Below are 144179 nucleotides of genomic sequence, written 5' to 3'. Positions count from 1 at the left end.
CCTCTGTGTGTCCTCCATGCCCAGCACAAGGCCCAGCCCACACTGTGCCCAGGAGCTGAAGGCTTGATGAATGGACAATGATGACGTGACTCTGGCCTCAGGAGCAAAGTTCAGGCTTGCTCTTGTGCTGGGCCCTCTCAGTGGGACACCACCCCCTGGATTCTGTCCCGCTAGCTGGTGGCTTTTCACTCTGGCTACATGGCAGCATCTAAAGTCCCCTGGGGAATTTAAAAACTACACAGGAGCGATTCCAGTTCAGGTGGTCAGGAGTTGAGCTAGGCAGTTTCTCACCAGGTGACCCAAGTGTGCAGCCAGGTGTGAGGGCCACTGCCCCCGAAGTCCCACCATGTCCCAGTGCTGTGGGAGGGTCCAGGTTAAGCTTCCTCCAGAAACAAGCAGAAGACAGCCTCAGACCCTAGAGAGACAGAGAAGAGGCTCAGGCCTGTCCCTGGGGAGAACAAGTAAGCAATGGAAGAACGGGTTTTAGGACCTTGAGCTTTAACAGCAAGTAGCAAAAAAAGATCCAATTCCATTCTTATTGTCTGGAAAAGACAGTACGACAATGGCATTGGACTGCTCCAGCCAGAGCCAAGGATAACCAGCCTCCACCCAGCCAAACAACGGGGGAAGTGGGGCAGGAGGAAGTGAAACCCATGAGCCAGAAGCCCTGTGGGCTGCCCACCACCGCCTAGCCTGCGGCTCTGGATGGAGAGGCAGATGCACAGCCCCAGCCCAGGCCTTCTCACTGCCCCATCCTGGCCCGGCACCTTCGGGGGGCAACCACCTCCCTGCCCGCTCCCTTGTGTTCCTTGAAGTCCTCAGGCACAAGCCTGTCTCGGGGGCTTTGCACTTGCTTTTGTCTCTGCCCTGAAAATCTGTCCCCAGATACTTCTGTGACTCATTGTCACTCAGTTCTGTTCCCAAATGTCACCTCAGAGTGACCTTCCCTGCCCATCCTATCCTATCAAAAATAACCTACCACTTCTACCCCACTGTTCCTCTCTATATGCCCACCTTGCTTTCCACAACCCCACATCATGTCATATCCCAGGGTGTTGATTGTCTCCAGCACTAGAAAGTGAGCTCCAGGGGCCAAAGACTGTGTCACATCCACCACTGTGTCCTAGAGTCTAGACGTGTAAGCACTCTGTTCTGCCCTCCTTGGGGTTGGGAGATGCTGGGGAAACTACCCAAGTGCTAATCAGATTTTTGGAAATATCTTTCTCACAAAAGATATTCACCAACTGTACTGGGTTGAAGAGTACCCCTCAAAAATTCATGTTCACTAGAACCTCAGAATGTGACTTCGTTGGAAATAAGGTCTTTGCAGATGTAATCAAGTTAAAATGAAGTCATACTGGATTATGATGGGCTCTAATCCAATTGTCTTTATAAGAAGGGGAAAATTTGGACCCGGAAGGAAGAAGATGTGAGACAGAGGGAGAAGGCCGTGTGGTGGGTGGCAGAGATTAGACGGATGTACCTGTAAGCCGGGGATTGCCAACCATCACCAGAAACTGGGAAAACAGAGGGTGGGGTGTCCTCTCCATGAGCCTTCAAAGGCAGCATGGCCCTGTATTCACCTGATTTCTGACTTCTGGTTTCCAGAACTGAAGAAGAATAAATTTCTGTTTTAAGCCAGCCAGTTTGTGGCACTTTGTTAGGGCAGCCCTGGGAAATAATACAACAATGTTACTGGTCTCAGGAGTGAGCCAAGGCAGATCACTTGATTTTCTGGGCGCCTCTCTGTGGAGGGACTCGGAAGCATTAGACGTGCCCTGCCCTCAGGGAGCTTTCAGCCTAGTTGGAAAGGCATGCCTTACAGCTAGTTCTTGCAAAGATTCCTGTCCTATTCTTGTAACTGCATCTTCCAGAAAGAGGAAGTAATGGGCCTGTGTATGCTTCCCTAAGCAAGCTTCTGCTGTGAAGGGCATATGTTGACTGAGGGGAAAGGGCGATGAGTCACTGACAACAGGATGTCATCACAGAGCAGGGCTGTCCCATAGGCACAATGCCGGTCGTATGTCATTGCAAAAAGCAAAAAGAAGCAGGTGGAATTAATTTTAATAAAACACCTTAACACCAAATCTCCAACTTTTTGCATATATCAATATAAAAATTACTAATGAGATATTTTCATTCTTCTTTCAAAATCCAGGATGCACTTTGCACTTACAGCCCATCTCAATTCAGACCAGCCATGTTTCAAGTGCTCGGTGACCACATGTAGCTAGAGCTGGGCAGCACAGTCACGGAGGCTTCCAGACAGATGAGTAGTGTTTACTCCGGGGCCCACAGACCCCTATGGCTTCATGAATGAGTTTTTGGAAATTTATTAATTTCCCTGAAATAGTTAGCTTAAATATGGGTGTATGTGCTTTTTCCTGAGGAGAGTGTTGTTAGTTTTATTAGATTTTCAAAGGGATCTGGGCCCACCAGGTTTCTAAGAACCTCTGCAGTAGGTATAGACTTAAAGGACGAAGTCTGAGTCCAGCTCCTTCGCTTTACAGTACAGGAGTCTGTGTGCAGAGAAGGGGGTGTCTCACTCAGGGGAACGCAGTTGCTTTGTGACAGTGACACAGTTTGGACTAGAAGCTATGCTTCCGGACTGTTAGCTGCCCTCACAGCACCGGGCCCCAGAACTGGAGGATGGCTGTGCTTTTTGACGTGACATTAAGCAGCCAGGAGGGCATGTCGGTGAAAGCCCAGGTCAGCAATCAGCAGTTTCCACAAGTTCTTTTGCCTACGAGCGTGACATGTTCTTCTGTGCTCATCTTAGTTCTCACCAAGTTTCCACAGAAAGAGCAGCTTCCTCTTTTTGTGCTCTTACCCCACCTTCCTCACCAAGAGCCCATCATCTGTGAATCTACACACTGCCACTCAGAGGGGAGGCTCCCTGCAGAAACCTTTTACTCCACACTTACAATGAAGGCTTTTTACAGCGAGGGTCCCCAGATCTGGCTGCTGGTCAGAATCACCTAAGGGGCTGTTGAAAATGCAGGTGCCAGGGCCCCAGGCATTTAAACCTGAATCTCTGAAAAAAGGGCCCAGGAATCCTCTACTGATAAATGAGTTCTCTGGCGATTCCATTTGTATCAGCCTTCAGATCTGTTTCTTTTTCCTAAGAATGGTGACACGGCAGAGTGAGGGCTGGGCTTGGCAGTCTTCTGAATTTTGAAGCTGGACCCCTGCCACCAACTAGCTCTGTGACTTTACCCCAATTTTTTTATTTTAACCTCTTTGCGTCTTCACTTCCCTACATGCAGAATGAAGATAATAGGAAATTAAATCATTCACAGCTAAGAGAGCCCTGCTTTTGGCCCTTGCAGACACCAGCCTCCGAGTCCAAACCTTCCCCTCCCCTCCACACCCCCCACTCCCCCATCTACCAGGGAAGTTTCTTTCAAGAATGGCGTCTAGCCGCGTGAAGAACCAAACGTTTACGATGTAGAATTTTTATGTCTTCCAAAAAGTACATTACCATAAGTTTCCATTTTATCATGTTATAAGAAACGATTTTTAAAGGAAAAAAATGGTGGATGGGCTCAGAGTTTGGATGTGATGACACTACAGATTTCCTGCAAAGCCAGGGATCCTGTGATTTTCATCAGCAGACCATCAGCCACACTCAGAGAGGGAATGTTTTTTAAAGTGAATAAACTCCCAAGAAACAAATTAGAACAAATTAGTAACAAATCAGAAAGTCCCATATTGGAATTTTCCCAAAGACCATGAGGGGTTGACCTGAGGAATAAAGATGGATTTCCCTCTCCCCAGTGCCAGGTGGTTAACGGGGGAGCAGGGAGCCGTTCCCGCAGGACTGGCCTCCTGGAATGTCCTGACATCCGCATTCTCTTCCCCTTGCCAACTTCATGGATCTGCACTCCAGGCCGGGCTCTTCCTGGTGGCTGAACACCACTGCCCCTTCCTAGCCTGAGTCCGTGCCATCAGCATGCCCTCTTTTCCTCTCCACCCCTTCTCTTCTTCAAGACCCACCTCCTCCAAGAACCTTCCAGGCCCCTGCAGCTCCGAAGTTTGCAGGCTCCCTTCTCTGAGTTCCCAGAGCCTGGGTTACCTTTACTTCCTCCTTGGCCTCTTTACAGGCAATTGGAAGCCTGGGTTCCCAGGAAGGTGCTGGTACAGGGGCCTTGCACAAAATAAGTGGTCAATAGAGCTTTACTGATAGCTGGGTTTAATAAGCTGCTCCAAGGGGTGCAAGTGGAAATTCAAATTAACTTAAGGTCTGGACATAAATTCTATCAGCCTGAGAACTGTACCTGGATGACTCATGCTTAGATCAAATCCCACTGAATCTGGAGTTGCAGAACAGAAGAAACTAAAGGTTGCTACAAAACAGCCTAACCACAGCATGTACACATTGGTTTGTTATCTGCAAATGATGATTTTGGTTTCAGAACGTCAGCCTATTGCAAGATTAGTTCTCTGGGCCAGGAAGTAGCTCTTCTCTATTGAACCAGCTGGGACAGGGAGAGGTGGGCCTCTACCAGGGGTTAGGACCTCTGTCAAACTCAGAAACACTTTTCCATAAATGGGCTGTCCTTCAGCAATGTTAATCACAAAGTCAAGGAGGAAGCATATTTAGAAGGAAAAAATCCTGCCCAGGGTGTCATCAGATTGTTTTATTTTATGGCCACAGTGTTGAACTGTGTAATTGATCTAGTTTCTTTTTTCTCATCAGTTGCTTATAGTCCCTATCAAACTGACCGCCAAAGTGGAGATAATCCATTTCTGTATTAGTCCCTTAACTGGCTCCATTTTATGTTCATATATTCATTTTTTCTCCATTTTTCTCATCAACCTGCTGAAATTTGCCTTAAGTCCTATTTAGAATAAGGAGGAGGGGAGGAGGGTATGAGGAGAAGGGGGGGAAAAACAGTCCTTACCCTTAAAGAATCAAGAACAGATATAAAAGGAGACAAATAACAATTGTGAAGACAATATTAGGGAAGTTAACATTTATTTAGCACTTAGACAAGCACTAGGGTGTATATCATCTTGCTAAATTCCCCAAAAGGGCCACTAGATAAGCACAAAATTACTATTTTCCCCAAATTATTATTATAGATGAGGAAAGGGAAGCTGAGAGGGGTTAAGTGATGAGGCCAAGACCACACAGGTGACTAGTATGGCTGGGATCCACACCCAGGTCTGGGTGATGCCAAAGCTTGGGACCATGGGCAGCATATCTGCAAAATCACATGTTAGGGGTAGAAAATAAAGGTGCCACATGGCGTTCACAGAGTGTGTGGAGATAAGGGTTAGGGAGGTCGCTTCCAGCTAGCTGCTCTAAAAACTGCCAATGTCTTTGACTCCAGTGGAGAATATTACTAGGTTCATAGTATCTTGGTTGTAATGACAAACGGCTAAGATAGTAAAGAGCCAGCAGGTCCCAACTCTACTGCCCCTCACTTCCCCTCAAACCCAGACTTCAGGGACAGCGCTTAGACTGCATACTCCTTGAGGGCAAGGACTGTGTCCTGCTCCCTGTTGGGTTCCCCAAGCCCAGCACAGAGCCTGGCCCAAAGCAGGCCCTGCATTATATATATTGAATTAATAATGAATGGATGAGTTCACAGATGCTTCTCAATCACTGTTGACACTGTGCTGATGAAGGAAGTTATACCCAAACCCACACAAACGTATTCTGATCGTGTACATAGCAGACACACAGATGCATTAGAACCCTACAGGTGCCTAGAGAGACCCCTGCCTTTTCCATTGTAACATTGCTCACAGAAGTGGTGCACAGGTTTTCAAATTTCAATGAAAAGGGAAAAAATAGTAAGATGGCTCCTTTATACACAGAAGTTAAAAACTGGTCTGCACCCAGGGTACAGTAGATTTAAGGGGCCTAAGTAGGCAGTTCACACTTAGATGGATGAGATATTGATTCTACCAGCAGGGAAACCTGGTGCTGATGTGGGATCAGTAAGACTTAGGGTGCAGCCCCTGGGGTGCCCCTCACCAGGGGAGGCCACGGGAGTCTCTGGACTTTTCAATCCCAGCACTTTGCTCAGTGGAATCCTCGACTATTCTACCCATCAGGAAACACATTACCAGTTACTGGAAGGCAGAATGAGGAAGTGATTAAACACCAAGGGCTTTGGAGTCCAAATGGGCTGAGATTCCATTTCAGCCACTGTTTTCATGAAGGTTTTCCAGAGAGACACCATATGTATATATATATATAGAGAGAGAGAGATAGACAGACAGACAGACAGAGACAGAGACAGAGACAGAGAGATTTATTTTAAGGAATTGGCTTACACAACTATGGGAACAAGTCCAAAATCTGCAGGGAAGGGTGGCAGGCTGGAAATTCCCATAGAAGTTGATGTTGCAGTCTTGAGTTCAAAAACAGCTAGAGACAAAATTCCTTCCTCCTGGGAGACCTCAGTCTTTACTTTTAAGGCCTTCAATGATTGATTAGTTGCACTCTATCCACACTGTGGAAAGTAGGCTGTTTTACTCAAAGCTTACTGATTTAAATATCAATCTCATCTGCATAGACTGTGTCTGTCCAAAATTCATGTTGAAATCTAATCCTAGGAGAGTCAGAGGGTGGGGACTTTTGGAAGGTAATTCGATCACAAGGGTGAGCTCTCATGAATGGGACTAGCACCCTGTAAGAAGAGGCCAGAGCGCTAGCTCTCTCTGAGGACGCAGCCAGAAGATGGCCATTGGTAACCCTGAGGACGGCTCTCACCAGACACAACCGCGCTGACACCCTGACTTCAGACTTCCAGCCTCCAGAACCATAAGTAGTAAGTTTTTATTGTTTATAAGCCTCCCTGTCTGTGGTACTTCATTAGAGCAGCATGAGCAAAGACATCGTCTAAAAAATACCTTCCAGCAATCCCTTGACCAGACACCTGGTGCCACAGCCTAGTCAGGCTGACGCATAAAGTGACTATCTATGACACCTGTGAGCTTTGTTCTCTGAGCAGGGACTCTATGACACTATTCCTGCCCCCCCACCTGCACCCCCACCCCGTGTTGGCATGTCCTTACATTTTCCATTTCTTCCTGTGACTCTGTCACTCACAGAACTTGACCTCCAGTGGGGACCTGACTGGCTGGCCCATCTGAGTGGCCCATCGTCAGTTCAAATTCACCATAACCCAGTCAGAATTTTCTGATCCCCCACCTCCACCCCGTCCTATTCCTGCCAGTGACACCAGTACTGGCTCAGTCACCTCAGCTCAGAACTTCAGGAACAATTGAAATGGGCCACATCTTCTAAGTGCTGAATACATTCCAGGCATATATCTTGTCTAATTTAATCCTTCCCGCAATATGAGGTGAACTCCATTGTGGATGAGAAAAGGGAATCTCAAAAGGTTAAACAATTTGCCCAAAGTCACACAGCTAGAAAGTAGCATAACCAGAACGGAGCTCCAGGTCTTTGCCATGAGCAGCAGGGTGTTCGTCAGTATGTTTGCAGGGGCCCCTGGGAATCCCTGAGACCTTTCCAGGGGTCTGTTGAAGTTAAAACTATTTTCGCAGCAATGCTTACCTGCTATTTGCCCTTTTTTCTCTCATTCTCTTATAAGGGCACAGCGGAGTTTCAGGAGCTGTGTGACGCACGGTATCACAATAGATTGAATGCAGAGACAGATTTGAGAATCCAGCAACCGGTGTTTCTCATTAGCTGGACATCAAAGAGATTTGAATAAATGTAAAACAATACCACTCTTGTCCCAGGCTTTTTTCATTTTGGAATATATAGTTATTAATCATAAGATATGTTAATTAGCATGTGATGGGTTTATTATTGTTATTTATACTTTTTCTTAGTTTTAATTTCTAATATGACAAACATCAATAGAGTATAACCCACAGAAACAAAATTTAATAACTGAAGAAAGTGTAAAGTGGTCTTAACACCAAAAAGTTTGAGAACCACTGATTTAAATCTTATCTTAGTGTCTTCCCATTTCCTCAACATCTCATATCTAAACTAAGACCCTTCAGATGTTTTCTGGCCTCTAGGCTGCCCTTAATCCACCTTTCCCGGCAGCTGCTGTTTGTGGATTTCTCTTGCTGTTTTCTACCCAACGTTCCTCGTTCTTTTTACTTTTTAAGTTATGGCTCTTTATTATTTTTATTTTAAGCATTTTAAGGCAAACAATTTAATATGACACATATTCTCGTATGTATCGTACGTCACTTTATGCAATAATACATATCCCCTGAATATCTGTGGTTAAATCTATTTATTCAAAGCAAAGCATATGGAAAATAGGAGAACTAGAAAGCAAAGGATCCTTTAAGACAGTGGTTCTCAAACTTGAGCTTGCCTCAAAATCACCTGCAGGGTTAGTTAAATCCTATACTGCTGGGCCCCACCCCTGAGTTTCAGATTCAGCAGATCTGAGACAGAGCCTAAAAATTTGCATTTCCAGCAAATTTCTAATTGATGCTGCTGCTGATCTGCCGACTATACTTTGAGAACCACTGTTTTAAGATAATGAATCCCAAATTATATTTCCCATTAAACTGAATCTCCATACAGGGAGTTTGCTTCACATGCGCTCCATGTGCCTAACAACACCATATCATCGCCTTCAAACTGGGCACCGAGAACTGATAAGCTTAGCATGAAAGCACTGGTGGCTCAGATCAGTTGGTGACTTTTTGAGAGTTGCTATCTTCCTCCTTTGGCACAAGGAGTCTTTTTTCTTTTTTTTTTAAGTCTATACTCTTAATTGCCAACGACAGAAACTCAAGATTCAAGCCTGAGGCAATTTGTTGGGTGGGCCAGGGCTTCAGGCACAGTGGAGTCTGGATATGACCACCACCATCAGGAATCTGTCCACATCTCTGGGATTTGCCGTCCTCATGTCGCCTGCGCTCTCAGGTTCTCTCCCCACGTGGGGACATGATGGCCCTAGCAGCTCCGAGTGAGGTTCACACCAGCCAGCAGTCTCCGTGGAAAGACAAACACTGTCTTTTCTGACAGGTCTACAAAAGTTCAAGAGTTGATTCTGTAGCTTGGATTGATTTGTATGTGTGTGTATGGTAAAGTACACATAACATAAAATCTATCGTTTTAATAATTTTTAAGTGTACAATTCTGTGGTATTAAGGACTTCCATAGTGTTATACAATTTTTACTACCGTTATTCATGTTGGACTGCCGTCTGCCAGCCTCCTGTGAGGCACCACCGTCTCCAGCCTTCAGTCCATGCAGTCTAGTGGGGCTTCCCCTATTTAGTTCCAGGGTGCATATGAAACTCATGCCTGGCCGGGAGAATTGTATCCTGGGCCAGTGTTTGGTCCAGCAACAGCCCGGGACAGGAGCTGGATCTGTCAGGATCAATAGTTTGTCGGAACTACTGGGAGAGGGGCTCTTCCTCAATGTTGCTAAGCTGGTAGGACGTCAGCCTGCTGCTTCCCCCAGCCACTCAGGAGGCTGCCTGAAAACCAACAGAGACGAAAGCAGATACAAGAGGTGGAGAAAGATACTGAGGGCTCAGTCATTTAAGACAATACATTTCTTTTGTTTGCTTTTTGCTCACATAGGATCCCAACTAACATGCTATGGTAGACAGGATAATGCACCCCCCACACACCCCACCACCCAAGAAATGTCCACATCCTGATTGTCCTAATCCCTGGAGCCTGTGACTGTTACTTTTCGTGGCAAAGGGAATTAAGATTGCAGATGGACTTCATGCTGATAATCAGATAACCCAGAGTGCCCTGCGTTATCCAGGTGAGACCAGTGTTGTCACAGGAGTCCTTAGAAATGGAAGCAGAAGGCAGAAAGGTCAGGGTGCTGTGAAGTGAGGACGCCACTCGGCTTTACTCGCTTTGAAGATGGCGGCAGGGGCCCCAAGCCAAGGAATGCAGGAGGCTTCTAGAAGCTGGAAAAGGTGAGGAAGCAGAGTCTCCTCTAGAGTCTCCAGAAGGGAATGCAGCCCTGCCTACACCTTGGTTTTGGCCCAATGAGACGCATGTCAGACTTCCAACCTATAGAACCCCAAGATAATGAATTTGTGGTAACATGTTACAGCAGCCACCGAGTTTGTGGTAATCTGTTACAGTCGCTATAGCTTAGAAAACTAAAACACCCTTTATTTTACCAGTTGCCCCCTCGCAGTGCCATGTTAAAGCACAGCAGCTGTCCACCTGCCTCAGGACATGCCTGTGTCCCTTGCCTAGACTTCGGGCCCTTCCTGGGCACCCGGCTGGCCTCTGCCTGCTCTCCAGCCCTGTGTCTCCATGGGCTCCTTTCTATATCTTCTTGAGCCAGGGTGACTCTGCATTTTCTTTTCTGGGTCTTTGGTGCTAAAACTGATCCATCCCTCCATACCATCTCTTCCTGCACAAATTATGCCACATTCTTCCTTCTACCTCCTTCATGCCTGAACCACTCCTGCAGGTGTTACTGTCTCAGATGTGTGAGAACAACTGTTTGTCTGCCCTAGCCCTGGATTGCAGATCGTTGAAGGCCTGCCTCCTTCCCAGGCTGGGCACCTGAGGTGATCAGCACGTCCAAGCCCATCTTCCTAAGGAGGACAAAACAGACTCTGGGAGGCAGGCAGTGCCCCAAAGGCTCCTGAATTTCAGTCCACAGATCTTTCCACGCTTCCCTGCAGCCTCTTGGCCCTCAGTGTGATTGCCTGATGGTTCCCTCAACTGGGCTGGATGACTTAACCTCCACAGCCAGTTGACCCTGCCTGCACTCAGCTCAGCTCCCTCCCTTCAGGGCCCCTAAACCAGTGTTTGAGCCAAGTCTACAAAATCACAGAAGGTCTGTATGAGCACAGCAAGGTCTGTCTCCCAGGTCCAGCAGGGTAAAATGAGGTGTGGTGTGTCTTTTCCCCCAATCTCCTTTAGAGCTTGAATGAGGGATGCTTGTGAGCTTTACAAATGGGGGAATGACCTATGATTCTTTCCCAAGCCCTGCAGCTCTATGCTAACTACAGAAATGAAACAGGTATTAAATAAAGTGGCTCGGGCGAGGCCAGTGCCCTTCTCTGAGCTGTGGTCCTCTCATCTGTAAATTAAGGAGGTTATGCCATCATACACAACCTTACTGGTTAGTCAGAAAACTGGGAATTAAAATAACAGTGAGATACTATCTTACTCATCAGGTAGGTAAAAAAGTGGCATCTAATGTTACAGATGTGGGGAAATTGTACATTTGTGAACCACTTGTGAGAATGTGAATTGCTTCAAGTCTTGGGGAGAATAATGTAGCAGTATCTTAAAATGAAAAATACGCACATTTTTAGAGGTCAGGATAGAGTACCCTTGGGAGGGAAGTAGAGACAGGGTCTTCTGGTGCTGACAATTATCTGTTTCTCAGTCTGGGTACTGGTCACACTTGTGTGCTCTATTTGTGAGAAATCATTAAATTCTACCTTTATGATGTGTTCACTTCTTGGCACATATGTTATATTCTGATAGAAATTTAAAATGTTACATGCATGTCCTTTGACCCGGTAACTCTAGTTTTAGAAATCTATCTTACAGTAATAAAAGCATCAATGTATAAGGATTTATTTACAAGCATGTTCATTGGTTTGTAGGGACATAAAAACTGAAAATAACCTGACTGTTCACTATTGGAAATAGGTAAATAAGGTATATCCATGCTTATGGAATCAGAAGCAGCTTATTTTTAAAAGATATACCAATCTATATTGAGATGAAGAAAAATTTGTGATAAATTATGCTTATGGAATCAGAAGCAGCTTATTTTAAAAAGATATACCAATCTATATTGAGATGAAGAAAAATTTGTGATAAATTATTAAGTGGTGGGGGGAGCAAGTTGCAGGGTAAGAGATTTGATTAAATTTTTCTGAAAGAACAAAATAGAAGGAACCCATATGTGTGTTCATATGTATGAATATGTATATTTGAGTATAGATAAAGGTGTTGAAGGGCACCCTCCTCACTGTTAACTTAGATTCCCTCAGGGGCGCAAGGTTGGAGAATGAGGGAGATTTCATTATATCTCCATACTTGACCGGTTATAACAAGCATATTACTTTTTTAGTTACAAAAATTAATAAACCAAGAAAAAGGAAGATAGGGGATCCAGGAAAGAATGGCTGCACCCTGGAAGAGCAGCGAAGGGAGGTCCCCAGATGATGATGGCTAAGCATGCGATCTAGGGAACAAGCTGTGCAGATCAGAGCAGGAGGAAGGAGGGCTCCTGGAGGAGGCCTTTGGGCTGTTACTGTGCTGGTGCATTGGACAGCTGGGTTGCTGAGGCCAGAAAAAGTTAGCAACTCCAAGAACACAAATCTGTACAAAAAAGGAATATAATCATAGTACATTCTATTTAATTTAGTGGGTGATGTTTACAAAATCATTGTAATATAAATACAGGTTTTTAAATGATTTTATTGGACTATAGTTGATATACAATATTATATTGGTTTCACATGTACAGAATAGTGATTTAACAATTATATACATTACTAGATGCTCCCCACAGGAAGTATAGTTATACTTGTCAGCATATCAAGATATTACAATATAGGCGATATTATAGGCAATATTCTCTGTGTTGTACATCCATTCCTGTGACTAATTTATTTTATAATTTGAAGTTTGTACCTCTTAATTCCCTTCACCTATTTCACCCATTCCCCTACCCCCCTTATTTATGGTAACCAATAGTCTGTTGTCAGTATTTATAAGTATTTCTTTTTTATTGTGTTTTTTATATCTCACATATAAGTGAAATCACAAAGTATTTGCCTTATTACACTTAGCATAATACCCTCTAGGTCCATCCAATCATTGTAAGTGACAAGATTTCATTCTTTTTTATGGCTGAGTAGTACTCCATTGTGTATATGTATGATATCTTCTTTATCCATTCATCTACTGATGGACACTTGGGTTTTTCCCATTTCTCGGCAATTGTAAATAATACTGCACCCATATGTCTTTTTGAATTAATTATTTTTTTATTTCTCTGGGTAAATTTCCAGAAGTGGAATTGTTGGGTTGTATGGTGTTTCTATTTTTAGTTTTTTGAGAAACCTTCATACTCCTTTCCATAGTGGTTGCACCAATTCATCTTCCCATGTCCCTTTTCTCCGTGTCCCTGCCAACACTTGTTATCTCTTGTCTTACTAGCCACTCTGGCTGGTGTGAGGTGACATCTCACTGAGGTTTGAATTTGTATTTTCTTGATGGTTAGTAATGCTGAGCATCTTTTTGTGTCTGTTGGCCATCTGTATGTTTTATTTGGAAAAATGTATATTCAGGCCCTCTGCCCATTTTTTATAGGGTTGTTTATTTTTTGATGTTGAGTTACATGAGTTCTTTATATATTTTGGATATTAAACCCCTTTTTGGATATATCACTTGCACATGTATTCCCCCATACAGTAGGTTGCATTCCTGAAATAAATCTGACTTGGTCATGATGAATGATCTTTTTAATGTTAAACTAATTTTTTAAATTTAATTTTTTAGTTTCATTTGCTAATATTTGTTGAGGATTTTTGCATTTATGTTCATCAGGGATATTGGTCTGTATTTTTTTTGTAGTGTGTTTGTCTTGTCATCAAGATATTGGCCTTGTAGAATGAATTTGGAAGCTCTCCTTCCTCTTCAATTTTTGGGATAGTTTGAATAGGACAGGTATTAACTCTTTTAACTGTTTGGTAGAACTCACCTGTGAAACAATCTGGTTCTGCATTTTTATTTGTTGGGAGTTTTTTGATTACTGATTCAATTTTATGTAATCAGTCTGCTCAGACTCTATTTCTTCCTGGTTGTCTTGGAAGATTGTATGTTTCTAGGAATTTACCCATTTCTTTTAAATTGTCCAATTTGTTGACATATAATTTTTCATAGTAATTTCTTATTATCACATATTTCTATGGCTTCAGTTGGTTCATTTCTAATTTTGAGTTGTCTTTTTTTCTTAGTGAGTCTAGCTAAAGGTTTATCAATTTGTTTATCTTCTCAAAGAACCAGCTCTTAGTTTCATTGATCTTTTGTATTGTTTTTAGTTTCTATTTCATTTATTTCTGCTCTGGTCTTCACTGTTTCCTTCCTTGTACTAACTTTGGGCTTTGTTCTTTTTCTAGCTCCTTTAGGTACAGGTGTATATTGTTTCTTTATTTGAAATGTTTCTTCTTGAGGCAGGCCTATATTGCTATAAACTTCCCTCATGGGACTACTTTTCCTGCATCTCAAAGATTTTGAACCATTGTATTTCTATGTTCATGTTTCTCCAAGTATTTTTTTATTTCCTCTTTGATTTCTTCAGTGACCCACTGACAGTTTAGTAGCATGCTGTTTAGCCTCCAAATGTTTATTTTTCCTGTTTTTTCCTTGTAATTTCTAGTTTCAAACCGTTGTGGTAAAAAAGATGCTTAATATGACTTCAGTCTTCTGTAAATATAGTTTATTAACTTTTAGAATCCTCCTACAGAGATACAAGAAATTGATTATGACAGAGTACAATGTATACCTAACAGAATGTATATTTATCAATGCTACCAAAGTATAAACAAAAACATAGATGATTTGTGAGGTTGAAGAAAGGGAAGGATGGGGGCACAAATATCCTTATCTTGATAGATGATCAAGAAATGAAATAATACATATTTGTATACATGTATGTTTACATATACATATTTATTAGATATGTATATACATGTCTATTTCCATATACATATTCATTATGTATATTACATATATAGTTTAACAAAAGTTTTTGGAGAGATATTGAAAGAGGTGAGGAGCGGAAGTAGGGTATTGTGAACTAAATTCTTTACTGTCACTGGAAGAAGACAATAGATAAGTTTTAAGTTGATAAATCAAGAAACAGTGATATGAACATGTTATTACCACATATCCAGGTAACCACCAAAAGACAGTTGAACAGGTTCCCTCCTGGGATTGGTTGAGGGGTGTATATAGGAAAGTATAGTGCTAGGGACTTCTACTTTTCATTTTAAACTCATTGAAACCATTTTTTAAATTAAAGGTATTTCTTAAATTGATTTTTAAAATAATTAAAATAACTTTCAAAAAGAAAATGAATGCAGTGTGTTGTGTGTGTGTAAGTAACATTCTACAGATTCTACTAATTTGGTGATGAGTGAATGAAGAAGATTGAGCTGCGTGTGATGGTAATCAGTATCTTAAGAATGGATCACATTGCCCAGGGGAGCCTGGAACGACTAAGTACCTAGGTCAGAATTCTAAGGATCATCAATTTAAGTGACAGATTTATTAAAACCCTTAAAGGAAACACAAGAAATGGCTGGCAAGATAGAAGTATGGGAAAGTGTGGTGTTGTGGAAGTATGAGGAAAGCAGCATTTAAGAAGGGAGCATCTATCAAATGCCATACTATCAAGAACTCAGGAATGATGACTGGAAATTTCCTTGGGCTCAGCAGCATGGGAGGTCCATGGGTTTCTGGTCAGTAGCTAAGCCTACCCTATGTTGATGCAGATATATTGGAATATCAGACTGTATGTGCATATATTGGTGCCTTGGACCACCTAGCTACAGAAATATGAGGAAAGGGTTGCATTTTTCTCATTCAGGGTTCTAAGCTCTTATCTAGCTGACATGTGACCCTCATCCCCTCCCAAAGAAGATAGTATTAATGGCATGTGCATGTTACAAACATATGTCTCTGGTCTTCAATTTGGGGATTTCCCTAGGAAAGAGATACTTTGTCTACTATAAGAGAAAGGATTACATCCCCATCAGCAGGCACTCAATTTTCATTTTAACCAGGTGTCAACCAGAACGCAGCCTTTCTTAGGGTGCAAGTGTGGACGATCTGAGTATTTGTTCTACCCCAAACTTGTCAGGTTCCTGAGAGTTGGTTCTGACTCTATATGCAGAGTAGTTAGTACTGTGCCACTAGGACAGCCATTTGGGTATTTCCATTCAAATCTCCCCAGGAATGCCCCGTTTGCATTCCTTGTCAAACCACCTTTTTCTTTTTCCTCTCTTTCTTTGGGCATTCTATCATATTCTTCAGGGGTCATTAGAAAGTCCCTAGCTTCCATCTTGGGTCCTAAGAGACCTAGTGCTGTGGCTACCAGTCTCTGTCCCCCACTGGCATCCACCCAGCAGAGTTCTCCTCCTAGGACAGGAGGTGGTGCTTTGAGAGCAAGAAGGTAGCTGCAGCCCCTTGCCTACCTAAGCTGCTGAGAATGTTCATTTTTTACTGCTGTCCCTCAGCTGGGTTCTTCTTGGGAACCAAAAGCACAGAATAACTTTCTGGTTCAGAATGCTTCTCCCTATGAAAACTGTTCCAATACACTCTAGCTCTAGCTTCCCCCTCTTAATTCTAAGAGCAGAGCTCCTTGCATTTAATATACATAAAAATCACATGGGGTTCTACTAAAATGTAGATTCCTGGGTCCCACCTCCTGAGTTTCTGATTAGTTCTGGGCTAGAGCCTGTGAATCTGCATTTTAATGAGTACCTCTAAATGATTCTGGCACAGGTGGTCCTAGGACTTGGTGCTACAATGTGCCTTGCAGTTTATGCTAATACAAGTTATTATTTAAAATATCTTAAGTTTAAGCTATTCAAATTTTCAATAGTAATTAACTATCATTAAATAATTGTATCAACAAATTCCTGCTGCTCACCCTGGAACAACAGTGTTAGCCATGTGAGCAGTCATTTCCTTAGCTATCAGTACTTGAATCTGGAGCTCATATTTGAGACCTATTTGTTCTCTGTCTCTGGCAGTTTACTACCATCTCTGCTGAAGGGTGTTCGCCCAAGCCTTGGTGAGCTTGATCATACATAATTATCAGCTGCCTAGTTCTCTCAGCACCCCAAGAAATCTCAAAGTGACTTTCACTTAAAATACATAATCATATACCAAGTCAGATCATTCCAATTCAGCTATTGAATTCATGCGATAAGATATATTATTTTCAAATTAAGAAGGGAAGGGCAGGCCTGTGGAATTAAATTACAACTTGGAACACTCTGGCACATCCTCAGTGAGTGAGAATTCAGCTACTCTTCCAGAGGAGCTTGGGAATTATTTCCCTGTTTTTAAGTGGAATGTAATTAGATTTTATGGGTTCCATGAACACAAAAACAAAAGATTAAATATTCAGAAGCACGAGTTCAAAACTCTTCAGTCTAAAAGGACAGTAAGTTCTTTACATAAAGCCATCCTATGGTTTTGCATAACCAGTAGCAAAGATTGGAGATTATTCTGTTTTCATCTTTACGATTTCTTACATGATTGTAGTACCATTTTCTTAGTGTCTGAGCAATAGCTTTTAGGTGAAAATTAAAAGCATAAAAATCATCCAAAAGAGATTATAGATGACTTTACAAGGTGATGAGTCTCCTGATAACAAAACCTGACTTAGGGTGGTAACAGAGAAGACAAAGTGATGAAGATAACCAGTGAACAGAAGTGAACATTCAGAAGGAAGTGGGGGGAAGAAAGCACTGTACCGATGTGGTACACAGCTGCCACAGGTCACGTCAGATTCAGAAACTCATTATGCAACAAGTTCTGTGGTTTTTCTTTTTTTTTAATTTTGTTTTTCCAAAATTAAAAAAAATTTTTTAGTTGGAATATAGTTGCCATACAATATGTTTCACTGTGTATAGTGATTCAATAATTATATACATTACTAAATGCTCACCATGATAAATATAAATCTAGATACCATCTGTCACCATACAATTATTACAATATTATTGATTATATTCCCAGTCTGTACTTTTCACCCCCATGACTTATTTTATAACTGGAAGTTCATACCTCTTAATCCTGTCACCTATTTCACCCAACCCCCCATACCCTGCCCCTCTGGCAACCACCAGTTCTCTGTATTCATGAGTCTGTTTCTGGTTTGTTTTTCAGATTCCACATGTAGGTGAAATCATACAGTATTTGCCTTTCTCTGTCTGATTCATATCACTTAGCATAATATCTTCTAAGTCTGTTCATGTTCTTGTGACCAGCAAGATGAGTAGTATTCCATTGTATATATGTCACATCTTCCTCATCCATTCATCTATCAGTTGAAACTTGGATTGCTTTCATATCTTAGTTATTGTAAATAATGTTGCAATAGACATAGGGGTGCATATATTTTATGAATTTGTGTTTTGTTTTCTTTGGAAAATTCCCAGAAAGATTTACTGGGTCATATGGTACTTCTATTTTTAATTTTTTGAGGAACCTCCATACTGCTTTCCATAACAGCTACACCACTTTACATCTCCACCAACAGTGTAGGAGGTTCCCTTTTCTCCACATTCTCACCAATACTTGTTATCATTTGTCTTGTTGATACTCACCACTCTGGTGTGAGGTGAAATCTCATTGTGGTTTTCATTTGCCTTCCTATTGATTAGTGAGGTTGAGCATCTTTTCATGTGTTTGTTGGCCATCTGTATGTCGTCTTTGGAAAAAAGTCTATTTAGATTCTCTGCCCATTTTTTAATAGGATTATTTGGTTTTTGGTGTTGAGTTGTGAGTTCTTTTTATATTTTGGATAATAAATCCCTTAACAGATACATGATTTGCAAATATTTTCTCCCATACAGTAGGTTGCTTTTCATTGGTTTCCTTTGCTATGCAAAACCTTTTTAGTTTGATACAGTCACAGCTGTTTGATTTTTGCTTTTGTTTCCCTTGCCTGGGGACATATCCAGAAAAAAATTGCTACAGCTGATGTTCAAGAGTTTACTATGTTGGTTTTTTCTTCCTGACTATATTTTTTAAGCCTATTATAATACAGTGCATTTATAGGCCTTCTTATCACTTCCTATAGATGAAAAATTAATATTGGATCATGACCTTACTGAGAAAGAAGTTACTAGCTTTAAAGGTTTGGTTGGGATTATATGGGTTATATAGGTTATATTGGCGAGATTTGATAAGAGCTGCACTCTTTCTGGGATTCTTCCTTGACACGTAGTTCCTGGTTGCATTCTTAAATTTTTCCCCCATTCTAGACTTTTTAAAAGTCCTATAATAAAGTCGTGATAAAACTATTTGAATGGTCTCGGATTGATTTCCCCCCCACATCCCCTCCACCCCCACAGCCAAAAAAAAAACTTCCATCTCTCTGGAGTACAGAATGACTAATAGCCCCTTTGTGTACTGCCACTTACAATATGAATACATCTATATACATTTAAAATATATTTAAGTGTATTTAAATGTAATATATTTAATGTTTAAAAATATTACTGTCCTAACATTTGAGTTTTCTCTCTTTATACCTCATGATTAGTAACTGACTATGATAATCTAAAGCAGATATGCACTGCAGGTAACTATGAAAAATTTAGTAATACTGCAGCAGCTACTTAGCTACAAAACATAATTTAAAAAAATATATGTAGTCTATATAGCTAGAGCTATAATTATTGTTTGGACAACATATAATCTTCCCTTATTATAGCTTTTGCCTCAATGGCTTGTCAGCAATTTTAGTTGAGGTGTAGTTCTCCCTTCTTATAGTCCATTCAAACTAAAATTGATAGAACCAGCAGCTTGTTAACTTTGTAGAAGATATTCATATTGACGTTGGTTCAAATTATAGCTGTGCTACTCACTAGTTGTGTGACCCTGGGCAAGTCACTGAAGCTATCTCAGCCTCAGTTTCATTCTCTGTAAAAGAAGGATACAAGTATCTAAGTCATAAAGTTTGAGACAGTTGTCTGAGATGGTGCATACAAAGTGCTTCTCAGAGTGCCTGGAATAGATTAGAGGGTGCTCAGGAACCTTAGCTCTTATAAGTACCTTATAAAATATAAGCTCCAAAAGTAAATCAATAAAAGCAAGAGTTGGCAAACTATGCCCCCAGGCCAAATCCAGCCTGCCACCTGTTTTCCAGAGTAGTTTTATTAGAACACAGCCACATTCTTTCTCTTACATATTGTCTACATCTATGTTGACTTGCTGGAAGAGACCGTACGGCCTGAGAAGTCTGACACATGTATCACATGGTCCTTTACAGAAAGTTTGCCAACCCCCAAGTTAGAAGGAGAAGAAACTTAATTAGCCAAAACAAAAGGATCTGAATTGTAGACATGTCTATTTTCTAATCAACAATAAAAATGGAGAAAGGAAAATACATATCTATCAGCCATCCCTCTCATCTGATTCAGGGAGAAACTGACAGCACTGGCTCAAATTATGATCTGAGGAGCAGAGATGAACAAGATGTTGATAACCCAGAAACCTCCCCCGAGTCACAGAAAATTGCAGCAACTTTCCCCACAGGACTGCAAAGGAAGAGGATCTTTCACCCAGTGTGGTCTCCTGAGAATAACAGCGAAAGAATGAGAAAGACACTTAAATAACAGCCAAAGAATGAGAAAGGCATTTAAACAGCCCCGCTCCCCAAAAGATAGCCTACTCCCCCTGGAAGGCCCTAAAACTCATTCAAATTTTGATGTTTTTCTCAGATGACTGTTCAGGATTGACAGGTATGTGCATGCAGTCTTCTGATAGTAAGCATTCAGTATATACTTGTTGAATAGGTGAATGAATGTATGAAATGAATGATGTCTTTAGCCTATTGTCTAAATCTAGCAAGACTGAAAATTGCAAAGGACTTCTGTGTCAAAATATTTTTATTAGCTGTATATGGTCTTTGCCTCAGTAACTGGTAAGGAAAAGAGGAACAAAAGGCCATTTGAAATAAATCTATGGCTCTGACAGCACTGACTCTAGCCCAAATTCTGTCATACTGCCAACACTTCATACAGTTCTGGGCATATATATTTCATGGAAGATTTTGCACAATAAACCCAGAATAATGAATCGGCTGTCTAGGTAAGGGAAAACCTCTACTCCCTTCAGTAACTCTATAGTATTAGGGACAGAAACAGCAATGAAACTGCTTTGGCAGAGTTCAAGCAGATAAACAGTACTAAAAAAACCAGTATTGCTAAGAAACCCAATATATTCTGTAATAAAATAACAAAAGTACGACTTTTGCCATGACATGAGACTTGACCAAAACTGTTGTGTACTAATTAAAGGGATTCAATTTTTCCTTTGGATATGAGATTTAAGCCAGCCACACTGTTTCCTAAAACAACCCTCAACGTCATGTACTCTGCACCAATAGCCTATGACAGCAGTTCTCAAAGTATGGCCCAGGGAACCTCTGCACAGGGCAAGAGAATTCATGAAACCATTTTTATGATGAGTTACCTTTTTCACTGTCACAAGTATACAGTGGAATTTTCCACAGGCCACATGACATATTATATCACAACAGTTATGAGAATCAACCTGTTTCCCACTAAGTCAAATATTAAAGATATTTATAAAAATGTGAAATACACCACTCTTCTTTTTGGGAAAATATTTTTCATAAAAGACTGTTCAAATCCAATGGATTCGTAATTGTCATTTTAGCAAATTGCTATTTTTTAACTTGAATTTCTAATAGAGTAAACATAGAAAGATATAACCCACATAAACAAAAGTTCTTTGGCATCCTCATTTTAAGTGTCAAGGGGCCTTGAGACCAAAGAGTTTGTTACTAATCTAGAGGAGCAATGAAGTCTGAGGGCAGCTGAGTTTGGGAAGCCATGCTCAGGGAAAGCAATTTGTAGAATAGGCTATGTGATTAGAGTGCAGGACGGCAAATTTTCTGCTGATAAGTAAAGACAGTCTTAAAATATGAAAAGTCACTATAAATAGCAAATGACAAACAGCAGAGTATGTTGATGGCTATTAGGATAAAGACTGATTTTTAAAACCAGTGCCCGTGTACTTTGATTTTGTCTTTTAAATTCGGTTTAAGAACACAAGTTGGGAAGAAGAAAAACTATCAAGATTTATGAGGCTGTGTTTTGTAGGTCATATTCTCAGAGCTTATCACAGTGACTAGCACAAATAAATCAATATGTATTAAATGAATGATTAAGTTATGAAGTTGAATAAGGCTCATATTCAATGGCTGTGTTCACAAAGACTTATAACAGGGGTACTAGTTCTAGAATCAATCACTTCTCAAAAAAGAGTTGAAGTGAGAGTAGCTGAGGTGCAGAGCTGTGTCACTATCCCCGAGAAACTTCCCTCCCTCTTGGCATTATCATCCTCCACCTTCTGATTGAGGGATGTTACTAGCAATTATCTCATCTCAAGTATCTTAACATCCTGAACTCAGTATGACCTTGATTCTAACCTCACATCTCTCATAAACATGCTTCTCCTGCATACTTGAGCTTAATACAGTTCTCGGTTCTTTTCCCTCATGCCTTACCTTTAATCCCTAGCCTGTCCTGATTCTACTTCTAAAGTACATTCTGAATTTATCCACTTCGCTCCATCCCTACTCTGTCACCCTAGTCCAAACCAATTGGATCAACTTTTTTCATTGAAGTATAGTTGATATGTGATGTTATATTGGTTTCAGGTGTACAACATAGAGATTTGGCAATTATATACATTACAGAATGCTCACCACATTGTCTAGTTACCATCTATCACAATACAAAGATGTTATTATATTCCCTATGCTGCACTTTAATCCCCACAACTACTTTTTATGATTGGAAGGTTGTACCTTTTTATCCCCTTCAACTATTTGCCCACCCCTCATCACCCCTCTCCTATGGCAAATACCAGTATTCTCTGTTTGATTCAATTTCTGTTTTCCATTTTTAGGTTCGCATGTAAGTGAAATCATGTGGTATTTGCCCTTCTCTGCCTGGCTTATTTCAGTTAGCATAATATTCTCTAGGTCCATTCATGTTGTCACAAATGACAAGATTCTTTCTTTTTCATGGTTTCATTCTTTTACATATTAACATTTCATGTAAATATTTTCATGGAATATTTACAATATTCCACTGTGTGTGTGTGTGTGTGTGTGTGTGTGTGTGTGTGTGTGTGTGTGTGTGTATATACCAAATCTCTTTCATCCATTCATCTATCAATAGATACTTAGGTTGCTACCATATTTTGGCTATTGTAAATAATGCAACAAACATAGGGATACATATATCCTTTCAAACTGGTGATTTTGTTTTCAGGTAAATTCCCAGAAGTTGAATTACTGGGTTGTATGGTATTTCTATTTGTAGTTTTTTGAGGAACCTCAATATTGTTTTGAGGCTGCGGTGGCTGCAGCACTTTACATTCCCACCAATAGTGTATGAGGGTTCCCTTTTCTCCACATCCTCACTAACACCTTATTTCTTGTCTTTTCGATAGTAACCATTCTGACTGGTGTGAGGTAGTATCTCACTGATTTTCATTTACATTTCACTGATGATCGTGATGTTGAGCATCTTTTCACATGATTGTTAGCCATCTCAATCTCTCTTTGAAAAAATGTCTGCTCAGGTCCTTTGCCTATTTTTAATTAGGTTATTTGTTTTTTTAGTGTTAGTGTTGAGTTGTATGAGTTCTTTATATATAATTTTGGATATTAACCCAAAATTATCAGATATATTATTTGCAAGTTTGTTCTCCTATACAGTGGATTGCCTTTCCATTTTGTTGGTAGTTCCTTTGCTGTGTAGAAGGCTTTTGAGTTTGATGTACTCCCAGTTGGTTATTTTTGCTTTTGTTTCCCTTGCCTGGGGAGAAGTATCCAGAAAAAAATTATTCATGCTGATGTTCAAGAGATTCCTATCTTTTCTTCTAGTTTTATGGTTTTGGGTGTTATGTTTAGGTCTTTAATCCATTTTATTTTTGTGTATGACAGTAATCTAGTCTCATTCTTTTACACGTAGCTGTCCAGTTCCCCTAATACCACTTTTTGAGAGACTGTCTTTTCCCTATTGTATATTCTTGCCTCCTTTGTCATATATTGGCCATATAAGTGTAGGTTTATTTCTGGGCTCTCTATTCTGTTCCATTTTATCTATTTTATGCCAGTATCATACTGTTTTGGTTACTGTAGCTTTGGAGTATAGTTTGAAATCAGGGAGCATACCTTTAGCTTTGTTCTTGTTTCTCAAGGTTGTTTGGGCTATTTGAGGGTCTTTTGTGGTTCCATACAAATTTTAGGATAATTTTCTGTAGTTCTGTGAAAAATGCTATTGGTATTTTGATAGGGATTGCATTGAAGCTATAGATTGCTTTGGGTAGTATGGTCATTTTAACAATATTAATTCTTCCTACCCATGCGCATGGAATATCTTTCCATTGTTTTGTTTCATCTTCAATTTCTTTCATCAGTGTCTTATGGGTACAGGCCTTTCACCTCCTTTGTTAGACTTATTCCTAGGTGTTTTATTCTTTTTGATGGATTTGTGAGAATATTTTTCTTAGATTTTCTTTTTGCTAGTTTGTTGTATATAGAAACACAACAGACTTCTGTACATTGATTTTTATACTCTGCAAACTTACTGAAGTTACTGAATAAGTCTCACTTGGTCATGCAAATGATCCTATTAATGTATTTTTTATGTACTTAATGTATTTTTAATTTGCTAATATTTTGAGGATTTTTGCATCTATGTTTATTAGGGATATTGGTCTGTAATTTTTTTTTTGTAATGTCTTTGGTTTTCAAAACACTTGAATTAATCTTAATAGAGAACCTAGTTTGCTTCCCTGTTTCTCTTCTGGGTCTCTCCTTTCCCCTGCAATCTATTCTCTCCCAGGAGCTGGGGTGGTTTCTTAAAAATACCAATCAGATCATACCACTCTCCCTTAAAAAAAAAAAAAAACTCTTTACCCTCACCTACAAAGCTCCCTTCATGTGGACTCCCTACCCCTGCCCCACTTCATCCCACTCCTCACCCTCATCTGCTCCAGCCCTATTGGCCTTTCCTAGCTTCTAAAATGCCAGATTTCTTGCTAAGCTTATTCCAGCCTGAGGGCCTAAGCCTTCTCTGGAAGACTCTACCAAAAGTGCCTTTTTACTTTGCTGCCTTTTTACCCCATTTAATTCTCAGCTCAATGTCACCTCCTACCTTTTCAGAAAGCTTTCCAGATCACTATAGGTAGCAACCCTTCCCATTAAAAGTTTACCATATCGGAGGGGCGGAAGATGGCGGCGTGAGTAGAGCAGCGGAAATCTCCTCCCAAAACAACATATATCTATGAAAATATAACAAAGACAACCCTTCCTAGAATAAAGACCAGAGGACACAGGACAATATCCAGACCACATCCGCACCTGAGAGAACCCAACGCCTCGCGAAGGGGGTAAGATACAAGCGCCGGCCCCGCGGGAGCCGAGCGCCCCTCCCCCCAGCTCCCGGCGGGAGAAGAGCAGGCAGAGCGGGAGGGAGACGGAGCCCAGGACTGCCGAACACCCAGCCCCAGCCATCCGGGCCAGAGTGCAGGGCCCTCGATACTAGGAAAACAGGGCAGCAAGAACAGTGAGCAGGCACTGGAGGCTGGGCGACAGAGGGCATAAGAAAAGCGCGCGACCATTTTTTTTTGCTTTTTTGCTGTTTTGTTTTGGCGAGCGCTTTTTGGAAGTCTTAAAGGGATAGGGATCCCAATACTAGGGAAACAGGGCAGCAAGAACAGTGAGCGGGCACTGGAGGCTGGGCGACAGAGGACATAAGAAAAGCGCGCGACCATTTTTTTTTTTTTTGCTTTTTTGCTGTTTTGTTTTGGCGAGCGCTTTTTGGAAGTCTTAAAGGGATAGGGACCCCAATACTAGGGAAACAGGGCAGAAAGACCGGTGAGCAGAGGCCTGAGGCTGGCACCGGAGAATAAAGAAAAACGAACGACCACCCCTTTTTTTTTTTTTTTTTTTATTAAAAATATTTTTTTCTTATTTTTTTTTTGGTGGTCGTTGTTTTGTTTTAGCAGGTGCTTTTTGGAAGTCTTAAAGGGCAGGGCGGGTCACTTAATCCAGAGGTAGGGAATCCGGGATCTCTGGGCACCCTAACCCCTGGGCTGCAGGGAGCAGGCAGGCCCCTTACAGAGATAAATAGCCTCCCAGCAGCTCCTGCTCCAACGCGACTCCACCATTTTGGAGTAGCTGCCGGAGCCAGGCCACGCCCACAGCAACAGCAGAGATTAACTCCATAGCAGCCGGGCAGGAAGCAGAAACCCTGTCTGCACGCAGCTGCGCAGCACAAGCCACTAGAGGTCGCTGTTCTCCCAGGAGAGGAGGGCCACAAACCAACAAGAAAGGAAGTCCTTCCAGCCGTCACTCGTCCCAGTTCTGCAGACTATTCCTAACACCATGAAAAGGCAAAGCTACAGGCAGACAAAGATCACAGAGACAACACCAGAGAAGGAGACAGACCTAACCAGCCTTCCTGAAAAAGAATTCAAAATAAGAATCATAAACATGCTGACAGAGATGCAGAGAAATACGCAAGAGAAATGGGATGAAGTCCGGAAGGAGATCACAGATGCCAGAAAGGAGATCGCAGAAATGAAACAAACTCTGGAAGGGTTTATAAGCAGAATGGATAGAATGCAAGAGGCCATTGATGGAACTGAAATCAGAGAACAGGAACGCATAGAAGCTGACATAGAGAGAGACAAAAGGATCTCCAGGAATGAAACAATATTAAGAGAACTGTGTGACCAATCCAAAAGGAACAATATCCGTATTATAGGGGTCCCAGAAGAAGAAGAGAGAGGAAAAGAGATGGAAAGTATCTTAGAAGAAATAATTGCTGAAAACTTCCCCACACTGGGGGAGGAAATAATCGAACAGACCACGGAAATACACAGAACCCCCAACAGAAAGGATCCAAGAAGGACAACACCAAGACACATAATAATTAAAATGGCAAAGATCAAGGACAAGGAAAGTGTTAAAGGCAGCTAGAGAGAAAAAGGTCACCTATAAAGGGAAACCCATCAGGCTAACGTCAGATTTCTCAACAGAAACTTTACATGCCAGAAGAGAATGGCATGATATATTTAATACAATGAAACAGAAGGGCCTTGAACCAAAGATACTGTATCCAGCACGACTATCATTCAAATATGACGGTGGGATTAAACAATTCCCAGACAAACAAAAGCTGAGGGAATTTGCTTTCCACAAACCACCTCTACAGAACATCTTACAGGGACTGCTCTAGATGGGAGCACTCCTAGAAAGAGCACAGCACAAAACACCCAACATATGAAGAATCGAGGAGGAGGAACAAGAAGGGAGAGAAGAAAAGAATCTCCAGACAGTGTATATAACAGCTCAATAAGCGAGCTAAGTTAGGCAGTAAGATACTAAAGAGGCTAACCTTGAACCTTTGGTAACCACGAAGTTAAAGCCTGCAATGGCAATAAGTACGTATCTTTCAATAGTCACCCTAAATGTTAATGGGTTGAATGCACCAATCAAAAGACACAGAGTAACAGAATGGATAAAAAAGCAAGACCCATCTATATGCTGCTTACAAGAAACTCACCTCAAACCCAAAGACATGTACAGACTAAAAGTCAAGGGATGGAAAAACATATTTCAAGCAAACAACAGTGAGAAGAAAGCAGGGGTTGCAGTACTAATATCAGACAAAATAGACTTCAAAACAAAGAAAGTAACAAGAGATAAAGAAGGACACTACATAATGATAAAGGGCTCAGTCAAACAAGAGGATATAACCATTCTAAATATATATGCACCCAACACAGGAGCACCAGCATATGTGAAACAAATACTAACAGAACTAAAGGGGGATATAGACTGCAATGCATTCATTCTAGGAGACTTCAACACACCACTCACCCCAAAGGATAGATCCACAGGTCAGAAAATAAGTAAGGACACGGAAGCACTGAACAACACAGTAGAGCAGATGGACCTAATAGACAGCTATAGAACTCTACATCCAAAAGCAGCGGGATATACATTCTTCTCAAGTGCACATGGAACATTCTCCAGAATAGACCACATACTAGGCCACAAAAAGAGCCTCAGAAAATTTCAAAAGATTGAAATCCTACCAACCAACTTTTCAGACCACAAAGGCATAAAACTAGAAATAAACTGTACAAAGAAAGCAAAGAGGCTCACAAACACATGGAGGCTTAACAACACGCTCCTAAATAATCAATGGATCAATGACCAAATCAAAATGGAGATCCAGCAATATATGGAAACAAATGACAACAACAACACTAAGCCCCAACTTCTGTGGGACGCAGCAAAAGCAGTCTTAAGAGGAAAGTATATAGCAATCCAAGCATATTTTAAAAAGGAACAGCAATCCCAAATGAATGGTCTAATGTCACAATTATCGAAATTGGAAAAAGAAGAACAGATGAGGCCTAAGGTCAGCAGAAGGAGGGACATAATAAAGATCAGAGAAGAAATAAATAAAATTGAGAAGAATAAAACAATAGCAAAAATCAATGAAACCAAGAGCTGGTTCTTTGAGAAAATAAACAAAATAGATAAGCCTCTAGCCAGACTTATTAAGAAGAAAAGAGAGTCAACACAAATCAACAGTATCAGAAACGAGAAAGGAAAAATCACGACGGACCCCACGGAAATGCAAAGAATTATTGGAGAATACTATGAAAACCTATATGCTAACAAGCTGGGAAACCTAGGAGAAATGGACAACTTCCTAGAAAAATATAACCTTCCAAGATTGACCCAGGAAGAAACAGAAAATCTAAACAGACCAATTACCAGCAACGAAATTGAAGCGGTAATCAAAAAACTACCAAAGAACAAAACCCCCGGGCCAGATGGATTTACCTCGGAATTTTATCAGACATACAGGGAAGACATAATACCCATTCTCCTTAGAGTTTTCCAAAAAATAGAGGAGGAGGGGATACTCCCAAACTCATTCTATGAAGCTAACATCACCCTAATACCAAAACCAGGCAAAGACCCCACCAAAAAAGAAAACTACAGACCAATATCCCTGATGAACGTAGATGCAAAAATACTCAACAAAATATTAGCAAACCGAATTCAAAAATACATCAAAAGGATCATACACCATGACCAAGTGGGATTCATCCCAGGGATGCAAGGATGGTACAACATTCGAAAGTCCATCAACATCATCCACCACATCAACAAAAAGAAAGACAAAAACCACATGATCATCTCCATAGATGCTGAAAAAGCATTTAACAAAGTTCAACATCCATTCATGTTAAAAACTCTCAGCAAAATGGGAATAGAGGGCAAGTACCTCAACATAATAAAGGCCATCTATGATAAACCCACAGCCAACATTATATTGAACAGCGAGAAGCTGAAAGCATTTCCTCTGAGATCGGGAACTAGACAGGGATGCCCACTCTCCCCACTGTTATTTAACATAGTACTGGAGGTCCTAGCCACGGCAATCAGACAAAATAAAGAAATACAAGGAATCCAGATTGGTAAAGAAGAAGTTAAACTGTCACTATTTGCAGATGACATGATACTGTACATAAAAAACCCTAAAGACTCCACCCCAAAACTACTAGAACTGATATGGGAATACAGCAAAGTTGCAGGATACAAAATCAACACACAGAAATCTGTGGCTTTCCTGTATACTAACAATGAACCAACAGAAAGAGAAATCAGGAAAACAACTCCATTCACAATTGCATCAAAAAAAATAAAATACCTAGGAATAAACCTAACCAAAGAAGTGAAAGACTTATACTCTGAAAACTACAAGTCACTCTTAAGAGAAATTAAAGGGGACACTAACAGATGGAAACTCATCCCATGCTCGTGGCTAGGAAGAATTAATATCGTCAAAATGGCCATCCTGCCCAAAGCAATATACAGATTGGATGCAATCCCTATGAAACTACCAGCAACATTCTTCAATGAACTGGAACAAATAATTCAAAAATTCATATGGAAACACCAAAGACCCCGAATAGCCAAAGCAATCCTGAGAAAGAAGAATAAAGTAGGGGGGATCTCACTCCCCAACTTCAAGCTCTACTATAAAGCCATAGTAATCAAGACAATTTGGTACTGGCACAAGAGCAGAGCCACAGACCAATGGAACAGACTAGAGAATCCAGACATTAACCCAGACATATATGGTCAATTAATATTTGATAAAGGAGCCATGGACATACAATGGCGAAATGACAGTCTCTTCAACAGGTGGTGCTGGCAAAACTGGACAGCTACATGTAGGAGAATGAAACTGGACCATTGTCTAACCCCATATACAAAAGTAAACTCAAAATGGATCAAAGACCTGAATGTAAGCCATGAAACCATTAAACTCTTGGAAGAAAACATAGGCAAAAACCTCTTACACATAAACATGAGTGACCTCTTCTTGAACATATCTCCCCGGGCAAGGAAAACAACAGCAAAAATGAGTAAGTGGGACTATATTAAGCTGAAAAGCTTCTGTACAGCAAAAGACACCATCAATAGAACAAGAAGGATCCCTACAGTATGGGAGAATATATTTGAAAATGACACATCCGATAAAGGCTTGACGTCCAGAATATATAAGGAGCTCACACGCCTCAACAAACAAAAAACAAATAACCCAATTAAAAAATGGGCAGAGGAACTGAACAGACAGTTCTCCAAAAAAGAAATACAGATGGCCAACAGACACATGAAAAGATGCTCCACATCGCTAATTATCAGAGAAATGCAAATTAAAACTACAATGAGGTATCACCTCACACCAGTAAGGATGGCTGCCATCCAAAAGACAAACAACAACAAATGTTGGCGAGGCTGTGGAGAAAGGGGAACCCTCCTACACTGCTGGTGGGAATGTAAACTAGTTCAACCATTGTGGAAAGCAGTATGGAGGTATATCAAAATGCTCAAAACAGACTTACCATTTGACCCAGGAATTGCACTCCTAGGAATTTACCCTAAGAACGCAGCAATCAAGTTTGAGAAAGACAGATGCACCCCTATGATTATCGCAGCACTATTTACAATAGCCAAGAATTGGAAGCAACCTATATGTCCATCGATAGATGAATGGATAAAGAAGGTGTGGTACATATACACAATGGAATACTACTCAGCCATAAGAAAAGGGCAAATCCAATCATTTGCAGCAACATGGATGGAGCTGGAGGGTATTATGCTCAGTGAAACAAGCCAAGCGGAGAAAGAGAAATACCAAATGATTTCACTTATCTGTGGAATATAAGAACAAAGGAAAAACTGAAGGAACAAAACAGCAGCAGAATCACAGAACTCAAGAATGGACTAACAGGTACCAAAGGGAAAGGGACTGGGGAGGATGGGTGGGTAGGGAGGGATAAGGGGGGGAGAAGTAGGGGGGTATTAAGATTAACATACATGGGGGGGTAGGAGAAAAGGGAGGGCTGTACAACACAGAGAAGGCAAGTAGTGATTCTACAACATTTTGCTATGCTGATGGACAATGACTGTAAAGGGGTTTATAGGGGAGACCTGGTATAGGGGAGAGCCTAGTAAGCATAATATTCGTCATGTAAGTGTAGATTAGTGATACCAAAAACAAAGAAAAAAAAAAAGGGCAGTTCCTGTGTGGTAACCTCCAACGAGTTCTACACAAGGGTATAAAGGGCATATAAAAGTGTAGGCAAAGGGTCTGTTTGTGTTTATACAGAGGATCAAAGCCTAATTGGGCTACCCCGAAAATGAACTAAGATACGATATGAAAAAGAACTTCCAACATCAGCACTCTCTGGAAGACTCATGCCAGAAGATGATCAAAAAACCCCAACAAAGATCCACGCACTGCTACAGCTGTAGATGCACTCATCCCACCCGTTCCTGGACTTGCCATGGGAATGAGGAAGGAGATATCTAAGCTGGCCTGTGCATACAGTAAAACAACAAATTTGACTGGATCTATACTGTTGGAACTCAACCAAGAATTTGGAGAAGTGCAAATTGTAGCGCTCCAAAGTCTTACAACTACAGACTATTTACTGTTAAAAGAACATATGGCATGTGAACAGTCCCCAGGAATGGGTTGTTTTAATTTGTCTGATTTCTCTCAGACTGTTCAAGTTCAGTTGGACAATATCCACCATGTCATAGATAAGTTTTCACAAATGCCTAAGTTGCCTAACTGGTTTTCTTGGTTTCACTGGAGATGGCTGGTAATTACAGATATGCTTTGGTTATGTAACTATACTCCTATTATGTTAATGTGTGTGCGCAATTTAAGTAGTAGCTTAAAACCTATACATGCTGAAGTTACTCTACAAGAAGATATGTCAAAGAAATAATCAATCTTCCCATGTTTTCTTCCGCCTGCTACTTCTACAGCTTTTCTTCTTCCTTCCTAATTACAACCCTTAAATAGAATTCGTGCCTCGTATCAAATTTACCGAGTATCATAATTCTTCCAAGTGGTAAAGATACCTCAAGACAAATGCTGGGCATAGAAGCTACAGGGCATAAATATGCAAAGATGTAAAAAGCTAACCTTTTCAAACAATAAGGCTTCTCTCTCACTTACCAACTTCACATTTCCCTGTATGGCCCCGGAAGATGACTGGTTAGCCAGAGACGGGTAAGATTCCTCAAGGGAGGAACAACCTAAGACAGGCATAGTCGCAGGGGGGCCATCAGGTGAGAAATTGGAGATCAACAGAGGTGAGGCTTAGAACCTCACCCCCCCTGTTCTGAGAGAAATCTTCTGCATACGTGGATGTTTTATTGCCCTGGTCTAGCTTGGATTAACACATAGTCTACAGGCACACACCTGATCATCTACATTTGCTCTCTTACAACACTAAACTATGTTTTCTACCTTTATCTTGTATCTACCTACCACTTCAGCATTTTATTAAAAATAATAATAATAAAGAGAGAAATGTAGTATCCACACATAAATCAAGTATAAAAACCAAATGAGTATTCATATTTGAACTGTTTAGAGTTCATAATGCATGAGCAAAACTGAAAGTTTCTGTGATGACTGCCCTTGTACTGTTCACTATGTAACTTATTCATTATGTAAGAATTTGTTCTCCATGTAAGAACTTGTTTGTTATGCCTCAGAAGATTGGAGACTGACGAAAATTAGGCTTGGGGTGGATTAATGATTGTGCATTGAGCATTGACTCCCCTATACAGGATTTTATTGTCGTTAACAACCATTTGATCAGTAAATATGAGAGATGCCCTCACAAAAAAAAAAAAAAAAAAAAAAAGGACAGACTTCCAATGGTAAAATAAATAAGTAACCGGGATGTAATGTATAGCATAAGGAATATAGTCAAGATATTGTAACAGCTTGGTAGGGTGATAGCTGGAACCTCGAATTATGTATATAAATGTTCTACCACTGTGTTGTACACTTGAAACTAATGTAATGTAATACTGTGCGTCAACTACCCTTCAATAAAAAATAATTAAAAAAAAAAAAAAAAGTTTACCATATCACTAAGGTTAGTTTCTTAATAGTAGTTATGACCTGAAATTCTCATCCTTATTTATTTCTCCATGAGAGCAAGACCTTGTTTATCTTGTTCATCACTATATCCTCTATGCTTAGGAAAGTAAGAACAGTGCTTGACCCACAGGAGATATTTAATAAATTTTGGGTCCATGTTGAATGAATTACACATTGCTGTTATATCTGAAGACTGTTTTTTTCTGACAAATTTTCTCAAATGAAAAGCAAGGTTTTTTCATACATACACAAATGTTACATTGTCATAGAGTTGACCTAATCCTAAGCTTTCTAAAGCAAATTAATAGGCAAGCCCACATACAGCTATTATTCTCTGTATCAGATTTTACAACTGATCTTGATGTTTATACTAGATAGGGACTTGATGTCAATTCTGTATTTCTTAAAATGACTAAAATATATCAACATGTTATTAGAAGCACATCTCATTTTTCAACAGTGCTTAAATACTTATAAATATACTAGGATTCTGAAAAAGATTAGCCAGTAAGATTTTTCTGGCACATAGAAGAATCTCAAATATTTATTCAATTAATGAGATTTCAATGTTTTCTACCGATGCATGTTACCAAAGAAATATTCTTCTCTGGCTTCAAATAAGGCAATACCTTTAAAGTCTCAAAAAATAAAACCAATTCTTGTAAGAAAACAAGAGAATGAATGGAAGCATTTATTAATGAAACAAATTTATTTCCAACGAGCCACTTTCCCCTATAAATGACACAAACCACTTTACAATACTTTACAGCAACATAACTTAGTTTAATTTCAAAAAAGGAAAGATTTCTTTGGGAATTTAGGAAAGTAAATATTTTGAGAAGAATAATTACAGAAAGTTATCTTTTTCAGTTTTAATATAGTAATAGACTTATCTACCAAGTGTATTACCCAATATTTTTCTTCTTAATCATCAAGTACTACCAACAAAGAGCCTACCTTTAGAAACAGAAGGTTTATATTTAAATAGGAAACAAGTGATCTAAAATAACAATCACATGTCATTTTAACAAGACAATTTGCGTAAGTCAGTATAAATTATCTTTCTGTTGATTAAAGTTCTAACAAAGACTCAGTCTGTATTTCAAGTTCAACTGCACTCATCTGGCTATCAAGGTAAGTACCACAGTGGGATGGGCATATTTAACTAAGGTGGGAAAAGTCTCTTCAGTATTGCGCATTTTCATCGCACATTAAAAACAGGATTATTAAGTCTGGGCCATTTTGATTCTGAATCTTTCCATTTTTGTTGGAAGAAGACTTACCATCTCTTTACTAAGTTCTAGTTCAACTTCTATTTCCTGCGCAGCCTCAGGGTGCTTTTCACAGTAATCAACAATAAACTGGTAATGTTCCAATGATGTTGCCAAATTTTCTAGCTCTTTCTTGGGATCTGCAGTAATGATTTTGCCATAGAGACGGGCAACTCGAAACTTAGCTAACATGGCAGGGCGAAGTACATCTTCCCCTATGTGCTCAGGAAACACTTTATTTGGGTCTCTCAAAGAGTCTAAGAAGAGCTGGTAGTACTTCAGTGCTGACTTATTAAGATTATTTATTTTTTTTACAATGTGTGAATCAGGATCCCTTAACTTGTCAGCAATGGCAACCTTCAAATCCATCATATCATAGTAAGCATGTGCAATTTCAAACTGAATCTGCCTGTTGACCAACAGATAATACTGCGGATTCAGGTCCACAATTAGAGGCTCTAGCATGGCTATTCTACGTTTATGCATCTTGCACCGTCTTTCCATGTCAGTTTCAAAGAATGCAAGAACCTTAAACAGAGCACTGTGGTCTTGGACAACTTCAATATGGTCAGTGACATAACCATCGAACTGAAAGAACTCTTTTGCCTCACAGACGTAGTGCTGACCCAGTAAGAAAAGTTCTCTGGCTTCTTCAAAATCTAAAGGTCTCAAATAGCTCACTTTCTCTTCCACTGCAGAGATGGCATCACACAGTTCACTGGTCCCAAACTGCACAGCTTTTTTCCTAACATTTTCTTCCTCATCTAGTTCTTTTTTCCTTAAAGCTCGAAGTTCAGACTGTTTATCAAAATCAAGCTCTCCTATGTTGTCCTAAAAGAAAAAATATATACATGGTTAAGCAGGACACTGACTTGTCAAATAATAGTAAAGCAAATTTAGAAGTAAAGAAAAGACCCGCCTGGTTTAAGAAAGTGTATCTTAAACATCTTTTAAAATTTATTTCTTTATTATATTCCAATTATATATAATGCAAGAAATTAGGAAAAAAGTATTTAAAGTCACTTGATTACACAGTTCCTCTTTGGGGAACTAAAATTCATTTACAGTTGCCCTTTCAGATAAGATAAATGCCTAGGAAAGAACTTCACAAACTGTAAAACATCATGTAAATGTAATACTTTATTAGTAGTATTTTAACATTAGAGTTAGATTTTAATCTTCATCCTAAAAATATTTCAGAGTTGCCATTAAGATTAACAATATGATATTTAGGCAACTTTTTTTTAATTGAAGTATTGATATAGTCTTATATTAGATTCAAGTACACAACACAGTGGTTCAACAGTTACACACATTATTAAATCTTTGGTTATATTATCCATGCTGTACTACCATCCTCGTGACTAACTTATATTATCACTGAGAATTTTTGTGCCCTTTTATCCCCATCACCCTCCTCACACACCTATCCCAAACCCTCCTGCATGGTAACCACCAGTCACTCCTTGGTGTCTATGAATTCAGTGTCTATGAATCTACTGCTATTTTGTTCATTTTGTTTTGTTTTTATATTCCACAAATAAGTGAAATCATATTCTATTTGTCTTTCTCTGCTGGGCTTATTTCACTGAGCATAATACCCTCTAAGTCCGTCCATGTTGTTGCAAGTGGTAGGATTTTTTTTTAAGGCTGAATAATATTCCATCGTGTATATGTACCACATCTTCTTTAAACATTCACCTACTGATGTTAGGTTGCTTGGCTATTGTAAAAAAAGCAGCACTAAACATATGGGTGCATATATCTTCTCAAATCAGGGACTTTTTCTCTGGATAAATTCCTAGAAGTGGAATTGCTGGGTTGAATGGTATTTCTATTTTTAGTATTGTGAGGAACCTCCACAATGCTTCCACAGTGGCTGCATCAATTGACATTCCAACCAACAGTGTAGAAAGGTTCCCTTTTCTCCACATCCTTGCCAACTCTTGTTATTTCTTCTCTTTTGGACAGTGGTCATCCTAACTGGTGTGAGGTGATATCTCATTGTGGTTTTGATTTGCATTTCCCTGATGATTAGCGATGCGGAGCATCTTTTCATGTGCCTGTTGGTCATCTGCATTTCTTCTTTGGAAATCAGACAAATAGTTCTAAAATTCATATGTAACGACAAAAGACCCCGAATAGCCAAAGCAATCCTGAGAAGGAAGAATAAAGCAGGGGGAATAAAGTTCCCTAACTTCAAGCTCTACTACAAAGCCACAGTAATCAAGACAATTTGGTACTGGCACAGAACAGACCCATAGACCAGTGGAACAGACTAGAAATCCCAGATATAAACTCAAGCATATACAGTCAATTAATATATGATAAAGGAGCCATGGATATACAATGGGGAAATGACAGTCTCTTCAACAGAGGGTGTTGGCAAAACTGGACAGCTACATGTAGGAGAATGAAACTGGATCATTGTCTAACCCCATAAACAAAAGTAAACTCAAAATGGATCAAAGGCCTGAATATAAGTCATGAAACCATGAAACTCTTAGAAAAAAACATAGGCAAAAATCTCTTGGACATAAACATGAGCAACTTCTTCATGAACATATCTCCCCGAGCAAGGGAAACAAAAGCAAAAATGAACAAGTGGGATTATATCAAACTAAAAAGCTTCTGTACAGCAAAGGACACCATCAGTAGAACAAAAAGACATCTTACAGTATGGGAGAATATATTCGTAAATGACATATCCGATAAGGGGGTGACATCCAAATTATATAAAGAGCTCATGCACCTCAACAAACAAAAAGCAAGTAAGTCAATTAAAAAATGGGCAGAGGAGCTGAACAGAAACTTTTCCAAAGAAGAAATTCAGATGGCCAACAGACACATGAAAAGATGCTCCACATTGCTAATTATCACAGAAATGCAAATTAAAACCACAATTAGATATCACCTCATACCAGTAAGGATGGCCACCATCCAAAAGACAACAACAAATGTTAGCGAGGTTGTGGAGAAAGGTGAACCCTCCTGCACTGCTGGTGGGAATGTAAACTAGTTCAACCATTGTGGAAAGCAGTATGGAGGTTCCTCAAAAAACTCAAAATAGAAATGCCATTTGACCCAGGAATTCCACTCCTAGGAATTTACCCTAAGAATGCAGCAGCCCAGTTTGAAAAAAGACATATGCACCCCTATGTTTATTGCAGTACTATTTATAATAGCCAAGATATGGAAGCAACCTAAGTGTCCATCAATAGTTGAATGGATAAAGAAGATGTGGCACATACACACAATGGAATATTATTCAGCCATGAGAAGAAAACAAATCCTACCATTTGCAACAACATGTATGGGGCTAGAGGGTATTATGCTCAGTGAAATAAGCCAGGTGAAGAAAGACAAGTAACAAATGATTTCACTCCTCTGTGGATTATAAGAACAAAGAAAAAACTGAAGGAACAAAACAGCAACAGACTCGCAGAACCCAAGAGTGGAATAACAGTTACCAAAGGGAAAGGGACTGGGGAGGATGTGTTGGGAGGGAGGAATAAGGGGGAAAAAGGGACATTACGATTAGCACACATAATGTAGTGGTGGGGGGACATGAGAAAGGCAGTATACACAGAAAAGACAAGCAATGAATCTATAGCATCTTACTACACTGATGGACAGTGACTGTAATGGGATATGTGGAGGGACTTGATAATAGGAGGAGTCTAGTAACCATAATGTTGTTCAAGTAATTGTCCATTAACGAAACCTAAATAAAATTTTTAAAAATGCTCAGGTCCTCTGCCCACTTTTTAATCAGGCTATTTGTTTTTCTGGGTGTTGAGGCATAGGAGTCCTTTATATACTTTGGATGTTAACACCTTATCAGATAAAATCACTTATGAATATATTCTCCCATACTATAGGATGCCTTTTTGTTCTGCTGATGGTGTCCTTTGCTGTACAGAAGGTTTTTAGTTTGACATAGTCCCACTTGTTCATTTTTTGTTTCCCTTACTCAAGGAGCTGTGTCCAGGAAAAAACTGTTCATGCTTATGTTCAAAAGTTTTTTGCCTATGTTTTCTTCTGAGAGTTTTATGGTTTTGTGTCTTACATTTAGGTCTTTAATCCATTTTGAGTTTACTTTTGTGTATAGAGTTAGACAGTAATCCAGTTTCATTCTCTTGCACATAGCTGTCCAGTTTCCCCAACACCAGGTATTAGAGGCTGTCTTTTTCCCATTGTATATTCATACCTCCTTTAGCATATAAAATAACCATACATGTGTGGGTCTAAATCTGGGCTCTCTATTCTGTTCCATTGATCTATGGGTCTGTTCTTATGCCAGTACCACACTGTTTTGTAGTACAGCTTGAAGTCAGGAAGCATGATACCCCAAGCTTTGTTGTTCTTTCTCATGATGGCTTTGGCTATTTGGGGTCTTTTGTGGTTCCATATGAATTTTAGGATTATTTGCTCTAGTTCATTGAAAAATGCTACTGGTATTTTGACAGTGATTGCATTGAGTCTCTAAATTGCTTTGGGCAAGATGTCCATGTTGACAATATTAGTTCTTCCTATCCATGAGGATGGGATAGATTTCCATTTATTTGTGTCTTTAATTTCTCTCCTGAGTATCTTACAGTTTTCAGAGTACAGGCCTTTTACCTCCTTGGTTAGGTTTATGTAGGTGTTTTTTTCTTTCTGATGCAATTGTAAATGGAATTGTTTTTCTATGATAAGTTAGTGAAATACATTGCAGAGAAATGCTCTAGATCTCTTAAAGACACTAAAGTGAAGACAGAATTAAACCTATCTCCCCTACTTCCCCAGGCAAAAAAAAAAAAAAAAAGAAGAGAGAGAGAGAGCTAAAGTGGTTTAAAAAATATATAAGCTCATCCTCTTCTTCCTGGCCAATAAAATCAAACATAAGATGCCTCAATGCTCAGCCCCAAGGCCTCTCTTTTTACTTCAGTTGTCTCTACATCTGCATTGTTCAAACAGTAGCCATCAGCCACAAGTGGATAGCTGCTGAGTACCTGAAATATGCTGAGTCCAAACTGAGATGTGGGCTGTCTATGTGAAATACACACCCAAATTCCAAGTCTTAGTGCAAAAATATTTTCAATATCTCAGTTTTTTAATATTTATAAAATTAATTTCACCTCTTTTCCTTTTCTAATGTGGCCACTAGAAAATTTAAAGTTATATATGTGGCTGGTATTCAATTTCTACTGGACAGCACTGCTTATAGACAGGTGAGTCTATCCACATCCATGACAGCAATTGCCATCCAAGTAAGGATGACTCACAAATCAATAGCTACAGCCCAGATCTCTTCCTAAGTTTTAGATCCATAACTACAGCTCCTTACATGACAACCCTAAGAAGACTCAAAGGCACCTCACCCTCAATATGTCTGCAGTGGAACTCCTACTCTTCTTCAACAGTCTCCTGTTCAAGTTATTTTAATGAAGGACACTCCATCGATCTGGACAGCCAGCAACCTAGGAATGATCCTTGAAATGTTCCTCTTCTCTCCCTTTTCCCCCTACATGTCCAATCTAACACCAAGTCCTTCAGGTTTTGCTTCCTAAATACCTCTTGGATCCATTCTTTTTTCTTCCATCTCTTCTGCCATTATTCTAGAGCAAGCTACCTTTACATCTTACCTGGACTGTTTCAGTAGTCTTCTAACTAATCTCTCTTGTCCACTCATGCTTTCCCTCAATTCCTTTTCCATCCTACTACCAAGTGATTGTTACAAAACCCTTCAAGGCTTCCATTTCTTGAAGGCCCTACTTTTCTAGCCCCTTTCTAACTCTGTATCACATGCTCCAGCCTCAGAGGCTTTTGTTCTATCCCTTCTATTAGCTTGCTCCCTATGCCACAGAACTCTTAAGCATGATGCTTTAGCTTCTTGAAATGGTGCTCCTTTTCTCCAGTCTAGGTAATTCCTATGCATTACCAGAGCTTCTTTCAAATGTTACTTCTTCCCATTACATCCTATATCATGTGTTTCTCCTTTGTGGAACTTGATCAAAGTTGCATTTTGATACAAAGTCAAAACCAGGTCTGTTTTTGTTCATAGTACAATCATTAGCATAGAGCTGGCACAAATATTTTAATAAATTTGTATGTGATTTTACATTTGAATTGAAGGTTTTTCAGGTAACAAGATAATCCAAGGATGAAGTTAAAATAACAAAAAAACCCAAAAGACAGATTAAAGAAAATCTTAGTAATTTGATAGTATAAGAACTATTTGAGTTTTAAGTAAACAGGTAATAAGTTCTATTGCCCAGTCTAGAAAACATCAACTAAAACGAAAGGTAAGAGTTTAACCACAGTGTATCCTGCTTGACACAATTACTTCAAATGCAGGCCATAACTCTCTAAATCTTGTTTACTTACTTATTTCCTGGGTACTTGTTAATTTATATGCTTTTTAGGCTGCTTTCTGAAAAGAAGGAAGCTGATGGCTCTTCCTGGCTCTAATCACCCCTAGATGTAAAACCCCCTATTTCTTCTTTCTACTTGTTTTCTTTCTGAAATGTTTCATCTTTACTTTCTACCTCTAAAATGCTCTCATCTTTACAAGATCTGTGCTTCTGGGGCCTTGGGTTTCTTTGGTTTTAGGTTTTACTTTGTTTAGTAGTTTCACATGGTTCTGTATTATTTACAAGTAAAAATTAGTATACTTCAAAGCAAAAAAAAGGAAAGCATAATGACTCCTCCAGGAAAGTCTTCTATGTATTTATACTTAGTATATTGCATCAAAATGATTAATTTTCCTCCTCTCAGTGGTTAGGAACTAGGATTCAGTATGGATTAATAATGATATTGATGATGATAATTAACACTTACTGAGGACTTGGTATACCTAGGGACTTTTCAGAGCCCTTTAGATATAAATATAACTCCCCTAACAACACTATTAAGTAAGTATTATTATTATCCCCAGGTTAGCTGTAAGGAAACTGAAGCAAACAGATTAAATAAATTACCATGAACACACAGCTACAAACTGACAAGGCTGTTTCCGATATATTTATATATATATTTCCTTTTTTTCCTAACAGTGTTCAATTTTTTTTTTGGTATTATGAATGTAAAATTACATGAGCAATATTATGGTTACTAGACTCCCCCAATTATCAAGTCCCCACCACATACCCCATTACAGTAAGATGCTATAGATTCAATACTTGTCTTCTCTGTGTTATACTGCCTTCCCTGTATATCCCACCCCACAACATTATGTGTGCTAATCATAATGCCCCTTTATCCCCCTTCTCCCTCCCACCCATCTCCCCAGTCCCTTTCCCTTTGGTAACTGTTAGTCCATTCTTGAGTTCTGTGAATCTGCTGCTGTTTTGTTCCTTCAGTTTTTTCTTTGTTCTTATACGCCACAGATAAGTGAAATCATTTGGTACTTGTCTTTCTCCACCTGGCTTATTTCACTGAGCATAATACCCTCTACCTCCATCCATGTTGTTGCAAATGGTAGGATTTGTTTTCTTCTTATGGTTGAATTATTCCACTGTGTATATGTACCACATCTTCTTTATCCATTCATCTACTAGTGGACATTCAGGTTGCTTCCATTTCTTGGCTATTGTAAGTAGTGCTGCGATAAACATAGGGGTGCATATGTCTTTTTCAAACTGCGTTCTTAGGGTAAATTCCTAGGAGTGGAATTCCTAGGTCAAATGGTATTTCTATTTTTAGATTTTGAGGAACCTCCATACTGCTTTCCACAATGGTTGAACTAGTTTACATTCCCACCAGCAATGTAAGAGGGTTCCCCTTTCTCCACATCCTTGTCAACATTTGTTGTTGTTTGTCTTTTGGATTGTGGCCATCCTAACTGTTGTGAGGTGATCTCTCATTGTGGTTTTAATTTGCATTTCTCTGATGACTAGCAATGTGGACCATCTTTTCATGTGCCTATTGGCCATCTGAATTTCCTCTTTGGAGAAGTGTCTGTTCAGCTCCTCTGCCCATTTTTTAATTGGCTTATTTGCTTTTTGTCTGCTGAGGTGCATGAGTTCTTTATATAATTTGGATGTTTAACCCCTTATTGGATATGTCATTTATGAATATATTCTCCTACACTGTAGGATGTCTTTTTGTTCTACTGATGGTGTCCTTTGCTGTACAGAAGCTTTTTAGTTTGATATAGTCCCACTTGTTCATTTTTGCTTTTGTTTCCCTTGCTCGGGGAGATATGTTCATGAAGAAGTTGCTCATGTTTATGTCCAAGAGATTTTTGCCTATGTTTTTTTCTAAGAATTTCATGGTTTCATGACTTATATTCAGGTCTTTGATCCATTTTGAGTTTACTTTTGTTTATGGGGTTAGACAATGATCCAGTTTCATTCTCCTACATGTAGCTGTCCAGTTTTGCCAACACCCGCTGTTGAAGAGGCTGTCATTTCCCCATTGTATATCCATGGCTCCTTTATCATATATTAATTGACTGTATATGCTTGAGTTTATATCTGGGCTCTCTAGTCTGTTCCACTGGTCTATGGGTCTGTTCTGTGCCAGTACCAAATTGTCTTGATTACTGTGGCTTTGTAGTAGAGCTTGAAGTTAGGGAACTTTATTCCCCCTGCTTTATTCTTCCTTCTCAGGATTGCTTTGGCTATTCGGGGTCTTTCCTGGTTCCTATGAATTTTAGAACTATTTGCTCTAGTTCACTGAAGAATGCTGTTGGTATTTTGATAGGGATTGCATTGACTCTGTAGATTGCTTTTGGCAGGATGGCCATTTTGACAATATTAATTCTTCCTAGCCATGAGCATGGGATGTGTGTCCATTTATTGGTTTCTTCTTTCATTTTTCTCATGAGTGCCTTGTAGTTTTCAGAGTATAAGTCTATCACTTCCTTGGTTAGGTTTATTCCTAGGTATTTTATTCTTTTTGATGAAATTGTGAATGGAATTGTTTTCCTGATTTCTCTTTCTGCTAGGTCATTGTTATTGTATAGGAATGCAACAGATTTCTGTGTATTAATTTTGTATCCCACAACTTTACTGAATTCTGATATGAGATCTAGTAGATTTGGAGTGGAGTCTTTAGGGTTTTTTATGTACAATATCATGTCATCAGCAAACAGGGACAGGTTGACTTCTTCCTTGCTAATCTGGATGCCTTTGTTTCTTTGTGTTGTCTGATTTACATGGCTAGGACCTTCAGTACTATGTTGAATAAAAGTGGGGAGAGTGGGCATCCTTGTCTTGTTCCCAATCTTAAAGGAAAAGCTTTCAGCTTCTCGCTGTTAAGTATAATGTTGGCTGTGGGTTTGTCATATATGGCCTTTATTATGTTGAAGTACTTGCCCTCTATACCCATTTTGTTCAGAGTTCTTATCATGAATGGATGTTGAATTTTGTTGAATGCTTTTTCAGCACCTATGGAGATGATCATATGGTTTTTGTCGTTTTTGTTGATGTAGTGGATGATGTTGATGGATTTTCAAATGTTGTACCATCGTTGCATCCCTGGGATGAATCCCACTTGATCAAGATGGATGATCTTCTTGATGTATTTTTGAATTCAGATTGCTAATATTTTGTTGAGTATTTTTGCATCTATATTCATCAGGGATATTGGTCTGTAATTTTCTTTTTTTGTGATGTCTTTTGCCTGGTTTTGGTATTAGAGTGATGGTGGTCTCATAGAATGAGTTTGGGAGTATTCCCTCCTTTTCTTCTTTTTGGAAAACTTTAAGAAGGATGGGAATTAGGTCTTCACTGAATGTTTGATAAAATTCAGCAGTGAAATCGTCTGGTCCAGGAGTTTTGTTCTTAGGTAGTGTTTTGATTATCAATTCAATTTCTTTGCTGATAATTGGTCTATTCAGATTTTCTGTTTCTTCCTGGGTCAGCTTTAGAAGGTTGTATTTTTCTAGAAAGTTGTCCATTTCTTCTAGGTTATCCAGTTTGTTACCATATAATTTTTCAGAGTATTCTCTCATAATTCTTTGTATTTCTGTGGTGTCCATAGTGATTTTTCCTTTCTCATTTCTGATTCTGTTTATGTGTGCAGACGTTTTTTTTCTCTTGATAAGTCTGGCTAGGGGTTTATCTATTTTGTTTATTTTCTCGAAGAACAAGCTCCTGCTTTCATTGATTCTATTGTTTTATTCTTCTCAATTTTATTTATTTCTGCTTTAATCTTTATTATGTACCTCCTTCTACTGAATTTTGGCCTCATTTGTTCTTCCTTTTCTAGTTTCATTAATTGTGAGTTTAGACTGTTCATTTGGGATTGTTCTTCTTTCCTGAGGTAGGCCTGTATTGCAATATAGTTCCTTCTTAGCATGGCCATCGCTGTGTCCCACAGATTTTGTGGTGTTGAATTATTGTCATCATTTGTCTCCGTTGATCCATTGATTATTTAGGAGCAGCATGTTATTAAACCTCCATGTGCTCGTGGGCTTTTTCATTTTCTTTGGGTAATTTATTTCTTGTTTCATACCTTTGTGATCTGAGAAGCTGGTTGGTACAATTTCAATCTTTTTGAATTCACTGAGGTTCTTTTTGTGGCCTAGTATATGATCTATTCTTGAAAATGTTCCATGTGCACTTGAGAAGAATGTGTATCCTGTTGGTTTTGCATGGAGTGTTCTATAGATGATCATTAGGTCCATCTGTTCTAATACATTGTTCAGTGCCTCTGTCTCTTTATTTTCTGTCTGGTTGTACTTTGGAGTGAGTGGTGTGTTGAAGTCTCCTAAAATGAATGCATTGCATTCTATTTCCCCCTTTAATTCTGTTAGTATTTGTTTCACATATGTAGGTCATCCTGTGTTGGGTTCCTAGATATTTATAATAGTTATATCCTCTTGTTGGACTGACACCTTTATCATTATGTAATGTCCTTCTTTGTCTCTTGTGACTTTGTTTGTTTTGAAGTCTATTTTGTCTGATACAAGTACTGCAACTCCTGCTTTTTTCTCCGTTAGTTGCATGAAATATCTTTTTTCATCCCTTCACTTTCAGTCTGTGTATGTCTTTGGGTTTGAAGTGAGCTTCTTATAGGCAGCATATAGATGGGTCTTGTTTTTTTATTCTTTCAGTGACTCTATGTCTTTTGATTGGTGCACTCAGACCATTTATATGTAGGGTGATGATTGATAGGTATGTACTTATTGCCATTGTAGGCTTTAGATTCGTGGTTCCCAAAGGTTCAAGGACAATTCCCTTACTATCTAAGAGTCTAATTTAACTCACTTTGTATGCTACTACAAATACAACCTAAAGATTCTTTTTTTTTTTCTCCTCCATTTTTTTTATGTTATGAATCATTCTGTACTCTTTGTCTATTCCTTGGATGACATCTATTTAGCCTTAGGAATACTTCCATCTATAGGAGTCCCTCCAAAATGCACTGTAGAGGTGGTGTGTGGGAGGTAAATTCTCTCAGCTTTTACTTATCTGAAAATTGTTTAATCCCTCCTTCAAATTTAAATGATAACCTTGCTGGCTAGAGCATTCTTGGTTCGATGCCCTTCTGCTTCATTGCATTAAATATATCATGCCGCTCCCTTCTGGCCTGTAAGGTTTCTGTTGAGAAATCTGGTGATAGCCTGATGGGTTTTCCTTTGTATGTGATGTTTTTTCTCTCTCTAGCTGCTTTTAAAAGTCTGCCTTTATCCTTTATCTTTGACATTTTAATTATTGTATGTCTTGATGTTGTCTTCCTTGGGTCCCTTGTGTTGGGAGATATGTGCATCTCCATGGCTTGAGAGACTATCTCCTTCCCCAGACTGGGGAAGTTTTCAGCAATTACCTCCTCAATGACACTTTCTATTCCTTTTTCTCTCTCTTCTTCTGGGACCCCTATTATGTGACTATTGTTCCGTTTGGATTGGTCACACAATTCTCTCAATATTCTTTCATTCTTAGAGATTCTTTTTTCTCTCTGTGCCTCAGCTTCTTTGTATTCCTCTTCTCTAATTTCTATTCCATTTACCATCTCTTCTACTATATCTAATCTGCTTTTAAATCCCTCCATTGTATGTTTCATTTCTGATATGGAATTTCTTAATGATTGAATCTCCGTCTTAAATTCATTCCTGAGTTCTTGAATATTTCTCTGTACCTCCATAAGCATGTTTATGATTTTTATTTTGAACTCTTTCATGAAGATTGGTGAGTTCAGTTTCATTTGGCCCTTTTTCTGGGGTTTGTGAGATTTCGTTCTGTACCATGTTCTTTTGATGTCTTCTATTTCTGTGTGGTGCCCTCTAGTGCCCAGAAGCTCCAGTTTCTGGAGCTGCTCAGCCCCTAGAGTGAAGCTGGGGGTTGTAGGGGAGTGGAGCTAGTGCCTCGGGGGAGGAAAGACCTGTTTTCTGATTCCCGTCTGCGGTGCCTGTCTCCAGTGTCAGGGCCAGTGGGCCAAGCACATAGGTGTAAGCCTCTGTGCTTTGTGTCTCTAGCTGTTGTAGGCAGGGCCTTTCTCTGGCTGGCCTGATGGCAGCGCAGTGACAGCCGGTTTGTGAACCGGTGCTGTCAGGTCAGGAGGAAGGCTCGGCAGGCTGCGTATCACAGTGGGGGGCTTGGAGCTGAGCAGCCAGCCAGGGGGATGGAGCGCCTGAAGCTCCTCAAAGTTCCCAATCTGCTGGGCAAAGCACACCCAGACAACTGTGTCCATCTATCCCTTCTCCCATGCAGCAAGCTCTGTGCAAACCCGCCCCTTCAGCAGCCCTCTCGCTGCTAGGAAGCCTCTCGGATTGCCTGCCTTTCCCTTGTCCCAGAGCGGCTGGATGTGGATCCCGTCCTCCACAAATGGCCAGAATCTGTCTCTCTAGCACTCTGCCTGTCTCAGCTCCCTATCTTCCAGAGCACCACACAATACAGGTTTCTACTTCTAAGGCAGATCTCCAGGGCTAGGTGTTCAGCAGTCCCAGGCTTCCACCCGCTTCCTGTTCCATTTCTCTTCCTCCTGCTGGTGAGCTGGGGTGGGGAAAGGGCCTGGGTCCCACTGGATCATGGCTTTGGTACATTACCCTGTTTTGTGAGGTCTGCTCTGTTCATGAGGTCTGTATGCAGTCTGGTGCAGCCTTCTTTTCTTGTTGTTTTAGGGTTTGTTGTATTAACTATATTTTCACACTATCTGTGGTTTTGGGAGGAGTTCTCTGTCTCACCTCTCACGCTGCCATCTTGAATCTCCCAAGATCTCTGATACATATTTTTATAAAAATTAACATGTAAGTATATCCATATATTGTATAAAGTATGTAAAGATAAATAAGGATTGTTTCCTGCCCTCAGGTTGCTTATAGTCTAAAATGAGGAATAAGATTACGAATAGGGATAATGCAAAGCAAAATTTAAGTGACTTAGGAAGAGGCCATAAAGGTCCTCTGGAGTTTAAAGGAGGGAGATGATATCTGTAGGGGATGAAGAATTATGCATTCAACATTTACTGAGAACTCACAGAAACTGGAGATAATGACATGCATACGATGCAAACCCCATCTCTCAAGAAACTGACATTCTATCCAAAGGAAAGAATTCAAGGCAGAAGGGGTATTTGAGATAGGCCTTGAATGATGAGTAAGATTTTAAAAGGTAGAGATGGAGAGACCAAGAAATTGATATGAGAACATTCTGCATGCCTTGCATAATAAACATGCAGGGAGTCCAATGAGCATAATCCCCATTTTAAGCTTTTGCTTACATCCTACTCATTTAAGAAAGAAAAGGCAATTTTTAACCACATTACCTGCATGGAAAGTTCAGCATTCTGCAGGAGAGTCAAACAGTATTTGATCCAGCATCTTGCAATTTCCCCTTTTCTTTGATGATAAAGCTCTGGCACATCTCCTTCTGTTTCAGTAGCTAAAATTACATAATGTGATTTGTTTAAATTAATGGTCACAATTAAAATTTTCATTGCATACTATATTCTTTTTTATATCATTTTTTCCTGACTATAAAAGTAACATCCTTACTGAACCAGTGGGGGAAGAAAAAAAACCAAAATTTCCTACCACCCAGAGGCACTCCACTGCTACTATTTTTGCTTATATCTTTGTTTTTTTCTTATGTATTATCTGTAGGTAAAAACTAAGGTCACAATGTATATTCAATTTTGAATGTACTTTTTCTTTACATATTATACCACTAACACTTCACCTATATCATTATCAACTCTTTACCATCATTTTGAAGTTTAGCATTATATATAATTGAATGTTCTACATTTTGTCTAATGATTCTTCTAATTCTGGGCATTTATTCCTTCTAATTATTCTATTACAAACAATTCTAAACAGGAAGATCTCTGTGCATAAATCTATCTGGATTTTGGATTATTTCCTTAGGACAGATTCTTAGAAGTGGAATTTACTGGGTCAGAGTTTACCATTTTAAATGTTCTTGATACATGCTGCCAAAGTATTTTCAACTAATACTCTAACCAACAATATAGAGGCTGTTCAATGAAAGCATTGTAAAAACACTAGACATTGTTTTTACTCTTCAAAATAGCTTTAAACCCAGCAATCTCACTGGTGATTTAGTTATTAATTTTTAATTTGGACAAGTGCCTTTTAGACTTCAACTATACTACAATCAATTCAACATAATAAACTAAGGGAAAAACTGACTGTTTGATAATGTACATTCTTCTAATAGCCTCTGTATTTACAGCCTGTGTATTCTTCTGATCCACAACAATAAAACTGTGACCCTATTACAAAACCTTTAAATAACTCAAACACACTTTTTGTTGAGGTGTAACTGATGTATAACATTAGCTTAAAATATACAACGATTCAATACTTATTGTGATCATTTTACACTGTATAAAAGTCTAGTTAACACATCACCATATAGTTACAATATTTTCTTCTTGTGATAATTTAAGATGTCAGCTAATTTCAAATATAAAATACAGTATTATTAACTATCGTCACCATGCTGTAATTCTATCCCCATGACTTACTTAATATTTTATAACCGGTGTTTGTGCCTTTTTGCTCCCTGCACCCATTGCACCCACCACCTGCCTCTGGCAACTATTGACCTGTTCTCTGTGTCAGTGAGTTTCGTTTCTTTGGGATTTGTTGCTGTTTTTTAGATTTCACATAAAAGTAAGATTGTTGTCTTTCTCTGACTTACCTCACTGAGCATAATGCCTTCAAGATTCATCTACATTGTTGTAAATGACATTTTTCCTTTTTTTTTTACATTACCATTATTCATGTAAAGTATTTTTCACTTTTCAAGAAACAATCTTCACTTCTATTAAAAATGCATGCCTTTGATATTTCAAGCATCTTATTAGAAACCAATTTCCATTACCATGATGTTCACAGACTTATTCCCAACTACTACGGATTTGACTTTTACTCTTATTTCTAAGCCTTCCCAAAGTTGCAGAGTCCCCCACCCACCTCCAGAGAGCAGCTTTTCTCATCTTGAGCTAGTGGTGGTGGAAGGGTTGGGTGGGAAGGGATCAGGTTGCTCAGCTCAAACTGTGGAGTTACAGGCTGAGAACCATCCTGCCTGGGTTTCAATGTCAGCTCTGCTCCTCCCTGTTCACCAGTAGGCAAATTACTGAACCTCTCTGTGTTTCAGTTTCTCCATCTGTAAAGTGTAGATGGTAACACATGACTGTCTGATAACATTGCTCTGAGAATTTAATGATGTCCTCAAAGAACTTAGGACAAGATCTGATACATGTGGGTGTTCAACACCACTAATAATCAAATTGGATTAACAAAAAGATTGTTGATTAAAGTTTTTAGAATATCTACTTTAAGATAGAAATTCTATAATTTACAGCTATACATGGATCCTTATGAGGTGGTCGAAAGCAGTTTCCTGTGTTTAAACATTTGCTTTTATTACCTTGCCTATGCTGCAGTCTTTGTTAATGAATAGTGCTGAACATTGTAAAGGTTAGCACAGCTGCTAACCAATATGTCAAAAACTCCAGTTTAATGGAATCCAAATGGAAATGGATTTCCCATGAAAGAGGACAGTATCTCCTGAGTAGAAAGTATCTCCTAAAATAATGTTCTGAATCATGGAGGTGGCTTAACAGAAGGGCCAATTATTTCATTTTACAATGTAAGTCCCACATCCAGTTTTATTGAAATGTTAATGTTACATCTATGGAAGAAATTCCCCTTTGCAAGGAAAATTCATTTAAAAAATTTTCACTCTTTAAATTATTTTGGTTTTCACCAGTATTTTTAAAAAATCCTTTGTAAACATTAAGTAACATTTTCAGTCATCATGTTAGAGTTACTGCAGTATTGCTATTAATCCATGTACTACCCCCTGTAGTCTTCCTTTTCCATCAACACCTGTGTGCGACCAATGACACGGAAGCCAAATCCAACAGTTGGGTTGCTGCCCAGCAATAGGGGGAGAGAATCAAGTCACAGGCCTCCCAGGCAACCTGGAAACATGGAGCTGAGGTAAATCACTGGTAGGTTGGATCTTCATCTTCAGACAAATGTTTGTTTCAGTAGAAAAAGTGGATTCCAGCCCAACCAGTAAAGCTTTCTAACTGGATTATCTTACAAGGAAACAGAGGACAGTTGATTCTCATTATTCATGGTCATTAGGTTCTATCAAGTTGCAGGAACATTGAATTAGTGTATAAAGAGACATGGCTCCTAGGGAAATACAGGGTTAGGTTCCTATGAACTTCTGGTCACAACACTTTAGTCAACTGATCAATATTGACACCTTATTTTATGTGTCCTCCTACCTAAAGACACCTTAGTTAATATGCATTATTGGGTTGGACTCATTAACATTAAACTCATGGCCAACAGCACATTAACCTGTGCCTGAATGAAGCTTACCCAACACTGTGTTTTTTCCATAAGGCACATCCCAAGCTACATGTGCTTAAGAATCCTAGACAGCACTTCAGCACTACACATGGGGACCATTTTAAAAAACAAAATCACCATCAAAAAGCATGAAAATGTGGAAAGTGTGGCACTAAATAGACCACAAAAAGGACACTTCAATATGAGAGTGGAAACAAAGTGGAGTGGCATCACCTTGTTTAACCTCATCTGGGTGTGTGTACCTCTAACTTACTGTTCTGCACGCCTGCAAATGACCACAGAAGCACCTCTAGTACTACTGTGGGGTTACAGGCATAGCCTGTCTTATTGTACTTTGCAGATATTTCATTTTTTACAACTGAAAGTTTGTGGCAACTCTGTGCAAGTCCAACAGCATTTTCTCACTTTGTGTCTCTTGTCACATTTGATAAGCTAATAGTTCAAACTTTTTCATTATTACACTTGTTATGGTGAACAATGATCCATGATCTTTGTTACTATTGTAATTGTTTTGGGGCACCATATAAGACAGCAAACTTAACTGATAAATGTTGTTGTATTCTCACTGCTGCACTGATCAGCCACTTTCCCATCTCTCTCCTTGGGCCTCTCTATTCCCTGAGACACAACAACATTGAAATTAGGCCAAATAACAACACTACAATGGCTTCTAAATGTTCACATGAAAGGAAGAGTTGTGCGTCTCTCACTTTAAATCAAAAGCTACACATGATTCAGCTTAATGAGGAAGGCAGGTCCAAAGCTGAGACAGGCCAAAAGCTAGGCCTCTAGTGCCAGTTAGCCATGCTGTGAATGCAAAGGAAAACTTCTTAGAGGAAATTAAAAGTGCTACTCCAGTGAACACACAAATGATAAAATGAAATGGCCTTATTCCTTCCTAATTACAACCCTTAAATAGAATTCGTGCCTCATATCAAATTTACCGAGTATCATAATTCTTCCAAGTGGTAAAGATACCTCAAGACAAATGCTGGGCATAGAAGCTACAGGGCATAAATGTGCAAAGAAGTAAAAAGCTAACCATTTCAAACAATAAGGCTTCTCTCTCACTTACCAACTTTATACATTTCCCTGTATGGCCCCGGAAGATGACTGGTTAGCCAGAGACGGGTAAAATTCCTCAAGGGAGGAACAACCTAAGACAGGCACAGTCGCAGGGGGGTCATCAGGTGAGAAATTGGGGATCAACAGAGGTGAGGCTTAGAACCTCACCCCCCCGTTCTGAGAGAAATCTTCTGTATACGTGGATGTTTTATGGCCCTTGTCTAGCTTGGATTAACACATAGTCTACAGGCACACACCTGATCATCTACATTTGCTCTCTTACAACACTAAACTATGTTTTCTACCTTTATCTTGTATCTACCTACCACTTCAGCATTTTATTAAAAATAATAATAATAAAGAGAGAAATGTGGTATCCACATATAAATCAAGTATAAAAACCAAATGAGTATTCATATTTGAACTGACTGTTTAGAGTTCATAATGCATGAGCAAAACCGAAAGTTTCTGTGATGACTGCCCTTGTACTGTTCACTATGTAACTTATTCATTATGTAAGAATTTGTTCTCCATGTAAGAACTTGTTTGTTATGCCTCAGAAGATTGGAGACTGACGAAAATTAGGCTTGGGGTGGATTAATGATTGTGCATTGAGCATTGACTCCCCTATACAGGATTTTATTGTCGTTAACAACCATTTGATCAGTAAATATGAGAGATGCCCTCACAAAAAAAAAAAAAAAAAAAAGGACAGACTTCCAATGGTAAAATAAATAAGTAACCGGGATGTAATGTATAGCATAAGGAATATAGTCAATATATTGTAACAGCTTGGTAGGGTGATAGCTGGAACCTAGAATTATGTATATAAATGTTTTATCACTGTGTTGTACACTTGAAACTAATGTAATGTAATACTGTGCGTCAACTACCCTTCAATAAAAAATAATTATCTAAAAAAAAAAAAAATGAAATGGCCTTATTGCTGATATGGAGAAAGTTTGAGTGGTCTGGATAGAAGATCAAATCAGCCACAATATCCCCTGAAATCAGAGCCTAATCCAGAGCAAGGCCCTAACTCTCTATAATTCTATGAAGGCTGAGAGAGGTGAGGAAGCTGCAGAAAAAGTTTGCAGCTAGCAGAGGTTGGTGCATGAGGTTTAAGAAAAGAAGCCATCTCCAGAACATCGAAGTGCAAGGTGAAGCAGCCAGTGCTGGTGTAGAAGCTGAGGCAAGTTATCCAGAAGATCTAGCTAAGATCACTAGTGAAGGTGGCTGCACTAAACAACAGATTTTCAATGTAGATGAAACAGCCTTCTATTGGAAGAAGATGCCATCTAGGACTTTCACAGCTTAAGAGGAGAAGTCAGTGTCTGGCTTCAAAGAACAAGCTGATGCTTTTGTCAGGGGCTAATGTAGCTGGTGACTTTAAACTGAAACCAATGCTTATTCACCCTTTGGAAAATCCTAGGGCCCCTAAGAATTATGCTGAATCTACTTGGTGCTCTATAAGTGAAACAACTAAGACTGGAAGACAGCACAGCTGTTATAACATGGTTTACTGACTATTACAATGTACCTGGTCACCCAAGAGCTCTGATGGAGATGTACAATGACATTAATGTTGTTTTCATGCCTGCTAACACAATATCCACCTTACAGCTCATGGATCAAGGAGTCATTTCAACTTCCAAGTGTTATTATTTAAGAAATATATTTTGTACGGCTATAGCTCCCAAAGATAGGGCTATAGCTTACAGAGATAGTGATTCCTCATGGACCTGGGCAAAGTAAATTGAAAACCTTCTGGAAATGACTCACCATTCTACATGCCATTAATAACAACATTTGTGATTCCTGGAAAGAGGTCAAAATATCAACATCAACAAGAGTTTGGAAGAAGCTTATTCCAATCCTCAAGAATGACTTTGAGGAGTGTAAGACTTCAGTAGGGAAGTAATTGCAGATGAGGCAGAAATATCAAGACAACTAAAATTAGAAGTGGAGCCTGAAGGTATGTCTGAATTGGTTCAATCTCAGGGTAAAACTTGACTGGATAAGGAGCTGCTTTTATGGATGAGCAATGCTTAAGTGGTTCTTGAGGTGGAATCTACTGCTGAAGAAGCTATGAAGATTGCTGAAATGACAGGGTTTAGAATATTATATAAACTTAGTTGATAAAGCAGCTGCAGAGTTTGAGAGGACAGACTTCAATTTTTTAAATTAAAGTATCACTGATAATACAATCATATGAAGGTTTCACACGAGCAACATTATGGTTTCAACATTCACTCTTATTATCAAGTCCCTCCCCCACCCCATTGCACTCACTGTCCATCAGCGTAGTAACATGCTATAGAGACAGACTTCAATTTTCAAAGTTCTATTGTGGAAAAATGCTGTCAAACAGTATCACATGCTATAGAGAAATCAGTCCTGAAAGTAAGAGTCAATTGATGAGACAGACTTCACTGGGGTGGCTGTAATAATTTCTTTTTTTTTTCTTTTTGGAATAATTTCTTAGAACAATCTTCAGTTACCACCGTCATCAGTCAGCAGCCATCAACATCAAGGTAAACTCTTCCTCCCCCAGCAAATCAGGTCACCACCTGCTGAAAGCTCAGATGATGGCTGACATTTTTTAGCAATGAAGTATTTAAGTGTGTACTGTTTTTCAGACATAATGCTATTACACACCAAGCAGACTACACTATACTGTAAACATAGTTTTTTTATATGTACTGGTAAATCAGAAAATTCATTTGACTTGCTTATTGTGGTATTCACTTTATTGCGATAGTCTGGAACCAAACCAGCAGTATCTCCAAGGTGTGCCTGTACAGTACTGCCTATTTGCAAGTTGCTAAGAAAGGGATCTTAAATCCCCATCACAAGAAAAAGCTTCATAACGATGTGTGTTGACGGAAATTAACTGAACTTATTGTGATCATTTTGTAATATATGCAATAGTTTCAGATGTATTTGTTTTGATCTATGTCATAAGTCAATTACATCTCAATTTTTTTAAAAAGATTGGTACTTTCCATTAATACAGAATTGGTAAGATGCCTACACAGAGCACCTGAGCACACTTTAGTAAGATGTCAATCCAGTTACTTTTGCTCTGAACTTTAGCAAATCAAGTACCCAGATCCATACACCATTTCTGAAAAGGAAAGAATAAGAATTTCCTATCAAGTGCAGGTTCCAAAGTATAGTCAATCCTCATTATCTATAGATTCGACATGGTGAATTCTCCTACTTGTTACAATTTACTTGTTACAGGCATATCTCAGAGATATTGCTGGTTCAGTTCCAGACCACTGCAATAAAGCAAGTCCAAGGGATTTTCTGGTTTCCCAGCGCATATCAGTTATGTTTACACTATTCTGTAGTCTACTAAATGTGCAATAGCATTTTGTCTAAAAAACAATGTACATACCTTAATGATTTTATTGCTTAAAAAAATGCTAACCCTCACTTTTCAGCAATTCATAATCACTGATCACAGATCACCATAACAAACGAAATAATGAAAAAGTTTGTGAGAATTACCAAAATGAGACACAGACACAAAGCGGGCAAGGGCTACTGGGGAAAAATGGAGCCAACAGACTTGATCCTCACATGGTTGCCACAAACCTTCAATTATGTGTTAAAGAAAAAAAGGAACCTACAGATTTCCTGAATCTTTGATAGTCCCATATACATCTTGGCTATTGCAAATAGTGTGGCAATAAACACTGGGTACATGTATCTTTTCAAATCAGGGATTTTGTTTTCTTCAAGTAAATTCCTAGGAGTGGAATTACTGGGTCAAATGACATTTCCATTTTTAGTTTTCTGAGGAACCTCCATACTGCTTTCCACAATGGTTGAACTAATTTATATTCTCGCTAAGAGTGTAGGAGGGTTGCCCTTTTTCTACATCCTTGCCAGAATTTGTTTCTTGTCTTTTGGATGTTGGCCATTCTAACCAGTGTGAGGTGACATCTCATTGTGGTTTTAATTTCCATTTCCTGATCATTAGCGATGTGGAGCATCTTTTCATGTGCCTGTCAGCCATTCGTATTTCTTCTTTGGAGAAGTGTCTGTTCAGGTCCTCCACCCAATTTTTAATCAGGTTATTTGTTTTTGGGTGTTGAAGTGTATGAGTTCCTTATATATTTTGGATGTTTAACCCCTTATCAGATGAGTTGTTTACAAATATATTCTCCCATACTGTGGGATGCCTTTTTGTTCTGCTGATGGTATTCTCTGCTGTACAGAAGCTTTTTAGTTTGATGTAGTCCCACTTGTTCATTTTTGGTTTTGTTTCCCTTGTCTAAGGAGATGTGTCCAGGAAAAAATTGCTCATGCTTATATTCAGGAGATTTTTGCCTATGTTTCTTCTAAGTGTTTATAGTTTCATGACTTACATTCAGGTCTCTGATCCATTTTGAGTTACTTATTTTGTATGGAGTCAGACAATAATCGTTTCATTCTCTTACATGTAGCTGTCCAGTTTTCCCAACACCAGTTGTTGAAGAGGCTTTTTCCTACTGTATATTCATGGCTCCTTTATCATATATTAATTGACCATATATGCACGGGTTAATATCTAGGCTCTCTATTATGTTCCACTGATCTTGTGCCCATACCAAATTGTCTTCATTACTGCAGCTTTGGAGTAGAGCTTGAAATCAGGGAGCATAATCCCCCAGCTTTGCTCTTTCTTCTCAGGATTGCTTTGGCTATTTGGAGTCTTTTGTGGTTCCATATGAATTTTAGAACTATTTGCTCTAGTTCATTGAGGAATGCTGCTGGTATTTTGTCAGGGATTGCACTGAATCTGTAAACCGCTTTGGCAGAATAGCCACTTTGACAATAATTCTTCCTAACCATGAGCACGGGATGTATTTCCATTTATGGTGTTTTTAAATTCTCTCATGAGTGTCTTGTAGTTTTCAGAGTATAGGTCTTTCACCTCCTTGGTTAGGTTTACTCCTAGGTATCTTATTCTTTTTGATGCAATTGTAAATGGAGTTGTTTTCCTGATTTCTCTTTCTGCTAGTTCATTGTTAGTATATAGGAATAGACTTCTGTGTATTAATTTTGTATCCTGCAACTTCACTGAATTCAGTATTAGTTCTAATAGTTTTTTGGTGGATTCTTTAGGGTTTTCTATGTATAATATCATTTCATCTGCAAATAGTGACAAGTTTAGCTTCTTCCTTACCAACTTGGATGACTTTTATCTCTTTGTGTTGTCTGATTGCTGTGGCTAGGACCTCTAGTACTATGTTGAACAAAAGTGGTGAGAGTGGGCATCCTTGTCTTGTTCAATCTTAGAGGAAAAGCTTTCAGCTTTTTGCCAGTAAGTATGACGTTGGCTATAGGTTCGTCGTATATGGCCTATATTATGTTCAGGTACTTACCCTCTACACCCATTTTGTTGAGAGTTTTTATCATGAATGGATGTTGAATTTTGTCAAATGCTTTTTCAGCATCTATTGAGATGCTCATGTGCTTTTTATCCATCTTTTTGTTTGTGGTGTATGATACTGATGGATTTGCAAATATTGTACTATCCTTGCATCCCTGGAATAAATCCCACTTGGTCATGATGGAGGATCTTTTTTATGTATTTTTGAATTTGGTTTGCTAATACTTAGTTCAGGATTTTTGCATCTGTGTTCATCAGGGATATTGGTCTGTACTTTTTCTTTTTTTTTTGTGGTGTCTTTTTCTAGTTTTGGTATTAGAGTGATGCTGACATAACAGAATGAGTTTGGAAGTATTTCCTTCTCTTCTACTCTTTGGAATAACAAGTTAGTGTTTTCATTTGCTTTGAATAAATATCTAGAAGTAGAATTGCTGGATCACATGGATTTTTCTATTTTTAGTTTTCTGAGGAACCTCCATTCTGGTTTCCATAGTGGATGTACTAATTTACATTCCCACAGGGTAGGAGGGTCCCCTTTTCTCCATATCCTCACCAATGCTTGTTTTTTCTTGTCTTTTAATAATAGCCACTCTAACAGGTATGAGGTGGTATCTCATTGTGGTCTTGATCAAGTACACATATTAATTGATTTTTGAAAGTATAGTATTTTTTAATAGTACTTTTATACTATTCTAATGTAAAAACTATGTATTTGGACACAGTATCCCCCCAAAAATGTATAATCTGAATTTTAGTATAAGGAAATATCAAACACCAACTGATGGAAATTCTATGAAATAACTGGCCTGTATTTTTCCAAAAAGTCTATGTAATGTGAGAGAGAAAGGCTGAGGAACTATCCCAGATTAAAGCAGATTAAAGTGACAGATCTATGCAATATGCAGCCTTGAATTGGATACTCTAGTACTAGAAAAAATTGTTATAAAGGACATTATGGGAATAATTAATGAAACAAATATGCATTACAGATAAAAGAATTATATCAATGTTATATTTCCTATTCTGATTATGTAAGAAAATATTCTTAGGAAATACACACGGAAGTATTAATGAGTAAAAGAATCTAATATATGCAATCTTCTCTCAAGTGGTCCAGAAAGAAAAATAAAATGTGATTTCAAATGAAGCAAATATTAAAAACTGGTAAATTTAGAAGGGCATGTGGTTACCTTTTCTTGAATTTTCTAAAGCTTAAAACAACTTCAAAATAAAGTTTTTAAAAAAGTATTTAATGAAACATGCACACATAAACTTACTGTCTTCTGTGGTTGGGATTTTTCCAGTTTGACCAAAAATGACATTAGCAGCTGATAAACAGTGCCTGGCCTCCATAAAGCATAGCTATTGAAGAAATAAACAAGAGTAAATGTAATTATCACACAGCCTTATTTGCAACTGATACTTGCATTAAGTCTTTTAAAATGGGAAAAGATTAAGTAAAAACCACAACTAAGGAGACCCTGTATAGTTAAAATAAAGAAGGTACATGACATATAGTATTACCTGATTAAATGGCTACCTCAAAAATCAAAATAATAATGCCCCCAAACTCTTAATAATCCAAACTGGTTAAAAGATAACTGTTGATTCAAAGTTAGCTATTCTTGCATACTCAGTACTTGAAGAGAGCTATCATCCTAGACTCAAAATGCCTCGGATAGTCTTAGGTTCAGTTTAAATAGCTAAAGTTCCATGCACAGTAAACTCTGACCACTTACATCCTGTCAGAGAAGAAGATATAATTTTTTTAGGTTTAGAGATCCCTATTACACCCTATCATTCAAAGGCAAAATGGATCATTTCTAATAAAAATTCCTGTTTTCTAGAATCTTTGGAATTTACATATAATGAGCTTCCTACCAAGATTTCCACAGATGAGCTTAATGCAACTGCTTTACCAATATACTTGAAGACCTCATAACTCAAATCTGGGTATGATAAACTTCTCAAACATCTGGAGAAGATCTCTTTGTTAATATAAACATTTGGCATTTGGCATGTAAACCACAGGACCACCCAGCAGAAGTACAAAGTTAAAGTCCAACTTTTAGTTGGAAGCCACCCTCATTAATATAATGTCTATTTCACATTAGTAATACCTGATTATGCTAAGATTTTTAATGATTGGCTATGACTTTAAAATCTCAGCATCAAATTATGGCATTATCATTTTGGCATCTCAGCATTATCCATCATGGCAAACCCAGAAGCCATCTTGAGAATAGCCGGGTACCATGTGTAGTATTTGCCCAGAAACATATAAAGGTCAAAATGTTGGTGTTAAACCTCGAAAACCAAAAGAAAGTTACAGTTTACATAAAGAAGCTGTACTTGTCTCTCTACAGTCCCTTACACATTATCACTTTAGCTTTGTCCAGATTGCTTCCCTGCAAGCAAACACCGCGAGAACAGTGAGTGCCTTGTGCCCCCTAGGTGCCTGGTAAATGTGGGACTTTAGCACCTGCCAGGTAGGGACTCACTAAGGAGAAAAACTTCAAAAACTGGAACCAAATGAAGACGAGGGTGATATAAATGATAACTGCACTTTTTAAAAAACATGGTTCAAATCTCCTTTTGCAATTTAACTTAGTTATAACAAAACTTATAAAACACTTAGGTAAAAAAAATAAAAGCACAGGTTTGGGGAGGTACTCATGAAAACTACTGCATGCTCCACATAAGAAATGCTTAACAACTTAAAATTTTTAATTACACTTTAATATCTAGATCTCTTGGTACTATTAATATCCATGGTGTCTTACATGTTAATACCCATGGAGTTTTTAGGGCTAATTAAAATCACAGTGAATATGTAATTTTAAAGTTGCTAAACAAAACAAACAAAGGGCCTCCAGAAGCTATTAAAAAGGTGCCACAAGCAGAACTGCCAAATGACACTTTTGGGTGATGGCCACAATGAAATGGATTCATGAGAGAGTTAACTGAATGCTTTGATATATGCAGTAGCATTACTTACACGCTTGATCTTAGACCAAAGTCCTAGAAGCGATGCTGCAGTCACAACAGCCCTTTCTCTCCTGCTAATAGCTTTTCTGAATGAAATTCTGTGGGACAATACTTTAAACATAGGGTGCATTTACAGAACCAGCACTAACAAAAGGCTTAGAAAGGATAAAGGCCCAGTAAGGACATGGCAGCAGGTAACCAGAGATCAGAAGAAACTCTGATACGCAAAAAATTACCAAAATTTCAGAAATGCGTATGAATTAGATATACAAATAAAAGTAATTTCTATTGCTGAGATATCTCATTGATGATTAATTAAAAATCTGGCTGGGAAAGATGGCTTAAAAATGTTCTAGCATTAGAAACTCTTAGGGACTAAAGGAATATATTGATAAGAGTACACTAATATGATTCTGAATAATTCTGATAAACAACTGAGAAGCTCCAATTTGTCCCCATGTAATACTTACTCTAAGAGAAGTATTACCATAAAGACCAGGAACTCTGGAACTGAGCAGATATATTTCCAACATAGAAAAATTATTATAGGAGTTAATTCTAAAGCATAACTGAAATGCATCACATGCTTTTATCAAAGCCCACATTTAACAGTCAACTTCCTCAGACAAATTCTCATAGTTACCAGATTACCACTGTATAAAGATAAAGTTATATCTACAAGATAAAATCTGTAATTTAAGGTAACATCTCACTAAAATGAGTGGAGACAGCATGCATGTATCATAAAAGAATTGGTTCTAGGTAACATGTAATTTTTGGGGCTAGCAACATGTAAGACAATGATAAAACTCTGTATTTTAAAATTTTAAAGAATTAATGCAAAAAACTACAAAATTTTAGTATACTGGCAAATTGGGCTGCATTTTTCTGTCTAGTTAGACAATTAAAATACAAGCTGCCTGTATTTAAAAGACAACATTTTCAAGGTACTACTGGTTCTATTTTTATGCTATCAGGAACTTTGTTAGATAACTTTGAGCAGCTTACCTTATTGATGTAAAACTGTGACAAGGTAGCAGCATTAATAGCCCACTCTATAGGATGGTAGGCGTTGTGTTCAAGCTGGCGTTTTAGGGTACTGTGGCAATAATGAGCAGCCTTCTCAAACATTTCCATATGCTGGTAGACTTGAGCCAGGTAATATAGGTTATGAGTATAAACCTTCTCAAATCTATGAAGAAAAAAATCAGTATTTGCATAATGGTTTATAATTTATATGGAACTTACTTATATATATGTTTACCTTGATCCTCCCATCAACGCTTTGAGTTGGGTTTGGCTATTTTACCTATTTGACAGATAAGGAAACTGAGCTTCAGATTTGAACAAGGTCACATATCTAGACAGTGGCAAATGGAGGTTTTAATCCATGTCAGAATCCACATTCTATAACCTTTATTGAGTGCCTTGAAAGAGAAAACATAGTGCTTTGTTTGAACAATCGTCTTATCTCCACTGTGTGGAAATACCTGTGAGAGCTGGTTTCTATACTTAATCACCTTTTTGATCTCTCTTGTTCAGCAAGTTTCTCTTCTTCAGGAAGAAAATGCTCAGTAGGATCAAGAGGAGGACTCCCAATCTACAATTAAAGAAAAATACTACTCTAGAATTTTAAACAGTAAACACCAAGCGCCCTCCTCTGGAGGAATTAGAGAATCAAGTTTTAAAAGCCCAACAGACTTCATTTTTTCACTAGTTCACTTTCATGTTACCCAAGAATTAATTTCCTTCACCATAAAATATGAAAGAGTTGAAGTAATAGATTGCCTAAAGCTCACACTTGACAAGATTTTAACTGCTGTTGCAGCTGAACTTCAAATACAATAAAAAAAATCTACCAATCTGTCTTTAGAGATATATATGATTATTTATTAATTTTGTCTGGTTAAAAAAAGGTCTTTTAAAAACCTACATAAGCATAATAAATATGAAAAAATGTGCACATCCTCAGAGTAACACCGTTCTGAACTGACCACACATGAAAATAAAATCAAAATGTTTAATATTTATTACTTTTTTCCCAAGAGAACAAGAAAAGTATATAGATTAACCTCTTTCAATACAGGAACATTAAAACCAGTGATTCCATTGTTTATTGCCTTGGGCAAGTCACCCAGTCTCTTGGGCTTCTGTCTCATCTATAAAATAAAGATAATAGTATACCTAACTTCATAAGGTTTTGAGGATTCCATGAGTTAATCACTTATAATCCCACTTTAAGTCTTCCGAAAGAGCAGAGAATTACTTTTGCCTCATTCTGCTTCTATAAGGATAGCCCCATCTACAAACCCACCTTTGCTTTAAACTGAATTCACTAAACTCCAAGTAGTAACGTTTCCATAAAAAGAAAAACCATGATTGTACATTCTAGAACACTAAAAATATCACAACTTGGGCTCCCAGAATTCATAGAAAGAAAAAATGACTAGACAGAAAGCAAGGCCTAAAGCAAGCACAATAAGTAAGTAATTCTTCAGAGACATCCTGAATGATTTTTAGAGCTGTTTAGTATGCTTAGCCCTGTCTTGATGAGGGAATCAATCAGTGTATTATTTTATGTATGTACTTCACTGTTAGGACTATCACACTTTATATATAACACTAGCAATCATTATCAGTCTCTTAACTAAAATAGAGGTGTAATTAAGTACAAAGAGTTGTGCTATGTTTTGTTTCCATACTGATACTAGTTTTTAATGAACAGCTATAGGTGTTTGGTATCTCCACATTTAAATTAACAATTTTGTGTGTAAGAATGTGAGCCTAAAATCATAAGGAGATTAATAGCTCAATCTGGCTTTGTGGTACTCTGCTCCTCTCAGTACTTCAGGAGTTAAAACACCAAGGTAGAAAAGTCATTAACTTTTAAAATTCTCCAGTCTGGGGATATATTCATCAGAGAAAAATGTTAAGGACCTATAAATATGGATTCTAAACATATTTGTACATTCTAAAAATCTCTTGTGAGTATAATTAACATGTTGATTTGCTCTAATCTTTATACTCCAGAGAATGCTTATTATGTGTAGGGATCATATTTTAATCATATTTGATTCCCTAGCATTTTGCATAGTACCTGGCACATAGTAAAAATAATAAATGTCTAGTGAGTTAAACTGACAAAGCAAATAGGAATGGTTAGTCTATACAATCTGTTTGTATCACATTTATTTTATCTTCCATTATCACTTTGGTATAGATATGGAGGTCCTCACTACACTACACAGTTCTTAAATGAGTACCTCACAGTTGTGTTTTAGACTAAGTCCAACTACTAAGGGAGGCAGTAGTGTACAGTGGTTGAAAGTATGGGTTCTGGAGTCAGATTATACAGGTTAGAATCCCATTTCACCACTTACAATGGTGTGGCCTGGGGTGAGTCACTCAATATCTTGTGCTTCTGTTTCCTCATCTATAAAATAAGGATAATAAAAGTATCTATCTCTCAAATTATCATGAGAATTAAATGAGATGAGTTAAAGTTTATATATCACTAATAACAGTGCCTGCAAATACTGTAAGTGCAATAAATGTTTGTTAAATAAATATAGTATGAGAAAGTGGGAATATACCAAATTAAAAAGCTTCTGCACAGTAAAGGAGACAACCAATGAAATGAAAAGGCAACTTACAAAATGGGAGAAAGCATTGGCAAAGCATATTATCTGACAAGGAATTGAAGAACTCATACAACTTAATAGCTCCCCATCTTTAAATGAAAAATAGGCAGAAGATATGAATAAACATTAATCCAAAGAAGACATACAGACGGCCAACAGACACATGAAAGGGTGCTCAACATCATGAATCATCAGGGAAATGCAAATCCAAATCACAGTGAGTTATCATCTCACACCTTTTAGAATGGCTATTATCAAAAAGACAAGAAACAATAAGGGATGGCAAGGATATGGAGAAAAGGGAACCCTCAAGGCATTGTTGGTGGGAATGTAAATTAATGCAGCCATCACAGAAAACAGTATGGAGGCCTCTCAAAAAATTAAAAAAGAACTACTACATGATCCAATTCCACTTCTGGATATTTATCCAAAGGAAACAAAACACTAAATTGAAAAGATACATGCACTCCTGTCTTCACTGCAGTGTTATTTACAATAGCCTAGTGTCCATCAATGAATGAATGGATAAAGAAAATGTGTCATACATATATACACAAAGGAATATTATTTGACCATAAAAACCGGAGATCCTGCCATTTGCAACATGGACAGACCTTGAAGGCATTTCATTAACTGAAATAAGTCAGACAAAGACAAATACTACAATATCATTTATATGTGGAATCTAAAAAAACCAAAACAAAAAACTGAATTCGTAGATACAGAGAACAGACTGATAGTTGCCAGGGGTGGAAGCTGGGGAGTGGGCAAACAGGATAAAGGTAGTCAAAAGTACAAACTTTCAGTTATAACTCCTAGGGATGTAATATCCAGTATAGTGACTATAATTAATGCTGTGCTATATATTTGAAAGTTGCTAAGAGAGCAGATCTTAAAAGTTTTCATCACAAGAAAAAAAACTGTCAATATGTGTGGTAATGGAATTGATATTAACTAGACTTAACTATGATGATCATTTCATAATACATACATATATTGAATCATGATGTACACCTTAAACTATAGTTACTTATATCTCAACTAAAAAAAGAGATTTAACATAAAAGAGCAAACAAATCAGCAAGAAAACACAAACTTGAGTAAATAAGTGTAAAAAGGCATGAACACTTTCAAAAGAGAAAATACAAATGGAATATAAGCATTTAAAAATTAATCTCTTTAATAATCAAAGAAATTCAAGTTAAAATAAGACCATTTCACCTATAATATTAGCAAAGATTTTTTTTCAACAACAACATAAGGAAAAGTTGTGAAGGAGCTGAGAACCCTTATACAGTAGTGGAATAAGAGTACATTGGTAGTCTTTTTTGAGAGCAATTTATAATGTGTGTCAAATGATTTTAAATGGCCATTCTCCAAATACTGGGTGATATCACTTAGATGTGGAATTAAAAAAAAAAAAAAGTGAATTCACAGAACCAGAGTAGAAACAGTGGTTTCTGGACAGGAGGAAAGGGGAGATATTGGTCAAAGGGTACAAACTTCCAGTTTTAAGATGAATAAGCTCTGTAGATCAAATGTACAGCATGGAGACACTAGTTAACAATACTGTATTATATACTTGGAAATTGCTAAGAGAGCAAACCTTAAATGTTCTCATCACATACACATATAATAAAAGTAATGTGAGGCAATGGAGATGTTAACTAATCCTACTGCAGTAATCATTTGCAATATATCCAGGTATATCATCTTGTATACCTTAAACTTATACAATGTTGGGGGGTAGAGAAAAAGATGGTGGAGTAGGAAAGCAAGGAAGAAACCTCCTACCAAGAACACATAAAACAAAAATATGGCAAATACAACTAAACCTGAAAATGACTTGAAGACTACAGAACAGACTACCTATATCTGGGGAAGAAGAGAAGACCTCACAGAAAATGGTAAAGCAAAGCCGAGATCAAGTGGTACCCAAGCCCTCCCCCCACCTCAGCCCACAGGTGGAGAGAAAAAGAAACAGAGTAGGTAGGAGGTAAGAGCCCAGGATCACTGAACACTTGGCCCTGGAGATCTGCTCCAAGAGCATGAGCCCACATTACATGGTGTTCTGCTGATTAGCAGGGCTGGACAACGAAGACTGGTGGAACACTCAAGGAGGCTGAGATGCCAGCCACTTGTGGAGAACAGGCATGCTCCACTAGTCCCACTGAGACAGGAGCAAAGAGGGAAGTTTGAAAGACTTCCCAGCAGTGGGAGGGGTGCCAGAGGGGCAAGTGTTGGAAAGAGGTCTCTTCTCAGAAAAAAAGGGCAGGTGGAGGATACCTACCCAGCCCATCCTCAGCCCAATAGGTCAGGAACTCTCAGGAGCCCCAGACACTCCATCCCCCTTGCTGGCAGCACAGCCCTGAGGCTCCTCCCTGCACCAGCAGCCAGCAGACAACTCACTTGGACTGGCAATAGTGTCAGACTTTGCTGCCTGGTAGGTAGAGGGAGACCCTCCCAGCTTTCTTGGCTATGTTTCAGCCCAACCAGCGAGGTACCTGCAGGAGTCAGTCTCAAGAGCCCCTTCTTCCCTGTGGGAGTCTAAGCCAGGTGATGCATGTAGTATCTGGGCAGAGCTGCACATTAGCCCGCCTACCCCCTTAACACTGCAGCCCTGCCATTGCTGCAGGCCAGTCAGAGGGTGGCCCCACCCACAGCAACTCCAGCAGAGGCTTCTGCGCTGACCACATAGGAGCAGCCAAAGCAAACTGCCTGCCATGAATCAGACCACTACAAGCCACATGGAAAGGCAGCCCCATCTACTGCATGCCAACAGCTGAGGCTCCCACACTGGAAAGTTAGGAGTCTTGAGCTTCTGGGCACTAGAGGGTGCCTCCTTCATAAAGCTATTATTCCACAGGTCAGGAAGCAGCAGACCCATCTAACACGCAGGAAGAAATACAAGACAAAGACACCAGAAAGAGGGATAAATGAAAGTGAAAGCACCAATCTTCTTAATAAAGACTTCAAAGTAAAAGTCATAAACATGCTCATGGATCTACAGAAAAATATTCAAGATCTCAGGGAAGACCTCAACAAAAAGACAGACAATCTGCAAAAGAACCACTCAAAACTGAAGAATACAGTATCTGAAATGAAACATACAATGGAGGGATTTAATGGCAGACTTCACAGATTGAAGAAGTTGTAAATGATTTGAAATTAGGGAGCAAGAAAACAATGAAGCTGAAAAACAGAGAGAAAAAAGGATTGCTAAGAATGAAAAATAAGAGAGCTGTGTGACCAATCCAAACGGAACAATATGCACAGAATAGGGGTACAAGAAGGACAGGAGGAAGACAAAGGGATAGAAAGTCTCTCTGAGGAAATAATTGCTGAAAACTTCCCCAATCTGGGACAGAAAATAGACATTAGGTCATGGAAGCACAGATATCCCCTAACAAAAGGTACCCAAGAAAGATAACACCAAGACATATAATAATTAAAATGGCAAATATCAAGGATAAGGAGAGAGAAAAAAGACTACTTATAAAGGAAATCTGATCAGGCTATTAAATTAGAAGCAGGGATTAAACAATTTTCAGATAAAGAAAAGATGAAGGAATTGACCACCACTAAGCCAGCCATACAGTATATGTTAAAGAGACTGCTGTAGATGGAAATGTTCAGAAAGCTAAATAGCTTTCACAAGTGAAAATGAACCCACAGTAAAGACAGTAGATCAATTAATTGTATGATTGTATGACCAACAATTAATTGTATGACCAAGAAAGTATGAAATTAAAACAAAATCAAAATCAGCTACTCACAAAATCAGTCAAGGGATACACAAAAAGTACAGAATATGACACTTAATAAAATGTGGAAGAGAAGGAAAAGGAAAAAAACCCTCTAGACTGTCTGTGAAATAGAGTAATCAGCAATTTAAGATAGACTGTTACATAGTAAGGAAGCTATCCTTGAACCTTTGGTAACTACAAAACTAAAGCCTACAATAGATACAAAAAAAAGAAAGAAAAGTCCAATCACAATACTAAATAAGTCCATCAAATAACAAGAGAAGAATATCAGGAGCCAAGATGGCGGCATGAGTAGAGCAGCAGCAATCACCTCCCAAAACCATATATATTTTTGAAAATACAACAAATACAACTATTCCTAAAAGAGAGACCAGAAGATACAGGACAACAGCCAGGCTACATCTACACCTGCGAGAACCCAGAGCCTCATGAAGGGGGTAAGATACAAGCCACAGCCCAGCGGGACCAAGCGCCCCTCACCCCAGCTCCCAGCAGGAGGAGAGGAGTCGGAGTGGGGAGGGAGAGGGTGCCCAGGACTGCTAAATAATACCCAGCCCTAGCCATCTGCACAGGAGCGCAGACACACAGTGCACGGGGTGCTGGATATGAGGGAAACAGGACAGTAAGACCTGTGAGCAGGTCGCCGCAGCTGTCACCCCTGGGACAAAATAAAAGCAAGTGAACTTTGAAAATCTTAAAGGGACAGGGACCTCACAGCTGGACAGAAGCGCCCCAGTGCAATCAGCCCAGTAAATGGAAATCCCGGGGAACTCCGGGGGGCCCCAACCCCCTGGGCAGCAGCGCAGCTCGGAGGCCCTACACGGTGATAAAGCCTCCCGCCATTCCTCCTCCAGCGCGACTCTGCCATAGCAGCAGCAGCCACGCCCACAGCAACTGGGCAGAGCTTCTTCCACAGCGGCTGGGCAAGAATCAGACACCCCATCTGCGCGCAGCTGTCCAGAACAAGCCGCTAGGGTCGCTGTTCTCCCAGGAGAGGAAGGGCACAAAGCAGCAAGAAGGGACATTCTCCCAGCCAACACACGCGCCAGCTCCCCACAACTACCTCTATCGCCACGAAAAGGCAGAAGAATTTGACCCAGACTAGACTAACACAGCCATCATCCCCTGAGAGGGAATCTGGGGAGATAGACCTAACCAATGTCCCTGAAAAAGAATTCAAAATGAAGGTCATAACGACGCTGATGGATATTCAGAGAAATATGCAAGAGCTAAAGGATGAAGTCCGGAAGGAGATTACAGAAATGAAACTAACTCTGGAAGGACTTAAGAGCAGACTGGATGAGGTGCAAGAGGCCATTAATGGAATAGAAATCAGAGAACAGGTACACAGAGAAGGTGAGGCAGAGAGAGAAAAAAGGATCTCCAGGAATGAAACAATATTAAGAGAACTGTGTGACCAATCCAAAAGGAACAATATCCGTATTATAGGGGTACCAAAAGAAGAAGAGAGAGAAAAAGGGATAGAAAGTGTATTTGAAGAAATAGTTGCTGAAAACTTCCCCAAACTGGGGGAGGAAATAATCGATCAGACCACGGAAGTACACAGAACTCCCAACAGAAGGAACCCAAGGAGGACAACACCAAGACACATAATAATTAAAATGGCAAAGACCAAGGACAAGGACAGAGTTTTAAAGGGAGCTAGAGAAAGGAAAAAGGTCACCTACAAAGAAAAACCCATCAGGTTATCATCAGACTTCTCAACAGAAACTGTACAGGCCAGAAGAGAATGGCATGATATATTTATTGCAATAAAACAGAAGGGCATTGAATCAAGAATACTGTATCCAGCACAATTATCATTTAAATATGAAGGAGGGATTAAACAATTCCCAGACAAGCTAAAGTTCATGGAATTTGCCTCCCACAAACCACCTCAACAGGGTATTTTAGAGGGACTGCTCTAGATGGGAGCACTCCTAAGACTAAATAGATGTCACCAGAGAAAATAAAATCACAGCAAAGAAAGCAGACCAACCAAATACTAACTAAAGCCAAAAAATTAAATCAATTACCCACAAAAGCAGTTAAAGGAAACACAAAAGAGCACAGAATAAAACAACCAACATATAAAGAATGGAGGAGGAGGAATAAGAAGGGAGAGAAATAAAGAATCACCAGACAGTGTTTATAACACCTCAATAAGCGAGTTAAGTTAGACAGTAAGATACTAAAGAGGCTAATCTTGAACCTTTGGTAACCATGAACCTAAAGCCTGCAATGGCAATAAGTACATATCTTTCAATAACCACCCTAAATGTAAATGGACTGAATGCACCACCTAAAAAACACAGAGTAACAGAAGGGATAAAAAAAAAGCAACACCCATCTATATGCTGCTTACAAGAGACTCACCTTAAACCCAAAGACATTCACAGACTAAAAGTCAAGGGATGGAAAAAGATATTTCATGCAAACAACAGGGAGAAAAAAGCAGGTGTTACAGTTCTAGTATCAGACAAAATTGACTTCAAAACAAAGAAAGTAACAAGAGATAAAGAAGGATAAAGATAAATATAATGATAAAGAGCTCAGTCCAACAAGAGGATATAACCATTATAAATATATATGCACCCAACACAGGAGCACCAGCATATGTGAAACAAATACTAACAGAACTAAAGGAGGAAACAGAATGCAATGCATACATTTTAGGAGACTTCAACACGCCACTCACCCCAAAGGATAGATCCACCGGACAGAATATAAGTAAGGACACAGAGGCACAGAACAACACACTAGAACAGATGGACCTAATAGACATCTATAGAACTCTACATCCAAAAGCAATAGGATACACATTCTTCTCAAATGCACATGGAACATTTTCCAGAATAGACCACATACTAGGCCACAAAAAGAGCCTCAGTAAATTCAAAAAGACTGAAATTCTACCAACCAACTTCTCAGACCATAGAGGTATAAAACTAGAACTAAATTGCGCAAAGAAAGCAAAAAGGCCCACAAACACATGGAGGTTTAACAACATGCTCCTAAATAATCAATGGATCAATGACCAAACTAAAATGGAGATCCAGCAATATATGGAAACAAATGACAACAACAACACAAAGCCCCAGCTTCTGTGGGATGCAGCAAAAGCAGTCTTAAGAGGAAAGTATATAGCGATCCAGGCACACTTGAAGAAGGAAGAACAATCCCAAATGAATAGTCTAACATCACAATTATCGAAACTGGAAAAAGAAGAACAAATCAGGCCTAAAGTCAGCAGAAGGAGGGACATAATAAAGATCAAAGAAATAAACAAAATTGAGAAGAATAAAACAATAGCAAAAATCAATGAAACCAAGAGCTGGTTCTTTGAGAAAATAAACAAAATAGACAAGCCTCTAGCCAAACTTATTAAGAGAAAAAGAGAATCAACACAAATCAACAGAATCAGAAATGAGAATGGAAAAATCATGACAGACTCCACAGAAATACAAAGAATTATTAAAGACTACTATGAAAACCTATATGCCAACAAGCTGGAAAACCTAGAAGAAATGGACAACTTCCTAGAAAAATACAACCTTCCAAGACTGACCAAGGAAGAAACACAAAAGTTAAACAAACCAATTACGAGCAAAGAAATTGAAACGGTAATCAAAAAACTACCCAAGAACAAAACCCCCGGGTCAGACGGATTTACCTCGGAATTTTATCAGACACAGAGAGAAGACATAATACCCATTCTCCTTAAAGTTTTCCAAAAAATAGAAGAGGAGGGAATACTCCCAAACTCTTTCTATGAAGCCAACATCACCCTAATACCAAAACCAGGCAAAGACCACACCAAAAAAGAAAATTACAGACCAATATCCCTGATGAATGTAGATGCAAAAATACTCAATACAATATTAGCAAACTGAATTCAAAAATATATCAAAAGGATCATACACCATGACCAAGTGGGATTCATCCAAGGGATGCAAGGATGGTACAACATTCGAAAATCCATAAACAAAAAGAAGGACAAAAACCACATGATCATCTCCATAGATGCTGAAAAAGCATTTGACAAAATTCAACATCCATTCATGATAAAAACTCTCAGCAAAATGGGTATAGAGGGCAAGTACCTCAACATAATAAAGTCCATACATGATAAACCCACAGCCAACATTATACTGAACAGCGAGAAGCTGAAAGCTTTTCCTCTGAGATCGGGAACAAGACAGGGATGCCCACTCTTCCCACTGTTATTTAACATAGTACTGGAGCTCCTAGCCACGGCAATCAGACAAAACAAAGAAATACAAGGAATCCAGATTGGTAAAGAAGTTAAACTGTCACTATTGGCAGATGACATGATATTGTACATAAAAAACCCTAAAGACTCCACTCCAAAACTATTAGAACTGATATCGGAATACAGCAAAGTTGCAGGATACAAAATTAACACACAGAACTCTGTGGCTTTCCTATACACTAATAATGAACCAATAGAAAGAGAAATCAGGAAAACAACTCCATTCACAATTGCATCAAAAAGAATAAAATACCTAGGAATAAACCTAACCAAAGAAGTGAAAGACCTATACCCTGAAAACTACAAGTCACTCTTAAGAGAAATTAAAGGTGACACTGACAAATGGAAACTCATCCCATGCTCGTGGCTAGGAAGAATTAATATCGTCAAAATGGCCATCCTGCCCTAAGCAATATACAGATTTGATGCAATCCCAATCAAATTACCAGCAACATTTTTCAATGAACTGGAACAAATAGTTCAAAAATTCATATGGAAACACCAAAGAACCCGAATAGCCAAAGCAATCCTGAGAAAGAAGAATAAAGTAGGGGGGATCTCACTCCCCAACTTCAAGCTCTACTACAAAGCCATAGTAATCAAGACAATTTGGTACTGACACAAGAACGGAGCCACAGACCAGTGGAACAGATTAGAGACTCCAGACATTAACCCAAACATGTATGGTCAATTAATATTTGATAAAGGAGCCATGGACATACAATGGCGAAATGACAGTCTCTTCAACAGTTGGTGCTGGCAAAACTGGACAGCTACATGTAGGAGAATGAAACCGGACCATTGTCTAACCCCATACACAAAAGTAAATTCAAAATGGATCAAAGCCCTGAATGTAAGTCATGAAACCATAAAACTCTTAGAAAAAAACATAGGCAAAAATCTCTTAGACATAAACATGAGTGACCTCTTCTTGAACATATCTCCCCGGGCAAGGAAAACAACAGCAAAAATGAACAAGTGGGATTATATTAAGCTGAAAAGCTTCTGTACAGCAAAAGACACCATCAATAGAACAAAAAGGTACCCTACAGTACGGGAGAATATATTTGTAAATAACAGATCCGATAAAGGCTTGATGTCCAAAATATATAAAGAGCTCACCCACCTCAACAAACAAAAAACAAATAATCCAATTAAAAAATGGGCAGAGGAACTGAACAGACAGTTCTCCAAAAAAGAAATACAGATGGCCAACAGACACATGAAAAGATGCTCCACATCACTAATTATCAGAGAAATGCAAATGAAAACCACAATGAGATATCACCTCACACCAGTAAGGATGGCTGCCATCCAAAAGACAAACAACAACAAATGTTGGCGAGGTTGTGGAGAAAGGGGAACCCTCCTACACTGCTGGTGGGAATGTAAATTAGTTCAACCAATGTGGAAAGCAGTATCGAGGTTCCTCAAAATGCTCAAAATAGACTTACCATTTGACCCAGGAATTCCACTCCTAAGAATTTACCCTAAGAATGCAGCACTCAAGTTTGAAAAAGACATATGCACCCCTATGTTTATTGCAGCACTATTTACAATAGCCAAGAATTGGAAGCGACCTAAGTGTCCATCAGCAGAAGAATGGATAAAGAAGATGTGGTACATATATACAATGGAATATTATTCAGTCATAAGAAGAAAACAAATCGTACCATTTGCAACAACATGGATGGAGCTAGAGGGTATTATGGTCAGTGAAATAAGCCAAGCAGAGAAAGACAAATACCAAATGATTTCACTCATCTGTGGAGTATAAGAACAAAGCAAAAACGGAAGGAACAAAACAGCAGCAGAATCACAGAACTCAAGAATGGACTAACAGGTACCAAAGGTAAAGGGACTGGGGAGGATGGGTGGTTAGGGAGGGATAAGTGGGGGGAGAAGTAGGGGGGTATTAAGATTAGCATGCATGGGGGGGTAGGAGAAAAGGGAGGGCTGTACAACACAGAGAAGGCAAGTAGTGATTCTACAACATTTTGCTATGCTGATGGACAGTGACTGTAAAGGGGTTTATAGGGGAGACCTGGTATAGGGGAGAGCTTAGTAAACATAATATTCGTCATATAAGTGTAGATTAGTGATACCAAAAACAAAACAAAACAGCTCCTGTGTGGTAACCTCCAATGAGTTCTACACAAGGGTATAAAGGGCATATAAAAGTGTAGGCAAAGGGTCTGTTTGTGTTTATACAGACGATCAAAGCCTAATTGGGCTACCCCGAAAATCAACTAAGATACGATATGAAAAAGAACTTCCAACATCAGCACTCTCTGGAAGACTCATGCCAGAAGATGATCATCAAAAAACTCCAACAAAGATCCACGCACTGCTACAGCTGTAGATGCACTCATCCCACCAGCTCCTGGACTTGCCATGGGAATGAAGGAGATATCTAAGCTGGCCTATGCATACAGTAAAACAACAAATTTGACTGGATCTATACTGTTGGAACTCAACCAAGAATTAGGAGAAGTGCAAATTGTAGCGTTCCAAAATCTTACAACTACAGGCTATTTACTGTTAAAAGAACATAAGGGATGTGAACATTCCCCAGGAATGGGTTGTTTTAATTTGTCTGATTTCTCTCAGACTGTTCAAGTTCAGTTGGACAATATCCACCATGTCATAGATAAGTTTTTGCAAATGCCTAAGGTGCCTAACTGGTTTTCTTGGTTTCACTGGAGATGGCTGGTAATTACAGATATGCTTTGGTTATGTAACTATACTCCTATTATGTTAATGTGTGTGCGCAATTTAAGTAGTAGCTTAAAACCTATACATGCTGAAGTTACTCTATAAGAAGATATGTCAAAGAAATAATCAATCTTCCCATGTTTTCTTCCGCCTCCTACTTCTATAGCTTTTCTTCTTCCTTCCTAATTACAACCCTTAAATAGAATTCGTGCCTCATATCAAATTTACCGAGTATCATAATTCTTCCAAGTGGTAAAGATACCTCAAGACAAATGCTGGGCATAGAAGCCACAGGGCATAAATCTGCAAAGAAGTAAAAAGCTAACCTTTTCAAACAATATTGCTTCTCTCTCACTTACCAATTCTACATTTCCCTGTATGGCCCCGAAAGATGACTGGTTAGCCAGAGACGGGTAAGATTCCTCAAGGGAGGAACAACCTAAGACAGGCACAGTTGCAGGGGGGTCATCAGGTGAGAAATTGGGGATCAACAGAGGTGAGGCTTAGAACCTCACCCCCCCGTTCTGAGAGAAATCTTCTGCATACGTGGATGTTTTATTGCCCTTGTCTAGCTTGGATTAACACACAGTCTACAGGCACACACCTGATCATCTACATTTGCTCTCTTACAACACTAAACTATGTTTTCTACCCTTATCTCGTATCTACCTACCACTTCAGCATTTTATTAAAAATAATAATAATAATAAAGAGAGTAATGTGGTATCCACATATAAATCAAGTATAAAAACCAAATGAGTATTCATATTTGAACTGACTGTTTAGAGTTCATAATGCATGAGCAAAACCGAAAGTTTCTGTGATGACTGCCCTTGTACTGTTCACTATGTAACTTATTCATTATGTAAGAATTTGTTCTCCATGTAAGAACTTGTTTGTTATGCCTCAGAAGATTGGAGACTGATGAAAATTAGGCTTGGGGTGGATTAATGATTGTGCATTGAGCATTGACTCCCCTATACAGAATTTTATTGTTGTTAACAACCATTTGATCGATAAATATGAGAGATGCCCTCACAAAAAAAAAAAAAAAAAAAAAAAAGGACTTCCAATGGTAAAATAAATAAGTAACCGGGATGTAATGTATAGCATAAGGAATATAGTCAAGATATTGTAACAGCTTGGTAGGGTGATAGCTGGAACCTAGAATTATGTATATAAATGTTTTATCACTGTGTTGTACACCTGAAACTAATGTAATGTAATACTGTGCGTCAACTACCCTTCAACAAAAAATAATTATCTACAAAAAAAAAAAAAAAGAACAAAGGAAAAACTGAAGGAACAAAACAGCAGCAGAATCACAGAACCCAAGAATGGACTAACAGGTACCAAAGGGAAAGGGACTGGGGAGGATGGGTGGGTAGGGAGGGATAAGGGGTGGGGGAGAAGAAAGGGGGAATTATGATTAGCATGCATAATGGGGGGGAGAAAGGGGAAGGCTGTACAACACAGAGAAGACAAGTAGTGATTCTACAACATTTTGCTATGCTGATGGACAGTGACTGTAAGGGGTTTGTGGGGGGACCTGGTATAGGGGAGAGCCTAGTAAACATAATGTTCTTCATGTAATTGTAGATTAATGATAACAAAAAAAAAAAAGAAAGAAAAGGGGGATTACTCCCTGATAGGATAAAACTAACTGCAAATCACCGATTAATGCATGCTTTAAATATCCTTAATTTTGATCATTTAAAGGGTGTCAGATGATCAGCTATGGAAGTACATTTTTCTAAAAATATTCCTTTCTCTTAAAAAAAAAAAAGCAGTTCCTGTGTGGTGACCTCCAATAAGTCCTTCACAATGGTATAAAGGGCATATCCAAGTGTGGGCAAAGGGTTTGTTTGTGTTTATACAGACTAATTTGGCTACCCAGAAAATAAATTAAGATACGATATGAAGAACTTCCAACATCAACATTTTCTGGAAGAGTCATTCCAGAAGATGATCATCAAAAAACTTCAACAAAGATCCTGGTGCTGTTGCAGTTGTAGCTGCATTCATCCCATCGGTTCCTGGACTTGCCATTGGAATGAAGAAGGAGATATCTAAGCTGGCCTGTGCATACAGTGAAACAACAAATTTGACTGGATCTATATTGTCGGAACTCAACGAAGAATTAGGAGAAGTGCAAGTTGCAGCGCTCCAAAATCTTGCGACTATAGACTATCTACTGTTAAAAGAACATATGGAATGTGAACAGTTACCAGGAATGTGTTGTTTTAATTTGTCTGATTTTTCTCAAACTATTCAAATTCAGTTAGACAATATCCATCATATCATTAATAAGTTTTCACAAATGCCTAGGGTGCCTAACTGGTTTTCTTGGTTTCACTGGATATGGCCGGTAATTGTAGGTCTGCTTTGGTTATATAGCTGTATTCCTATTATGTTAATGTGTGCATGCAATTTAATTAGTAATTTAAAACCTATACACGCTTATGTTAAACTACAAGAAGATATGTCAAAGAAATAATCAATCTTCCCATGTTTTCTTCTGTCTGCTACTTCTATAGCTTTTCTTCTTCCTTCATAATTACAACCCCTAAGTAGAATTCATGCCTCATATCGAAATTACCGAGTATTAAAGTGGTAAAGATACCTCAAGACAAATGCTGGGCATAGAAGCCACAGGGCATAAATCTGCAAAGAAGTAAAAAGCTAACCTTTTCAAACAATATTGCTTCTCTCTCACTTACCAACTTTACATTTCCCTGTATGGCCCCGGAAGATGACTGGTTAGCCAGAGACGGGTAAGATTCCTCAAGGGAGGAACAACCTAAGACAGGCACAGTCACAGGGGGGCCATCAGGTGAGAAATTGGGGATCAACAGAGATGAGGCTTAGAATCTCACCCTCCCCTGTTTTGAGAGAAATCTTCTGCATCCGTGGATATTTTGTTGCCCTTGTCTAGCTTGGATTAATACTTAGTCTATAGGCACACACCTGATCATATACATTTGCCCTCTTACAGCACTAAACTATGTTTTTCTACCTTTATCTTGCATCTACCTACCACTTCAGCATTTTATCAAAAAAAAAATAATAATAATAATAATAATAATAAGGGAGAAATGTGGGATTCACATATAAATCAAGTATAAAAATCAAACGAATAATCATAATTGACCTGATTGTTTGTAGTTCATGATGCGTGATCAAAACCGAAAGTTTCTGTGATGACTGCCCTTGCACTGTCCACCATGTAAGAACTTGTTCACTATGTAAGAACTTGTTCACCATGTAAAAACTTGTTCGTTATGCTTCAGAAGATTGGAGACTGTTGAGAATTAGGCTTGGGGTTGATTAATGATTGTGCATTGAGTCCCCTATACAGAATTTTATTGTTGTTAACAACCATATGATCAATAAATATGAGAGATACCCTATCAAAAAAAAAAAAATCTGGTTACATAGCCTCAAAACAAAATGAAATTTTAAAAATGCATTTTAATGTTAGAAGACTGCCAACCTTTTTTGTTGTTTGTTTAAAATAGACTGTTTTTTAGGGTGGTTTTAGGTTCACAGCAAAACTAAGCAGAAGGTGCAGAGATTTCCCCCGGCCCCACACAGGCACAGCCTCCTCCAGACTGCTGAATTTTAGAAGGTAAAATTTATTATGGAAATGGATGGTAACACAGTTGTTTGTCACCTTTGTAGGGCTGTGACTCTCCAAGCTACAAGTTTTCAATCTAGGCTCTCAAAAGTCCTAGTAGTTCCATGGCACCCCTTTAGTACTACCACAGTGGGGAGCAAGGAAGGTATCTGTGGGGACTGGGCTGAGGGTCTCTCCGACTTGCTTAACCAGAGCAGCTCAGTAAGTTTTTACATACTGCATTTCACAAGTTTACAAAAAAAAAAATCACTGAAACCCACCACCCTGAAACAGTGGTTCTCACAGTGCAGTACCCATATCAGCAGCAGCCGCATCACCCAGCATCCAACTCAGACCTCCAGGCAACCCGCCCAACGACCAACGAGCATTCTGTTCCAGCAAGCTTCCCAGCAATTGTGATGTGTGCTGAAATTTGAGAACCACAAAGATTCCAAATACTTTCCTTAAGTAGCTGATTGCTTTCCTGTAAGCACTGCCATTATCAGTGGAGCTCAAAATAGAATTTTTATGTCATAAAAGAAAACATGCAAATATTTTAGGTTAACATTAGAATAATGTTTCCTACACAGTTATATCTGGACCAAGGTTGCCATCAGACCTATCCAAGGATTATTTTTAAGAACTCTGAAGTCTTTAATAAAATGATTTGAACTACTAGGTGACCACCTAGATATCTCTATAGAGAGGTCCCTGAGTATACCGAGGTCACATACTGATATTAAGAGTGAGGAATTTTTACTATCAACTTTTAATGAGCTTCAGTCAAAACTTAAAACTTATCTGACATGCAACATACCTCTTTCATATACTGATTATATAGCGCTTCTGATGATTCTAGGTAAGCTTGTGCAGTTTCAATTTCTTCTCTTTCAGACCACAAGATACCCAGGTTATTCTGGAAAATAAAAGAGAAATAAATAATGACAATATGTATCTTCCAATTAAAGTAACTTTCAGAGTTTCAAAGTTGATATTTACCTATCAAATAGTACTGGGTCTAACAATGAATTAATTGTTCATAATAACATTGTTCTAATGTAGTGTGGGAGGTAGATGGTAAGATGGATCCCCAGTGATCCCTGCCTCCTGCTATTCATGCCCTTGTATAATTTTTTCCCCTAAGTATGGGCTGGATTTAGTGACTTGCTTCTAACAGAATACGACAAAAATGACAGAAGGTCTCTTCCAAAAGTAGGTTACAAAACACTGTGGTTCCACTTGGGGTGCTGCCTCTCACATTATTCTCACTGAAGGAAGCCAAATGCCACATTGTAAGCCGTCTTACAGACAGGCTCGTGACGAGGAACTGAGGCCCTAAAAACCAACAGTTTAAGGAACAGAATCCTGCCAACGGCTCCAAGAGTGAACATGGGAGCAGATCCTCCCCAGGCTGAGCCTTCCAAGTGCAGCCCCCGCAGGCCAACAATCTGACAGGAGACCTTGAGCCACTGGCAACCAGCTCAGCCATGCCTGGGTTCCTGATTTAATAAAAGTTTGTTGTTCCAAGCTGCTAAATCTGGAAGTAATATGTTACCAACAATAGATAACTAGTATACACAGAGACAAAGATGAGCCAGAAACATATAATGCTTTCAAAATATCTATAATCTCCAGCAAGTGTCTACAGTCTCCAGAGACCTCTTAAAGGAAACATTTTCAATGGCACTGTTTGGTTTGAGCCTGAAAAAAGGGAGATGAGCTCTCAAATAACAATAATTCAAATTATATGGTATGAAAAATCTGAAGATGCTATATGCATTTCCTTATCAGTTAAGTCAGATTCCTGATGTTTACCATTTCAAACAACATTTGGTTATACATTGTTAAAATTTAAACAATACATATACAGTCAACAAAAATTCTTCATTTGAAGAGTCTTTTCTTGTACTGATCACGTCCTTTTGATTGCCATAGCACCAGCTTCCTTCTGCTACCATGAAGGTGCTAAGGAGAGGTTAACTAGATTTAGGGTTATACCCTAAATAACATTTAAAAAACTAAATCAGTTTGTCCCCCGCTATGTAATAACTCTTTTATCAGGTTCTATACAGGGTAAATCAGACCTGTATACATAGTTGGAACTCAAGATTAACTACCTAGCTCCCCATTAGACAATGGGGTTAGACCACTTCCCATCCCTGGGGAGAGTCCTTCAGGCACAAGGACACTTCTGAGGCTGGGCTTCTGTCTTTTGCTTACTTCCCTAAGGAAGGGAACAGTATAGGGAAGCAGAGTTTTTAATGCAGATTCTTAACCCATAGGTATCCATGAAGAAAATTTAGAATCTCTGAATGTAGATAGGGAAAACATTACAAATTTATCTTCGCTATGTCCTGCTATGTTTAGCATTTTACAATTATGAATGAAGGAAACAAATGCAACACTGTTATAGTATCTGTGATTTGTGACCTATATAAGTGAAAAAACTTCATATTACAGTTTGCAGATATATTGAAATACCATTTATATTCATCACTATTTTTAAATTATGGAGGTTATTAGACATGTTAGATATTGTTATTTAATGTGTTAATAAAGGAGCACATATATATTATACATTTGTTTTATAAAAGATTTCAATAACTTCCTTCTATATTGATTTATTTTGTAACCCTTTACATTTTACTTTATACATTTAAAATCATTACTGTTTTATGAAATATAGGCTTCACCAGACTGTAAAAGGTGCACATGGCACAAAAATGTTTAGAAACCCTACAGTATGAAGGGGACTTGATCATTCCCCTGGAACAGTGACCTCTGGTCTTCTGGCTTCACATAATTTATCTATAATTTTTTGAAGTGATTTGATCTGTCAGTCCTTAATGTCTAGAACCATAGGTCATAATTATAAGGTATTGAGACTGGGAAGTTCTCTCCTCTGTATTACTTAAGAGGTCTTTGCAGATGCCTGGAGAAGACTGAAGGGCTCTGGCCCACTATTAACTTACGGATTATTCTGCCTACCCCACCTCAGAGAGTATATATAATCTCCCTTAATAATCATTTCCTGATCTTAGAAATGGATCCACAAATCACCTTCTCTCATTCTCTAGTTCAAATTACTTCTTACAAAAATGGGAAGCTATAGGTGGTTAGTCTCAAGTTCTGACTATATATACAGGTCTGATTTATAGAGCCTGATAAAAGAGTTATTATGTAGCAGGGGACAAACTGGTTTAGTTTTTAAAATGTTATAAGAGTCCTCGAGAAACCACCTGGCCACGACACCAGTAAGGCCAACCCCAGCCTATGCTCATGGCCCAGAGAGTCTAGAGTTACCTAGTACGAGGAACTAGCTAGCCACACTGGCTCTATTTTGATGGGATGGTGATGCATTTAGCCTGCCAGATCCAGGGTGGATTGTGCCACAGAAAGCATCAATGCTGGTGTGTGACAATTACTAAACCAACCAGAGATGCCTGATCTAGAAGTGACAAAGGTTTGTCTTTTGAACCATAACCTATTGATGTCTTAAAGGTAAGGACCATGCAAGGGACATAGAATTAATTTTATTTTTCAAAATTAATAGTATTAATGTTCTTAAAGTGTTTTTTTTTGATAATTATTTTTTATTGAAGGGTAGTTGACGCACAATATTACATTAGTTTCCAGTGTACAACACAGTGATAAAACATTTATATACATAATTCTAGGTTCCAGCTATCACCCTACCAAGCTGTTACAATATCTTGACTATATTCCTTATGCTATACATTACATCCCGGTTACTTATTTATTTTACCATTGGAAGTCTGTCCTTTTTTATTTTTTTGTGCGGGCATCTCTCATATTTATTGATCAAATGGTTGTTAACAACAATAAAATTCTGTATAGGGGAGTCAATGCTCAATACACAATCATTAATCCACCCCAAGCCTAATTTTCGTCAGTCTCCAATCTTCTGAGGCATAACAAACAAGTTCTTACATGGAGAACAAATTCTTACATAATGAATAAGTTACATAGTGAACAGTACAAGGGCAGTCATCACAGAAACTTTCGGTTTTGCTCATGCATTATGAACTATAAACAGTCAGTTCAAATATGAATACTCATTTGGTTTTTATACTTGATTTATCTGTGGATACCACATTTCTCTCTTTATTATTATTATTTTTAATAAAATGCTGAAGTGGTAGGTAGATACAAGATAAAGGTAGAAAACATAGTTTAGTGTTGTAAGAGAGCAAATGTAGATGATCAGGTGTGTGCCTGTGGACTATGTGTTAATCCAAGCTAGACAAGGGCAATAAAACATCCACGTATGCAGAAGATTTCTCTCAGAACAGGGGGGGTGAGGTTCTAAGCTTCACCTCTGTTGATCCCCAGTTTCTCACCTGATGACCCCCCTGCGACTGTGCCTGTCTTAGGTTGTTCCTCCCTTGAGGAATCTTACCTGTCTCTGGCTAACCAGTCATCTTCCGGGGCCATACAGGGAAATGTAAAGTTGGTAAGTGAGAGAGAAGCAATATTGTTTGAAAAGGTTAGCTTTTTACTTCTTCGCATATTTATGCCCTGTGGCTTCTATGCCCAGCATTTGTCTTGAGGTATCTTTACCACTTGGAAGAATTATGATACTCGGTAAATTTGATATGAGGCACGAATTCTATTTAAAGGTTGTAATTAGGAAGTAAGAAGAAAAGCTATAGAAGTAGGAGGCGGAAGAAAACATGGGAAGATTGATTATTTCTTTGACATATCTTGCAGAGTAACTTCAGCATGTATAGGTTTTAAGCTACTACTTAAATTGCACACACACATTAACATAATAGGACTATAGTTACATAACCAAAGCATATCTGTAATTACCAGCCATCTCCAGTGAAACCAAGAAAACCAGTTAGGCACCTTAGGCATTTGCAAAAACTTATCTATGATATGGTGGATATTGTCCAACTGAACTTGAACAGTCTGAGAGAAATCAGACAAATTAAAACAACCCATTCCTGGGGAATGTTCACATCCCTTATGTTCTTTTAACAGTAAATAGTCTGTAGTTGTAAGATTTTGGAACGCTACAATTTGCACTTCTCCTAATTCTTGGTTGAGTTCCAACAGTATAGATCCAGTCAAATTTGCTGTTTTACTGTATGCATAGGCCACCTTAGATATCTCCTTCATTCCCATGGCAAGTCCAGGAGCTGGTGGGATGAGTGCATCTACAGCTGTAGCAGTGCGTGGATCTTTGTTGAGGTTTTTTGATGATCATCTTCTGGCATGAGTCTTCCAGAGAGTGCTGATGTTGGAAGTTCTCTTTCATATCGTATCTTAGTTCATTTTCGGGGTAGCCCAATTAGGCTTTGATCTTCTGTATAAACACAAACAGACCCTTTGCCTACACTTTTATATGCCCTTTATACCCTTGTGTAGAACTCAATGGAGGTTACCACACAGGAACTGCCCCCTTTTGTTTTGTTTTGTTTTGTTTTGTTTTTGGTATAACTAATTTACACTTACATGACGAATATTATGTTTACTAGGCTCTCCCCTATACCAGGTCTCCCCTATAAACCCCTTTAGTCACTGTCCATCAGCATAGCAAAATGTTGTAGAATCACTACTTGCCTTCTCTGTGTTGTACAGCCCTCCCCTTTCTCCTACCCCCCCATGCATGCTAATCTTAATACCCCCCTACTTCTCCCCTCCCTTATCCCTCCCTAACCACCCATCCTCCCCAGTCCCTTTCCCTTTGGTACCTGTTAGTCCATTCTTGAGTTCTGTGATTCTGCTGCTATTTTGTTCCTTCAGTTTTTCCTTTCTTCTTATACTCCACAGATAAGTGAAATCATTTCATATTTCTCTTTCTCTGCTTGGCTTGTTTCACTGAGCATAATACCCTCCAGCTCCATCCATGTGGCTGCAAATGATTGGATTTGCCCTTTTCTTGTGGCTGAGTAGTATTCCATTGTGTATAAATACCACATCTTCTTTATCCATTCATCTATCGATGGACATTTAGGTTGCTTCCAATTCTTGGTTATTGCAAATAGTGCTGCGATAAACATAGGGGTGCACTGATCTTTCTCATACTTGATTGCTGCATTCTTAGGGTAAATTCCTAGGAGTGCAAATCCTGGGTCAAATGGTAAGTCTGTTTTGAGCATTTTGATGTACCTCCATACTGCTTTCCACAATGGTTGAACTAACTTATTCCCACCAGCAGTGTAGGAGGGTTCCCCTTTCTCCACAGCCTCGCCAACATTTGTTGTTGTTTGTCTTTTGGATGGCAGCCATCCTTACTGGTGTGAGGTGGTACCTCATTGTAGTTTTAATTTGCATTTCTCTGATAATTAGCGATGTGGAGCATCTTTTCATGTGTCTGTTGGCCATCTGTATTTCTTTTTTTGGAGAACTGTCTGTTCAGTTCCTCTGCCCATTTTTTAATTGGGTTATTTGTTTTTTGTTTGTTGAGGCGTGTGAGCTCTTTATATATTCTGGACGTCAAGCCTTTATCGGATGTGTCATTTTCAAATATATTCTCCCATACTGCAGGGATCCTTTTTGTTCTATTGATGGTGTCTTTTGCTGTACAGAAGCTTTTCAGCTTAATATAGTCCCACTTACTCATTTTTGCTGTTGTTTTCCTTGCCTGGGGAGATATGTTCAAGAAGAGTTCACTCATGTTTATGTCTAAGAGGTTTTTGCCTGTTTTCTTCCAAGAGTTTAATGGTTTCATGACTTACATTCAGGTCTTTGATCCATTTTGAGTTTACTTTTGTATATGGAGTTAGACAATGGTCCAGTTTCATTCTCCTACATGTAGCTGTCCAGTTTTGCCAGCACCACCTGTTGAAGAGACTGTCATTTCGCCATTGTATGTCCATGGCTCCTTTATCAAATATTAATTGACCATATATGTCTGGGTTAATGTCTGGATTCTCTAGTCTGTTCCATTGGTCTGTGGCTCTGTTCTTGTGCCAGTACCAAATTGTCTTGATTACTATGGCTTTATAGTAGAGCTTGAAGTTGGGGAGTGAGATCCGCCCTACTTTATTCTTCTTTCTCAGGATTGCTTTGGCTATTCGGGGTCTTTGGTGTTTCCATATGAATTTTTGAATTATTTGTTCAGGTTCATTGAAGAATGTTGCTGGTAGTTTCATAGGGATTGCATCAAATCTGTATATTGCTTTGGGCAGGATGGCCATTTTAACGATATTACTTCTTCCTAGCCACGAGCATGGGATGAGTTTCCATCTGTTAGTGTCCCCTTTAATTTCTCTTAAGAGTGACTTGTAGTTTTCAGAGTATAAGTCTTTCACTTCTTTGGTTAGGTTTATTCCCAGGTATTTTATTTTTTTTGATGCAATTGTGAATGGAGTTGTTTTCCTGATTTCTCTTTCTGTTGGTTCATTGTTAGTATATAGGAAAGCCACAGATTTCTGTGTGTTGATTTTGTATCCTGCAACTTTGCTGTATTCCGATATCAGTTCTAGTAGTTTTGGGGTGGAGTCTTCAGGGTTTTTTATGTACAGTATCATGTCATCTGCAAATAGTGACAGTTTAACTTCTTCTTTACCAATCTGGATTCCTTGTATTTCTTTGTTTTGTCTGATTGCCGTGGCTAGGACCTCCAGTACTATGTTAAATAACAGTGGGGAGAGTGGGCATCCCTGTCTAGTTCCCGATCTCAGAGGAAATGCTTTCAGCTTCTCGCTGTTCAATATAATGTTGGCTGTGGGTTTATCATAGATGGCCTTTATTATGTTGAAGTACTTGCCCTCTATTCCCATTTTGCTGAGAGTTTTTATCATGAATGGATGTTGAACTTTGTCAAATGCTTTTTCAGCATCTATGGAGATGATCATGTGGTTTTTGTCCTTCTTTTTGTTGATGTGGTGGATGATGTTGATGGACTTTCAAATGTTGTACCATCCTTGCATCCCTGGGATGAATCCCACTTGGTCATGGTGTATGATCCTTTTGATGTATTTTTGAATTCGGTTTGCTAATATTTTGTTGAGTATTTTTGCATCTACGTTCGTCAGGGATATTGGACTGTAGTTTCCTTTTTTGGTGGAGTCTTTGCCTGGTTTTGGTATTAGGGTGATGTTAGCTTCATAGAATGAGTTTGGGAGTATCCCCTCCTCCTCTATTTTTTGGAAAACTCTAAGGAGAATGGGTATTATGTCTTCCCTGTATGTCTGATAAAATTCCGAGGTAAATCCATCTGGCCCGGGGGTTTTGTTCTTTGGTAGTTTTTTGATTACTGCTTCAATTTCGTTGCTGGTAATTGGTCTGTTTAGATTTTCTGTTTCGTTCTGGGTCAATCTTGGAAGGTTGTATTTTTCTAGGAAGTGGTCCATTTCTCCTAGGTTTCCCAGCTTGTTAGCATATAGGTTTTCGTATTCTCTAATAATTCTTTGTATTTCTGTGGGGTCCGTCATGATTTTTCCTTTCTCGTTTCTGATACTGTTGATTTGTGTTGACTGTCTTTTCTTCTTAATAAGTCTGGCTAGAGGCTTATCTATTTTGTTTATTTTCTCAAAGAACCAGCTCTTGGTTTCATTGATTTTTGCTATTGTTTTATTCTTCTCAATTTTATTGATTTCTTCTCTGATCGTTATTATGTCCCTCCTTCTGCTTACCTTAGGCCTCATCTGTTCTTCTTTTTCCAATTTCGATAATTGTGACATTAGACCATTCATTTGGGATTGCTCTTCCTTTTTTAAATATGCTTGGATTGCTATATACTTTCCTCTTAAGACTGCTTTTGCTGTGTCCCACAGAAGTTGGGGCTTACTGTTGTTGTTGTCATTTGTTTCCATATATTGCTGGATCTCCATTTTGATTTGGTCATTGATCCATTGATTATTTAGGAGCGTGTTGTTAAGCCTCCATGTGTTTGTAAGCCTCTTTGCTTTCTTTGTACAGTTTATTTCTAGTTTTATGCCTTTGTGGTCTGAAAAGTTGGTTGTTAGGATTTCAATCTTTTGGAATTTTCTGAGGCTCTTTTTGTGGCCTAGTATGTGGTCTATTCTGGAGAATGTTCCATGTGCACTTGAGAAGAATGTATATCCTGTTGCTTTTGGATGTAGAGTTCTATAGATGTCTATTAGGTCCATCTGCTCTACTGTGTTGTTCAGTGCTTCCGTGTCCTTACTTATTTTCTGCCCAGTGGATCTATCCTTTGGGGTGAGTGGTGTGTTGAAGTCTCCTAGAATGAATGCATTGCAGTCTATATCCCCCTTTAGTTCTGTTAGTATTTGTTTCACATATGCTGGTGCTCCTGTGTTGGGTGCATATATATTTAGAATGGTTATATCCTCTTGTTTGACTGAGCCTTTTATCATTATGTAGTGTCCTTCTTTATCTCTTGTTACTTTCTTTGTTTTGAAGTCTATTTTGTCTGATATTAGTACTGCAACCCCTGCTTTCTTCTCACTGTTGTTTGCTTGAAATATGTTTTTCCATCCCTTGACTTTTAGTCTGTACATGTCTTTGGGTTTGAGGTGAGTTTCTTGTAAGCAGCAAATAGATGGCTCTTGCTTTTTTATCCATTCTGTTACTCTGTGTCTTTTGATTGGTGCATTCAACCCATTAACATTTAGGGTGACTACTGAAAGATATGTACTTATTGCCATTGCAGGCTTTAACTTCGTGGTTACCAAAGGTTCAAGGTTAGCCTCTTTAGTATCTTACTGCCTAACTTAGCTCGCTTATTGAGCTGTTATATACACTGTCTGGAGATTCTTTTCTTCTCTCCCTTCTTGTTCCTCCTCCTCGATTCTTCATATGTTGGGTGTTTTGTGCTGTGCTCTTTCTAGGAGTGCTCCCATCTAGAGCAGTCCCTGTAAGATGTTCTGTAGAGGTGGTTTGTGGAAAGCAAATTCCCTCAGCTTTTGTTTGTCTGGGAATTGTTTAATCCCACCGTCATATTTGAATGATAGTCATGCTGGATACAGTATCCTTGGTTCAAGGCCCTTCTGTTTCATTGTATTAAATATATCATGCCATTCTCTTCTGGCCTGTAGGGTTTCTGTTGAGAAATCTGATGTTAGCCTGATGGGTTTCACTTTATAGGTGACCTTTTTCTCTCTAGCTGCCTTTAACACTCTTTCCTTGTCCTTGATCTTTGCCATTTTAATTATTATGTGTCTTGGTGTTGTCCTTCTTGGATCCTTTCTGTTGGGGTTTCTGTGTATTTCCGTGGTCTGTTCGATTATTTCCTCCCCCGGTTTGGGGAAGTTTTCAGCAATTATTTCTTCTAAGATACTTTCCATCTCTTTTCCTCTCTCTTCTTCTTCTGGGACCCCTATAATACGGATATTGTTCCTTTTGGATTGGTCACACAGTTCTCTTAATATTGTTTCATTCCTGGAGATCCTTTTGTCTCTCTCTATGTCAGCTTCTATGCGTTCCTGTTCTCTGATTTCAATTCCATCAATGGCCTCTTGCATTCTATCCATTCTGCTTATAAACCCTTCCAGAGTTTGTTTCATTTCTGCGATCTCCTTTCTGGCATCTGTGATCTCCCTCCGGACTTCATCCCATTTCTCTTGCGTATTTCTCTGCATCTCTGTCAGCATGTTTATGATTCTTATTTTGAATTCTTTTTCAGGAAGACTGGTTAGGTCTGTCTCCTTCTCTGGTGTTGTCTCTGTGATCTTTGCCTGTAGCTTTGCCTTTTCATGGTAAAGGAATAGTTTGCAGAGCTGGGACTAGTGACGGCTGGAAGGACTTCCTTTCTTGTTGGTTTGTGGCCCTCCTCTCCTGGGAGAACAGCGACCTCTAGTGGCTTGTGCTGCGCAGCTGCGCGCAGACAGGGTTTCTGCTTCCTGCCCGGCTGCTATGGAGTTAATCTCCGCTGTTGCTGTGGGCGTGGCCTGGCTCGGGCCGCTACTCCAAAGTGGTGGAGTCGCGTTGGAGCAGGAGCGGCTGGGAGGCTATTTATCTCCATAAGGGGCGTCCCTGCTCCCTGCAGCCCAGGGGTTAGGGTGCCCAGAGATCCCCGGATTCCCTACCTCTGGATTAAGTGTCCCACCCTGCCCCTTTAAGAGTTCCAAAAAGCACCCGCCAAAACAAAACAACGACCACAAAAAAAAAAAAAAAAGAAAGAAAAGAAAAAATAAATTTTAATCAAAAAAAAAAAAAAAAAGTGGCCGCTCGTTTTTCTTTATTCTCCGGCGCCAGCCTCAGGCCTCAGCTCACCGGACTTGCTGCCCTGTTTCCCTAGTATTGGGGTCCCTATCCCTTTAAGACTTCCAAAAAGCACTTGCCGAAACAAAACAGCAAAAAAGCAAAAAAAAAAAAAAAAAAAAAATGGTCGCTCGCTTTTCTTATGTCCTCCGGCACCTGGCCTCCAGTGCCCGCTCACTGTTCTTGCTTCCCTGTTTTCCTAGTATCGAGGGCCCTGCACTCTGGCCCAGATGGCTGGGGCTGGGTGTTCGGCAGTCCTGGGCTCCGTCTCCCTCCCGCTCTGCCTATTCTTCTCCAGCCGGGAGCTGGGGGGAGGGGCGCTCGGCTCCCGCCGTTCCAGGGCTTGTATCTTACCCCCTTCGCGAGGCGCTGGGTTGTCTCAGGTGCAGATGTGGTCTGGATATTGTCCTGTGTCCTCTGGTCTTTATTCTAGGAAGGGTTGTCTTTGTTATATTTTCATAGATATATGTTGTTTTGGGAGGAGAGTACCGCTGCTCTACTCACGCCGCCATCTTCCGCCCCTCCCTGTTTTTAAAGTTTTTATTCCACAAAGATAACTGCTATTGATATTGAATAATTCTACATGAATTATTTTTTAAATATAAATACCACAATACACCAGAAAGTATTGTACAATTCACAGAGCATCATCATGTTCTTGCCCTCAGGATATCAGAGGAGGCAGGGAAAAAAAAGTTAAATATAATACTGAAAAACAGCTAAGTACTATTGCTGAATTCTACCAAACATGTAAGGAAGAAATAGTACCAACTCTACACAAATCCTTCCAGAAAAGTACAGAGGAAAGAACAAGTCACACCTCATACTAAAGAAATACTCATACTAAAACAAGAAAACTATAGACTGATGTCTTTCATGAACATGAATACAAAAAATGTCAACAAAATTTTAGCAAGTCCAACATATATGGAAAGGGTAATACTTTAGCCAAGTTTTGCTTAGTAAAAACTTCAAGCAGAGTTTAACACATTCAGGAAAAGTTGGATTAACATTGAAAAATTGATCAATTTGATTCAACATATTAACAGACTAAAAAAGAATAAAACATGGTCATCTTCAATGCAGCAATGAAATAATGATGCTGAGTGAAACAAGGTCAAACCAAAAGAAGAGTATACGCTGGGTAATTCCATTATGAAATTCTAGAAAATGGGGGGAGGGGCACACAGAAGGGAGAGTGAAAGAATAAAGTCGGGGAGGAAGGGATTAGAAAGGAGCCCAAGGAAACCGTTAGTAGTGAAGACTACATTCATTACCTTGACTGCAGTGATTGTTTCATGGGTATAGATGGATGTCAAAATTCATCAGACTGCACGCTTTAGACATGTGCAATTCATTGTATGTCAGCAGTACCTCCATAAAGCTATACACACACACGAGGTACTCCTTATGCATACATATCCTGGGAGCAGGGAGAATAATCTACTAATTTCTCAGGGAATTCTAGTAAAGTACAGTTGACCTTTGAATGAAGTGGTCTGAACTTCAAGGGCCCACTTATGTGCAGATTTTTTTTCAGTATTGGAACATTTTTGGAGATTTGTGACAACTTGTAAAATCATTTTCTTTTCTCTAGCTTTCTTTATTGTAAGACTGTAGTATATAATACAAACACAAAATATGTGTTAATTGACTTTATTTTATCTGTAAGGCTTCTGGTCAATAGTAGTAGCCTACTAGTATTTAGGTCTGGGGGAGTCCAAAGTTATTAGCAGATTTTTGACCGCATGGAGACTGGTTGGTGCCCTAGCCCCCTTGTTGTTTCAGGGGCCAACTGTAGTTAAATTTCACTCAAGATGATAATGCAACATATTGATGATAGCAAAAATCAGGAGGAAAACCAGAAAGAAATCATTCCTAGGGCTCCCAGAATTCAGTGAAGATAAAAGGACAGTCTCTTTTGATAACCTAATGTGGGTCCAAATTCTACATCTCTATAGCTTCCCAGGAAGGAGACACCAGATTGAGACAAAGCAGTCAGAATATCATAAATTCCCATGAACTGATACTTTCAATCTTTTTCCTATACATACACACAAGCTTATATGGTCTTGTACAAAAATGGAATCATTCCACATAATTCCAAACATGTGTGATAGTCTTCCCTCTCCCTCTTAATATTGATATTTTTGGTTAACAAATATAAATTATTTTTAATGGCTGCAGACTGTTCTCTTATATCAATGTAGCAGTATTTAACCATACATCTACTGACTGATATTCATTTTTTTATTATATTTTTAATTGAAGTATCACTGATATACAATCATATTCATTTTGACATATTTTATTGTATCCTCTTTTTTAAAAAACAATTAACTTTAAAATTAAGTTAAAAACCTCAAATTAAATCAACTTTAAAATTTTTAAATTTAAATTAATGCTGTGATGAACTTGCATATTGGCATACCTTTGCCTAACTGTCCCAATATTACTTTAGAATATTGATGTGGAATTTTTTAGTCAAAGTCTTGACTCAAGAGTTTTGATACCTACTGATTTCCAAAAAAGTTCTATGAATTTATATTTCCACTAGGAATAATGCTAATGGATAGCATCCACTTCCTCAGAATCTCTCCAACAATGAGTATAATCAATACCTTTAGTGTCTGACACTGATACAATTCATGTATCTGATGCTGTTATTTCATTATTTTAGTTTGCTTTATTATTAGTGAGATCTAATCTCTCATCATGTATAGCAAATATTAAATATGATAAAATCTAAAAAAATATATGATAAAATCTGTCGTGTGGTAATATGATTAGAATAAACATATCAACTGAATAGTAGAGATCAGAAACAGACTAGCACAAATAGAATCTAATTAAATCACTACTGATATGCTGTTTTAGTACCTCATAGGCTCGTTTTAGTGCATAAATTATCTTTTCATATTTTTATATTCTTTTTTTAATTCATATTATATTTTTACTTATCCTTTCAAAGAAACATACTCATTTTGTCAACTTCTAAGAATAAAACCTACTGTGTTATCAGCAGGAATTGCATCAGACTTACACTTGATTATTAGGATAATGACACTGCTGTGTTTAATTATGACACCCAGGAAGATGTTCTCTCTCTCAAGATTATCAGTTCTATCACCTCTAATATACCGCTGTTGTGAATTTAATTTCTAAAAATAGTATTTTAACCAGTCACTGTTTATATGCAGGAATACTAATGATATATATTTACCTAATATTCTCCTTTATCAAACTGATAATTCTAATAGTTTTTCAGTTGATGACTTTAGGGGTTTTTTAAGGTATACGGGATCACATATGCAAACAGTATTTAATTTTTATAAATTATTTTACTTTTCAACGTTGGTAACTCTTGTGGACTTTCTTTATTATCACAATGGCCAGAACTTCCAATCAAGGTTTTGTTCCTGATTTACTTACTATACCTCTAAAAAGTCACCCTTCAGAAAAGGTTGGCTGCTTGAAATACTGTATTTCATTGAACATAAGATGTCACAATTTGTTAAGATACACAATTATTTTCTCTCAACACAATGGGTATAGAGAGCAAGTACCTCAAAATAATAAAGGCCATATACAACAAACCCACAGTCAACATCATACTTAACAGTGAAAAGCTGAAAGCTTTTCCTCTAAGATCAGGAACAAGACAAGGATGCCAACTATCCCCACTTTTATTCAACATAGTTCTGCAGGTCCTAGCCATGGCAATCAGACAAAACAAAGAAATAAAAGGCATTTAGATCAGAAAGGAACAAGTTAAACTGTCACTGTTTGCAGATGACATGACTGTACATAAAAAACCCTAAAGAATCCACTCCAAAACTACTAGAACTAATATCTGAATACAGCAAAGTTGCAGGATGCAAAATTAATACACAAAAATCTGTTGCTTTCCTATACACTAACGATGAACTAGCAGAAAGAGAAATCAGGAAAACAATTCCATTCACAATTGCATCAAAAATTATAAAATACCTAGGAATAAACCTAACCAAGGAAGTGAAAAACCTATAACCTGAAAACTACAAGACACTCTTAAGAGAAATTAAAGAGGACACTAACAAGTGGAAATTCATCCCACGCTCTTGGCTAGGAAGAATTAATACTATCAAAATGGCCATCCTGCCTAAAGCAATCTACAGATTCAATGCAATCCCTATCAAAATACCAACAGCATTCTTCAACGAACTGCAACAAATATTCTTAAATTCATATGGAACCACAGAAGACCCCGAATAGCCAAAACAATCCTTAGAAGGGAGAACAAAGCAGGAGGGATTACACTCCCCAACTTCAAACTCTACTACAAAGCCACAGTAATCAAGACAGTTTGGTACTAGTACAAGAACAGACCCACAGACCAGTGGAAGAGACAAGGGAGCCCAGATATAAACCCAAGCATATAGGGTCAATTAATATATGATAAAGGATCCATGAACATACAGTGGGGAAATGACAGCCTCTTCAACAGCTGGTGTTGGCAAAACTGGACAGCAATATGTAAGAGAATAAAACTGGATTACTGTCGAACCCCATACACAAAAGTAAACTTAAAATAGATCAAAGACCTGAATGTAAGTCATTAATCCATAAAACTCTTAGAAAAAAACATAGACAAAAATCTCATGGACATAAACATGAGCGACTTCTTCATGAACATATCTCCCCGGGCAAGGGAATCAAAAGCAAAAATGAACAAGTGGGATTATATCAAACTAAAAAGCTTCTGTACAGAAAAGGACACCATCAGTAGAACAAAAAGACATCCTACAGTATGGGAGAATATATTCATAAATGACAGATCTGATAAGGGGTTGACATCCAAAATATATAAAGAGCTCACGCACCTGAAACAAAAAGCAAATAATCCAATTAAAAAACTGGGCACAGGATCTGAACAGACACTTCTCCAAAGAAGAAATTCAGATGGCCCATGAGAAGATGCTCCACATCGCTAATCATTAGAGAAATGCAAATTAAAACCACTATGAGATATCACCTCACACCAGTTAGGATGGCCATCATCCAAAAGAAAAGCAACAACAAATTCTGGTGAGGATGTGGGGAGAAAGAGGAACCCTCCTACACTGTTGGTAGGAATGTAAATTAGTTCAACCATTGTGGAAAGCAATATGGAGGTTCCTCAAAAAACTGAAAATAGAAATACCATTTGACCCAGGAATTCCAATCTTAGGAATTTACCCAAAGAAAACAAGATCACAGATTTAAAAAGACACATGCACCCCTATGTTTATTGGAGCACTGTTTACAATAGCCAAGAAATGGAAGCAACCTAAGTGTCCATCAGCAGATGAATGGATAAAGATGTAATACATATATATAATGGAATATTATTCAGCCATAAGAAGAAAACAAATCCTCCCATTTGCAACATCATGGATGGAGCTAGAAGGTATTATGCTCAGTGAAATAAGCCAGGTGGCGAAAGACAAGTACCAAGTGATTTCACTCATCTGTGGAGTATAACAAGCAAAAACTGAAGGAACAGAACAGCAGCAGACTCACAGAACCCAAAAATGGACTAACAGTTACCAAAGGGAAAGGTACTGAGAGGGATAAGGGGAATGTAGCACACGGGGAAGGAAGTATAGCACAGAGAAGACAAGTAGTGACTCTACAGCATCTTACTATGCTGATGGACAGTGACTATAATGGGGTATGTGCTGGGGACCTGATAATAGGGGGGGATGTAGTAACCACATGTTGCTCATGTGAAACCTGCGCATAAGATTGTATATCAATGATACCTTAATTAAAAAAAGATACACATTTATTTTATATCAACAAGAAAACAAGTAAATTATGACACAAAATCAATCTTTAAGATGCATCCCGATTTCAGAGATTAAAATATGAAAGAATATGCACATTAAAATCAGTATAATTCAATAAATATCAGAGATTGTATAAGGGAGATTCTGTTTTTAAGATACTGAAGTAATTTTCTAAATGTTAGATCTTTGGCAGCTGTATGGAGAATTTCAAATAACTGAGGTTCTCTTTGAACTCAACTTCTTTATGAATTCACTAGATCACTCATCTACTTATCAAATACTTAGAATGGTCTACCATATACAAGGTACTGAGGTTATAAACAATAAGCAAAAAGAGACATAGTTCTTGTTATATAGCTTTTAATTTTATTGAGATAAGATAAAAGAATATGACTTACATAATTTCCTTCATAAATCTGAGACTTTTCTTTGAGGCCTTGTGACCATATATATGATCAATTTTACGAAATGTTCCTTAGATTACTTGCATTAGGAACTGGTACTACTGGATGTCAGGGTTTGTGCACTTAAGCAAAGTACCTGGCACATACAAGGAGTACATACGTATTTATATTTTGAAGTGTTATGTTCCCGAGGAGAAGTATCGGATGTATTTCTATAAACCATACGGAAACAGTAAATATTGTAATGATTCAAAGTAGGAGGGAGAGATCAATTCAGAACAAAATGATCCAAAGAAAGTTTTAACTAAAAATCTGAAATGAGTCTTGAAATGGGTTTTGAAGAATGGACAGAATTCCCTGGGAAGTAAAGTAATGAATATAGCAAGAACAAAAACTGAAGACTTTTAGATATTTTGTTTTAAATTAAGAATGTACTCCGGTCATTCTTTGTAATTTCCTTAAACCTTAAATTAAGATTGAAATTACTCTGTATTTTTTCTTAACAGAATGAACAGGATTTGGACCGGTGGAGAAGAGTTGGAAAGGGCCTTTACGATGTAGCTGGGGTCTCAGGAAACCAATGTTTTGACCACGTCTAAGGGAAGCAGCAAGCGATGCTGGAGCGGGCGGTGGAGAGGTAGTGTGACAGCCGCTTATACCAAAGCTTCAACAACGTGGGGACAATGTGCCTTATAACATTTGCTTTTGGCCTTGGCAAGAGTTGGGGCCCTCTCTTATCCCCTCGCCCCTGGCCGACAGCAGCGGGCCGACTGGCTCTCACCTGCGCCTGGATGTAGAGGGAGACGCAGTCTTGCGACAGCCGGTACTTACGCAGCAGCCTCAAGCATTTCACCAGATGCTCCTCCCCCGCCGACAGCTCCTCGGTGTCGATGTGGTTCACCCCGAGATGGAACTCAATAACGGCCAGCCTCACTGCCCCCTGGGCGATGGGCCCCTCGGCCTCCATCACTTCAGCCGGCAGCCCCAGGGCGTGGTCCTCCGTGCACAAGCCATCATCCGCCTGAGGCGGCTCATCCTCGTCCTCAGGCGCGGGGCCCAGCAACGCCTTAACCTCTTCCAGCAGCACCCTGGCGCCGTATTTGGACTTGTAAGGTTCCTTCTCGGGGTTCTTCTGCAATTCCACCCGCGACAAGGCTAGCGCGGCCTGAAATTTCTCACGAATCTCGGCCCACGGAGCATTCGCCATAACGGCCTCTACAGCGTTACAATTGGGTCTTCTCAACGGTTGCAATCAGGACTCCCGCCTTCCTCCTGCTTTGCGACACTTCACTTACGGTACTTTACGGACACTGCAGAACGGTAACCAATGAAATCTGCCAGGGCAACCGCAATATGTTTGGCGGTGGCCAATGGGAAAACGTAGAATCAGCATGGCAACCATTGTCGTAGCCATGAAGCTGTTCATGGGGGTGGTCCCACCTCCAGCCCGGCCCACCACAGTGCTATTTATCTCTCGCTTGAACCGGTGAAGTTGTATCTACATAAAATTATCTGCTGACTTTAACAGAACACATGGAAATATTGCTTACAAACATAGCTAGCTAACTACTGTCGTTAATTGATATAAGCTGAAAGGTAGAAATCCTTTGACATTGGGGTATAAACCCAGCCCATCACTGGATAAAAATGCAACACGGATCTGTTTTACTATATACATATATTAATATATAATATATAACTACATAATTTATATAGCCTCGAGTGAAAACTATTAATGTAAATAGCACTGGTTGACACATATTTTAACTTCAACTATGAAACAGAGTTTGTAAAAATATGTACATCTTCCCAAAGTAACACAAGAGTAAATCCCAGAGCTGTGACCAGCCACCTCTTGCATGGCTTTTTCCATTACATACCTTCATAAATTTTCAAGTCAAATGCTGAGGTAGGGGTAGGGGAGGGGGGACCGAGAAAGTTTCAACTATTAAGTGCTAGCAATGTAAAGTTCTTTGAGATAGACAAATGAGCACCGATTTTGGAAGCTCATAAAGTTCGAATCTCAGATCTGCTTACAATCGCCGGGTTAACTTTTCTAAGCTTCAAGTTTCTCATAGTAAAACATAAGTTATAATATTATTTCCACAGAATTATCTAAGTGTAAATGAAATTAAATGTCTGTCCCTCTAAATGTTAGTGTTCCTCAGGATTCCTTCCTAAATTTTTAAGATCTTGCACATTTCCAGGGCTTCCATTGCCTGTGCTGCTCACTCCATAACTTGGTCTCTAAGCCAGTGGGCTCTCTGGAGCTCCAGGCTGTAATGTCTCCCAACTGGAACAACCACATCTGAATGTTCCACTGACCCTTGTGTATCAGTATGTTCAAATCCAAACTCATTTTCTTCCTCTTCACATACTCCCTCCCTCCCAAACCCCATTTGCTCCGATGTCTGCATCTCAGGCAGAATGGAACCACTAAGCTGATGACTTCCTGCACTCAGTCTCCTTTCTTCTCTTACCCTTAAATGTAAAACTAAGTACTGCCCAATCCACACATCTACTTTTCATCTCCAGTAGTTTAGACCACCATTGTCTGAATTACTTTTAATAGGTACTCTTGCTGCTAGTTTGGCTTTCTACCAGTGCCTTGACCCCAACGCTTAGAATGATTCATTCACTCATTCAATAAATATTTAAAGCACTTGTTAATTTGCCAGGCACTGTTCTAGACTCTGGGAATTTAACAGTTAAAAACAGACAAAAACCTCTGTCCTAGTTTAGGGAAAGATATTAAATACACTAAATATAGAAAGATATTAAATACACTAAATAAATTATATAGTAACACCACATGATGAGTGTTATAAAAACAAAAAGGAAGAGATAAGGTATATTAGCAGGTGAGGCCAAGTTGCTAATTTTAAACAGGTGGTCAGGAAGGGCCTATTTGAGAAGTCAACAGCTGAGTGAAGATTTGAAGGTAAGTGAGTAAGCCATAAAGACATTAGGGGAGGTATACTTCAGAATAGCAAAAACAAAGACTTCGACACAAGAGGCTGCCTGGTGTGTTCAAGAACAGGGAAACCTTTGGGCTGGAACACAGAGAATGGAGAGAGCAGGAGGAGATGAAGTCAGAGAAGTAATGTGGGCCCAGTTATGTAGGGTTTGTAAAGCCACTACAGGGTATTCTGAGTGAGGTGGGAGCTGTTGGATGGCTTTGAAGAAAGGAGTGACAAGATCTGACTTCCAGGATTTTTTGGAATATAAACTGAAGGGGGGACTTGGAGAAAGCAGGGAGACTTGTAAGGAAACTACTGTAATAACCATAGCAGATGCTCAGCATATATCGGTTCATGAATAGGAAAGGTATTAGCACATGTTTCAGAAAGGCAGATACTTACTTACTATAAGCCAGATAACAGTCTATAAATAAAAACCATATACTCTTCAGAACTGTGAGATACTATTGTTATCCCCATTCTGTAGATCAGGAATTGAGGTCCAGAGAGATTCATAGTTTACCAAAGTCACATATAATAAGTAGGTAGTTTTTCTCCAGAGCCCACACTTTTAATCATTATACTATACTGTGGGGAAGATGGGGTTCCTAGGGCCAGGATCCTCATTGAACTTAAACCACCTGATGATGTAACTGGCCTGTTGCTAGGCTACCGCTTCCACACCTTTAGGCAATAAGCTATTATTGCGCTATATAGAGAGCTCGGCCCAGTGCTCTGGGCGGAGGCAGAGATGCTAGTGCTCGACCTATAGCCGGAGAACAGCCGGGTAATAAACCCTTTCACCCCAAGAACGTTTTGCTGTCGATTTCTTTGGTTACAGTGAATCCATAGTGAACTTGCCTGGGGCTGAAACCCATTGGCAAGACATATACTGTCTCATAGTAGGAGCTCAATAAATAAACCATGATGACACATAGCACTGTCCTCTAAAAATAGAGCTTGGGAAAAACTAAGAAAGATTTTTGAAAAAAAATTATACAAAGACAAACCTAAGACACACAGACATAGGACTAGGAATCTTTAGAAAAGTTTTGGCTGCCAATTGGGGAGCATATTCCCTCTCTTGGCCTATTTTTTTATCAGTATATTGAGCACTCTTAATTCCCATGAGATGTTATAAAGCAGAATTTGTGGAAGTTGTCTGATGAGAGATATAAATTACAAATCACTATAATGTACTTACCTGAGCTCAGCTCATGAAAGGTAAAAATGAGAAGAGACAGATAGTATAAGGCATATTGTGATGAAAGGAAGTTAACTTGTTTGGGCAGAGCACAGCTAATGTCCATCAGTTATGTTCATTCCAGGAAAAACACCACACTAATAAGAGCACTAGTAATTTGCCTTTTATATAAACTTAATGGAAAATTAGTAAGACTAAGATGACTATATCATTAGTGTGTATTATTCACCTGAAAATGCCAGAAAATGCAACTGGGCAAAAGAACAAAATAAGAGGTGTAATGATTGGGAAGGAGACAGGAAAAACTGAACACAAAAAAGGTAAAAAGGCCCAAACAGTTAGGCCAGTCACAAATAAACATACAACTTTTTATTGGAGGAAAGATGCAATGGAGGAAAAAAATCACTTTCATAACAACAAAAATCTAGCATCAATTTGATGAGCTAGATAGAAATAGGAATAATGTAAAAATAAAGACACAAAATAAGTCCTGGTTCCCAGATGGCAGGCTAGACAGCCTTTCCCATTATAAGCAAACAGGAAAAATGGTAATTCTGGTTCTGGGGCAGGATGAGCCTAGGTATCTTGTCACACGAGAAATCAAGAAAACTAGCAGGACTAGGAGGGTCAGCTCAAAAGGACTGAAATATTATCAACTTAAAGAGGCTCTTCTTGGGCAAAGATGGGACAATATGAGCATCAATAACTACAATAGTTAAAGTATATCTGTTAAAGTAGTATGTTATAGTTAATCAACAGTAACAATGAAAACTCATTGGCTACCTTTGGAAGAAGCTGGGGAGCCAATTCTAATTCTGAATACTGACAGTAAAGGGAAAGAAGCAAGCTTATCCTCCCTATTCTGTAAGAATAGCATTCAGGGCAACCCGAGTGTTGATTAGGGCAAGTTTCCTTCTTTAGAGCTATTCCAGCTAACAAATGAAAAAGAAATGATAGAATATCACCATTTTGCAAGAACCATAGTGAAAGTATGGGTTCAAGCAATGATCTCTTGCTGTTAACATCAAAAGACAGACACCTAGTCATTGTGTATCCTTCTAGACCTAATTATCAATTTACATCAAATACAGGGGGGAAAGGAGCTTGTTAAATGACAGATGGGCATGCATCAGCAAAATTCGGAATGTGGCAGAATCTACAGAACAAATGGCCTGGCTTCTTCAAAAGACAAAATTGCAAGGAAAAAATGTTCCCTTCCACAGGGAAATTTGCCAATACACAATTAAAAGAACTACATATGCGCTTACCTTTTGCCCCAGCCATCCCAATTCTAGGAGTCTATCCGGAAGATATAGCTCCAACAGTATGAAGATACTTATGCACAGGTATACGATGCATTTGTAAAACAAAAAAAAAAGTAAGATTTCTATGACCTGGTGTGGAGTGAATTTCAGGTACTCTTTAATATAAAAAAGCAAACCATCAAGAAGTGTCTACAGGACGGCACCCTTAGTGTTAATATCCTGGTTTTGATCACCATATCATGGTTACACAAATGTTAACACTGGTGGAAACTGGATGGAGATATACAAGATCTTTTCTACCAGTTTTGCACAATTTTTGTAGGTCTAAAATTATTTCAAAATTAAACTTAAAAAAAAAATTTACAAGTAGTAACAAGCATACTCTTGGAGAAGATTCCCAATTCTATGCAATTCCAAAGGAAAGGAACGTAACAATACTTTTAAAGTATTAAAATTGCCACCAATTTAAGTATAAAAACAGTATTTAAAAACCTGTGAGGAAAAAAATGGATTACTCAATAAATGGTGTGGAATTACTAGTCACTGGAAGGTGAAAGAATAAAGCTAGATCCCTAGTGATTCTCGGTGAATGAATGAACCAAATCCCAGATAAAGACTGAAATATAATCAAGAGTTCTAGAAAAAGATATAGATGAATTATTTTTTAACTTTGGAGGTTGGGAATACTTTTCTAAGCATGAAAACTAGAAATGATAAAAGACTGATAGTTACAACCATGTTTTAAAAAAACTTTCTTACACCAGAACACCCCACAGTTGTAAGACAATGAAAATATCCAAAAGTATGTTATGTTGCTGATAAAGAATTCTTATCAGCAAGACAGAACCCAATAGAAAAAACACACATATAAGGTAATTTTTAAAAGATGCATGGCCAATAAATGCAAAATACTGATCCTCAATTAAAATGACAGTATTATTTTGCACCTAGCAAACTGACAAAAGGAAGCCAAAATCCACTGTGCAAGTATTGTGGGCAAACAGTTTCTCATATATTATGGGCAGGAAGGTAAACTGGTACTGCTTTTGAGAGTAACTTTCACCAAAATTTAAAATATGTTCCCTTTGATCCTGCAATTCTACTTAGAAAATTTATATTAAAGTGACAATCAGACAGGCAAAGGACATTAATTTTAGGGTTGCTTATAATATGGAACAATTACAAATAACCAATATGGCCATCTAGAGTTCTGCTTAAATATATAGGGGTCCATCTGTATGATGAAATGCTATGTAGTCATCAAAAATACAGATCCACATTTACAGAAAAGCATGCACAAACTGAGAGGAAAACAGCAATTCACCAAGTGGATGTACGATTCCCATTCTGTAAACAAATTCCTGGAAGAGGTGCTCACATAAAGCTTAGATACAGGCTATTACTTGCTCGTTTTTTCTCCTGTTTGGGCTTTTATACCTATCATTTATTATTTTTAAAATAAAAATTTCAAACTATTTTCAACTTTTAGGGAAAAAGTCACCAAAACCATAAATCATAAGTACTAATATCTTTATTATTGCATAAAGCAGTATTTTACACATTAACTCATTACAGTAAAAACATTTTATATACAACTGTAAAGAAAACTGCAGCACAGAAGCTCCAACATAAAAGTGGATTGTATTTTAAAGTTCATTGAGCTATTTGATTGGAAAATATTTTCTCTGTAGAAAATAGTAAAAAGGATAGCATTTCTCAGGCTAGTCCAATAAGCCAAACAGTGGCTAATTATATGGTTTGAAGTCCAGGATCCAGAAGAAACTTTAGCTTCACTTATTAAAACAGCCACATTTTCTTTAAAATAACGTTAAAGTGAAATTCCATTCATCTTCCTCCTTACTCTTGATTTATGCCCAATTATTTTTCATTAGGCTAACCCATATCAAGGTTTTAGCTGTTCCTTCCTGAAGGACTGATAGCATCCTTTTAACCTGCTTCAAAAGGTACCCATTCCTATCCAAACTGTGCAATATTTTGGTTACTAAGTAAGCTCAGTATTTGAGCAAAACTGGAGTAGAATAAATTGAAATCCACAAGGCACATGAGTTGTCTGTCAAGTATCTTTCCCTAAATCCCTGTGGCTCAATGGGAAGCCATTGAGTAGGAAAAAAAATAAAACTGTCAAGTGCATCAGGGAATAAAAGCCAAGAAAATTTCTGAGAACACAGAAACATTGTGTCAGGATTCAAGGATAGAACTGAAGTCTGAATAGAAAAAGGACATTGACTCAAGAGTCAGAGTTGAGTTGGCTATCTGAGTCTCTTACTGTAAAGTGATTAGGTGAAGAAAATTAGATATAAAAACCTAATCAAGGAAAAGAAACCAGGGCCAAGAAAGATTTCAGTTGTTCAAAATAATTAAATGAGAACAAGACAGGCCATGTATTTTAACTTCTAGCATGTTTATTCCCTGAGATTCTCAGTACAGAATTTCTAGGAGTTAAGGTGAGAAGACAACGCCACACTTGAGCTCCTGCACCATGCAGAAAGTTTCCCAGAGAAGTATTTGAGAACTCAGAGTTATCTGGCCAGGGCTACTATATTAAGTTCTTCAGTTCTCTCAAAGCAACAACTTAAAATAACCACGTACAGTCTGTCTTCAGATGAAGTCCCTAAGCAGCCAAAACCTTTCAATAGAATAGCAGTCTACTAGAAACAGATCCTACGTTGCTGCTATAGGAACTAGGCCTTTGAGAAACTAATTTGCATCATTCTACCTAAAAATCCCAGTCTGCACATCAGAAGTTAACCTCTAGAAACACTAATAACCCATTCAGTTTTCATCATTAAAAGAATGCTTTAGTATATGCACCCCAGTTTTACCACAGCAATGTTTACAATAGCCAAGATATGGAAGCAACCTAAGTGTCCATCAACAGATGAATGGACAAAGATGTGGTACATATACACAATGGAGTATTATTCAGCCTTAAGAAAACAAATCCTACCATTTTGCAACAACATGGATGGAGCTAGAGGGTACGATGCTCACTGAAATAAACCAGGCAGAGAAAGACAAGTACCAAATGATTTCACTCATTTGTAGCATATAACAACAAGGCAAAACCTTAGGAACCAAACAGCAGCAGACTCACTGACTCCAAGGGACTAGTGGTAACCAAGGGAAGGGGAGAAAGGCAGAAGGGAATTAAGGGGCACTTTAATTAGCAATCACAATATATGTAGGTCTTGGGGAAGGCAATACAGCACAGAGAAGACTAGTGACTCTATAGCATCTTACTACACTGATAGACAAGTGACTGCAATAGTGGGGGTGGGAGTGGGGGATGGGTGAATGCTGAAACCACGTTGTTCCTGTGAAAACTTTGTAAGATCGTTTATTAATGATACCTTAGTTTAAAAAAAAAATGCTTTAGCATATATCATTCCTGGTTCTTCTTTTTGCCCTCAACAGATACAAACGGTTTCCTTCTTGCATGTGAAAAATATTTTCAGTGGGTTTTTTGACTCAGCAATGCAAATCTCTGGCCCCTACTCCCTTAATTCCTTCTTGGTAAATAATGTTAATCTTCCAATAGGAAGTGGAATACATTATCATCAAGCACCATTTATCCAGCCTCCTTCCTTATGAAGAAAGCTATGGGGCCATCTTACCTGTTTGGAATTCCTCAGGGATACTTCCTTTCTAAAATATTTCTTTATATATACACACACATACATAGACAGATAAAATCTGTGAAGAATTCACTGAAGCATGAATCACCTTATACTGAGAAGCTAAAAATGTATAAAAATGCACACAATGGCTAATCTATATAATGTCTCCTACCAAATGCATCACCATCCTTTAAACGAGATCATATGCTAGCATAAACTGTTACATCCTAGCTAACTTTGAAATCTTTTTTCAAAACATTGCTCAGTATTAATTCTCAACATAAGACCACTGTTAGGCAGACAGCTGAGGAACAGCAATTACACAGCAAAGCTGCGGCTACTCAAAGTGCTTCTCCAAGGACTGTTGCATTCCCCATAGAAATTTAGGGAAGGACACTATTAAGAGACTTCTAAGTATAAAGACAGGTCACTTTTAAAAAGTATAGGCAGATACATGCTTGATTTTACCTTGTAATCTATAGATAATACATTAGAATAAAAATGTAATGAATTCACACATCTTTTCAAAAGGAAAACCTGATACAGAAGTAGCAGTAAAGTTAGAAATGGTAATCATCATATGAAATAATTCAGATTAAACTTCTTCCTCTGGAAGAGATGGGTACTGGGGCAAGTGGTCAGGAAGGAAATACACTGTGCTTTTAATTTTGTATTAAAACTAATATTCAGTTCAATGTTGACAAACACAATTGTTTTGGCCATATAAATCCTCTAAATTACTGACGAAATGCTTTACTAAAACTCCGTTTCTGGCCTCTGTTTTGGGATCTGTTATTTTTGTTGCCACCACTTGATCGCTGTCCTCTGAAGCTTCTATTTCTTTCTCGCTGTCCCCTGGAGCTTCTGTTTCCATCCCGCTGTCCCCTGAAGCCTCGGCTGCTTTCCCGCTGTCCCCTGAAGCCTCGGTATCCTTCCCGCGGTCCTTCCAGCTCTGGTTGCTCTGTGGCCACAGAGAGCTGCCAGCGCCGTGAATCATGCCATTTTTCCTGTTGAGAAATGGTTTTGTTTTTACTTGCTTTGATTTTTATTGAATTTGGTTTGAAAAGGCATGAGAAAGATGACAGTTTTGCCCTTTCTCTAAAGAAAAAGTAGACTGGTAACCTAAGTGCTTAAAAGGTCACTGGTCAAAAATACTAACCTTCCTGCCCAAAAAGTTAAGAGTTGCTGAAGTGTGGGAAAATAAATTTCCCTATACCATCATCACTGTATCACACACTCAATGCTTTTGCTACAGAGCACCCATAGCTGTCAGGTAGTAAACATATAAATACACCCTGTACAAACACACTTCTCACAGCAATACTGAATGAAAACACAGCAATTAAAATGCCTATGTAAACCCCATGTAATACATAACGAGAAGCTGGGTATTGTTCACAACCCTGTGGGAAGAAAAAAAGGAAAACTGGTAGGCTGGATAAGAAAACTAGCAGAATAAAAAGGAAAGGAGAAAAAAATACTAAAATTTAATTCTTAACTTTTAGTAAAGGGCCTAGAGCTGTTGTTTCCCTTTCTATTATTCTGTATTTTCAATAATGGACAATCTAGATACGGTAACTGCAAAATCCAAAAGAAAAAACACCTGTATTTCTGGCACTGCTGCAGTGGGCACATCGAAGCAAACACCCTAGAAAACAAAACAAATGCAAGTTAAACCAGCCTTTGACTAGAATTATACAATGCACAGTAAGTGATACTGCAAAAGAGCAGGTATCATATACAAAAACCACCACCCAGGTATTAATTTTAGATGGATTTTAGACCAAGGCCTAGACATGATACCTCCCCAAAAGCACAATAGCAAAAGGCCAAGGATTAAAAAAAGCTTTTAAATTTTGAATTAGTTTTAAGTTGTTTAATAAACCCCATCTGGATGGAGATGTTAGGGAAGCAGCTGGATCCTCAGGTCTGGTACTGCCTGCAGATGATTCACGCTAGAGATACACGTGGGCTGTTGTCAGTGACTCAGTGGCAACAGAGGGTCATGGATGACACTGCCCAGGGAAGACTATATATAGCGGAAAAATGCAGCATCTCCCCGTTAGGACTGGGAGAAGCCACCATACAATGTTACTGCCCACATAAAGCTACTGAACCAAGCGAGCTCATGACAAAGGTCCCAGCCTTCCTTACCTGCTTTCCTTTGAGAAACACCATTCCCTTCACTTTGGAATCAATTTCCTCACCCAGTTGCTCTTTAAGTTCTTTCCAAGCATAACTAATGTTTGGCATTTCAATTGAGCACTTCAAGATCATGGTCACAAAGCCCTTATAGAAGAAGGGGGAACAAATTAAAGTCTCTAAAACTAACTGATAAACACTTGCCCTCGTGTTTCTGAAGTATTTTTGGAAAAATTCTCCCTAAAAGCATCCACCTCTCCATATCGCACCCCCATCCACCCATACACACACAAAAATTAGTACAAGTAAAATCAGGAAACTCTGAGTAAGAAAGGTGGATTGTGCCAGTGTTAGCAACCCAACTGTATATGATAGTTTTGTAAAATGTTACTCTTGGGGGAAATTGTGTAAAGTGTACCATCTTTCTGTATTATCTCTTATAACTACTTATGATCTGACAATTATCTCAAAAATTTCAACTAAAAAGAGAAAAGCATACACCTTCTTAAGTTTCTAGTAAAGCTAACTAAATATATCACATGCATTTACGTGTTCATAAAATGGACATATAATTCATATACCATAAAATTCTCTATTTTAAAGTATACAATTCAGAGATATTTTTAGTATAGTCACAAGGTTTGCAACCATCACCACTATCTAAAATTCCAGAACATTTCATTATCCCCAAAAGGGAAACTGTTAGGCAGGAAAATAGATATGAGCGGGGTGGAAAGAGAATAAGAGCAGTAAAACTCCCTAGAAAGAACTCAGTTAACCAGTTAAAACTAGAAAGCCAGAAAAGTCTAAGTTAATGAGTTAATCAATTAAAGCTCAAAAGGTCAGGAGAACTTGGCCTTGAATGTCTGAATATTCCCCAGAAAGGAAAAGTATCTGAGCACAGCCCATGTCTTCATTGTGTCAAGTAGACCATGCCATTGTAAAATTTACCTAGCCTGCTAAAAGGCCCACCTATGAACAACATAGGAGAAGGCAGGATTTTTTACTATGTTGCCTTTTACGATGTTGTTATAGGTGGGCCTCTGTCCTTCAATTCTTTGTTGTGGCAGGGACAAGAACTGAGGAAAATACACAACGCCCCCCCTAACATAACCACATGCCCCTTAGCAGTCACTGCCATTCCCCTCCCTCCTCCACCAAGACACTGGCAACGAATAATCCATTTTCTGTCTCTAGGTTTGCTTATATATCCACCTTAATGCAAGAGTTAAAACAAATGAGAAGTTTAACCCTTTCAAATCCCACTCAAACTTCAAATTATAAGGTGTCAGAAATTTGACAGGAACCCTTACCACATCTGAGTTGATTAAGGAGCGCTGGTCCACTGATGTGGCCCCTGAAATATGGGCCAGTGCCGCTGCCAGCGCTTCCACAGCTCCCTTTTCCTCTATCAGTTTCTCGGCTGACTGTTTGAAGTGACCAATGGCAGTGGGAGGCACTGAATCCAAAAGCCTACAGTTTTAAGAGTGTAATTGTCAGAAGAAAGGACAGAGGTAGACAGGTTTCATTTTCAAGGCAATTACATCTCAAGATAAATCAGTAACTTTCAAACCAAGCTTTTCATATAACACAGTGTTTTGATGCTATGTATATAATCATCACATTTCTGTAGTAATCTACAACTCTGATTATATCTAATTCTATTTTACCATCAAACCACAGCAAGTTTTATCCCAAGGAAATAACAAAACAAATATTAAGAAGTTCACCACAGCACTACCTACAAAATAGGAAGAGTGTAAACAATTTTAAAATGTGCATTCCTACAGACTGGTCAAATCACAAAACAGACACAGTGCAATGTCATACAACCAATTAAAAATGATGTCAATAAATGTTGGACATTTTTTACAATAAGTATGTGTTACTTCTAAAATTGGAAAATACTACAGTTATTTACATTCTGAATGAAAAAAAAAGACTCCTAACTAAATCAGGTTAAAGATGGTATGGACTTTTACTATAGACTATGTATCTGTTAGGGAGTCATTATTATCTTGGTGGTATGAATGTCACATCTCCAAGCTGAGAGAGTTCATCCAGGGCAAGCATGAATAAGACGACTCGAGGCAGCCTTTTTTGGAAGAGTTGCTCCTCTAAGGGTGATCTCATTCACCACGAGCATCTTTGTCTCTTTCCTCCTTCCCAATTATCAAACCTAAATTTCCTTAACTGCCATTGTAGGAAATTGTCTACAGGCTACTTAAAGAAAACATGCCTGGCTAAAATAAAATGCTGAGTTACATTCTTTTCATTTGAAGAACTTTCCCGAGCCATTAATATGCTAATATCCAGCATTTCCTTTGGTTAAGGATCCCACTCCTGGGCTTTAAATAAGCATTTCACTTATTTGTAATAATTGTGGAAAGCCCTCTAAAAATGGTGTTCATACTCAGTGGTTCTTAAGCATGAGATGCAGCTCACTACTAGGACACTTCTGGAAAACAGCCAAGATCTTTTGGGTTGTCATGTTGCTAATCCTGCTCATCCCCAGCCACACTGCACAGCCAGGGATGCTAAACAGCTGAGTATCTGTCTACAGGTAGAACAATCCACACAATTACTAATTCTCTTGCCCCAAATGCCAGAAACACCTCCAATGACAAACACTACTAGTCTAATCCTCGCCATCTGGATATTAACTACAATTTAAGAAATATTCAGCTCATTCCTACCTTGGGGCACTAGATTAATAAAGATTGGGAATATAATCTGTGGATCCAATCTACTCAATTCTCAGGTGGAAACCACCTACATCATATCTAAGACACAGTTCTTATCTGTCTTAAACGCCCAAGACAAATCAAACTATTAACAGTGGTTTCCTCTGGTGAATAGGATTGGGTGGGAATGAATAGAAATAAAGGTTTATACTTTATAAAATTTTACCTCAGCACAGCCTAAGTATTTTTATAACAAGCAGGTTATAAATTGTTAAAAACAATAAATAAAGGAAATAAAATTTAAGAGGCCAAATATCCTGGCACTGACACATGCAGTGAACAGACCACAGCAGTGACAGGGAACATACCTGATGGCATCTTTGCTGGAAGCTTTTATTATTTCTGTTGCAGAAGGAACACCTATTCGTTTAAATTTAATTCCCTATGAGAAAATAACCACAGTTTACTGTACAATGTGGCCATCAACTGTTTACACTAAGATTAGTACTCCTCTAATTTTTTTATACTCACCAAACATATTTATTACATATTTAAAGGTAAACTTTTTCTTTTAGAATGGTTTTACAGAAAAGTGGCAAAGATACTACAAGGAGTTCCCATACACTGCGCACGGAGGTTCCCTACTGCTATGAGTATGGTACATCTGTCACAACTAAGAAACCATCATTGCTACACACTACCAGCTAACTCCAGAGTTCATTAGAATTTTACTAGTTTTTTCACAAATCTTTTTCTTTTCCAAAACCCTATTCAGGATGCCACATTACATTTAGTCATCATGTCTTCTTAGGATCCTCTCCTCTGTGGCAGTTTCTGTCTTTCCTTGTTTTTCATGACCTGACAGTTTTAAGGAGTGTTGGTCAGGTATTTTGTAGAATTTTGTCCCCCAGTAAGAGGCTATCTGAGGTTTTTCACATGCTTAGACTGGGGTTATGGGTTTTGGGGAAGACTAGGTGTGAATACCCATCTTATCACATCGTCATTAGGGGCACATGCTTACCACTGACACTGGCCATGGTCATCTGGCCAGGCAAGGAGTGCCTGCTTTCTGCCTTGTCAAGTCCTCCACCCTGCCCCCACCCCCACCCAACCGCCTACTCTACTCTGTGCAAGCAAGTCACCAAGAGCAGTCCACTCAAGGGCAAGGGGAGAGATTAAGCTCCATCTCCCAGAGAAGGACTTTCCCACCTGAGAACTTCCTTACAGAATTATCCTGTAGAGAAAATTAGTCTCTTCTCTCCCATTTTAAACTTTATCCTTTTGACATATTGTTATCTTTTGGTTTCCAAGCAATTCTTATAATCTACTTATCTATGCTTAAATATTTCTGGTATGCTCATGCCATCACTGTCTGAAAATTACCTTTCAAACATAAAAACACCCCTTGTAATTTTAAATATGAAAATAAAACCACTGCTTTCAAATGCAGTTATTTCAAAATGGTCTTTTGTCATTATAACAATATATAAAACAAGATGTATCTGACAAGCTTTCAGTCATGGCCCCATGCCAGAAACAAAAAATATTTTAAAGTTAATAAAAATTGAATAAAGAAACTAAAGACTGACTCTAGAATTCAACATTTACAGAATGAAGGCTAAAACAGTTTACCGCTTTTTGCTCCACTTGTACTAATTGGTATTCTTCCTTGTGCTGATAAAAGCAAATGCAAATCCCCGTCCTTCCAGCTCTACCTGTTCGTCCAGAGCGATGGATGTAGGACTCCACATCCTATTAAAGTAAAAGACATGAGTGACATTGAGCAAAAACAGACAGAGACCTGAGCAGCCCATGTAAAGGGCCAAGCGTGTTACTACCTGAGGGTGTTTGGGGAGACTCCTTAGCATTTGAATTTAAAGAGCTGTGACGAACAGTGGTCCCTATCCTGTGGGCAAATCTGCAAAAAGCATCATCTAAATAGTGTTGTCCAACAGAACAATACAGGTAATGTCAATCTTCAATTTTGTAGGAACCAGTAACATTTTTTTAAGGTTAAACTGATTGTAATAATGTATTTCATTTAGTTCAATATACCTAAGAGTTTTATTTCAATATGCTACCTATATAAAACAAGGTATTAATCAGATATTTTATATTCTTTTTTCATAAGTCTTCCAAGTCCAGTGCTCATAATAGAAAGTCTAGACTATAACAAAATCCACTGTGCATTTTACACAGGGTGCACATCAATTTGGACTAGCTGCATTTCAAGTATTTACACAGCCATGTAACTGTGGCTATCGCATTGGAAAGCACAGGAGTAGATGCATTTAAAAGACATCTATGTTACAACCTAATGGGACTTCCTTTTTAACAACTGGTGACTTCACAATAACCAGGTATTTTTTCTGTCGTTGTAAATAACCTTTAATTTGAGGGATTTGCCAATCTGGGGGGGAGGTTATGGAATCCTCATGCTGGAAGTAATGAAAATGGGCTTTTATTTATGTGAAGCACTGTCCACACCACTGAAACTCTGCTTCAGGGCCCTCTTTAGAGGTTCCCACCACCACACAGACCCAAGCAGTTTTAACCATGGAGGCTGTTAACTACAGGCCTTTTCTCTCCTCTCTATCCTCTAGCTTATGAGTTTATCTATCTCATCCCCACCCCATCTAAGTCCTACCTACCTTGAAAGTCCAGTTTAAAATTGTACTACCTCCTTGAAGCCTAACAGGACTCCCCTGAACCAGAAAACTATCTTCCCAACTCTGGCCACTGACTACACTTCTCCTCGACTGTTAGTTTGGAGGGGAGGGCCTCATGGCAGGTTTGTTTTGAAAATCACTCTTCATATCTTAGCACCCAAGTGACAGCTATTACTAACCACATCAAAGTAAATGATACAACTTCCACTTTCTTTTAGCACCCAAAAAACCAACAAAATTTCATCATAGTACAGAACACTTACCTTTGGTGGAGAACTTTGTACAACTAGATCAACCTCAGGAATGTCTAACCCACGTGCAGCAACATTGGTTGCAACCAGAACTCCAAAATTACCATTTCTAAAACCTTTCAGAGTGATTTCCCTTTGCTTCTGAGGAATGTCTCCATGTAATGACTGGGCATCCTGCCAAAGAAATACACTGGTCTAAGAATACCAGATCCAACAATTCAAGTATTTTTAAAATCACAAGCGAGGCCCATAAAGACATACTTATTTTGGTCATCCTTTTGCTGAAAACAATGCAAAAGGGAAAACATGGACCTCACATAGACAAGCCTCAAAATTTCCACTCCTTGGTCATTAAATCGACTGTATCCAACTACACAAGGTACAGAACACCAGACAAGTGACACCGAACTCAGTCTGTCCATGTAGCCTTGGTTTGAGCCACCACTGCCTCATCTGTGGGATGAGACTGATGGATTAGGTAACCTCTAACATGTAATATTGGACTGTTAGTTGAAAGATGCTTCCTCCCCGAAGGAAATGGGGGAAGACCAACCTGCTTTATGGACACATTCTGTGACAGTTCCTGGGCTTCTTTCTTGGTCTCGCAGAAGATGATAGTGCGCCCATGGTAACCACTATACACTCTGATCACGTCCCCAATAACTGCTGCCCTCTGAGTCCAGTGGCACTTGATAGCCAGATGCTTGTAAGAGAGGGAAAAAAAATTTATTCACTAAAACCTTGCCAGAACCTGGAATCACCTGTTCAGTACTAATGGTCCTAGGAGCAATGGTTTAGGCCTGATTGGAGCAGACTGCTGCCATCACTGTTTAGATGAAAACTAAACCATGAAAAAGCAGAGGGCTTTTCCCCTTCTCCAAAGAGCATCTGGCTTCTTAACTGTTTTCCGACTTAGCCAAGAAAATGTAGAGAAAGAAATGTCACTCCCTAGATTCTTACAGGAAACCAAATAACTAACGAGAAAGTTTGTGTTTTGTCCTTTCATCCACATACACATGCAATTAGCAGCCAGTTACCGTACAGGTCTATTCCTTGGATGAAACAATTCAGGTTATCGGCCTCAACACAAAGCACTAGGTTTCCGTGCTGCCCTCTAGTGTTTAAATTCTAGATGTAATTTCTTTCTGTTCGTACAACTTGGTTTTAGGTTCCAAAAGATTCTGAAATCAGGCTATCAGACGACGAAATTTAGAAAACATAGATACCATATACAACTCACACAGAAATACATTTTTACTTGGCTTTTCACATGAATTTACTATTCATCTGGAAGAATAGTTTGTATTTATCAGTCTTAATTCTATCGGACAGGAAAAAAATGGTATACAACTTATGACTAATTCCAACAACTAAATCATTTACCTCCACAGTTATTGCCGTTTTCTGAGTCTTTTTACCAATCAGGTCCACCTGCTCATATGTAGATTTCATGTATTTCTTAGCAACATTATATACCCAATGAGGGCAAGTTGCAGAAAAAAGCAGTGTTTGGGGATTGTCTTCTGAATCTTTCGGGGAGGAAAGAAGGGTCAGCATAAATATCCCAAAGAAGCCCACATAGTATTCCAGCTTGCCCATTCTTCCAGGGTCCAACAATATTCTATAGCAACCACTTGAGGCCAAGACAGGCACCGGGGACATAAAAATGAAAGATACAAAAAGATTCCCAATGGCCAAAGAAGTACTGCTTAAATAATTGATGTAAAGGTTCCAGCAGTACTTTAAAGTTAGTTTGCTTTCTGACCATTAGCCTTGATGACCCACACGGGAAATCTGTCCGTTACAATGAGACCAACTGGAAGACACCAACTCATCAAGCCCAGTAACCAACAGTTTAGATCACTAAGCAAACATCTGTAACAAACATCAGAACAGATTCTCTGCTCATCTATACGCCCTAGCATTTTCCCATTATTTTGAGTTTAGAATTCCAGTCTATTCATTCTTTTAGATCAGTTTCTAAAAAGCTTCCCAGTCCCAATTTTTTAAAACTTGCTCTTAGAATCCCATTGCGTTTTCATGTATTTCAGGCAGTGTTGAGTGGGCAGAACTCTTTTGGAGAGCAATTTAACAATGTATATTGAGGAGCACGAACTCTTTATACCTTTCAACTTTAATTTCACTTCTGGAAATCTATCCTGAAGAAATATTTCCAAGTGCTGATTTATAAAGGAGCTACATCTGCATAAGAATGTCTGCAGGTAGAACTATTTATTGTCTAAAAATTAAAATATGTAGATGGAATAAAATCATGGTACAACAACTTCATGAAGTATTAATGCCAAATTTTTATGTGTACAGTAAGATTAATATGCACATGTAAACACAATGGCACAAATTTAGGAAGAAATATACCAAAGCAAAGTATACCAAGCTGGTAGATGGAATTTTTCTTTTTTTACTTTCCCATTTTCCCCATTGTAGTTAAGTGATAAATCATCTTAAATCAAGTTTTCCTGAATAAAATAAGTCACCTCCCAATTTCTTAAGGCTTCATTTAACTCTTATCACCACGCTTCCTCCAAACCCTTTTATGGCTTCCTCGAATTTGGAGGTTACCTTTCTTATATGCCACACATAAAATCTCTTCCACTTGATCAGCAAATCCCATATCCAACATCTGGTCAACTTCATCCAGGACAACATGCTTAAGTTTGGTGAGATCTAGTTTGCCATTCTGCAGGTGATCTTTAATACGACCTGGAGTCCCAACCAGTATATCAATCCCATTCCGCATGCGTTCAACTATAAAGAACATCAATGATAAGATATGCTGGGTTTTAAAGTCCTTTTATTAGTCTAGGGTACCAATTAAATATATTTTTATTCTACAGTATTTATTAACTACAAGTAAAAGGTAATACACTAAGTAATAAAGATAAAAAAAGATACTCAAGGACTCCTTCATCTAGTGGAAAAACATGTAAGAAGTGGCAATCTAGTATATTACATGACATTAACAAAAAAATGTACCAGGGTGAGATGGTAGCACCAGGAAGGAAATGACTTCCTTGGCTGGTAGAAAGTGCCATGTTTTCACAAAGCGAGAATAACAATCTTAAAGAAATAGAAACTTTCATTAAGGTAAGTAAGCAGATATAGAGTGAATGAGACAGGATAGAGGGGCAAGGATTCCAACAAGGTACAGAGACATTCAGGAAAATGGGAGTTCAGTGTAACTGAGGTGAGACGGTAATAATGCAGCTTTTTTACCGAGTGGCTATTGCAGTCTCGGGATTACCGTAGGCACTCCACATACATTATCCAATGCAATCCTCACTACACCCCCTGCAGGAGAGTTTAGTAATGCTCTTTCTTTACACGAGCAAACCAAAGTGCTGAAAAATCAAGCAACTTGAACTTAGAAATCACATAGCCACTCTGTGGGCAGAGGTTAAATTCAAAACCACACCTGGTACCAAAGCCTATGTTCATTTAACAAAAACTGGAAAGAAATAATCACAAGCCTTCTAAGGCAATGCTAAGACTTTTTGTGCCTGTCTTCCTGAATTATTTATCTGCTTTACAGAGTAAAGCTTTAAGGTCTTGAACTGGAGAGTAGTGGAAACTACTACAGCAAAGACTGTAACTTTTGGTCCTTGGGTCTAGAAAAAAGAAAGCCTATCTGCAACAAAAAGGAAGCAAGGACACAAAAAGAGGCAGATCCACATTCTTGACAGATTAAAGAGATTAACTCTGAATTCCAACTTTCTAGTTCCAAGGGCCCAACTGGACTCTTTCTTCTTGGGTTCGGTAAGACACCTGTGCAGCCTTTAGAGAAAGAAACATAGATATTACAAATGCCCAGAGAACTGTGTACAGGATTTGACACCGCATCATGCAGGACCATGTTTGCGACCATCTTTAAACAATAATGACAAAAGAAAACCATCATAAATAACTAGACCACGTAAAGACAGATGTCAAGGTCAGAAGAATTAAATCAAGGCATCCAATAATGGATGGCATTTTTCCTTTCCTCACTTTTGAATTTACTTACTTTGACCTCTATAGGGAGTTCCACCATAAAAACAAGCCACTGCCAGTTTTTTTGTGATGTCACTGAAGTCTCTGCTTACTTGATTTGCCAACTCCCTTGTAGGTGCAAGAACCAGTACCTGAAAAGGAAAAACTAATCACTGAATTCAAAGTATTATGCAGTATTTTGCTTCTTAACACACTTGGAATTGACCAGAAGGGTCAAGTCATTTTACCAGGTGTTTTCAAAAATCTATTATGTACTTTACAATGTACTGTGTGCTGAAGGATCAAAAATATGGTTCCTGACAAATCTGCTCAGGAGAAAAGCTTCTGATTTTACCAATCAGAAGAGAAGCGGGTGCCCAAAGGTGGGTTGCATGGAGCAGGCTAGAGGAATTGGGGGAGGGTTTACGGAGCTGCTCGTACTTGAAAAACAGCGCTCCAGGAAAGGAACAACATGAGCAAGGAGTAACACTGCTAATGGTAACATGAGCTAATTATGTGAGCTTTTACTATGTCTCAAGCTCTACACTAAATGCTTAATATGGAAATATGGATTACTGCCATTTAATTATTTCAAGTTACTGACCTACAATGGTACTGTACAACTGTATTATAATACCTAAAATAATACACAAGATTTCTGAAACCAAAAGCCTAAGAGGCAGAGCCTGGATTTAAATTCAGGCAATAGGGCTCCAAAACCTGTAGTTGAACCACTACACTGAATCTGAAGTAGAATGAAGACAGACAAGCAAGGCAGGGCCAACATGGTGAGGAGCTTTGCATCCAAGAGCACTCTGAGTTTGATCCAGGAGGACATCCAACAGGAAACCACTATAGATCCACTATGGGAAACCACTACAGCTATGATTTATGAACAACCTACTGTGTTCATCCAACCGGCATTTACTGAACATCCACCGTGTGCCAGGTATTATTCCTGGTACTAGAATAATTTGTTTACTGTTGCATTTGTTTATATTTTCAGTAAACAATGAATCAACAAGGTGCCATGGACACTGGAAGGTCAGTGAACAAGTGAGATGGAGCCAGAATGTCAGGTCCAAGAGCCCACAGCCAAGGTGACAATATAGGCATTTCAGTGAGGATAGAGTTTGTTATGCCACATTCTCCAGAAATGAACTGAATGAGCACCATCCCGATAAGGGGCTTGGCCTCCTTACTTCCAAGTGCCCCTCCTCTTCATGCATCTCTACTAAACATGCTTTCTCCATCTAAACAAAAATGGTCAAAGATGCTTGACCAAAATCTGTGAGGCCCAGAGACAGGGAACATGATGGGAATTTATAATACAGGTGATCACAAATATGAGACAGATTAAATATTTAGACATATTTACGGTTTGTGGCCGTCTTGAAAGAATTATCCTGGACTACCTTCAGATAAATATCTGAAATACCCGCTTCTCTCCCAGTGAAAGAGGCTTTAAGGAGAACCCAACAAAAAGCTATAAGGCATGTAAGCTGTGCCCAAGAGATGGTTTTCCTGTGCAGATTTGGAGCCCCTGAGGTCTATGTGGAAGACCTTACCTGAGGGGCACGGCCTCTCTTCCGGTCCTGCATTTCTCCCTGAAGCTTCTCAATCAACGGAATGGCAAAGGAGAACGTCTTCCCAGTTCCTGTCCGTGCCTGTGCAATTAAGTCCTTCCCACTATAGACATGGTGAAATGTCTTTGCTTGTATAGGAAACAGGAAGGTCACCCCACGGGCTGTGAACAAATTAGCCATGTTATCTGAGACTGCAGTCCTTAAAATCCCAGCCATACAGGAGGACCAAAGCACACCTATGCTTCTGGCCCTGTAGAATTAAGGAATTCTACCTTCTGGTCAACATCTACAAAGTCAGGTTCAAAAATACTCTGGTAGGAAAGGATCTGCTTGACTGAAAAATATCAACAAACTCTAAAGCACCAAATAATAATATTTATTATTTTGAGAGATTAAGTCACTTGTCATGAAATCTCATCCATAGGTCAATATAAGCCTGAAAACTAGGTGCTCTGCAGTCCAGATTGTGCCATCCCCAATTCAGAAAACACCTAGTGGGAACTCTGTGACTACAGGCATACTGCCAGGATGAGTTCAGCGTCAGCTGGTGTCATTAACCTAGAGATGCCTCAAGAAATGGAAGAGGACAAAAAAGAAAATACTCACATAGCATCAACTATTTAACTGCACCAGCACTCAGTCATTACACTTCTGAATATACATATTGTACTGAAAATATTTTAATTACTTGTTTGGCAGCAAAAGCCATCACTCGTACAGTTTTATACAGAACAATATAGATCTACTCCATCACATGGTTGCAGCATAGTTCATCACAACAAAAACAGTGGAGGGCTTCCAAATAACATATCCTAACATTAGATGGTATTTCCAAGAATATTACCTTTGAGAAGTTTGACAGTCTCTTCAGATATGGGAAAATTAGAGAAAGCTCCTTCTTTTTGTTCCACAGACATTTCCTATCAAATAAGGCCACAGAAATCAATAACTTTACCCATATATGTTAATACAGAGAAGCCTTCTGAGAAACAAAAGAGCCCATTCTAAAACATCTCTTCCGAATCAACAAAAAAAAAAACCCACAAAGCCTTGGTAGGTAAATCAAGATCCAAAAAGGAAACGTAATAATCTATATATAATAATCTATTAAAACCCTAACAGAACAAAAATGTGTAGTAAACATATACTGCATAAATACTATGTCTGGCTAGTGAATGTAGATGCAGTCTCAACTAAGAACTATTCCACAGCCATTCTACACCAGCAATATTCTGTGCTATCTAGGATTCCTAAACTTAAATAGATCTACTTATTTGCAAAGGAGGCATTTGGACACTGCAATTTTAAACATGAAGTCTCACCCTGCATGCAGTTCAAGGGAATCCCATGAAGTGGGGACACATCAAATTTCCTCCCCTTATTAAATAACATGTGTAGCAATTACCTACCTATTTAACTGAAACAATGAAAGTACATTCTACATATTAAGATGCAATTTTACCTGCTCTAACTCACTGTTACTTTCTTCACTGGCAGTTTCATTGGAGTTAGAGACAGATTCAGAATGAGGGAATCCATTCTTCAGTTTGGGGCTCTTCTCCCCAATTTCTCCATTCATTTCCTTTTCTTTCTTCATCTTCTTGGGCTTAGGAGCACCAAGTTCTTCAGAAGGCACCTCATTTTTTACTACTTTTTTGGTTTTAGGAGAAACAACTTTATTTTCTAAGGGCTCCTTTGGTTTTTTCACACTTTTGGTTTTAGGAGAAATGATGTCATCTTGAGATGGCTCCTCTTTTTTTGCCTTTTTGGATTTAGGAGAAGTCATGTCACCCTCAGAAGGTACAGCTTTCTTTTTAACTTTTTTAGCTTTGGGGGAAATAGTTTCTTCCTTTACTTCTGTTGCCTCTTCAGTATTAGATTTTGTCTTCCCTTTTCTGCCTTTCTAAAAATAAATTTAAAAAATATAAACACTCAACAAAGCTTCTATACATTTATATAATACCTCAATTCTGGAGTATTTCAAGATCACAAAATTATGAGAAACATAATTTGGGGGCATTTTTCAACATTGTACTTTCACTTTATGATAAGGCAACATCAAATAATGCTTTTTAGTACCATCTCTTAGCTATATGGAAATAAGTACAGTATATATCAATAATTTCATTGGTTTGGAAGAGAATGCCTCTTAATAATATTCATGTTTGTCTAACAAGTTGTAAAATCAAATTATCATAAGTATTTGGGGTGACTCTTAGGATGCTCCAATAGGCTCTAAATACTACCACAGAAAATCATCAAGTACAGTTTGACTTAATCCTGATCAGGAGTAATAAGGCCATATATGTCCACAGAAGGATGATGTTAAGCAGATTTCTTTCCTTTCTATGCTGGAATTCCCATACAGGTAAAACATGGATTCATAATATCTGTCTCACCTAGCTCACAAGTACAAATGACTTTATGGAGACACTTTAGGAACCAGAAAGCTCTAAACACCCACAATTTATCACCCAACATGTAAAAAAAAAGACATACACAATTTAAAGAAAAAGGCGGGGGAAGACCCACACAAGTTACAAGGAAATGGGATGGGTGAAACCTCAAAACCAAACTAGACTATGGCTCCTACCTGAAACTTCTGACCCTCTCCAACTTTTATTACTGAAAGCTTAATTACTTAATATTACTGAAAACAATTAGGTGTGTTAGCCTCTCTTAAAACCTCTATGGCAGAAACCCAGGCCAATCCCAAAACTATGTAAACTATTACATTGAGCTGAAATCTGCCTCCCTGAAACTTCAGGCCTGGCCTCTGCTCTCAAATCATGGATGAGGATAATCTCCTCCACATGACAGTCCTTCAGACATTTGAAAAAATAATTTGGTCTGCTCCCGAAGACTTCAGTTTTTTCATCCCTTGTTTCCACCAAATTAGAGTGGATTTCCCATCCCAACGGTGTCTTTTGGAATGTACTGAAGTTTGGCCACGGCCCTCTTAAATGTGAGCAACCCACAGCTTAACATACTCACTGACAAAGGGCAGCTAAACCTGGACCATTTCCTCCCCACCTGTGGAGAGAAGTCTGTGTTCCCTCTGGCTTCCTAAGAGGCCAAAATATCAATCGTTGCTGTAAAAGCTGCCCATCAAAAAGACCCAGAAACAACAAGGAAATAAAATCCTAAGTCACGTACAACACAAATTCTGGGACAATCTTTGTTCCTACTGACCTTATCGCAGAACAGTGTCAGTCACAGTTAAATAAATCACTATCCAAGGAAGCAACAGCAAAGAGGCAGACAGATATCAAAGTCATTTAAGACTACTGCACACTGCCGGCGTCTATCACGAATATAGTGTACAGTTAGCACCACAACAGGGCTTTACATTTCCATGGGAAATCTGGTCAATAAACATTAAGGGCAGCTGAATTTCCTCACCTTCTAAGGCACTGAATTACTTCATCTGCTTACCGGAAAACAAACTGCACCTCCCTTACTAGGGCAAAAAAGAATGTCAATGCATACGCCGCCCACGTGTGCATGTGTTTTGGGTCTCGCGAACCTAGTCTAAGCGTCGGTCCTCACCTTGCCTTACAATTTCCTCCGCTCGCGCTCACGCCCGGAGTTGGGTCGGAGCCTGAGCCAACAACGCGGGGCCCAGCTGTGAACGTCCAAGCCTGCGCATTAGCGCGGGGCGCCCGGCCTCCAGGACCACGTGGGCACCCGGCCTCACTGCCGCTCCGACCCGCTGGGCCGCTGGGCCACTGGGCCAGAGCACCCAGCGCGCTCCGCGCTCCCACCGCCCGCTCAGAGCACCCGGCCCTCAGAGACCGCGCCGGTTTCGGGCCGGGCTGCGGCACCCCTCCTCTCCTACACCCCGCTCCTTTCCGCGCCGGGACCCTCGTCCTGCCTAGCCCCAGGTCCCCGACCCTCGGCGGTACCTTCTCAGTTTGCTTTCGCGGCATTTCCAGTTTTTCCACGGTCGTGTCTGATCCCAAATCCGCGTCACTAAGGAGTTTTCCCGGCATCGTTCAGCAAAAGCTCCGTAGGGCGACCTGTCTCTTCACCGCGTGGAGAAGAAGGGACCGTCCCAGCCCTTCAGCCACCCTGGCTTTCGTCACTTCCTGTACAGGCGCACTTCCTGCGGAAGCAGAAGGCCCCGGGAAGTCCGCGCCTGCGCGGTGCTTCCGCGGTGCCCGCTGGGCGCGCTGGATTGAGTTCGGTGGCTGGAGTGGAAGACACGTGCGGCACAACTGGAAGGAGTCACGAAGGTTAGCCTCGTTTTCTCGTTCCAGCACTGGCCAGATTCTCTCTAGCCCTGCCTGATAAATGAGTACTTGAGTGGCGCCTCTTCGGTGCTGTATATTAGATTGCTCCGGTTTGCAAGATCCTTCAACACGCAGACGCGCGAAATGTGTATTCTTGGTCATCCTGAGAAACGTTGACAGTGTAAAGAGACGTCCAGGCTCTCAAGACGATAAGAACTAGAATTCAGTGTGGGTCTGATCATTCATTCCTGCGTGCTCTCAATAAACATCCCGAGTATTGACCGTGTCTGGTGTGAGCACAGGGCTAGAACTCAGTAACCGTACACACGCCTTGTCTTCAAGAAGCTTTGTAGACTGGTGGTAGACAGACGAGTGTCAGAGCAAATGTTCCCAAGACACAGACAGGCACTTAAATCGGCCTGGGATCAGTAGAAGGGGCCCCCAAACCATGCAGGCCTCCTTAGTCTTGCATAATTTGGACAATATGCTACTTCGAGCAGTTGAGGGTGAGACAGGGACCATGGGCTTAGACAGAGTAGGATGAGGGCCTCCGGAAAAAGCAAGGCAAGATATTTACAGTCAAAGCAATGTAACAGTGTAAAGTCCCTATCGAAATTCTTTGTTGAGCAAAGTCAAGGTCACACTAATTCTCTAGGGTAAAGATACTAGATACGAATATAGCCATCTTCAGTGAGGTCAGTTAAAGGTCAGAAGGCCATGAGCAACTTGGCCTCGAATGTTTGAGTGTTCCTCAAGGGTATATCTCAGCATAACCCGTGACTTCACTGTAAACAGCCCTAGCAAACACACAACAACCCTGCCCACCTTGAGGGCAGGGCAGGTGGTACAAGTTCACATCCTAAGCCCTCAGTTCCCCCAAATCCTCAACTGCCTTTAAATCCTCTAGACAACGCACCACCCCAGGCTCTCCTGTCCCCTCCTGGCATGAGCCAGGAGCTCTGTCCTCTCACTGTCTCAATAAAAGCCTCTGCCCTGGCTCTCCTACCTTGACTGTTTGCTAAGTTCATTCTTCAACTCTGCAAACAAGAACCCCAGCATCAAGGGCAAGTGGCCCACTGAATGAAGTATAACACATGCTAAACTTCCTCTGAAGAGCTATTGATTCAAAGAATTGGGAGCCAGTTCATCATAAAGTCGATTTCAAAAATCATGCCTGGGTTTGAAAACCTGCCCTATTTGCTGGGTGATTCTGGACACATTATTTAATCTGAACCTGAGTTTCTCATGTATGAAATGAGGATTACAAAACCTCCTCCATCAGTTGAGAAAATTAAGGTAATGAAAGGGTTAGCAGTGGCTGGCAAGGCAGAGCAGAATAAGAGAGCTATTAAAACCCCTAAGTTTTTAGAAATACAAGTAAAATGTAACCATTTTACAATAAAGGAAAATGCTGAAAGTTTTATTTCTGTATTTAAAAAGATCAGTTTTTACTGCATTTTTAAAGTCTGAGTTTAAAGAAATGTCGTTTCACGTAAATTTATTTCATGTTTCACAGTCCTGATTTTTTTCTCAGATAAATTTATATAAATTTAGAGAAATGTTTTAACTTATACTTTGTGAGATCGAGCCAGAAGCCTTGATTTATCCATCTTTGTATCAAGATTTCAGACAATGCCTGGCGTAATAGTAGGCTGTCACTAAACACTGATTAAAGCAGCAATGGTAGCAGGTAAGGAGGATGGAATCCCCTGAAATAAGTTTTAGCTATATTCCCAGGCATAAAAGCAATTCAATCATCCTGGGATTAGGTGTGAGAAGGGGGAGCAAATATGAGTGCAGTCAATCAACTGACTAACAAAATACTTAAATCTGGGGTTTCAGCATTGTACTGTGACTCTGGAGTACCTAAGTGAAGGCCCTCAAGGAACCTACATGACCTTGTTGCAAGTAATACAGCTATAAACAGTACAGGGATATTTTTGTTGCCAACAGATGTTCAAAAGGAGAGTTAAGCCCGGAACACTACCAAGTGGAAAATGCTGTCAAGGCTTACAAAGCATGGAAATTCTGTTAAAACGTACCTGCACACAGGCACAAGGCCAAAATTCCAAGAGGAAAGATGCAAAAGGTCCTTTTGGCTCAAAGGTGGCTAAATTACTGTATTGAATCCAGTCATCTGTATAAAATACAGCAAAAGTAGAAAAACATAGATTATATATATATATTTTTTGTTATTATTGTTGTTGTTGTGAGGGCATCTCTCATTTTTATTGACCAAATGGTTGTTAACAACAATAAAATTCTGTATAGGGGAGTCAATGCTCAATGCACAATCATTAATCCACCCCAAGCCTAATTTTCGTCAGTCTCCAATCTTCTGAAGAATAACAAACAAGTTCTTACATGGAGAACAAATTCTTACATATTCAATAAGTTACACGGTGAGCAGTACAAGGGCAGTCATCACAGAAACTTTTGGTTTTGCTCATGCATTATGAACTCTAAACAGTTCAAATATGAATACTCATTTGGTTCTTATACTTGATTTATGTGTGGATACTACATTTCTCTATTATTATTATTTTTTTTTTTTTTTAATAATTATTTTTTATTGAAGGGTAGTTGACACACAGTATTACATTACATGAGTTTCAAGTGTACAACACAGTGGTAGAACATTTATATACATAATTCTAGGTTCCAGCTATCACCCTACCAGGCTGTTACAATATCTTGACTATATTCCTTATGCTATACATTACATCCCGGTTACTAATTTATTTTACCATTGGACGTCTGTCCTTTTTTTTTTTTTTTTTTTTTTTTGTGAGGGCATCTCTCATATTTATTGATCAAATGGTTGTTAACGACAATAAAATTCTGTATAGGGGAGTCAATGCTCAATGCACAATCATTATTCCACCCCAAGCCTAATTTTTGTCAGTCTCCAATCTTCTGAGGCATAACAAACAAGTTTTTACATGTAGAACAAATTCTTACATAGTGAATAAGTTACATAGTGAACAGTACAAGGGCAGTCATCACAGAAACTTTCACTTTTGCTCATGCATTATGAACTATAAACAGTCAGTTCAAATATGAATACTCATTTGGTTTTTATACTTGATTTATATGTGGATACCACATTTCTCTCTTTATTATTATTATTTTTAATAAAATGCTGAAGTGGTAGGTAGATACAAGATAAAGGTAGAAAACATAGTTTAGTGTTGTAAGAGAGCAAATGTAGATGATCAGGTGTGTGCCTGTAGACTATGTGTTAATCCAAGCTAGACCAGGGCAATAAAACATCCACGTATGCAGAAGATTTCTCTCAGAACAGGGGGGGTGAGGTTCTAAGCCTCACCTCTGTTGATCCCCAATTTCTCACCTGATAGCCCCCCTGCGACTGTGCCTGTCTTAGGTTGTTCCTCCCTTGAGGAATCTTACCCGTCTCTGGCTAACCAGTCATCTTCCGGGGCCATACAGGGAAATGTAAAGTTGGTAAGTGAGAGAGAAGCCTTATTGTTTGAAAAGGTTAGCTTTTTACTTCTTTGCATATTTATGCCCTGTGGCTTCTATGCCCAGCATTTGTCTTGAGGTATCTTTACCACTTGGAAGAATTATGATACTCGGTAAATTCGATATGAGGCCCGAATTCTATTTAAGGGTTGTAATTAGGAAGGAAGAAGAAAAGCTATAGAAGTAGCAGGTGGAAGAAAACATGGGAAGATTGATTATTTCTTTGACATATCTTCTAGTAGAGTAACTTCAGCATGTATAGGTTTTAAAATACTAATTAAATTGTGCACACACATTAACATAATAGGAGTATACTTACATAACCAAAGCATACCTGTAATTACCAGCCATTTCCAGTGAAACCAAGAAAACCAGTTAGGCACCTTAGGCATTTGTGAAAACTTATCTATGATATGGTGGATATTGTCCAACTGAACTTGAACACTCTGAGAGAAATCAGACAAATTAAAACAACCCATTCCTGGGGACTGTTCACTTCCCATATGTTCTTTTAACAGTAAATTGTCTGTAGTTGTAAGATTTGGAACGCTACAATTTGCACTTCTCCTAATTCTTGGTTGAGTTCCAACAGTATAGATCCAGTCAAATTTGTTGTTTTACTGTATGCACAGGCCAGCTTAGATATATCCTTCCTCATTCCCATGGCAAGTCCAGGAACTGGTGGGATGAGTTCATCCACAGCTGTAGCAGTGCATGGATCTTTGTTGGGGTTTTTTGATGATCATCTTCTGGCATGAGTCTTCCCGAGAGTGCTGATGTTGAAAGTTATTTTTCATGTCATATCTTAGTTGATTTTTGGGGTAGCCCAATTAGGCTTAGATCCTCTGTGTAAACACAAACAGACCCTTTGCCTACACTTTTATATGCCCTTTATAACCTTGTGTAGAACTCACTGGAGGTCTCCACACAGGAACTGCCTTTTTTTTTTCGTTTTTTTTTTTTTTTTGGTGTCATTAATCTACACTTACATGACAAATATTATGTTCACTAGGCTCTCCCCTATACCAGGTCCCCCCTATAAACCCCTTTACAGTCACTGTCCATCAGCATAGCAAATGTTGTAGAATCACTACTTGCCTTCTCTGTGTTGTACAGCCTTCCCCCTTTCTCCCACCCCCCCATGCATGCTAATCTTAATACGCCCCTTCTTCTCCCCCCCCTTATCCCTCCCTATCCACCCATCCTCCTCAGTCCCTTTCCCTTTGGTACCTGTTAGTCCATTCTTGAGTTCTGTGATTCTGCTGCTGTTTTGTTCCTTCAGTTTTTCCTTTGTTCTTATATTCCACAGATGAGTGAAATCATTTGGTATTTCTCTTTCTCCGCTTGGCTTGTTTCACTGAGCATAATACCCTCCAGCTCCATCCATGTTGCTGCAAATGGTAGGATTTGCCCTTTTCTTATGGCTGAGTAGTATTCCATTGTGTATATGTACCACATCAACTTTATCCATTCATCTATCGATGGACATTTAGGTTGCTTCCAATTCTTGGCTATTGTAAATAGTGCTGCAGTAAACATAGGGGTGCATCTGTCTTTCTCAAACTTGATTGCTGCATTCTTAGGGTAAATTCCTAGGAGTGCAATTCCTGGGTCAAATGGTAAGTCTGTTTTGAGCATTTTGATGTACCTCCATACTGCTTTCCACAATGGTTGAACTAATTTACATTCCCACCAGCAGTGTAAGAGGGTTCCCCTTTCTCCACAGCCTCGCCAACATTTGTTGTTGTTTGTCTTTTGGATGGCAGCCATCCTTACTGGTGTGAGGTGGTACCTCATTGTAGTTTTAATTTGCATTTCTCTGATAATTAGCGATGTGGAGCATCTTTTCATGTGTCTGTTGGCCATCTGTATTTCTTTTTTGGAGAACTGTCTGTTCAGTTCCTCTGCCCATTTTTTAATTGAGTTATTTGTTTTTTGTTTGTTGAGGCGTGTGAGCTCTTTATATATTCTGGATGTCAAGCCTTTATCAGATCTGTCATTTTCAAATATATTCTCCCATACTGTAGGGTTCCTTTTTGTTCTATTGAGGGTGTCTTTTGCTGTACAGAAGCTTCTCAGCCTACTATAGTCCCACCTGTTCATTTTTGCTGTTGTTTTCCTTGCCCGGGGAGATATGTTCAAGAAGAGGTCACTCATGTTTATGTCTAATAGGTTTTTGCCTATGTTTTCTTACAAGAGTTTAATGGTTTCATGACTTACATTCAGGTCTTTGAGTTTACTCCATTTTTTAGTTTACTTTTGTATATGGGGTTAGACAATGGTCCAGTTTCATTCTCCTACATGTAGCTGTCCAGTTTTGCCAGCACCATATGTTGAAGAGACTGTCATTTCGCCATTGTATGTCCATGGCTCCTTTATCAAATATTAATTGACCATATATGTCTGGGTTAATGTCTGGACTCTCTAGTCTGTTCCATTGGTCTGTGGCTCTGTTCTTGTGCCAGTACCAAATTGTCTTGATTACTATGGCTTTATAGTAGAGCTTGAAGTTGTGGAGTGAGATCCCCCTACTTTATTCTTCTTTCTCAGGATTGCTTTGGCTATTCGGGGTCTTTGGTGTTTCCATATGAATATTTGAATTATTCGTTCCAGTTCATTGAAGAATGTTGCTGGTAGTTTCATAGATTGAATCAAATCTGTATATTGCTTTGGGCAGGATGGCCATTTTGATGATATTAATTCTTCCTAGCCACGAGCATGGGATGAGTTTCCATCTGTTAGTGTCCCCTTTAATTTCTCTTAAGAGTGACTTGTAGTTTTCAGAGTATAAGTCTTTCACTTCTTTGGTTAAGTTTATTCCTAGGTATTTTATTTTTTTTGATGCAATTGTGAATGGAGTTGTTTTCCTGATTTCTCTTTCTGTTGGTTCATTGTTCGTATATAGGAAAGCCACAGATTTCTGTGTGTTGATTTTGTATCCTGCAACTTTGCTGTATTCTGATATCAGTTCTAGTAGTTTTGGGGTGGAGTCTTTAGGGTTTTTTATGTACAGTATCATGTCATCTGCAAATAGTTACAGTTTAACTTCTTCTTTACCAATCTGGATTCCTTGTATTTCTTTATTTTGTCTGATTGCCGTGGCTAGGACCTCCAGTACTATGTTAAATAACAGTGGGGAGAGTGGGCATCCCTGTCTAGTTCCCAATCTCAGAGGAAATGCTTTCAGCTTCTCGCTGTTCAATATAATGTTGGCTGTGGGTTTATCATAGACGGCCTTTATTATGTTGAGGTACTTGCCCTCTATTCCCATTTTGCTGAGAGTTTTTATCATGAATGGATGTTGAACTTTGTCAAATGCTTTTTCAGCATCTATGGAGATGATCATGTGGTTTTTGTCTTTCTTTTTGTTGATGTGGTGGATGATGTTGATGGACTTTCGAATGTTGTACCATCCTTGCATCCCTGGGATGAATCCCACTTGGTCATGGTGTATGATCCTTTTGATGTATTTTTGAACTCGGTTTGCTAATATTTTGTTGAGTATTTTTGCATCTACATTCATCAGGGATATTGATCTGTAGTTTTCTTTTTTGGTGGGGTCTTTGACTGGTTTTGTTATTAGGGTGATGTTAGCTTCATAGAATGAGTTTGGGAGTATCCCCTCCTCCTCTATTTTTTGGAAAACTCTAAGGACAATGGGTATTATGTCTTCCCTGTATGTCTGATAAAATTCCGAGGTAAATCCATCTGGCCCGGGGGTTTTGTTCTTTGGTAGTTTTTTGATTACCGCTTCAATTTCGTTGCTGGTAATTGGTCTGTTTAGATTTTCTGTTTCTTTCTGGGTCAGTCTTGGAAGGTTGTATTTTTCTAGGAAGTTGTCCATTTCTCCTAGGTTTCCCAGCTTGTTAACATATAGGTTTTCATAGCATTCTCTAATAATTCTTTGTATTTCTGTGGGGTCCGTCGTGATTTTTCCTTTCTCATTTCTGATACTGTTGATTTGTGTTGACTCTCTTTTCCTCTTAATAAGTCTGGCTAGAGGCTTATCTATTTTGTGTATTTTCTCGAAGAACCAGCTCTTGGTTTCATTGATTTTTGCTATTGTTTTATTCTTCTCAATTTTATTTATTTCTTCTCTGATCTTTATTATGTCCCTCCTTCTGCTGACCTTACGCCTCATTTGTTCTTCTTTTTCCAATTTTGATAATTATGACATTAGACCATTCATTTGGGCTTGTTCTTCCTTTTTTAAATATGCTTGGATTGCTATATACTTTCCTCTTAAGACTGCTTTTGCTGTGTCCCACAGAAGTTGGGGCTTAGTGTTGTTGTTGTCATTTGTTTCCATATATTCCTGGATCTCCATTTTGATTTGGTCATTGATACATTGATTATTTAGGAGCGTGTTGTTTAGCCTCCATGTGTTTGTGAGCATTTTTGCTTTCTTTGTACAGTTTATTTCTAGTTTTATGCCTTTGTGGTCTGCAAAGTTGGTTGGTAGGATTTCAATCTTTTGGAATTTTCTGAGGCTCTTTTTGTGGCCTAGTATGTGGTCTATTCTGGAGAATGTTCCATGTGCACTTGAGAAGAATGTATATCCCGCTGCTTTTGGATGTAGAGTTCTATAGATGTCTATTAGGTCCATCTGCTCTACTGTGTTGTTCAGTGCTTCCGTGTCCTTACTTATTTTCTGCCCAGTGGATCTATCCTTTGGGGTGAGTGGTGTGTTGAAGTCTCCTAGAATGAATTCATTGCAGTCTATTTCCCCCTTTAGTTCTGTTAGTATTTGTTTCACATATGCTGGTGCTCCTGTGTTGGGTGCATATATATTTAGAATGGTTATATCCTCTTGTTTGACTGAGCCCTTTATCATTATGTAGTGTCCTTCTTTATCTCTTGTTACTTTCTTTGTTTTGAAGTCTATTTTGTCTGATATTAGTACTGCAACCCCTGCTTTCTTCTCGCTGTTGTTTGCCTGAAATATGTTTTTCCATCCCTTGACTTTTAGTCTGTACATGTCTTTGGGTTTGAGGTGAGTTTCTTGTAAGCAGCATATAGATGGGTCTTGCTTTTTCATCCATTCTATCACTCTGTGTCTTTTGATTGGTGCATTCAGTCCATTAACATTTAGGGTGACTATTGAAAGATATGTACTTATTGCCATTGCAGGCTTTAAATTCGTGGTTACCAAAGGTTCAAGGTTAGCCTCTTTAGTATCTTACTGCCTAACTTAGCTCGCTTATTGAGCTGTTATATACACTGTCTGGAGATTCTTTTCTTCTCGCCCTTATTCCTCCTCCTCGATTCTTCATATGTTGGGTGTTCTGTTCTGTGCTCTTTCTAGGAGTGCTCCCATCTAGAGCAGTCCCTGTAAGATGTCCTGTAGAGGTGGTTTTGTGGGAAGCAAATTCCCTCAGCTTTTGTTTGTCTGGGAATTGTTTAATCCCACCGTCATATTTGAATGATAGTCATGCTGGATACAGTATCCTTGGCTCAAGGCCCTTCTGTTTCATTGCATTTAATATATCATGCCATTCTCTTCTGGCCTGTAAGGTTTCTGTCGAGAAGTCTGATGTTAGCCTGATGGGTTTTCCTTTATAGGTGACCTTTTTCTCTCTAGCTGCCTTTAAAACTCTTTCCTTGTCCTTGATCTTTGCCATTTTATTTATTATGTGTCTTGGTGTTGTCCTCCTTGGATCCTTTCCTTTGGGGGTTCTGTGTATTTCTGTGGTCTGTTCGATTATTTCCTCCCCCAGTTTGGGGAAGTTTTCAGCAATTATTTCTTCCAAGATACTTTCCATCCCTTTTCCTCTCTCTTATTCTTCTGCTACCCCTATAATATGGATATTGTTCCTTTTGGATTGGTCACACAGTTCTCTTAATATTGTTTCATTCCTGTAGATCCTTTTTGTATCTCTCTATGTTAGCTTCTATGCATTCCTGTTCTCTCGTTTCTATTCCATCAGTGGCCTCTTGCATCCTATCCATTCTGCTTATAAACCCTTCCAGAGTTTGTTTCATTTCTGTAATCTCCTTTCTGGCATCTGTGATCTCCCTCCAGACTTCATCCCATATCTCTTGCGTATTTCTCTGCATCTCTGTCAGCATGTTTATGATTCTTATTTTGAATTCTTTGTCAGGAAGAGTGGTTAGGTCTGTCTCCTCTGTTGTTGTCTCTGTGATCTTTGTCTGCCTGTAGTTTTGCCTTTTCATGGTGATAGGAATAGTTTGCAGAGCTGGGACGAGTGACGGCTGGAAGAACTTCCCTTCTTGTTGGTTTGTGGCCCTCCTCTCCTGGGAGAACAGCAACCTCTAGTGGCTTGTGCTGGGCAGCTGCGCGCAGAGAGGGTTTCTGCTTCCTGCCCGGCAGCTATGGAGTTTATCTCCGCTGTTGCTGTGGGCGTTGCCTGGCTCGGGCTGCTGCTCCAAAATGGTGGATTCCCGTTGGAGAGGGAGCGGCCTGGACGCTATTTATCTCCGTAAGGGGCTTCCGAGCTCCCTGCAGCCCAGGGGATTAGGGTGCCCAGAGATCCCAGGATTCTCTACCTCTGGATTGAGTGTCCCTATTAAGACTTCCAAAACGCACCCGCCATAACAAAACAATGATTACAAAAAAAAAAAAAAATATGTAAAATTAAAAAAAATAAAATGAAAAATGGCCGCTCGTTTTCCTTTATTCTCCGGCGCTAGCCTCAGGCATCTGCTCACCGGTCTTGCTGTCCTGTTTCCCTAGTATTGGGGTCCCTATCCCTTTAAGGCTTCCAAAAAGCGCTCGCCAAAACAAAACAAAACAAAAAAAGGGCCACTCGCTTTTCTTATGTCCTCCGGCGCCAGGCCTCCAGTACCCTCTCACTGTTCTTGCTGCCCTGTTTCCCTAGCATCCAGGGCCCCCCGCCCACGCACTGTGTGTCTGCACTCTGGCCCGCATGGCTGGGGCTGGGTGTTCAGCAGTCCTGGGCTCCCTCTCCCTCCCGCTCTGCCTACTCTTCTCCCGTCGGGAGCTGGGGGGAGGGGCGCTCGGGTCCCTCCGGCCCGGGGCTTGTATCTTACCCCCTTTATGAGGCACTGGGTTCTCGCAGGTGTGGATGTGGTCTGGATGGTGTCCTGTGTCTTCTGGTCTTTATTCTAGGAAGAGTTGTCTTTGTTATATTTTCATAGATATATGTGGTTTTGGGAGGAGATTTCCGCTGCTCTACTCACGTCACCATCTTGGCTCCCCGGCTTCTATATATTTTTGATTGGACATATGAAGTTGTGCCCATTTCCTCTGATGTAGATAACGTAAGTTTTCATAAAACTGGGAGAATTTCGACTTCAAAAAGTATGTATATCAGAGAGGGGCGGAAGATGGCGGCGTGAGTAGAGCAGCGGAAATCTCCTCCCAAAACAACATATATCTATGAAAATATAACAAAGACAACCCTTCCTAGAATAAAGACCAGAGGACACAGGACAATATCCAGACCACATCCACACCTGAGAGAACCCAGCGCCTCGCGAAGGGGGTAAGATACAAGCCCCGGCCCCGCCGGAGCTGAGCGCCCCTCCCCCCAGCTCCCGGCGGGAGAAGAGCAGGCAGAGCGGGAGGGAGACGGAGCACAGGGCTGCCGAGCACCCAGCCCCAGCCATCCGGGCCAGAGTGCAGGGCCCTCGATACTGGGAAAACAGGGCAGCAAGAACAGTGAGCAGGCACTGGAGGCTGGGCGACAGAGGACATAAGAAAAGCACGCGACCATTTTTTTTTTTTTTTTTGCTTTTTTGCTGCTTTCTTTTGGCGAGCGCTTTTTGGAAGTCTTAAAGGGACAGGGACCCCAATACTAGGGAAACAGGGCAGAAAGACCGGTGAGCAGAGGCCTGAGGCTGGCACCGCAGAATAAAGAAAAACGAACGACCACCTTTTTTTTTTTTTAATTAAATTTTTTTTTTTTTTTAATTAAAAAAATTTTTTTCTTGTTTTTTTCTGTGGTCGTTGTTTTGTTTTTGGCGGGTGCTTTTTGGAAGTCTTAAAGGGGCAGGGCGGGTCACTTAATCCAGAGGTAGGGAATCTGGGATCTCTGGGCACCCTAACCCCTGGGCTGCAGGGAGCAGGGAGGCCCCTTACGGAGATAAATAGCCTCCCAGCAGCTCCTGCTCCAACGCGACTCCACCATTTTGGAGTAGCTGCCCGAGCCAGGCCAAGCCCACAGCAACAGCGGAGATTAACTCCATAGCAGCCGGGCAGGAAGCAGAAACCCTGTCTGCGCGCAGCTGCGCAGCACAAGCCACTAGAGGCTGCTGTTCTCCCAGGAGAGGAGGGCCACAAACCAACAAGAAAGGAAGTCCTTCCAGCCGTCACTCGTCCCAGTTCTGCAGACTATTCCTATCACCATGAAAAGGCAAAGCTACAGGCTGACAAAGATCACAGAGACAACACCAGAGAAGGAGACAGACCTAACCAGTCTTCCTGAAAAAGAATTCAAAATAAGAATCATAAACATGCTGACAGAGATGCAGAGAAATACGCAAGAAAAATGGGATGAAGTCCGGAAAGCGATCACAGATGCCAGAAAGGAGATCGCAGAAATGAAACAAACTCTGGAAGGGTTTATAAGCAGAATGGATAGAATGCAAGAGGCCATTGATGGAATTGAAATCAGAGAACAGGAACGCATAGAAGCTGACATAGAGAGAGACAAAAGGATCTCCAGGAATGAAACAATATTAAGAGAACTGTGTGACCAATCCAAAAGGAACAATATCCGTATTATAGGGGTCCCAGAAGAAGAGGAGAGAGGAAAAGAGATGGAAAGTATCTTAGAAGAAATAATTGCTGAAAACTTCCCCACACTGGGGGAGGAAGTAATCAAACAGACCACGGAAATACACAGAACCCCCAACAGAAAGATCCAAGAAGGGCAACACCAAGACACATAATAATTAAAATGGCAAAGATCAAGGACAAGGAAAGAGTGTTAAAGGCAGCTAGAGAGAAAAAGGTCACCTATAAAGGGAAACCCATCAGGCTAACGTCAGATTTCTAAACAGAAACCCTACAGGCCAGAAGAGAATGGCATGATATATTTAATACAATGAAACAGAAGGGCCTTGAACCAAGGATACTGTATCCAGCACGACTATCATTCAAATATGACGGTGGGATTAAACAATTCCCAGACAAACAAAAGCTGAGGGAATTTGCTTTCCACAAACCACCTCTACAGAACATCTTACAGGGACTGCTCTAGATGGGAGCACTCCTAGAAAGAGCACAGCACAGAACACCCAACATATGAAGAATCGAGGAGGAGGAACAAGAAGGGAGAGAAGAAAAGAATCTCCAAACAGTGTATATAACAGCTCAATAAGCGAGCTAAGTTAGGCAGTAAGATACTAAAGAGGCTAACCTTGAACCTTTGGTAACCACGAAGTTAAAGCCTGCAATGGCAATAAGTACATATCTTTCAATAGTCACCCTAAATGTTAATGGGTTGAATGCACCAATCAAAAGACACAGAGTAACAGAATGGATAAAAAAGCAAGACCCATCTATATGCTGCTTACAAGAAACTCACCTCAAACCCAAAGACATGTACAGACTAAAAGTCAAGGGATGGAAAAACATATTTCAAGCAAACAACAGTGAGAAGAAAGCAGGGGTTGCAGTACTAATATCAGACAAAATAGACTTCAAAACAAAGAAAGTAACAAGAGATAAAGAAGGACACTACATAATGATAAAGGGCTCAGTCAAACAAGAGGATATAACCATTCTAAATATATATGCACCCAACACAGGAGCACCAGCATATGTGAAACAAATACTAACAGAACTAAAGGGGGATATAGACTGCAATGCATTCATTCTAGGAGACTTCAACACGCCACTCACCCCAAAGGATAGATCCACTGGGCAGAAAATAAGTAAGGACACGGAAGCACTGAACAACACAGTAGAGCAGATGGACCTAATAGACATCTATAGAACTCTACATCCAAAAGCAGCGGGATATACATTCTTCTCAAGTGCACATGGAACATTCTCCAGAATAGACCACATACTAGGCCACAAAAAGAGCCTCAGAAAATTCCAAAAGATTGAAATCCTACCAACCAACTTTGCAGACCACAAAGGCATAAAACTAGAAATAAACTGTACAAAGAAAGCAAAGAGGTTCACAAACACATGGAGGCTTAACAACACGCTCCTAAATAATCAATGGATCAATGACCAAATCAAAATGGAGATCCAGCAATATATGGAAACAAATGACAACAACAACACTAAGCCCCAACTTCTGTGGGACACAGCAAAAGCAGTCTTAAGAGGAAAGTATATAGCAATCCAAGCATATTTAAAAAAGGAAGAGCAATCCCAAATGAATGGTCTAATGTCACAATTATCGAAATTGGAAAAAGAAGAACAGATGAGGCCTAAGGTCAGCAGAAGGAGGGACATAATAAAGATCAGAGAAGAAATAAATAAAATTGAGAAGAATAAAACAATAGCAAAAATCAATGAAACCAAGAGCTGGTTCTTCGAGAAAATACACAAAATAGATAAGCCTCTAGCCAGACTTATTAAGAAGAAAAGAGAGTCAACACAAATCAACAGTATCAGAAACGAGAAAGGAAAAATCACGACGTACCCCACAGAAATGCAAAGAATTATTGGAGAATACTATGAAAACCTATATGCTAACAAGCTGGGAAACCTAGGAGAAATGGAAAACTTCCTAGAAAAATATAACCTTCCAAGATTGACCCAGGAAGAAACAGAAAATCTAAACAGACCAATTACCAGCAACGAAATTGAAGAGGTAATCAAAAAACTACCAAAGAACAAAACCCCCGGGCCAGATGGATTTACCTCGGAATTTTATCAGACATACAGGGAAGACATAATACCCATTCTCCTTAAAGTTTTCCAAAAAATAGAGGAGGAGGGGATACTCCCAAACTCATTCTATGAAGCTAACATCACCCTAATACCAAAACCAGGCAAAGACCCCACCAAAAAAGGAAACTACAGACCAATATCCCTGATGAACGTAGATGCAAAAATACTCAACAAAATATTAGCAAACCGAATTCAAAAATACATCAAAAGGATCATACACCATGACCAAGTGGGATTCATCCCAGGGATGCAAGGATGGTACAACATTCGAAAGTCCATCAACATCATCCACCACATCAACAAAAAGAAAGACAAAAACCACATGATCATCTCCATAGATGCTGAAAAAGCATTTGACAAAGTTCAACATCCATTCATGTTAAAAACTCTCAGCAAAATGGGAATAGAGGGCAAGTACCTCAACATAATAAAGGCCATCTATTATAAACCCACAGCCAACATTATATTGAACAGCGAGAAGCTGAAAGCATTTCCTCTGAGATCGGGAACTAGACAGGGATGCCCACTCTCTCCACTGTTATTTAACATAGTACTGGAGGTCCTAGCCACGGCAATCAGACAAAATAAAGAAATACAAGGAATCCAGATTGGTAAAGAAGAAGTTAAACTGTCACTATTTGCAGATGACATGATACTGTACATAAAAAACCCTAAAGACTCCACCCCAAAACTACTAGAACTGATATCGGAATACAGCAAAGTTGCAGGATACAAAATCAACACACCGAAATCTGTGGCTTTCCTATATACGAACAATGAACCAACAGAAAGAGAAATCAGGAAAACAACTCCATTCACAATTGCATCAAAAAAAATAAAATACCTAGGAATAAACCTAACCAAAGAAGTGAAAGACTTATACTCTGAAAACTACAAGTCACTCTTAAGAGAAATTAAAGGGGACACTAACAGATGGAAACTCATCCCATGCTCGTGGCTAGGAAGAATTAATATCGTCAAAATGGCCATCCTGCCCAAAGCAATATACAGATTTGATGCAATCCCTATGAAACTACCAGCAACATTCTTCAATGAACTGGAACAAATAATTCAAAAATTCATATGGAAACACCAAAGAACCCGAATAGCCAAAGCAATCCTGAGAAAGAAGAATAAAGTAGGGGGGATCTCACTCCCCAACTTCAAGCTCTACTATAAAGCCATAGTAATCAAGACAATTTGGTACTGGCACAAGAGCAGAGCCACAGACCAATGGAACAGACTAGAGAATCCAGACATTAACCCAGACATATATGGTCAATTAATATTTGATAAAGGAGCCATGGACATACAATGGCGAAATGACAGTCTCTTCAACAGATGGTGCTGGCAAAACTGGACAGCTACATGTAGGAGAATGAAACTGGACCATTGTCTAACCCCATATACAAAAGTAAACTCAAAATGGATCAAAGACCTGAATGTAAGCCATGAAACCATTAAACTCTTGTAAGAAACCATAGGCAAAAACCTCTTAGACATAAACATGAGTGACCTCTTCTTGAACATATCTCCCCGGGCAAGGAAAACAACAGCAAAAATGAATAAGGGGGACTATATTAAGCTGAAAAGCTTCTGTAGAGCAAAAGACACCATCAATAGAACAAGAAGGATCCCTACAGTATGGGAGAATATATTTGAAAATGACACATCCGATAAAGGCTTGACGTCCAGAATATATAAGGAGCTCTCACGCCTCAACAAACAAAAAACAAATAACCCAATTAAAAAATGGGCAGAGGAACTGAACAGACAGTTCTCCAAAAAAGAAATACAGATGGCCAACAGACACATGAAAAGATGCTCCACATCGCTAATTATCAGAGAAATGCAAATTAAAACTACAATGAGGTATCACCTCACACCAGTAAGGATGGCTGCCATCCAAAAGACAAACAACAACAAATGTTGGCGAGGCTGTGGAGAAAGGGGAACCCTCCTACACTGCTGGTGGGAATGTAAGTTAGTTCAACCATTGTGGAAAGCAGTATGGAGGTACATCAAAATGCTCAAAACAGACTTACCATTTGACCCAGGAATTCCACTCCTAGGAATTTACCCTAAGAACGCAGCAATCAAGTTTGAGAAAGACAGATGCACCCCTATGTTTATTGCAGCACTATTTACAATAGCCAAGAATTGGAAGCAACCTAAATGTCCATCAATAGATGAATGGATAAAGAAGATGTGGTACATATACACAATGGAATACTACTCAGCCATAAGAAAAGGGCAAATCCAATCATTTGCAGCAACATGGATGGAGCTGGAGGGTATTATGCTCAGTGAAACAAGCCAAGCGGAGAAAGAGAAATACCAAATGATTTCACTTATCTGTGGAATATAAGAACAAAGGAAAAACTGAAGGAACAAAACAGCAGCAGAATCACAGAACTCAAGAATGGACTAACAGGTACCAAAGGGAAAGGGACTGAGGAGGATGGGTGGATAGGGAGGGATAAGGGGGGGGAGAAGAAGGGGCGTATTAAGATTAGCATGCATGGGGGGGGTAGGAGAAAAGGGAGGGCTGTACAACACAGAGAAGGCAAGTAGTGATTCTACAACATTTTGCTATGGTGATGGACAGTGACTGTAAAGGGGTCTATAGGGGAGACCTGGTATAGGGGAGAGCCTAGTAAACATAATATTCGTCATGTAAGTGTAGATTAGTGATAGAAAAAAAAAAAAAGGGCAGTTCCTGTGTGGTAACCTCCAACGAGTTCTACACAAGGGTATAAAGGGCATATAAAAGTGTAGGCAAAGGGTCTGTTTGTGTTTATACAGAGGATCAAAGCCTAATTGGGCTACCCCGAAAATGAACTAAGATACGATATGAAAAAGAACTTCCAACATCTGCACTCTCTGGAAGACTCATGCCAGAAGATGATCATCAAAAAACCCCAACAAAGATCCACGCACTGCTACAGCTGTAGATGCACTCATCCCACCAGTTCCTGGACTTGCCATGGGAATGAGGAAGGAGATATCTAAGCTGGCCTGTGCATACAGTAAAACAACAAAATTGGACTGTATCTATACTGTTGGAACTCAACCAAGAATTTGGAGAAGTGCAAATTGTAGCGCTCCAAAGTCTTACAACTAGAAACTATTTACTGTTAAAAGAACATATGGGATGTGAACAGTCCCCAGGAATGGGTTGTTTTAATTTGTCTGATTTCTCTCAGACTGTTCAAGTTCAGTTGGACAATATCCACCATATCATAGATAAGTTTTCACAAATGCCTAAGGTGCCTAACTGGTTTTCTTGGTTTCACTGGAGATGGCTGGTAATTACAGATATGCTTTGGTTATGTAACTATACTCCTATTATGTTAATGTGTGTGTGCAATTTAAGTAGTAGCTTAAAACCTATACATGCTGAAGTTACTCTACAAGAAGATATATCAAAGAAATAATCAATCTTCCCATGTTTTCTTCCGCCTCCTACTTCTATAGCTTTTCTTCTTCCTTCCTAATCACAACCCTTAAATAGAATTCGTGCCTCGTATCAAATTTATCGAGTATCATAATTCTTCCAAGTGGTAAAGATACCTCAAGACAAATGCTGGGCATAGAAGCCACAGGGCATAAATATGCAAAGAAGTAAAAAGCTAACTTTTTCAAACAATAAGGCTTCTCTCTCACTTACCAACTTCACATTTCCCTGTATGGCCCCGGAAGATGACTGGTTAGCCAGAGACGGGTAAGATTCCTCAAGCGAGGAACAACCTAAGACAGGCACAGTCGCAGGGGGGCTATCAGGTGAGAAATTGGGGATCAACAGAGGTGAGGCTTAGAACCTCACCCCCCCGTTCTGAGAGAAATCTTCTGCATACGTGGATGTTTTATTGCCCTGGTCTAGCTTGGATTAACACATAGTCTACAGGCACACACCTGATCATCTACATTTGCTCTCTTACAACACTAAACTATGTTTTCTACCTTTATCTTGTATCTACCTACCACTTCAGCATTTTATTAAAAATAATAATAATAAAGAGAGAAATGTGGTATCCACATATAAATCAAGTATAAAAACCAAATGAATATTCATATTTGAACTGTTTCGAGTTCATAATGCATGAGCAAAACCGAAAGTTTCTGTGATGACTGCCCTTGTACTGTTCACTATGTAACTTATTCATTATGTAAGAATTTGTTCTACATGTAAAAACTTGTTTGTTATGCCTCAGAAGATTGGAGACTGACAAAAATTAGGCTTGGGGTGGATTAATGATTGTGCATTGAGCATTGACTCCCCTATACAGAATTTTATTGTCGTTAACAACCATTTGATCAATAAATATGAGAGATGCCCTCACAAAAAAAAAAAAAAAAAGGACAGACTTCCAATGGTAAAATAAATTAGTAACCGGGATGTAATGTATAGCATAAGGAATATAGTCAAGATATTGTAACAGCCTGGTAGGGTGATAGCTGGAACCTAGAATTATGTATATAAATGTTCTACCACTGTGTTGTACACTTGAAACTCATGTAATGTAATACTGTGTGTCAACTACCCTTCAATAAAAAATAATTATTAAAAAAAAAAAAAGTATGTATATATAACTGCACACAGTGAATTGAAAAATCTACACAACAAAACATTAGCAGTAATTATCTCTGAGTGATGATCATGAATGATTTCCTATTTCTTCCATCTAATTCTCTATTTTTTCAAACTTTCAACAATGGATGCATGTTACTAATATTAAAGAAGTGTGGTAAAAAAAAAACTATTATTAAGCACTACTTACAAAACATGTAAAACAAAAACAGTGAGAGAGGAGGCTCTCAGACATTCTGAATTCATGGTTCAAATTTCTAACACTGAAGGGAACAAAACAAGTATTATTTACAAATTCAAAAACTAAAGATCAGGGTAAGGACTCAAGATCAGATAGCTGTGAGGTGAGCACACTAGGGCTCAGAGTACCAAACAGGAGGCTTTGAACAGCCTAAAGGTGGAGCCATGAAGTTGCTGGGCTCTATGCAGAAGGAGCAAAGTTAAGTGCTGAATGCAGTCCAAAGCTCAGAATTTGGTGAGGAATTTACCCTGCCCTCTCCTTCCAGAAGATGTAGAAATATGGTATTTAATTTTGTTAGGACTTGCCCGTTTCCTTACTAATAGGAAAACCAACCTTCAGCAAGTGGATCCCTTACATCTATCTTCACCCCACTGGCATTTACCTACATGCTTATCTTTTTCACTCTCTTCCCTGAAACCCTGCAGTGGCTGTCCAGGACAAGGTCTGTGAAGCCTTCCAAGAGTTATTTATTGTTCCCCATACTTAGGCCTTGTTTATTAGTTATTCTCTGCCTTTGCCTGGATGCCCATTCCCATTCCTGTTTCTTTTACCTGACTTAATTCATGTTCAATCATGATGTCCCAAAAGCATTCTCTGAACTCCCTTGCCTATTCCTGGGCTGGGCTATGTGGCCTTGGGCAAAGCACACAAATGATTGCTTTAGTCACTGCCATGGACCTCAGTGTAGGTGTCCACTGTTTCACTAGATTCTGTGCTCATAAGGGCAGAGACGGGGGCACTTCTTCACCTTTGTACCCCAAACATAGTGCCTGAGAAACTGCAGTATAAAACATACTCGGACTGTAGTAGTATTCATGCACCTTAGTAGGAAAGGAGCCATTTCATCTTGGTTTAAGTCCAGAGCTCACAATTATGCAAATGCAGAGCTGAGTGCCCCCACCAACCCTTGTCATAGCTATCTGGAACCTCATTTCCCAAAATCAAAACTCCCCCCTTAATCTAGCACTGGAAGTCCTTCTTCACCTTGGTTTAAATGGCATCTGGCTCTTACTGAAAAGCACTCCCTGCAGCTTCCTCACACATTGCTCATACCCTCACATTCCATGTACCCTGGTATCAATGTTCTCTTATCCTCAAAGCTATCTCCAAACCATCACTCTCCCTCACTTTCATGTAAATGCTGTGACCCTTTGAAGATGGGTGGTCGAATCACTCTATGCCCTTCCTCATTCAGATAACTTACCAACCTCCACCATCACTGATATTTTGGCACATATTTAGTCTTCCTGTCCTGGTTTGTCTTCATTCTTGGAGACTTCATTGTCCCTGAAAACCACCCATGTAACTAACACTTAGCTTCTCGTTGTTTGACCACCTCAACTGAAATTACCTTTGTTCCCAGTAGGCCTACTGCCATACACTGCTCATTTTCTCCCCAACCACTCCTCTCATGAAATCTCAAGTTCAGACAGCCCTCACTGCCCTTCATTCCCTTGCCCCTTCCACATTCTCCCTGTTATCAAGCCCATCTCTAATTCCCAGGCAGCCTAGACTCCATGGACCATTAGCCAGTCACTTTTGCCAAAGTCCTTAACACCTTCACCTCGTCATCCTCACAAAGCAAAATCCCAATCCTGGATCAATCAGCTGTCTCCCATCACCATTCCTACTACTGAATGTTGAGTGTTGCTCTAGGAAACCACTCAGTTGCTCTAATTGTTATCACTCCAAACTTTGCTTCTAATCACTGGACCCTCAAAGCTGCCTGTGAGCTCCAGTATGCCTGATGAGCTCTCCATTGTGTTCTATAGTTGACACCTCAGCATTTTCCCCCATTCTCACATCTCCTAACCTACTACTTCCCTCTTCACTCTCAGTAGATGACCATGAAAATATACCACAGAAACAAAAGAGGACACCAGGCAGTCACTCCCTCAACTTTTACCTAAGCACTTGCCAACTCACCCATATGATATACTTTCCTCCTGACAAAATGTTGAAGAGATGTGCTTCTACCATCTAAAGCTAAAATCTCCAGTGTGTGCTTATTCTCATCCCTCTGGGTCTTCATAGGGATCTTGCTCCATCACATAGTCTTCCTCCTCTTCCCTCCATTCTGACTCCTTCCTATATTGGCATTTCCACATACTAGTTTCGCTTGTCTTCCCCCACCCCCACAACACAATATTGTGATCTCATGTCCTTTCTTCTATGTCCAGCTTCAACTTATTCTTTCCCATTCACCGCCACATTTCTGGAAGATATGTTCACGTTTATTGTCCTGACTTCTTTATCTCCCA

The 144179-nt window shown here is 39.1% G+C and overlaps 2 protein-coding genes and 1 pseudogene across 2 annotated transcripts; 1 reads left to right on the top strand and 2 right to left on the bottom strand.

The window, feature by feature from the left end:
- Window positions 1–33956: 33956 nt before the first annotated feature.
- Window positions 33957–97456, bottom strand: KIFBP (kinesin family binding protein). Its single transcript, XM_036923992.2, has 7 exons — window positions 96930–97456; window positions 79592–79690; window positions 62283–62362; window positions 61771–61954; window positions 59052–59136; window positions 48233–48348; window positions 33957–35368 (listed from the first exon to the last, which is right to left on the bottom strand). The coding sequence occupies exons 1-7, from the start codon at window positions 97353–97355 to the stop codon at window positions 34493–34495; spliced, it is 1866 nt and encodes a 621-aa protein (XP_036779887.1). The 5' UTR covers window positions 97356–97456; the 3' UTR covers window positions 33957–34492.
- On the top strand, window positions 53334–57210 carry LOC130684588 (tigger transposable element-derived protein 1-like; annotated as a pseudogene).
- A 5636-nt stretch (window positions 97457–103092) lies between the features above and the next one.
- On the bottom strand, window positions 103093–122610 carry DDX21 (DExD-box helicase 21). The gene is made up of 15 exons (XM_036923991.2): window positions 122440–122610; window positions 119997–120437; window positions 119379–119454; window positions 118517–118695; window positions 116983–117100; window positions 115542–115727; window positions 114345–114490; window positions 113515–113664; window positions 112974–113135; window positions 111674–111793; window positions 110410–110483; window positions 108671–108830; window positions 107370–107504; window positions 106819–106863; window positions 103093–106222 (listed from the first exon to the last, which is right to left on the bottom strand). Exons 1-15 carry the CDS (start codon window positions 122524–122526, stop codon window positions 105953–105955), a joined length of 2349 nt encoding a protein of 782 aa, XP_036779886.1. The 5' UTR covers window positions 122527–122610; the 3' UTR covers window positions 103093–105952.
- Between the last annotated feature and the right edge of the window lie 21569 nt (window positions 122611–144179).

Source organism: Manis pentadactyla, chromosome 8 (genome assembly GCF_030020395.1).
Source record: "Manis pentadactyla isolate mManPen7 chromosome 8, mManPen7.hap1, whole genome shotgun sequence".
Taxonomy (NCBI): Eukaryota; Metazoa; Chordata; class Mammalia; order Pholidota; family Manidae; genus Manis; species Manis pentadactyla.
Note: the sequence above shows the minus strand (reverse complement) of the source record. Positions and strands in the feature narration are given on the sequence as shown.

Bases quoted from the DNA above. Each gene is read 5' to 3' on its own strand.
- KIFBP (XM_036923992.2), bottom strand. From the start codon at position 97,355: ATGGCGAATGCTCCGTGGGCCGAGATTCGTGAGAAATTTCAGGCCGCG. The intron at 79,691-96,929 runs GTGAGAGCCAGT...TTTATTTTCCAG, and splicing joins CCCTCTACATCCAGGCGCAG to AATAACCTGGGTATCTTGTG. The intron at 48,349-59,051 runs GTAAGTTTATGT...ATGTAATTTTAG, and splicing joins AATCCCAACCACAGAAGACA to CTACTGAAACAGAAGGAGAT.
- DDX21 (XM_036923991.2), bottom strand. From the start codon at position 122,526: ATGCCGGGAAAACTCCTTAGTGACGCGGATTTGGGATCAGACACGACC. The intron at 115,728-116,982 runs GTAAGTAAATTC...TGTTCTTTATAG, and splicing joins AACTCCCTATAGAGGTCAAA to TTGAACGCATGCGGAATGGG. The intron at 106,223-106,818 runs GTGTTTTTTCTT...ATTTCTCAACAG, and splicing joins CAGCAGTGCCAGAAATACAG to GAAAAATGGCATGATTCACG.